Source organism: Mya arenaria, chromosome 4, assembly GCF_026914265.1.
Source record: "Mya arenaria isolate MELC-2E11 chromosome 4, ASM2691426v1".
NCBI lineage: Eukaryota > Metazoa > Mollusca > Bivalvia > Myida > Myidae > Mya > Mya arenaria.
In genome coordinates this window covers 26,632,852-26,777,030 of record NC_069125.1, presented here as the reverse complement: position 1 = coordinate 26,777,030, position 144,179 = coordinate 26,632,852, and the positions used below count along the sequence as shown (strand labels likewise).

The window sequence follows — 144,179 nt, the reverse complement described above, 5'->3', positions numbered from 1 at the left end:
AAAGCAAGACATTAGGATTAGCAAAAGCAAGAGTTGCACCTTTAGATTTGTTTCCCTTATTTCTAGGGGTCACAAAGTCTTCATATTTCTCTGCCTCCCATGACTCCATCTGCTTAAGCTTGTCATCTCTATTGCTAGAAACACATTATTTAATAAAAACATCTTCCAATTGAAGTTTCCAATTAAAGATAGGTCAAGGGCATAAATAAGAGAAGACTGGGTTTTAGACAGAAGGAATATGAAGTGCGTATACAAATTAAGATGATTAAAAGCATATTAATAATGAATTGATAATATAGCTTAGCTGTGACCCTAATTTAATCAAACTGTTATCATATAATATTTTTAATAAACTTATAACAACCAGCATAACAACTTACAGAGTTCCGAGCAGCTCAGGTGTGTCAACAGCCTGTGGCACCTCTTCCTCCTCACTGTTGTATTCATCAAGGATGATGAACTCAGGGGAGGGAGACCTAGAGACCATGGCAGAAGACCTCTTACTGAATGAGGTGTATGGCCTCTCGCTTCCTCTTGTTGGAGACCTGGACCTCTTTGCAGCCCTTCTCTTAGAAGGGTGAGAAGCATAAGAGTTGCAGCTGTCTACAGATGATGATCTACACCTCTTTCTAAGAAAGCTGTAGTTCACAGTGGAAGCAATGGAGCTGCCGCTACTACTGGATGGTGATTTGGATCCCGTTTTGGTTCTGAAGACCGTGGTCCTGATGTCCCTCTCCACAGACCTGTATCTCTGTGTTCCCCTGATAGGTGACCTTGATACAGATGGCCTTGGGGAGAACTCAACCACACCTCTAGATCTGTCCCCCCACTTGGGACTGGCTCTCTCTACAGACCTGTGTCTAGAATCAGGCTGCCTAGGCTCATGGTGAGCACTAGGTTGCCTGGAGACTGACTTTGGGTTCACCCATGTGTATGGGTTAGGTCTGTAGGCAGAGACAGGCCTGTAGGGCTGAGACCTCTGGTGGTATGGCCTTGTGCCATGACGTCGTTTGGGCCTGAAAGAGAAGATGAAAAACATAATGCATGAAAATGGTTTATTCACAACACAACATGTTACTGTCATGTCCTCGAGAGTGTTAAAATTGTATATTTAAATAGATTCATATTATTATCATGATTGTCTTTGCCAGAAGTTATTCAATTCAAAATGACGGTCCTTGGTATGTATACATGGGCGTATTGTCTCTTGTGACCTGTATATACAAAATTTCATTTAAATATCTGGATCGGTTTTAAAATTAAAGCAAGTTCATTTTCAAGTTTTTTACGACAACGACGAAATATATTCCACGAGTATCTGTTAAGATTTATAACTATTTGTATTAGTATGCATATAATTTCAAAAAAAATATTTAGCTACGAAGTATAATCCTTTTTAACATAAACTGCATTGAGGACAAAATTGGTTCGTACGTATCATACATGTCAAGTAACTCATTTGAGTGAATAAAACGAAACTTCCATCGTAGCCTTTTGTGTGTGTGTTTTTTTTTAAATTAAATGTAATCAAATCCTTACAAGTACTTTCCGCCAAACATGGAAACGTTTCTATCGTTGTAACCCATGATATTTCGCAAAATATTCAAACTTTTTGAAAGCTTAAATTCAGCGTGTTGACAGTGTTGCTATCAAAGCGGTTGTCAACAACAATCACGTGTCATATTCTGTCCAATCATGTGCCGGTTTACTTCAATTGTCATGCGCAGAACGTTGAGACATTTTGAGGCCCGTCTTTAGTTTTTGTGGCGGGAATATTCAAATGTCGGTACTATTAATTAGGATATATATTTATATATATATATATTCAGTTAACCTCACTTGCACTTCAAATCAGTGCTATTCTTTAATATTATATTAAAATACAAATATATATTAAGGAATTAAGTACTTTATGATAATTTGTTCTGGTAATGAATTGATGATATACCGCCAACTATATTGACGCTTTATTCTAATGTTAACATTTTGCATACTGTTTAATATGTTATGAAATGCACAAAGAGTGTGTTTGTATCATGTGTATATCAAGAGTTCTTAATCTGAATGAACATCAATCAATCGTTCATTCAATCAATCAATCAAGATCCACGTATGAACATTGAATGGTACCATATTTGAATCAGAAGCCGTTTTTTGTATTCGCTCATTTATATGTCTTATTATAAGGGCAGACCTTTGACAGTGCAATGAGAAGCGTGTGGCTCAATTGCTCCAATATAAGCACGTTACTTATTGAACGCTGACCATGCCAATACTGTACTTATAAACAGTAACATCCATGTTAATCCTGCTTTGCGTTCATGTATAATTTCAATAATTCAGGTAGTTGGTGCTGTATCTATTCCATAAGTCACTGTGCGGATAAATATTCTAGAGTTACAATACGAGGGTCTGCAATTTTGGACACGAGCCGCTATGTCCTTAGGCAAACCATTGGTATATGTTGTAAAACAACAATGACGCTACATGTTTGATTGTTGTATCTCAAACGAAAACTTCATACTGGGCTTGCCAAAGATACAGCCTGTCCATTGTTTATTTCTGTTGTATGAAAGTGTAAAAGGCGTTTCACTGCTGATCTTAGAGGTGATTCCAGGTACGTATTGATATAAGAGAGGTTACTTACGGGCACAAACTCGCCCTTCCCTCAGAATCGAATTATATATTTTTGAAAAGGTTTACATGTGGGGTTGGAAATTTTAACACTAGTTATAGTCCGGAATGATGCATTTTGCGCGTATATTATTACCTCTTTCTATGATATTGACATTAAGGTAAACTTTGACGATGTAGGGAGTGGTGTGGGTGGGGTTGGGGCCCCGGATGCGGAAATTTAAACACTCAATCCAGTCCGACATGGTGCATTTCAGCGTATATCATAACTTTTTCTCCGTTATTGACATTAAGTGTCTTAGTGTTTGTGTTAAAAACTTAGTGTTTTTAGGGTGGGTGAGCATTGAATTTTACAGAGATTTGGCCGGTGAAGCTTACTTCCATACAGATCAAAGGGGGTACCCCAGATCAGCTTCTTACAGTGGCATATTGAGGTAACATGTGAATACACGACTTTTGTTTTATCTCTTGACCACGACTTGGTAGGTCTTGGCTACTCTTACTATCTCGTCTTAACCACAAACATACTCAGTCTTGGGAAAGAGTTAGCAAGTCTTGGCCATGGCATAATTAAGTCATGATCAAGAGATAAATATATTGTGGGAACGAGATAATTATATAATTGTGACCTCGACATACATGGACATGGGAACAACATAGTAAGAAGTGACCAGGAGAAAAAGAGTACACATGCTACTGTCATGTCCTCCTGTTAAAGATATATTGACGTATATACATGTTAGTATAATATCATTTTATTAACTGTCTGTGCAAATTAAAGTAGTACAAAACAACTATTAAATTCAAAATGATGGGCCTTTCTATACGTGGTCGTATCGTCTCTGGTGACATGTATATACAAAGTGCCATTTAAATATCTGGATCGGTTTTAAATTTAGGCGACAATGCCGATACCAAGTCCATAACAATACCTGGACTTTTAATCAGTTTTCTTTCTATTCCATGGCGTCCTAGCTAAGACAACCCAAGTTCAAACACGATGTCGAGACAAATGCTAGACCTGACATACTAGTTGTGGTCTACATTTAACTGTTATTTTTTTATATTCAACGTGTATTTTAACAGAATCTAATTTGAATTTTAATAGCCTGCATATAAACTTATTAATTATTTCTCTATTAGATGTAACACTATTAAACATTATCTGCCTTGAAGCAACACCTTAACTGGGTTTTAACATTATCAAAAATTGGTCCGTTCTATGGACCACGCCACTCATTTGACTGAATAAAACAAAATTACCACCGTAACCTTAGAAGTGTTTTGATTAAATGTATCCAAACCACTTACAAGTACTTTCCGCCAAACTTGGAAACGTATCTATCGTTGTAACCCATGGAAATTGGCAAAATATTAAAAAAAATTGAGAGCTTAAATTCAGCGTCTTGACAGTGTCGCTAACAAAGCGGTTGTCAACAAAGATCACGTGTCAAATTACGTCCAATCAGATGCCGGTTTACTTCAATTGTCATACGCAGAATGTTGAAACATTTGGAGGCCCGTCTTTAGTTTTTGTGGCGGGAATATTCAAAAGTCATTACTCTTTAAGATATTATATATATATATATATATATATATATATATATATATATATATATATATATAAATATATATATATATATATATATATATATATATATATATATTCAGAAAAACTCACTTGAACTTCAAATGAGTAGTAACATATAGATAATATTTAAATGCTCGTTTTTTGGAATTTAACATTCGATGATAAGTTGTTCTGATATGACGATAAATTTTTTTATATCACCAAATGCATTGCACCTTTATTCTAATGTTGGCATTTAGTGTACTGTATTACATATTATAATGTGCACATGGGGTGTGTTTTTGTCATGTTTATATGAAGTGTGCTTAACCTGAATAAACATCAATCAATAACTCATTTAATCGATTAATTCAGAATCCGTTTGCTATGTCTTCGCTCATTTATGCATTCTCATTATAGGGGCAGACCTCTGACCGTACAATTAGTAGCGTGCAGATTAATTGCAACGATTTTCCAATATAAGCACGTTACTTATTGAATACTGACCGTTCGTAATACGGTGCTATGAAACTATTTCAATGAAGTTTCACTGCTGATCTTACAGCGATTTGGTCGATAGATTTATTCCCATACATATCAGTTTCTTACAGTAGCATTAAAAGGTGACATGTGAATATTTTGTTTTGTCTTGTGGCCAGAACGTACGAGGACTTAATATGTCGTGACATACTATCTTGTCTTAGCCACGACATTATAGTCATGGGAAGAGGAAGTCTTGGTCCACGAGATAACTACATGTAAGTCGTTGGAACGAGATAGTTAAGGTGTGGCCACGGCTTACTAAGTCATGGAACGAGCTAGTAAGACGTGGCCATGAGAAAAAAGAACACACGTGTTACCTCTATGCCACCGTAGTTTCTAAGATTTGACGAAAAAAACGTACTGGGAAACCAATTGTTGTCAGACAAATCCGAGAACAGCAGACTCATCAGAATCATTTCTTGAGTGATTTGCATTTATTTTCATTACGGATTATCTTATTTGAATGCGATGGGATTGGAGTTTTGTTCAGGATCGAAATCATTTACAGCAGTAAGGTACACAGCGGAACATCTCATGTAACAGAAGACAGAACACATCATGAAACAAACAATGGAACACCTCATGAAACAGATGACGGAACACCTCATGAAACAAACAATGGAACACCTAATAAAACAGAGAACAGAACACCACATGAAACAAAGGAACACCTCTTGAAAAATTGACGGAACAACTAATAAAACAGAGACCAGAACACGTCATGAAACAGAGGACGGAACAACTCATGAAACAGAAAACAAAACACATCATAAAACAGAGGACAGAACAACTAATGCAACAGAGAACAGAACAACTCATGAAACAGAAAACAAAACACATCATAAAACAGAGGAAATAACACCTCATGAAATAGAGGACGAAACACCTCATGAAATAGAGGACGAAACACCTCATGAAGCAGAGGACAAAACACCTTATGAAACAGAAAACAAAACACATCATAAAACAGAGAACAGAACATCTCGTGAAACATACGCCAAACACCTAATGAAACATAACATTTTATGAAACGGAGAACAAAACACCTCATGAAACAGAAGACGGTACACCTCATGAAAAAGAGAACAGAACACCTCATAAAACAGAGAACAGATCAATGAAACAGAGGACGGAACACCTCATGAAACAGACGACATAACACCTCATGAAACAGAGAACAGAACACCTCATGACACAGAGAACAGAATACCTCATAGAACAGAGAACAGAACACCTCAAGAATTAGAAAAGGGAGCACCTCATGAAACAGAGAACACCTCATGAAACAGAGTACGAAACACCTAATAAAATTTTACGGAGAACAGAGCAAGTCCTTGAACAGAGAACGAGACACCTCGAGAAACAAGAAATGAGGACGAAATACCTCATGGAAAAGAGCACTGAAAAGCTCGTGAACAGAGGACAGAACACCTCATGAACAGAAAACGGAACACTTCGTGGAACGGAGGAGGAAACACCCCGTTAAATAGAGGACAGACCACCTCATGATACAGAGGACGAATAACGTCGGAAAAAATATAACCAAACATATCGTGGAACAGAGGAAGGAACACTTCGTTGAGCAGAGAATGTGGCATAAAGTGACACAGGACGGAACAGCTCGTGTAACAGAGGACAGATTATTTGGTTCAGCAGAGAACAGAACAGAATAACTAGTTGAAAAGAGGACGTAATACGTAGTTGAACAGAGGACAGAACACGTCGTGAAACTGCAGGGAACATCTCTTGGAACAGAGGACGCACTATCTCGTGGGAAAATGAACCGAATACCTCGTGGAAGAGATGACAAAACATCTCTGTCCCCTGGTACATTTATGATTGAGCTGTTTTCTTGTAACAACATGACGTGTTTCCTTCAGACTTCGCCTTAGTTTCGACCGCAATCCGATTAACAATAACTGTCAGTTGTAGTTAAAGGTCTCATAGATATTGATTTTGAGGTGGAAGTTCTAGTATAAAACGTGGAAAACTTTCAAGTGAACACATTCAAAGACCATACTAAGGCCTAAAACAATAAATTGTGTGGTTCGGGTCACCCGACCTTACCTTGAAAATAGTTTTTTTTGGTGCGACTTGCGAAAAAAAAAACACTCCAGAACGTCGGGAGTTTAAGCTCATAACATCCAAGATGAGTTTCGAAGATGTAGAGATAATGTTTTTGTTCGTGCCGGGATCTGTATTCAAGAATGACATGTCAACGTCCGACAAGGGGCCATGGACCCGTTTGTATGAAGAACAGCTGTACGATATTCCGTTCGTACAATTTATCGGAAAATTCTCTGACTTTTCGCTCTTCAGAGTAAGGTATATACAATGGAACAAAATGTCTCTGGAAAATAGTATAAGTTTACCCACACATAAGATTGAATGCCGGTCTAATTTTATATACCCCACCCACCACTGCAGGACAAGGCATGACCCTTTTCACTTGTCAAATCATAAAAAATAGTTTAAATAAAATAGCAGCAGGGCAAACATACTAGTAGTATAGAAAGGAAATATAAAATACTGGGAGTTCTGACATAGGCTGGTGCCTGACAAAATGTGACTTTTTTTTAAAACTGGGACTGAAACCTGGGTCTGTTGCCATTTGTACAGTTTATAAATTATTACTAACTGAACTTCTTGGAGAATGGCAGAAAAATGTTTTTGAGATGCTGAAGCAGGTCAGTATTGTCACATTTAATTATCAATATGTTTTGCTTCCGGAAGGTGTGTGACGAATGACAACAAAATAAGCAATGACACACTACCTAACTGCAGCGATGCTCAGCAATGTCCTTATATAACTGAAATTCTGTTGTAAAAGGACAAAAACAGAGCAAGCAAACCTGTACCAAACTAAAAAAAGAAAGAAAAATCCCGACCTACCCTACCTTTTCTTGGGGACCATGTTACTATGACATATATATGCACGAATAAATCTATCCATCTATCTATCTACCCGAACCACACAATTTATTTTTTTAGGCCTAAGCTTACGGAATCACATGTAATTTATGGATACCACAACGCCAACGGCTTTAAAATGAACTGTTACATTTCATATATCTACATAAGGATGTGTTCTCTTTCAGACAGAATAAAGAGACATGTGCTAGCGAATATATCCCTAGCAAAAGATACTATTATTTAAGTGTTTAAAAATAATATCATTTCTTGTTTTCATTTTGGTCAACCTGGCAGCCGTTTAAAAACTAGGATTGATATCGAGCTGGGTAATTCTTAGAATGTTCATGTATATACAAATCTTAATACATAAAACTGTAGCCTTGCAATGAGATATGTACCTACAAGTGATTTCGTCCTTTCCCCATGTGAAAAATATGGTCATAACTCATGACTTCAGCAGAACATCGAAGAGCGATAAGTTTGCGTACGTTGTCAGTTTTCCAGCAGAGTTGCTAGTGAAGCTGTTACCAGGAAGTGGCAACGTCCAATCAGAATAGATATTTCATCTTACGCATGCGCAGAAATGTATCTGAAGAGGCCCGTCAATAGTTATGAAGGCGCGAAGCAAATAAATTAAATTTAAAATGGAAAATAATATAAATATACTTTATTGTTATTAAATTACGTAAAAACAGAGTTTATTGGCAAAAAATGACATTCCTTAAACCCGGGACCTCTAGGATAAGAGACAGAATAATGAAGCGCTTTCTCTGTAACAGTATAGTCCATTTAATATCATAAAACAAAAATGTGAAAAGAGTATTACATATCAAAATAAGACAGTACATTGCATACAAGTATATTTACACAGTGCATTTAAAATCATCCATTTATATAAAACCAAGAATAAAAAACAAAATAAAACATTTGTTTTAATAAAAGTAGATGTTATATCATTATCATACCCTGTTAGATATACAGACAATAAAAGTGCAAAGATAAAATTATGCTACTCTTAAAGGGGCTAGACACCAGATTTTCCCAAAATCGGCAAATACAGTATTTCCTCAAGATAAGCCTAGAAGTGTCAATGCGAGCTAGTAGGAGGCTGATAATACATCATTTTACACGATTGAAATTATACACGCAACAATCATGTTGCTGTCTCATCTGTGTTTCCCTGTTTAACTCATATCTGATTATGAGTACAGATAAATATACTGACACAATTTGTAAACTTACTCGAAACTGGAAAAATGCCAAAAACTGCAAAAGACACATGTGTCGTGCGCAATTTGATACATCAGTAAGTAAAATTCAATGCCTACATACACAACGATGTCAAGTTTTTGATAATTTTCTTGTCAACTTGCAATCATATCATATCATATGGTGTATAGCCCCATTAAATATCTTCGGCACGTTATGATTGTGAGACTGGTTCATTAATTATGCTTTAGCATCAGTTGGGTTTTAGCTTAATTTAACTTGTACTTTTCATTTAAATGTTCCCGTTATCTTTATCAGTAACACATAAATTGAGGATAGAATGAAAATAACTCAAAAGTTTGTTAAATCACAAAATAGTTATAAGAGCATAAAATGTCTGTTTGGAATGGTAACTTAATGTTGCAAGGACTTTTTAAAGGATTCCCATACATATGTATGTTTAAGTTCAAGCGTTTACTATATATCTTAAGTACGTTGACGCTTGAACTGAATTTGTTAAATATTAGTTTTTGCTAGTAAATACATCTTAGAAAACATTTCTAAATGTGTATATATGTATTGTTAATTCACTCGTACGAAATCTACTGTCTAAATTATAAATAAATAAATAAATGATAATTGTATCCAGATGATTTATTAGATTTGTTATTTAGCTAATGTCTTCATGTGAAATGTCAACTCCGTTACATGGTGTCAATTCTATTACGCAATGTCATTTCCGTTACATTATGTAAAATAAAAAAAATATATATAAAAAGTATGGCAATCTCAGCTGCACAAGCTATATGTTACTCAACTGCAACACTATACAGGGTATAAACGTTGGAACCAACCAGATAATTGAGAAAACTTTTTCTTTTCTTTACAAAGTCAACTGGTGCTAAATTGAGGATTTTTTGTTTTTTGTAATGTTCCCGGCACAGTTTATTAAAAAAATGTGATACTTTTTACTTCTTCCGCAGCAATTACAAAAATGTAATAAAATATACAGTATGAGTTGATATTCAAAACAAATCTCATCTATGTACCACAGTTAAAGCAAAAACAATCTTTGTAACGGAGTTGACAATTTTCAGTATTGACACATTCAAACTCATAAATGTGTGCCCAAAACACATAGAACAATACAAACTGTGACCTTATTACAAAATAAAATTGCCCCTTTAATGAATTAAAGCCTTTGAAGAAATGTAATAGTTTGTGCTAGTTTTGTGCTACCAATAACCTGAAATGCACGTTTTTTTTATGGTAAATGAAAGTCTATAGGATGCGGGTGTTGGTGTGAGCGTGCGTGCGTGCGTGCGTGCGTGCGTGCGTGTGTGTATGTGAGGTATCATATCTTTATTTGCAAAATCCACACAGCGTTATTTACCTTACAGTACAATAACCACTGCAACCATGCAAATCAAATGACCATGGAAATTTATCACGTGATACATCTTTGATTTTAAAAGTATTTTCGTATTTCAACCTCCATTCACCTTGAATAACTAGAATATTATTAAAGATGCACTCTCTGTTACTCCCAAATAGAATTACTATAAATAATACAATTGTTTTAAAATACCAAAAAGGTTGAATAAATGTCAAAAACAATGGTTCTTATGAGGGATGCCAAGTTTTTTTTAAAGAAAGGTGCAGGAAGCACGGTATTTCTACCATTTGAAAGGATAGTAGATCAGAGTAAATATTTTAGCATTAACCAATCATTTAATATTTTTGCGTTTCCGGCAGGTAAATACATGGTCATAATCTTGTTATCAGTAATTAATATTTTCCAAAAGTGCATTGTTTAGTAAGTAGTTTAAGGTTTATCACATAAAATTTATTTTCGTTATATATGTGTTTGTACTGATTCGGAATAGAAATGTCACTTTAAAAACGTATCTCAAAAAAGATAAATTTCGTTTCTTTATTAAAATAATTCCAGCTATTCTCGCTCATGGTGGCAGATATCTATTCTGCTTGTCAGGGGAGATCACTGCGTAGAAGATTGGTTTATCTTCTTTATGGACTACACTCAAAGTTAATAAATTTAGTAGTAAATGTGGAACACATGAAACGGACATTCGTGATTATAAATTTATTCCGCAGATCAAAAATAGTCAGATTTAGAAATCGGAAGTAAAATAGGTAAAATTACTACAATATATGAATAATACTTAAGGCAATTTTATTTCGAACCATTAAGCGGTTCTCTATTTTTATATGTTTTCCAATATTTATGCAAAATGTTTTATTCTCGCCTTTTGTCTGACATATTTCCTAATATCTTATTTTCGCTAAACAATTATTCTCGCCAAGTCTTATTTTCTTGATACAAACTATCAAATTATATAGTGTTCAGTTTCATTGCGTATGAAGTGTAAATATCTAAGACATTGAATATAAACAATGAATAATAAAAATACATGTTTTTGCTTATTTTTGCTCAAAATATTTTTATTTTCGCCAAAAATAGTCTTAAAACTAGCCAGTCTTTATAAAGCTAAATAAATATCATCTTAAAATCGAATGAATTCGAAAATGATTTGTTTCAATGTTTACTCCAGTTGAAAGCAAATAAAATTTGATTTTGTTTATCAAACATCGGTAAACACAAATCGTTGTCTGAAGCCATAAATTATTTCATAACCTAAAGGGACCGGGAATTAGGAGACCGGATGAGACCGGATAATACGGTGAGAGACCGGGAAATAGTATCGCCCGTTAAAACCTTTTATGAAAGCGCTCAGGGACCAAGACTATACAATTAAGAAATTATATTAGTTTTTCGTCTTTTATATAAAAGAAAGTACTGTTGCGTAAGTCAGTCAATTTTAAAAAAAGACGTAGACATACAATTTGGACCACATATCTAGCCGTACAATTCTTATATAGAAATATTAAACGTTCGTTGAACTAATCGTACCCTTAACGTTCGTTCTTTTTGTGATTTCGCACCTTTTGAAAGGCATTGTCTTTTTAGTAATTGGTGTTTTCTAGCGTGTCCGGAACCCGGGGACAAATTTGATCAGTTTCAAATAAAGCATCACTTAGTCAAATACTTGACCAAAGGTTAATGAGGGAAGGAGAGTCTTAAGTAATTTTTGTGGTATAAAAAACTATCCGAGAAAGTAAAACATCTTGTTCCTTATCTAACAATGTTTTTGAGACAAATCCTGAAATTGAATAGGCTTAACCAAGCTGGGAAATGTATAAATATTGTTACTACTAGAAACCTTGTCAACCATAGTGTGATTGTATCAACCTCTCTGAACATTTACCACAACCTGGCCTTGGAAGACTGGCTGTTTGAAAACACTAACTTAAAGCAGGAGTCTGTTCTGTTGATGTGGAGGGATTCACCCTGTGTGGTGATTGGCCGACATCAGAATCCCTGGGTGGAGTGCAATGTGCCATATTGTGAGCTGTTTAGTGTTAAGGTGGCCAGGAGAAAAAGCGGAGGTATGATGAAAAATGTGGTGATGAATTTAATAAAAAGGTCAATTTTATTCAAATGAATTCATTACCAGAGAAGTTGTACCAACACAAACTCCTACCACTATGAAGTCGCGCCATATATGGAGAAGTCATCCAACATGGGTTATATAAAACACGTTATTACCGTCATATTTTACATATTAGAACACATAATAAAAGATACAGCAGGGTTTCCGCAAGAAATTTCATAAGGCTAGTCGGTAGGGGAGGGTTTTGGAACAGTTTGACCTCCTACTGGCAATTTTTTAAGTATATGAAATAGTGCAATTTCCTGTAATTTAAACCAGTTTACAATTCAGTTGTCTTGTATCAGAATTACATAAAAAATATTTACAAAAAAGGATTAATTGTTTCACTTGAACAACGTTGTGAGGATGGTCAACTCCTCCTGCGAGAAGCTTATCAATATATATTTACCTTATATGTCTAATTCTTATATGGGGATAATTTTATGTGTCAATGTGTATTGATTTTAGTGCTACATGTTCTACATGTAATATATTTTAGACATGTATAAATTGGAATAATTACATTTTAATGATTTACAATTTAGTTTTTAGCACCAGTGCTATTCCATACAAATTCTTAAGTTTGCTGATAATTAAACAATGCCTGTTTTACTTTATTTTTTAAATTAATCAGTGTTCAATATGTTAACATATTTATTTCAAATTGATATGTGTATTTATTTTGTATAACTTGATCACCAGTTACTTATAAATCTAGATAGTGTTTAACAAAAATGTATAGTTACCTTTTTTATGTATTAAATGTTAGTAATAATCTGTGTAGAATGATCATTAAAATTTTCAGGTGGAGCAGTTTACCATGATGATGGTAATGTCAACGTCTCATTCATTACTGACCGTTCCCTGTACAACAGACGTGCAAACCTGCAGTCTGTGGTCGACGCGCTGGCAGACAAGTGGGCCATCCCACTGAGCATAAATGACAGAGAGGATATACTTATCTATAACAAAAACAAGGTAAATATTTAAGATGGTAAGTATTTGTAATAACATAGCTATTTATTTCAACAGTATTATGATATATCAAAAATAGTTAATTCATGGAAATTAATTTAGTTTCAATCTTTAGATCATCACTTTCTCTTTCTGTTTTGATAACTTGTTTTCATCTTAAGATTATCGCTATTTCTTCCTTTTTTTGATAACTATTTTCATCTTCAGATCATCTCTATTTGTCTTGTTCTTTTGTTAACTTGTTGTCATCTTCAGATCATCGCTGTTTCTCTTTTTATTTCGATAACCTGTGAATATGACATATGAGTACTGCATTTATTCTTATATGAAGATTTTTCAGTTTTGTCATGTTGCAGATTTATAAACCATAAGGATGTAATGGTGACAAGAATTATTGAACAATTTTACTCTTACTCCTGGGCTCTCGCAGATTAACAGTTTTTTGTTGTGTTTGTGTTGTTTATTTGTCTCAGAATCAGCTGGTTTCGGTTCCAATGCTTTCAATTGAGTTGTATAGGATCACAATAGATCAGATCTCAATTGTTTGGAAAATTTCATTATTCTTACATCTCTATCATCATGCTCATTATGTGACATAAAATAAAAAGTTATCAAAAAGGTCAATCTGTGAGAGTGCAGCTTTAACAAGGCGAATGTTTTGTTAATTACAGTATGAATTACCAATTACTAGCTATTAGACTTTATTAAAACACATTCAAAAGGGGCAACGCATGTGTCATACATTTAAAGACCATATCAACATAATTGCCCCCATGCATATTGATACAAATCATTTCTGTTTTCCAGGCCCCCGATTTCTCGAAATGTTTTAAGTCCCTTATAACAGGATTAAGCTTAGCTCACTATTTTTGGTTTACAATTAATTGCGTAATATTAATTTATTTAAGAGTTTTTATACTTTGGATAGGAATTATCATTACGAAAATCACATTAAACCATTTTCATTTATGAAATTGAGGCCATAGGAAAATAAATCGGTTTATTGTTAATGTTGAACAACCCAAGTTAATCTGAATTTATTTTTCTTTAATAGGTTTCAGGCACAGCTTCAAAATTGTCCAGGGACAAGTCATATCACCACTTCACCCTTCTATGCAAAGCTGACAGAATTCGTATGAGCAGTATTCTGCATTCAAACATGGTAAACTTTGTTTTCTGCTCCTTAATACATACACATGTATAACAAACATCATTTTTCAGTGATAAACCTTAAACTACTTACTAAATAACGCATTTATGGATTATATTAATTACTGATAACAAAATTTTTACTGTGTATTTAATAGCTGAAAATGCTCACATATTAAATGACTGGTGGGTCCTAAAAGATTTACAGTGATCAGCTATTGTCTCATAAGGTAAAAATACAGGGTATCTGCACCTTTCTTCCAAATGTAAATGGTATCCTTCATAAGAACTATTGGTTCCAATATATTTTATCCTTTATTGTGGTACATCTTATTTTGGAGAAGAGTGCATCTTTAAGAGAAAACGTTGAGCTATCATAACCTTTGTGCTGTCGGCATAGTCATGTTGTTAACACCATAACCTTGACCATAGCTTAAAAACAAATTCAAGATTTTTTAAATGAAACTTGGTATACATGTTCCCAGAGACAATATGCACATGCAAGTAACCTTGTTTTTTCTTCTTCTTTTTTAAGTGTGTTTTAATATATAGTTTAAAACCTTGAAAGCTTTATACAGAAGATAACTTTAACACCATTCTCCAATGGTGAAAATAACGTTCTTAAATAAAGCCTAATAAATTCCTTTTTTTTTAAGCCTACCTACCCTTCCTTTTTTGAAAAGGATGAAACCCTACCAAACCATCTTTTTTGCGGTTATTCTTATTTTCTCCTACAGGAAGGTGTGTCCAGTAAAGCCACTAAAAGTACGCCTGCACCAGTAGGCAATCTCTCAGACCACCAGCCGAACGTAGACTTTGACTCTGTTGTTCACGTAATCTCGGAAGCCTACATCAAGGACAGACAGGTACTTAACATTTCTAGCTTGAAGAAAAGTGAAGGTATTGTCATAGTTTTGGAATTGTCGTCAAAACTCTGCCTAGGGCATCAACTCAAAACACATCTTAAAAATATTCAAATGAAATCTGGTACATATGGTGCTAACGACAGTACATGTACATACTGCAAGGCCCATAACTTCAACTTAGTATTTGTTAAGTTTTTCAATTTGAATGAAATTTGGTACATATGGTGCTAAAGACAATACATCCCGCATGGCTCATAACTTTGACTTAATATTTGTTAAGTTTTTCAGTTTGATTCGAAAAACAACATATATGTTTTGTAGTTGGCTCCCCAGTGTTCTTGCTAGTATATTTTAGTTAAGGTGACTTCAATTAATTGCTAGATTTTCATCCCCGCTCACCCGCTCTTTTTCTGCTGCCCCTTTACTTTATTGACTCAAATACAACTGTTGAACTAGGGTCTCACCGTCTGTATTTGCTTATTAGTTCAGTACTGTCTGGGAATGGCACTTATTTATACCAAGGGTGTTGATGTTTAACATTCACATGTAAAAAACTAGAATTGTTATTAACTTGGTTTGTCTAGAAACACATGTATATACATGGTCCCTTATGTAACAAGAAAGAGCATAAACACATATTTAATGATGCAACAGTCATCTAAGAAAAGTAAAAAGAATAAAATGTTACCCCCCAGCCCCCATTTAAAAAAAATGGATGAAAATCTAGCAATAAATTTTTATTGGCCTAATTTGTTTGTTTCTTTTGAAGATTGAATTAAAAGAAATAAGTACTAGCCGGTCTCTTATAAAGTAGGAATATCTACGTTACATAACAAGTATGAAATAAAATACTGTATATATGAAATAACCTTTGATGATTATATATGCTTGTTTTGACCAATCATGTTTGAACAAATGTACATGCTTAGAATGATGTCAACTTCTTCTATAAAGATTTTCATGATGTCATCTGCCAAAAACGTCTCTGTGTGTTGATTTAAATATATACATACCTAAATTCTTTTGTAATTTTCTTTTTCACCTGAATAAAATATGAATGTATTGTTCTGTGCATTGTCGGCAATCACGGTACTTTCTTCTGTTACATTTCATACATACTGTGGGACATTTGACTGACAAAATCTCATTTTAATGAATATGCATGAGGCAAGAAAAAAAGACTTCTTCCAATGAATTCGCATGTTACACACAAATATTGTTCAATAACTATACAGTGTCAGTAGCTTTCGTGGCCATGTGGTCTTGACTGCTGCCAAATTTTATTGCACTGAGAAGGCGGACCCGGTTCAACTCGGGCATTCGCCAGAATATTTTTCAACTGTAAAGCATTTTGTACTTTGCGGAACCAATAAAACTGCCTCATTTATTGTTCATGATTACGAGATTTTCTTAGCCAAAATGCCCACGATACACAATGAAGCATAGCATAGTGTGTATTGGGGGTATCCGACGATGTGTTCTGTAAAGTCAAGAAATCTTAACCTATCAAATGTATTTATTATATAGGTGTAGGTAATGGAGAGCATTTATTTTAGTACGAGTGGTTTTATTTAAATGGATGGAGAGTATTTAGTATAAGTGGATTCTATGTAAATGGGCTGAAATAATTTAGTATGAGTGGATTCTAATTAAATAGATGGAGAGCATTTAGTACGAGTGAATTCTATTTAAATGGATGGAGGGCATTTAGTACGAGTGGATTCTGTTTTAAATGATGGAGAACATTTAGTACGAGTGGATTCTGTTTAAATGGATGGCAAATATTTAGATTGAGTGAACTCCATTTAAATGGATGGAGAGTATTTAGTACGAGTGGATTCTTTTTAAAAGGATGAAGAGCATTTAGTACGAGTAGATTCTGTTTAAAAGGATGGCGAGTATTTAGTATGAATATCAGACAGATTTCCAAAAAGATTATTTAAGCTGTTTTTTTGGCTGAACCGAAACATCACTAATGAGAACCACCTAAACATCACTTGTGCAAACCTGATTTAAGCAGAACCTAAAGATCACTTATATTAACCTGTTATTGTTTTTTTGCAGAACCTAAACATAACTAATGTGAACCCCCTGGATGAGATTATGTTTCCTGGTGTGACCAAGCATGCTGAAGAATTGATGACCTGGGGCTGGATTTACGGCAAAACTCCTCATTTTACCATACAACGAACCTTTACATACACAGCTTCAGACAGTGATGAAAGTGTCCTTAATGTGTCATTGACAGTTGGAAAGGGTAGAATATGCAATGTAGAGCTCACTACTGTACACTGTCCAGAAATTGATGCCCAGTATTTTCTTCAGCTGAAAGGTTGCATTGAAGGTATTGTATTTGAAAAAGACAGTGTTCTGAAAGTGCTAAGTGATGTTAAGACGAAATGGATTGAGGGTAGGGTTTATGAGTTTAATACTTCGGATTACCTGGATTGGGTTTTGTGGTGCCTTATTGAGTCAACTGGTTTGTATAGCCAGGCAGGGTCAACTGATAGTGTTAAAGATGTACCGATTTAGGCTTATATTACAGGATTTCTAGAAGTATTCAGGAAAAACCTTCTAACCTCTTGTTTATGTTGTTATTGTCCTCATTGGCGGTTGAGTTCAAGTTCAAGTTATTTACTGACATTTTAAGTCCTTTTAGCATGTGATGTCTCTTTTTTAGAGAAAAGATTAAAGGTATTTGTGATAGCCAAAGTTGCTGGCGGCATCTTTGGTAAATAAATGTAATATTTATTTTAACCGAAACTTTGATACGCATAATTACAACGACAGTAGACATATCACTTATCAAATTCATAGGTCATACTCCCTGCAAGCAAGCTCAAATGGGTCTTGTTTTAACGGACCACATAGGTCACTGCAAGCAAGCTCAAATGGGTTTCGTTTTAACGGACCACATTGGTCCCTGCAAGCAAGCTCAAATGGGTCTCGTTTTAACGGACCACATAGGTCCCTGCAAGCAACTTCAAATGGGTCTCGTTTTAACGGACCACATAGGTCCCTGCAAGCAACTTCAAATGGGTCTCGTTTAAACGGACCACATAGGTCCCTGCAAGCAACTTCAAATGGGTCTCGTTTTAACGGACCACATAGGTCCCTGCAAGCAACTTCAAATGGGTCTCGTTTAAACGGACCACATAGGTCCCTGCAAGCAACTTCAAATGGGTTTCATTTTAACGAATCACATAGGTCCTTGTAAGCAAGCTCATATGGGTCTCGTTTTAACGAACCACATAGGTCCCTGCAAGCAAGCTCATATGGGTCTCGTTTAAACGGACCACATAGGTCCCTGCAAGCAACTTCAAATGGGTCTCATTTTAACGGACCACATAGGTCCCTGCAAGCAAGCTCAAATGGGTCTCCTTGTGGCAGACCACATAGGTCTCTGCCAGCAAACTCAAATAAGTCACGTATTTGCGGACCGACCACATTGCTAGCAAGCTCAAATAAAGTATTGTATGGACAGACTCCATGTTTGGCAATTTTTATTCTTTGAAGTTTTATATTATATAATAATTCACAGGAATCGCTGTTGACGGTATTGGCATTGTAGTTTCAAAGATATGGTTAATTTAGTGATGAGTTACGCCCCTTATCGACTGAAAACCACAGAGAAGCGTTGGGAATGTTTGGCATGATAATCCCCTGCTGTGCATCTCCTGCTAATTGTACTGGTGTCACAGTAGAGGCCAATATCCTGTTTATTTGTTTATTGGCTCAGGGCCATTTAGGGTCCATTTCCATAATAAAACATCCAAAACTGCACAGCAAGATACTCAGATCAGAGATCTGATACGATGGCACCAGGCAATTAGATTAAGACCGATCAACAGAGGTTTTGTACTGTACACCAATTTGAGTGGGGGTGGTCACTTATAGAAGGCTTAAACTAGGCCTTTAAAAAAAGGGGGATTTTTTTCCTGAGTAGGTGGACAAATGTATACTTTTACAGGAGTGGAATGTGGCCGAAAAAAGCCACTGCTGCTCTGGCTGTGCTGAAGGCTCATACAGGTACATAATGTAGAAATATACAATTAATATAGTTTGTGCAGAAATGAACTAAGTAATTTTGCACCTCTAATAACTGACCACTTTTGCCTTTTGTCAATCGACCTCTTCTTTGGTGTCCCACTTTCATGTATTGTACTACTCGTGTATGGGCATTATACACAATCGGATCGCACCACTCACTCTGCGATATGGACATTGTTTCAAAAATGCACATTATTCTCTGTTTCTGCTTTCTCACTTACTAAAATATGTTGAAATGTTTATGGGCATACAGTATTGACCTAGGTCGATCAAATGTATATTTTAGTAGCATTCTACACACTGCATGTATATTGTTATGGCTCTTAAATAAAACTTTCCCCATAATCATGTTGTCCGCTCTCTTACATATCCGTTCTTTAACAAATGTTGTGATAATATAAATGGGCGTATTGTCTTGAAAGCTTTCGACAACCAGCCTGTTTGCATTGTAATTATTCATTCAAGTTATGGCCCTTAAATTTAAAAACTTGACCATTTTATCTAAGAGTTTCTGTAGACAAATAAGTCAATGATGAGTAGAAAAAACAAGCATAATTGGTCAGAAACTCAATAAACTAATCATCAACACATAGACTTTATACAAATTCGACAAGTCAAGAAACGTTGCGTAACTAAATGCCACTAGGTGACCTTAAAGGGTTCCCCTTTATGAGTTCATTTTGGTGGCATTGTTTTCAAATTTTGCTTTTATTTAGTCATTCCATACCTTTATATGAATAAATACCAACACCGAACTGTACAATTTATTGCTCAACTATTTGAAAATTAAGGAGAGCTTTACTACTCTTGTTAATGTTTTGCATGCATGTACATTTAAGTCAACATCTCAGCAAATGCTTCTTTTTTTGCACTGGAACTGAATACAAGTTTTTCCAACTATCCAACCTACTTAATTAATCAAGTGACATAACTCTATCTTGAAAATAATGCAAACTACGGACCTTTAAAATTCAATTAAGACATCCTGGTTTAGGTTTTGCATGTATTTTCATGTGCCTTTTTGACATAATTCTATAAGAAAAACTGTTAAACAAGATTTTTTTTAATTTTGGAAATATGAATAAAATGCAACATGCATATTTTATTATTTATGAATTATAATCTGTTTCTAGACTGTTTTCATAACAATACTTGTCTAATAATTTATTACATTTTGAAATAATTTTGTGGGTCTAATAATTTATTACATTTTGAAATAATTTTGTGGGTCCATAATATTATTTGGCTTCATTTGATCCCCACTACCTTTGATCCAATATCGTTTGGTAATCCTAAATGGATTCTTTATCAAATGACAACTTATGCTCTTTGTGCATACCTCTTGGTAATGTCTTTAAATATGTTGTAATTTGTACTTTTGTAATTCCTTGTTTTTTCTATAACTTTGTCGTTTTACTTGTGACTTGTTTTCATCAGTCTTGATTGGCAGCCGTGTTGTTAGGACCACCTAAGAGAATATTTCACTGTATACTGAATCACTGTGGATGTTCGATTTTGTGTGCTAAATATATGTTTGTTTTCCAGCTAGTGAATAAAAATTGAGAAACGATGAAAAGGGATTTCCTTGAGTTCTATTATATTGAAGGCTCCCACACAGACCATTGCATGGGACAACTTCTTAGTTACTAAACATTTTGACAGAAAAGTATTCTCACAAAACATGTAAGCACACATCAGTTAATATCTCAGCAACTGCATGATGTATTTTTGAGGCTTTACATCATGTATTGCATTGAAACTTTAGACATTTGTCCATTCAATCTACTCAATTCATCAAGTAAGATAACTCTTATGCATTTAATGCAAATTAACACCCTTTATCATTTGACATAAAACTTCTGGTTAAGGTTTTGCATGTGAGCACACATACTATAATCACTCAGCAACAACTTGGTGTATTACATTGAAACCATTGACAAAGAAACTCAACCATCCACTATACTTATGGTTGATAATCAAGAAAGATAACTCTATTATGCATAAAATGCAATTGATGGCTCTTATTATTCAACTTTGAAATTCTGGTAAAGGTTCTTAAGGTAACGACTTCATTATTCAGCAACTGCATGATGTTTTGTATTAAGTCTTTATTCATTGATACTCGACCATCGTAAATACTTAATAAATCAAGTAAGAAAACTCTTTCTTGCATATAATGCCATTATCATTTTCGAGGTCATATATGTTGGATAATGACCATTTTTACCGTTGATAAATTTTGAATGAATTAGTCACTATGTTGTCAGGGACCAGTTGTGTAGTCAGCGTGAAACTGAAGAGTTAACATTCTTTTAAAATGTTGTTGATTTCATTTGAGTCGTAATTATTATAAAGTAATAAGAGTAAACAACTATAGTATTATACACGTTTGTATAAGACCGCAAACATGTCAACAACACATCAAATAAATAGTATCATTTATATAACAAGATCTGTCGTAAGACAACGCGCTCGACTACGCCGCTTTGACTTAGAAGTGAAAACAATGATGTATTAAGTGCCAGTCAAACGCAATAAAAATCAAATTAAAAAGTAATCAAGAACCCCGATGTGACAAAACCGGGCTTTTTGATGATTGTCAGAAGAGATTCAGTTTCATCTGCTTTCTTCTATTTTTGTTACAGTGACCTTGATCATAAGGGTCCCAAACACAATCCGATGAAAGTCCTCCATAAACTCTTCCTACATATCAAGTTTGGTCAAAGTATGTCAACCATAACTAAAACAGTAATCTATTTTTAGTAACAGTGACCTTGACCCCAGGGGGCCAAAGGCAATCCAATGAAAGCTCTGCATAAACTTGTCCTATATACCAGGTCTGGTCACACTATGCCAACCCTTACTTGAGTTAATCCATAATTACCATATTTCTATTTTTAGCAACAGTGACCTTGACGTAGACCAAAACACTATCTCAGGAAAGGTCTAATTTTTTCCTCTATACCAAGTTTGGTCACAGTATGTAGACCCTTACTTAAGTTATTCAATACCAACCCTTTTTCTATTAATAGTAACCTTGACCTTGATCCTAGGGGCATCAAACGCATTCCAATAAAAGTCCTCCATAAACTCTTTGTATATATACCAAGTTTTGTCTCTTTATGTCAAACCTAGCTAAAATTATTCTATACATAAGGTGACTTTGACACTGCCCTCCCAACAGCCCGCCCGAACAATGACGCAAGTCATTCAAATAACTTGTCTTCCCTTTTATGAATATTTGGTTAGGAATATAAAATGTGCTTGTCAAACGAAATTAAAAGAAAACAATCAAGGGTCATAATTTGTATTTATGGTTAAAATAGAGTCATGTGACCTTATTGTTAGATGGTCGTCATTAATTGCGCGAAGTATTAATTGCATCGAATGATGGGTATAGAAGTTTTTTTATTAAAATTGATCCTGAACAATTGTTTGAAGTATTAAGTCAATTGAATGAAGGGTATAGAAGTTATCAATAAATATCCCAACCTGCCCTAAAACTTGAACCTAAGTTCCATAGTCAATCAGGGGGCCATAATTTGTATAAAGGATAATATGTTACATAACCTCATTATGTGATGGCCCTCAACAATTGTGTGAAGTATTAAGTCAATTGAATGAAGGGTATTGAACTTATAAGTGAAAAAATCCCAACTTGCCTTAAAACTTTAACCTGCCCTAAAACTTGACCTAAGTTAATCAGTGGCCATAACTTGTATTAAGGATAATATGGAGTTATGTATCCTCATTGTGTGATGGCCCTGAACAACTGTTTGAAGTAGTAAGTCAATTGAACGAACGGCATAGACGTTATTAATAAATATCCCAACCTGCCCTAAACCTTTAACCTAAGTTCCATAGTCAATCAGGGGCCATAATTTGTATAAATGATAATATGGAGTTATCTAACCTCATTATGTGATGGCCCTGAACAACTGTGTGAAGTATTAAGTCAATTGAATGAAGGGTATTAGATTTATAAGTGAAAAATCCCAACTTGCCCTAAAACTTTAACCGGACGCCGACGCCGGGGCGAGTAGTATAGCCCTCCTTATTCTTAGAATTGTCGAGCTAAAAATAATATGCTGCGGGATGGGCAATAAACCTAATATCGTACATTTGAGTACATGATCTCTGGGCATCAATTTTCAACAAATTAAATAAACGTTTAAAAAGTTCCAAAAAAGATAAAAAAAAAATTGCAAAAGTGCATTTGAAAGAGAAAAAAAATCTGCATCGTAATCCGCTGGAAGCTAAGCGATCGGATGTCTATGAATAACTTTAAATAGCAAAGTAATATTTACAAACAAAACCCTTCAAAAGGACCAAAATGTAGAAATAACACACAATTAAAACAAAACCATCATTCAAGGGCAAGAATTATCCTAACATATATGTAGGAAGTGAGTTGATATGTTGAAAGACTATTCGTGAGAACTGTTTGACCATATTTTCCATATATAACTCTATAGGCACTTTCGCTTTACCGGATTTCTACAAAGTTGGCCGAGATGTGTGTCATTAGCCGTGTCCGACAATGGTTGATGTGTTTACAGTTGTCAAAAAATGTAATACTTGTAATGGCATTTATACCATTTGATTATTGTGAATCGACTTTCATATTTTGACAAGGTTTTGCGATCTTCCTTGGAACACATCTTCGGGTGTATCGTTGTACCCGAAAATCTTAAAATCTCGCGCGTACAAATGCCTTAGCTCTTCTATATCAGAAATGCTTATATAATTCTGCCCAGTTTTTTCGGTAACTGTCCTTTTTCATTTTCCTTCGAGTCTCTTTTGTGGATTCCAGTTTCGATCGTTTGGCGCTTTCAAACAATTCTTTTCACAACGATTGTTCATCAATATCTTTTGGTGGAGAGTCATCGCCAATAATACCTCTCATTTGAAGGGTTTTCCAACTTCTAGAAACCGCTTCTTGAAAGTTTATACACGAAATATATTGTGGTTTAAATTTGAATGATTGCCTTACTTTGTCTAAAATTGCATCGTCACTATATGACTCACTACCGTTAGTATATAAAAACTCAGCCATCGTGTTCATCTTCAATTTCTTATATATTAAAAGAGTCTGGTATTTTTTTTCCAATTTTCCAGTGAACTTATACTTTATTTCACATGGATTGCACAGGGTTTCCATTCTACTCCAATGAGGATCACTTTTTCCATTATTCAACGTTTTAATCACATACTGTATAAATTCTGGAAAGGTAATGTCATGCCCACACTTCGCCTTATTCGCCCTGCCTGGTCTGTTTTTCAAATTTCTTTTCCAACCGTCTTCCAATAATACGGTACTGGAGCTACCAATTTATCAAAATAAAAAGAAAATAACCGTGTGTATGGGTTTACTGTTCATGTCTATATGAATAAGCAAATACTAAGTACACATAAGTGTATAGTTCAAGACTGAAATAAGCCAAAATATTACTGTTGGAGGACTCTAAAAACCCTAAATCATTTATGCAGCATATTTTGGGTTTCCAGGGAAAACGGCGCACGCCTCAAGGTGTACCCGTAAGGTATGCCCCCTCTAACGTCAAATCCAGGATCTGCCCGTAAAACTTCAAAAGCAAATCTTATGAGACTACACCCAACCGCCTTTAATCATTTAAGCAGCATAATTTAGACCTCCAAGGAAGACGGTGAACGCCCAAAGGTGCGCACCGAAAGCAAACTGTTCATGTCAATATAATAGACATAATGATTTAATTATGCAAAAATTACACCAATTACACCGCTTTAATCTCAATTTAGCAAAACATATTTTCTTTATGGGAAGCGCCTAAAGATGTGACCTAAGGTTAACTTTTAACGTAAAGGTCAAGAATAAAATTAGCCAAAATAATTATTTTATGAGGACCCTCAATCCCCTTAATCATTTATGCAGTATACCGCCACTGAGCCTTTAATAGCAAATATCAGTATTTCTCCATCAATGGACAATAAAACTGTTTCATGACAAAACAAATGCTCATTAAATAACTGATATGAGCTTCGATATGGCATTTACCTTAATAACATGCTCATTATATTTAAAAGTTAATACATATCACATTTATTCACTCAAATTCATGTGCAGTGCTAGAAATTACAGCGCGTTTGGCACTTCTTTCCCGTACGAGCCTTTCAATTTCAGATCGCATGATATTGACTGTGTATTAACTGTAAAAGGCAATCGCTTATATGATAGAATTGTTCTTTCCATTGGTGATGTGCGATATAAAGGACAGAACGATTTGCCAAACGAAGCTACACTTGTTTAGAAGAATATACGAACATTTAAGATTTCTTCATTTACCTATACGTTTATTATTATTTGTTTTATTGATAAGTTTCCTCAAGTTAATGCATACTTTGATAAGATTTACCTTTTGTGTTTTATCTTTATTAAGGATTGTTGGGATAAGAGTGAGATTTGTGCACATAAACTGGTTTAAACCCCCAGTGAAATTTACATTTTACTGACCGTTTCAAGGCGGTACCTAAGAATTATTGATAAACATACCTAGTTTTTATATATATATATATATAGTATGTATACACTGTGCTGTTTATGGAGTTTTGTGCTGTTCTTCTATGTTTCTTGTTTGTGATTTATGTTCTATGTCTTTGGCGTTTACCCAGTGTCATTAAACCGGGTTTATGTTTAAATATTTTGCTACTGAGCTTGTTTCTGCAGCTTTTTGCATAAATCTTCATATTTGAAACAACATAGCGGTTTCTTTGAACACTTAATAGGTCAGATATGTGCATGCACTACGGTTGTATTATCATAAATGCGGCGTTGCATTTGGGCCAGATGCCATTCAATGAGCATTCAATGTCGCCTTACCAACTATCGACTTTTAATGGTCTATTATATTCATCCACTTTCATTCGCATCTAAGAAACACTTGATGCAAACTGTGGTGATGGAACAGATGTATTGATGTTCTATGACACTTAAGATGAATCGTCTTTTTGTTCAGTATACAGCGTTTAGCTAACAGCTACATAATTAATTGAAAACATTTAAAATTTAATAAATATGCTTCTGTTGTACGGACTTCTAACATTCCTCTCTATACAGCACAGTTTGTGTATTCAGACCATCGTATGTGAATTGATTTTAAATATCATAAATGCTCAAGTTTATGCCATTAAACTTGATATATTAACCTTTTTTACTCCTGTTGTGTTTTCATACCCCATATAAACTGGAAGACTATAACATTTCCCTTTTTCATCCAAAGCTTGTGTCACACTTAACTCATTACTAAAAACATTATACCTCAAGTTTATAATTATATTTTATTAATATAATAGCACCTGGGATTTTTGTGTCTCAAAGGTAAGCTTATAGTAATCTGGTCCTCTTTCCGTCCGTTCGTCGCCACGGTTTCCAATCAATATCTGAAGGGTTTATTCCTGAAACACCCACTTTCTAATTTTCATATTCCTGAAACCCCCACTTTGTATTTTTCAAATTCCTGAAACACCCACTTATAATTTATGTAACCCATGGTTACGGACTATAGTCTGTTTTACCTATTGGTATAATATTTGCTGCATAAGGAGATATAAATGTAAAATATTTATAATTTAAGATTTGATCAATTATGTCTAAATACATTAATATTATTAGGACCATAAATTAATATTGATATTAAATAATCAGAATTGCCAATTAATTATTATTATATCAAAGTATAACAGTTTATATCAATTAAGATTAATTATGTTTCTTTGATCTTTTTTTAAAATATATTAGTTATTGTTTAAAACTGATAATTGATACATTGAAAAAGACAAGATTAACAGTTTGCAAGCAGTTTTCTTAATTAAAACTGATAATTGATACACGATGATGATGTTATTAAAGAAATAAGATTAACAGTTTGCAATCAATAGTGTTAATTTATTGGTATTTAAGTTTACTGTTTATCTTTTTGAATACTTTGATGTTTCATATAAATTCAACTGAGCAATATCTAAACAAATAAATATTTATTTGAGTATATTAAAGGCGATAATTAATGTATTAAAAACAAGATACAAGACCATTAATTTTTATATAAATTGATACTGATATAATTTAGTTTCATTTGTGTACACGATTATCCTGGATACATGTAACATAATGGCTAATGCACAAGTACAGTGGGTTGAGGGTGATAAGCCAATTTGGAATCATTATACAACTGTGGGTCCCAGTTAACATTAAAATATTAAATAAAACCCATTAAATATTGAAAAAAAAGAAGAAAACTATAATTAATTTATTAATGTTCAATTATATTGCCTGTTTTAATGTAAAAAAGAAGATTTTTTATAAGTTAACATTATAATATTAAATAAAATCCATTAAATTATCCAAAAAAAGATGATATAAATGTAAAAAAAAACTTGTCTTGTTTTATTAAATTATCCTAAGAAACAGACTATAGCTATAATTTGACCTAAGGCCGTAGGAAGGTGTTAATTGGAAAAAGCAAAATTCCTGAAACACCCACTTTTTTTTATCAAAATTTGAAAAGTGGGGGTTTCAGGAAGACACCATCTGAAGAACGCTTACGCCAACAGTTCTTAAACTTTGTAGGCTCGTTGGTCACGACCAATAGGTAAAGCCTTTTGGCGACCTTCAGACAACTATTAGCTGAAAATCAGTTTCCGGTCAATATATGAAGAACGCTTAGGGCCAGGGAGCTTTTATTTTCTAGGTAGATTGGGCTTGATATGATATGAACACTATTCACTTTGTGGTCAGTGAGGGTCAAATCGGTTTAAAGAACGCTTTTGCTCAGGGACATCAATCATGGTAGTAAGATTTGTCATGACCAGTAGGTGCACCGTATTATTTTATGTTAAGTGGATCAAAGGTTAAGTTGGTGGTGACCTTAAGCTGAAAATCGGTTTCCGATCAATATCTGAAGAACTCTAGACCCAGGTTTCTCAAACGTTGATGGCAGGTCATAACCAGCAGATTAACCCTGTGTATATTGGGTTGTTGTGGTCGTAAGCTGAAAAAGTGCAGTTCCCTATCAATAAAATGAAAAACGCATAGGCCTAGAGACTTCGAACTTAGTAGAGACCCCTTAAACATGACCAGCATGCTAACTTTTTTGACGGCAGTTGGTCAAAGGTCAAGGTCGTGGTGAATTTGAGCTAAACATTCTTTTTCGTTTAATAACTAAAGAATGATTGTATCCAAGTGCCTCAAACTAGGAATGTTGGTGAACTGCCTCTGCTTCGTTTTAGTCATGTTTCAAAAACATTCGCGGCGTCTTTGATGCTTAAATCGAAAGTAGTCTAACAGCTCGTCCAATATGGTTTTCCCAGCTGTATACTTGTGCAAATGTTTTTCCTTAGTGTACAGGACAATGTTAAATAACCTGTAATTACAGAAACAATGGTTAAACCCACTTTGGGAGCAATGCGTCGTTTGCGCTGTTATATTCATCGTCGCATGTTACCTACGACTGACCCATATTGCTATACTGTACTCAATTGTAAGTTAATTTTCAAATAATAATTCTTCTTTTTTTTTAATTAAAGAACATCTGCAGCCACTTGAATAAAACTAAGTTTTTTTGTTTAAGTTTGCAAATTAAAAGGTTTTAATTGGTTGATAATTTTAATTATCATAATATTATACTTATTGGCTATTCAATACTCATTTTGGCTAACTGTAAACCAACCAAAGTATTAACGAGATGGAGATTATAAACACATATGATATAAAATTTAGTTTTCGAAATTCTAAAATAAATATAAATAAGATTTATATATGTTGTATATGATTTTTTTTCAGCATGCGCTTTACAACTCTGAGGTATTATTAATGGTAAATAAGATCATTTTAACTAGAATTTAACATATATGAATTTATCTATTTAAGTATTTATCATTAAAAAGACAGATTCATATAGATAGTTATATACTGTCCGAATTCTATTATAACTTCAATATTAGCCACTTCCAAAGACAATGGCGATGTTAATAAAGGTTGCACATAGGAACACCACCGGTAGAATTTTCCAACAGGCTCGAATACGTGGGATTCGTAGCATTGCTTTACTTATGCTCCCTGTAAAGTCATATGCTCCGATACTTGATTTCAACCTAGTTTAGTGTTCAAAACAATTTTTGTCTAATGGAAAATGACGCTCTTGGTCCATTTACTTGAGTAAAAGTGTACTATTGGCTTTTAACCATTGCCAACTCATAAGAAGTTTAAATAACCGCTATAATCCATATAAGCTTATCCTCTGATGGGTTGTCCGCCTTCAGTCGATTTTTTTATCCAAAAATCAACCATTTAAATAATTTCAAACCTCGGATCAAGTTAAATATTTACTATGGACGTGTACTAAAGTATTAGCCAACGAAAATTATGTAATATTTTAATAACGAAATTGGACAAACTAATTACATTCAATTATCCAACCATAGTGGATTAACTACCAAGTTAACGTAATGATCGACTGGTATAACTACTAAAACTTCCATACATACATCATAATTCATAATAAATTAAGTTAAAGCTAGAGCTATTGATCGTTAGCCATACACAATTATTGTTTAAAAAGACCAATTGAAATCGTGACTGTAACATGATAATCAGTATCAAAATCGGATTTTTTTTTCAGGACTATGGTTCAAGTATTTCAACCTATTCAAACGAAACAATATGATCTGTCAAACCAACCCATTTCGTGAGTTAAACTTATAATCAATGTCTTAAATAAACGGACCGTCAATATCGTCTTACTTTTAACGAGTTTTAAACACAGCATGAACGAAATGTATACTTTCGACATTGTGGCTTATCTGTCTGTCTTCAAAGTTAAGTTTCTCTCAATATATTTTTGTTCACATTTGATAAACATTATGACACCAAGGCTTATTAAAAAAAACACTTTTGAATTTGAACAGATTGTTTTCAAACATAACATACATAAAAGTAAATTTAATAAGTGGGTACTAACCTATACAGACTAATTCCTACATGTTGTTTCAAGCTGCGCTCAGAACAACCCCAGTATGTTTGTTGTTCATAGTTGCGCGTATGTATAGTATCTTAGACTACGGTAATATTCAATTATAGATTCTCTCTGCTGCTGTATGAACTATTAAATTCGTACACAAATACTTGCGGCTATGCGGCTTTTGTAATTACTTCACTGTAAAGAACATACTCGTTGAATATATTGTCAATTCTGGGTGGTTTGTGTTTCTTCAACGTTTACATAGCGTCTTCAATTTCTGTAATAACTTAAGATTTCATTGTACTGTGTACTGTGATGCTTGTCGAGAATAAATGTGTGTAAAGCTTATGAAAAAAAGCTATTACAAGTCCAGTGTCAGCTACAAGTGATAAGTCAGGTGTACTGTCATTTCTTGAATAGTATTCACTCAATTTATGATATTTTTTATCTTCTTTTGATAATGAATAATTATTGTCGAAAACAGATTCAAAATATTTCTGGAACCTGTCTGCAACGTCATCACCAGTACACTTAACATTTTCAACATATAGTTCACTGCACATCTGTGTTCGCTTTCCACTTTTCCGCTTTATGGTTTTCCAATAGTGCCTATATCTAATTCCGCTGTACGATTTAATTCATCTAGATACTTATTGTCATATTCTTCTCGTTTCATCTTGGCTTGGCAATTTTGTATTCGTGGTAAGTATCGTATCATTTCCGCTAGGCTTACCCGAAACTATCCAGATCCTTCTTAGACGCCTTGCTATGGTGTGCACGGCCTTCACTCCCTTGTCTCACTATGGTTTTGCCCGCTTATTAAAACTGTTGACCGGTAGATTGCACGCGGCAGCGTTTAGAGCGATTGTAATGACATAATTAAGAAAATCCATATTGCAATACTCGCCAATTCAATTTTAATTACACTTTTGTGTTGTTAAACGTGATTGTTACTGCCTTTTCCCAAGGCTATACAAGGTTTTATATCCTCAATCTCCTGCAGTCTACGCGCTATGTTAAATTGCATGATCATCAGTAGGTGATCTTATGTCATTATGTCATCACTGACAATTCTTTTTATCTTTTTCAACCTGCTCTCGAAATGTTCTAACTAGTATATAGTTCAATACAGATAGGATTGGCATAAACGTATAAGCGTAACCTTAGTAACAGAAATGTTGCACTGATAATGAATTGTTTTTAATAATGAATTTTGTGAGTAATTTGCCGCTCCCTCGATCGCCGTCTTGTAGAAACTGACCATATAAGTCCCAAGCAACAATAGCACTTCCCACTTGGGTATGATGCATTGTTAACGATTCTTTATCACCCAATATGTTTTGATATCAATATAACTCAGTATATGCTGCCTGGTTAAGTATGCACAACATATATAAAGTGGCGATGAATTGAAACACTTACCTTATAAACCATTTCTCTATCGTTATAAATATTCCAAATTAGTTCTATACAATATGATTATGACTTTTTATACGTAATAACTTCACCAGATTTACCACATCTCATGGGACCATACTGATCCGTACTGTTATCAGCAGTGACAAATTAATGATACGTTTAAGCAAATACCATTATTATGGTACAATCGAACTCCCAGGGACCGGCGAAAATACCTCGAACCTCGGGAAATTAGAGCCAATCGGGAATGCTTATTTTCAGTAGTATGACATCGGTCCTTTACATCCAGTTGCTCTAGCCTACAAGGAAATCGAGTTCGAGCCAAAGAGGTTTGACTGGATCCTAACATTTGAAACAACGGTTGAACTTACGACATATAACCACGATAGTTTCAACAGAACACATTCAATATCGTAACTATGAAGTAAAAGAAATACGGGCTTTACAATCATTATTGACATGTTGGTGGTAATGCAATTATCATTCCAAATGGTTGAAAATCACTGCAAAATGTTGATTTAATATCTACAAATTTGGATATAGTCTTCATAGGTTTTCTGTTATCGATGATAGCCCGCGGCAAGGTCCCAGTCATCTTCTTGTTCCTGGATTTCGCTGCACTTGTCCCATTCGTTTTTGGTGGCCTCTTAGAGCCCCACTCTTTGTATTACAGAGGGCCATGTCGTCTGTCAAGGCGTTCTTGTCTGGTTGCATTGCATAACGGCTAGCGGTGAACCTCCCACTCCTGCATTGCAACCCATCTCCGGTAGGTTAGTCCGTCCGGCCAAAGCATGGCTTCATCTATAAATGGCTTTAGTTCATCAGAAAAAAAATCATGCTGACGAGCCAAACTTTCCGTGAAAAATACGGACAAGTATGATAAGTATACATTGTAATTTTTTTTATTTAAACTTTCATTTTAGAAGTATTGATAAAAACGGCATCACCCTAGAGTTAAGAAAAAACTTTATTTCAATTATTTTTAACATGTTGGTAAAAATTAGGTGTCAGAATAACCAGACATGTATGTGTTTTCATAAATAAACTATTGATCACATCATCAACACATATAATCAAATTGTACTGAAATATAGCCGTACGATATTACAATTTCAACATATTGTTTTAACCCTTTTACAGCAAAATTAATTCTAGAAATGTTCAAGATAAGTTCTCTTTTTCGATAATTATCTTTAACCTTTTGGAGACATTATGCCTTAAAAATCATAAGGTTTTACCGTCTTGAAATAATTAGAGTTTGAAAATTCCAAGGGACTGAAAGAAGTGATATATCCAAAAAAGCATATGTCTATTTGTGCAACTTCATTTAATTACTTTTTAATGAATATACAACATAAACTTTTATAAAAATGTAAGCTCATGAAAACAAAGAAGAAATCCACAGCTCTTTTATATCAGATATGCTTGTTTCTGCACAGTATACTTTTACTAAAAGCCAGTTTGTGTTTTTTTTGTGTTCTTTTGAAAATCTCAATTGATATCGTAAGGCCTTTTCAAACAGTTCTTTCCAAGACGACCTTTGGCGGGGTATCACCGCCAATCATGACTCTGATTTGAAGGGTTTTCCAAGTTCTAGAAACCGATTCTTGAAAGTCTAGGCACCGAATAAGAGAGAGTAAACCCAATATATATTTACAATAGTCAATAGCCTACTTTGGATGTAAAACTACTCTTTCCCAGCGTCTCACTGGTTTCATATACCATGTATGTTGTCATTTACTTTTTGTTGCTCTTTTTATTGTTAATGATTTCATTTCAATCGTAATTATTATAAAGAAGTAAGGTAAACAACAATACTGTTATACATGTTTGTATTCCCTCTAAGACCGTAAACATGTCAACAACAGGTCCACTAAATATTATTTACATGTACTTATTTCACGCCGAGAAGTGCGTCATTGGCCGTTTTCGCCAAACGTTGATATGTTTACCGTTGTCAAATAAATGTAATACTTATTGTGGCTTCGTTTTTTTAAAGAAGATTTTACGAGAGTCGTAGAAATATATTTGTAGCAAGACAAAAGTAAATGACATTTTATACCATTGCGAATATTGTGACTCGACTTTCATATTTTGACAAGGTTTTACGATCGTCTTTGGAACACATCTTCGGGTGTATCGTTGTACCAGAAAATCTTAAAATCTCGCGCGTACAAATGCCTTAGCTCTTCTATATCAGAAATGCTTATTTCAGCCCAGTATTTTCGGTAATTGTCCTTTTTCATTTTCATTCGAGTCTCTTTTGTGGATTCCACCTTCGATCGTTTGGCGCTTTCAAACAATTCTTTCCACGACGACCGTTCACCAATATCTTTTGGTGGAGAGTCATCGCCAATCATGCCTCTGATTTGAAGGGTTTTCCAAGTTCTAGAAACCGCTTCTTGAAAGTGTATGCATGGAGTATAATGTCGTTTAAATGTAAATGGCTGCCTTACTTTGTCTAAAATTGCATCGTCACTGTATGACGCACTACCGTTAACATATAAATACTCAGCCATCGTATTCATCTTCAATTTCTTAGTCATTTCAAAAGAGTCGGGTAGAAAATTTTCCAATTTTCCAGTGAAATTATACTTTATTTCACATGGATTGCACAGGGTTTCCATTCTACTCCAATGAGGATCACTTTTTCCATTCTTCAACGTTTTAATCACATACTGTATAAATTCTGGAAAGGTAATGTCATGCCCACACTTCGCCTTATTCGCCCTGCCTGGTCTGTTTTTCAAAATTTCTTTTCCAACCGTCTTCCAATAATACGGTACTGGAGCTACCAATTTATCAAAATAAAAAGAAAATAACCGTGTGTATGGGTCCCTTGTAAACATGAACTTATAAGAATTAGATACTAGTTCATTGACGCTTCTTATATTGCTCGTGGGAAACTCTTTGTCTGGTAGTAATGTGAAAGGATTAGTCAATTTAGAAATAGACTTATCTTTACGTTCATTATTTATCATAAACACACGGCGCCAAAACGTCGACGCAATCTTATAAATTGGACAAAACATGACGTCCCTATCTCTGCTCCAGCGAACCACCAAATTGGTGAATTTTCTCTTGTGTCTGGCGTTTGTCTCGTTAGCGTGACCATCCCCAATCATCAACGCTTCGCAAACATCATTTGCACGCCGCGCGTTGACTTCGCCTGCGCTCTCATGGGACTGCAAAGAACAACAACTACTTGTTGTGAAATTTACTGATGCCTGAAAGGTAATGCGTTTTTTAAATAGCTAAATACAGTCACTATATTTATCATTGTCACTCATAATTTTTTTTCAATTAAACCGTATTTTTGTCAAACAATATATTTAAATAAAGGTTCTTGGCCTCATCTTATGTATCTTTATCAGGATACCGCGTTATTCATACTCTCAACAATTATTTTATTAAAAGCATTTTGAAGAACTATCGTTACAAGCTAATCGTTGCACATAAAAAGCAATTAAATATGGCTATTTGTATTTAACAAACCCTACCTTTACTCTTGTAGATTTTGTGTAAATGCTTTTCTTAATTAGATTTGAAGTCGCATGACTGTTATTTAACAATGGTAGTAAAGCCCGTCGCCATAAAACGTGACCAAGATATCGGGCCATCTGAAAATAAAAAACGACAGGGCGTATCATATTTCGTCACCGAATATGACCCGTTTGTAACATTACTCATAAGTATTTCGATGACATGTCCTACTTAGTTTTAGAAATCCGGCTAAAAATTGAGACCGATTTATCTACGAAATTGTAGAAAAGCTTCATATGTCCCATGTGTATTTTTTACTTAAAATTGATTGATCGGACGTTTCTTGTATAAATTAAAATGTTGAAGAATTGAAGGGAAACGGATATTCGAGTTTGTCTAAATTATATTAGTCTATACATAAGTAGACTTTTTAACATGTATCCGTACACTATATCGCCATATCGTGAATAAATATCCCATATTTTAATGTTGGTAGGTCTTATTTTTGTAATTAAAAGACCATTTATTTATCAGTGACTTTATTGTTAGATTTTTTCTAAACATTTGAATTAAAACTTCAACGACAATAATTATTGGAATAAAATTTAAGTACGTTTTTTGATTAAGTGAGATAAGCTACTAAAGTTTGTTTAGCTTAAGATGTTCCAAGAATCTGTGGGCAGATGCTTACAAATCTCTGAAGTAAGCATAGCATCATCACTCTGGTTTACAAGAAAGGGAATCACTGCTGTCTTAAGTCCCCTTTACATCCACGGCCCCTTCTCCCCAGCAGAGCAAAACATTAATTTTAAGTTGCATCGTTACAACTTTGTATGTCAACATGTTCGACATGCAAAGAACACATAAATAATAAATAAAACACAAATAGAACTAACAGACCTATATAAAGTTTATAGGAATGGAAAAATAACATTAAAAGATATCACAAATTTGATAGCAATGTTTTGAAACCTTTAAGCGACACATAAAGTGCTCACCAGGGAGATTTATCAATCAAAACTACAAACTATCATGGTTCTTTGATCTTTGATGTTAAAAACATATAAAACAACATTTTCATGAAAATGGCTTGGAAATAATTTAAGTGTTCTTAGGGACAGTAAAAATAATTGTTTAAAATCATCGGAGTACAAAAAGAGAAGTCATGGTTTTTTATGTGATCGTAAAACAAATCGTCCAAAATGTGCACAAATCTGAAAAGATTTCAGTCCCTTTTTGAACTGTTAACATCCAAATTTACTTCGCTTTGAGATCTTGCGCGCGCCGATCTTCCCGCCATTTCTGAATAAGACTCATCATTTTGTCACTCTTATCTTGCTGTTCTTGAGGTGCCATCTTGTCAAACTCCCCAGGCTCGAACCTGCGGCCGAACAACTCGATCTGTGGATATAAAACAATTGTTTCACATGTCAAGTTTTATGGCCCGATATCAATTTTTTTCGGCAAAAATGAGTTAGTCCAACATTGATTTTATTCAAAATCGAGATTTTCTAACTTTCAGTCCAATACATGCATCATGCGATACGCAACAATAAAAATGGAAGTACAAAAACATTTAAAATCATCAAATCATGGAAAAAAGCCTTCTTACTATATTTTAACATTATTTCTTTTTAAAGACCTGATGAAATTAGGGAAAGCTTCCATTTTGGATGCTTGTAACGCAATCTCCTTTCATTATGTAAATGACAACACAGACATCCAAAAACCAAGGGAGGAAAATATGTTTTACTGAATCATTATTTTGAATTGCCTCTCTTGGGCAAAAGCAATTCATGGACTTCAGGGTATTTTAATTAAAAAAATATCTGTCTAATTTTGACCTTTTTTGCCCAGTGAACTGATCTCAAATGACCAAATTATGCATTAAAAGATTAAGATTGTTTTGCATTTTCCTTTAATTATCTTAGTTTCTGTCTCACTCTAGGCAGGGATGTAGCTAGCCCTCTATTCATGTGGTTTCATAATTGTGCTAGGGGTATTCTTGGACATGCCCCCTCAGACAATTTTGAAAACCATGGTGCAATCTGGTGTATTTTGGACATTCTGAGGTGCTTTATTTTGTTCTGGAAAATGGACAGTTTTAAGAACATGTAGTCAAGTACGCATACTGCAACTTTGGCTGATTTTTTTATTTCTTTGTCAGAATAATATAGATTCAGCTTCGTACTCGTGTATAGGCAGCTACAAGCCTGGTAGAGTACCGGTATACATGTATTTCCCTGTATGCAATATCTGAGTCCAATAACAAATCCTACTCCAGGCAATATTCAGTCTACAAATTTCGATTTAATGCTAATTAGATTTTTATTGAAGCAATTTGAATATTCTAAATTGTTGAAAAATAAAGTTCCTCTGTGAAAAGTAGTGTTAACTTAGTGAACTATATCAAATACATTAAATTGCCCCCAAGACATTTAAACACAATGTGCATTTATAATATTGCACTGGTATAAACCATATGCTATGGATTCATATTGGGACAAATTTGATTAGGTGGTGATCTGTCAACCATTACCAATCTGCCAATACTTCAATGCGGGGTAAAAGCCAAAAGTGCATGTTTTTACACATGCAAATTTAAGTTGAACAATGTGATTCTCCTGGGGTCTCAAATCAACATTTTCCTCGATATAAAATCTACTACATCAACAAAGGAGAATGAAATGTGATCCCCTTGGCTACTGTTAATATGCTGTAAAACAGTGATGTCATAAACAATAATGTCAAAAACGATCATTTCCATTTCTTTGATATTTCCAGCAGATCAACAAAATTACCTAAATGCTTGCATTTTCTTCGGAAAATAAAAAACATCTTTTGACTTTTATATCATAAGTTGCAAGTTAGAATAGTTCAAATAGAAGCAAAACAATCAATGCTTAAGATTTCACTACGTATGCAAATAGCTAGGGGAAAATGTCTTCGAACAGATTGAGAAACAAATTTGGTGTATCTTAGGAACACAAAACACAAGAACTTCCATAAGATTTAATACTAGATTACTTTTCAAATAATTTGGCGAAAATTGACTCATATTTCATATGAAATATTACCATAAAGATTTGGTAGCTGTGCATGGGAGAAAATATGAAACCTCTTTAATAGACGAATCCGATTGTTTTGGTGCCAGATTTTAGGTTCTGTCTTTTCCTATTATCCAGGGATTTATTCTATTTTATGGCTTAATGTCACTTACCAACACATTCTACCATAAATAAATAATGTATTTTTTTTTTTTTGTAATAACCAGGTCTAATTATATTTAAATACTTCATATTTATGAAGGCCAAATAAAATATTTGTTCTATTTCCATTCAGATTTTTATAATAACAAGGGGGGGTATTCATAAAACTTATTAGGTCATTTCCTAACTAAAGTCACTTTCCTGATTTTATTATCTCTTTAGTCATATGAAATAAAAAATAAAGATTTTCCAAAATACATTATTATCATTGACCTTATTGAAAAAAACATACTTAAATGTTAAAAACACTTATACATTTCTTTTCATTTTACTTTAAAATTTTAAAAAATCGACTTACCGGGTAAGTTAGAAAATGACTTAAGAAGTTTTATGAATACTGCCCCTGTGTTGACAAATGATATTTGAATACAAAAAAAATATGTATGTATGTTTTATTTAATTTAAAGTGGTCAGTTGAGATTGTGTCACTACTTCCACAAGTTTTGACCGCAAAGCCGCCAGAAAGATTTTTGTTGATAATATGACAAACCCTTTGAGCAGGGATATTCAGATAGCGGTACACAAAGGTGAGAAAATAATAATAGATATTAACAAGCATATAATCAATATACTAGGTAAGACAAAACTAAAAAGATTTTATACGTGAAAAAGTATGAAGTGTATGATGTTACAATCAATTGCAATGCATGTTGATGAAAATGAATCCACAAAAAAACTACATATTTTTCTAACTTAGAAAAACGTCACAACGAAAATAATACTACTAATAAATCAATAGGGTGATAAATTTGAACAAAAGAACAGCATCAATTTTTTCAAAAATCTTTACGATAAAAAATGAAAATACATGTACTACAACAACTGATTCTGATCATTCTTTTTTTCAAAGTCCCAAAAACAAAATTATTTCATGACGAAAAACAAACATGTAAATTGATTTAAAAGATATAAAAAAAAGAAAAAAGCTCTGGTTTGAAAAATCAGTTTAAGCCAGTATTAAAAAAACATAACGTAAAAAGTAAACTCATTTTATTTGAAGTTGATACCTAAACAAGGGAAGGACATATTTTTTAGAATATTGAACTATAATGTTAATCAACACAATGCATGTGAGAATGTGCTTTTAAAAATAGTTAAATATTATTAATTTTTAATAATGTCATATTGTACTGTGGAAAAATGAGTTGAGACTGAGATTGAGATTTGACTTAAGTATTTTTATGATATTGGGGCTTGGTGTTTTACTTTTTGCTGATTTCGAATAAGGCCTTTGATAGTGTTAAGAAATGTATAATCAATTGCTTGAAAGAGCCGCTTTTACGAAAAAAGAACCAAGAGGCTATGGTTCAAGTGTGACCTTGACATATAGACATGTGTCTTGAAAGAGACACACATGGTGAACAAAATTATTTTAAAATTCCCCAAAGCATGGCCAAATAACAGCATGGATATACAGTCCAACCCCGTTGGCTCGAAATCACTTGGCTTGAATTCCTCGTTGGCTTGAACTTGAAGTTAAGGGCCGATTTTTTTATACTGAAGGTAAGCATTCCCGCTTAACTCGAATTTTCCGAAGGCTCAAGGTATTTTTGCAGGTCCCTGGAAGTTCGAGCCAACGGGATTCTACTGTATGCCAAAACTGGTCAGACAAACGCACACAAACAAATATGGCAGACAGAAGCATATACATCGATTCGAACTGCCATTCAGAGATTGTGGATATTTTTTGTCAAGCATGTCAGTGAAAGAGTGGATATATGCCAAAACTGGTCAGACGCATGCACTCACACACATACGGCAGACAGAAGCATATACATCGAACTGCTCTTCAGTGACTGTGGATATTTTTTGTCAAGCATGTCAGTGAAAGAGTGGATATATGCCAAAACTGGTCAGACGCATGCACTCACACACATACGGCAGACAGAAGCATATACATCGAACTGCTCTTCAGTGACTGTGGATATTTTTTGTCAAGCATGTCTTTGAAAGAGTGTTTGACAAAGATGGTCCATACCTGGGCTTGTTTGATATCCCGGATATTCTGGTGAAGGAATCCCTCAGTTTTCTTGTCCAGAAGTTCCTGTTCTGAGGATCCCTTCTCACAGTGGGCAACTGAAACAGTGCACATGACAAATATTATATCGAGACAATTAGTTGAATATTTGCCTGATATAACACTTCCTGTTTGGTTGAACTAACAAATGAATGCATGTCAAGTAAAAAAAAACACACACTAACACAATGGTGAGACTAAAATGACCATATTTTAGTAATTTTCTCAGAACAGTATCATGTAAATGGGACTATAGCTACAAGCCCAGAATGAAAACCCTTACATTAATCATGATAAGTAGGAAAAAAAAGACACGCGTAAAAAAGCAGAAAAGATGAAACAATCTAGAGCTATACACTAAAACATATATATTTTTTTAATAAAACTGTCATTTACTAAAAAAAAGTATTCTTACTTCTGTTCTGAGCATCAGCAATCTTCTTAATGAAGTCCCGCATGACGACGTTGAACTGTTCTGTTGGTGAGGTAGCAGGCGTTGGTGTCCGGGCAGGTGTCTGTCGAATTGGGGGTGGGGGGATGGAATGGCGTGAGGCTGGTGTGGGTGGGGGAGGCACCAATATCCGACTGATGTAGGAACTCATACTGTAGTTGGATGGGGGCCTGCTTGGCTGAAAAAAATATGTATTTGTATAAAAATATCTTGTCTGATTTTTATCTTATCTTTTAATTTAAAGCTGCAATCTCATAGATTGAAAGTTTTGACATTTTTTTAGTTTTTGTTTCACAATTAGCTGATTTGGGTATCAATGCCTTAAATTTAGTCAACTCTAGATCGTATATATGAAAATCTGTGATCTGAACTTTTATCAGCAGTCTGGTATCACTGGTTTCCAGACATTTACGCAAAAATTTGCTCAGTCCAAGACCAAAAATAAAAAAAGTTGTCAAAACGGGCAATCTGTGAGAGTGCAGCGTTAATAGAAATTAATTTATTGGCATTTATGTACTTGGCATAAACTGAACAAACAGATGAATCCAAGTAATGAACCCCATCACTACAGTTCCAATAAAGCTAGAGCCAATGATTACCTCATAGCAAGGGGAGGTAAAGAGGTAAGATTTTTCTCTAAAGAGCTTTTATAGTGACAAAGGTATAGACAGTTTGTTAAAGTAGCTATTCAACATGTGATACAGATTCCTTGATCATTGCTGATGATGTTCTGAACAGGTATAGAACCCAAAATCATCATACCTGTACATTCATCATGGCCATCTGCTGTTTCAGTCTCTCAATCTCCTCCTGGTTTCTGCGCTCGGCCTCCTCTCGCCTCTGGCGCTCCTGTGAAATGTGGGAAGAGATTTGATCATAAATGATTTAATTCTGATTTTTATATCTGGATAGAATTTAAACAAGAGTGCCAAAGAGCCAAGATAATTTGCCTGTTGTTTGTCTTTCATTCAAACAAGTGGTATAACTCAAAAGCGCTCTTAAAGCCATCTATAAAAACATACCACTTTCATGTTTCAATATTACCACACATACAACTTTTCTGTTTCGATATTACCACACATACCACTTTTCTGTTACAATATTACCACACATACCACTTTTCTGTTTCGATATTACCACACATACCACTTTTCTGTTTCAATATTACCACACATACCACTTTTCTGTTTCGATATTACCACACATACCACTTTTCTGTTTCGATATTACCACACATACCACTTTTCTGTTACAATATTACCACACATACCACTTTTCTGTTACAATATTACCACACATACCACTTTTCTGTTACGATATTACCACACATACCACTTTTCTGTTTCGATATTACCACACATACCACTTTTCTGTTACAATATTACCACACATACCACTTTTCTGTTTCGATATTACCACACATACCACTTTTCTGTTTCGATATAACCACACATACCTCTTTTCTGTTTTGATATTACCACACATACCACTTTTCTGTTATGATATTACCACACATACCACTCTTCTGGTTAAAATTTACCACACATACCACTTTTCTGTTTCGATATTACCACATTACCACACATAACACTTTTCTATTTAAATATTACCACACATACCACTTTTCTGTTTCAATATTACCACACATACCACTTTTCTGTTTAAATATTATCACACATACCACTTTTCTGTTACGATATTACCACACATACCTCTTTTCTGTTATAACATTACCACACATACCACTTTTCTGTTTCAATATTACCACACATACCACTTTTCTGTTTCAACATTACCACACATACCACTTTTATGTTTCAATATTACCACACATACCACTTTTCTGTTTCAATATTACCACACATACCACTTTTCTGTTTAAATGTAACCACTTATACCATTTTTCTTTTCATGTTTTTTTTCATGTGGATATATACACTTTATGCATAAATTAAAGATTACCGGTAACATGGCATTTTTACTTTTTTCAGATACATACTTACACACAAACACTTTGACTTTTTCTCTGTTTAAAATCCATGGCAATCTTGTATTTCAAACATGAATAAAAAATGCATACTTTTTTTCTTTTTTTAAAAATGCATGCACACATTACATGGCATGGTATTTTTACTTTTTGTTGTATGCATACACATATATATACAAGTTGTCTTTTTCTCAAATGCATAAATTGAGCTACATTCTTCTTTAAGATGTATGCACACATGATAAATGCCACAAATGATATGATTTCTTCTTCAGCCTGATCTTTCTGGACAAATACTTAATCTGTTATCAACTTTTGAAACATACAATTCATGCATAAAGGGAGCTTTAAGCTCAACACATGACGAATAATTGTTTGTTTCATGAGTGACATAGCCATGAGTGAAGTATTTAATGTTAGTGTTCAGAAGGTTAATATTTTGTGATCTCACATTTAACTAAACGATTTCTTTTTTTATCATAAACATATGCCTATAATAAAGGAATACAAAATGACATTTAATAAAAGTTTTACAGAAAGAGCGCTGAAGTGTTTGTAAACATAACGTCATTTCAGAAATGACATTGAAATTGCGTACCACCCCCTTCCCTGTGTGTGCTGATGTTTGTTTTGGATGTCAGAAAGGGCTAAAATTTCAAAACAGCATAATACCAACTCTATTTCACTGATAAACCTCTATAAACCACCAAAAAGCCATATAATAAAAAAAATGTAAATTATTTTCTTTTCATTGAAATGCCTGTACGGATCATTAAGGTCTTTGCAACTAACAAATGTGAAGGCAATTTCCTTAAATATTTGTCAGACAAAATAAACAGATGCACTATCATATCTGCTTGTCCAATATTTGTAGAACACAAAACACTTCAGTCAGGATGTTCAATCATTTAATCATATTAATGATCTCCTTTTCAACAGAAAAAAAATCTGCTTCAATCAGGTCCGTTCTTTTATAGCATTCATTAATCACAAAGATGTTCATTTCTTTAAAACATCAGTTTAAACATTATTGTTAATAAATTGTTTGAAATACAATGCTTTGGAATTCATTGATTCTTAACTGCAGAATAGGAATATGATTTACACTGAAATTATTATTGATGGGGGCCGTGGTTGTGAAATAATTTTGAAAAACTTCTCTGAAAAGGTTAAGTTGCTGCATACTCAAATCGAGGCTTAAATTAAACTTAAGGTTATGTTGCACTATACATAAATGTGCAGTAATTGTTACATTAAACTTATAACGTAGCGAGATCTCTTGAACCTCAAAGACAAAACTACAATGAGGAAAAAAATATAATAATATAATGTCTCACAAATATATACCACTTTATAAATAACTTTTGAAGTATTATTTTAGAATATGTATGGCACACTTAATACACACCACTTTTAATTCTTTAAAATATCTAAAACATGTTGTTACACGTTAAAATACCATTTGGAACGCCTTGGCCATTTTCTACCCCCAAAAAACTCGGATGTATGCCAGTACATCAGTTAAAGTAGTTCGTAAAATTTTAAATAATAATCAAAATATTAATAGTAGTGTTTCAACATGTATTTGGTATTACTAAGTCTAAATTGATTGCCAGTGAAGTGTATAATTGCATAAATAATTAAGATTCCAAAGAATAAACCATAAAGTTCAACTGATAAATTGAAATTACTACACATCTACTTGCAGCGTAGTTAAACTGTATAGATTTCTGACATTTAATTTTCCTCATTTAAATGCTTTGTAACCTAAAAAATATAGTGAAAGTGATCTATGGTAAAGTAGGTGTCTGCCTTTCACACAAGAGATTGTGGGTTTGACTTCAATTAAAATTTAGAAAAAAATAAATTAGAATAAACTGAAGTGACAAAATTATTCGATATTATATAACATATCAAACCTCAGCCAGTTGGTCCTCAAGCAATGCTTTTTCTTTCTCCATTCTCTGTCTGTCTGCAGCTGCTAACCGCATCAGCTCAGCCTCATCTCGTCTAAAAACATGGGAAAATACAGTGAATATGGGAAATAATGTGAGGGAACTACAGTGAATATGGGAAAGAAAGTGAAAATGGGATGAACAGGAAAAATCAGAGATACAAACAAGTTTAAGCAAAACGGGAATATTAAATGGGAAATGTACAGCAATTTTGAATGAAAGTGCACTTGAAATACAGTGAAAATTGAAAAAAAAGGGAGAATGGAAAAAAGGGAAAGTGAGAAAAACAAAACAGATAGAAAAAAACCAGCAAAAATGGTTAAAATAACAAGTATTGAGGAAATGAGAATAGAAACTGGAAACCAGACATTTAAAAAAAATCTTCTTTGAAATACACATGATCAACATTGTGCATATTGAGAACATTTGAGATAAAAACTGAAAATTACAACACTGAACAGACATCATCAAAATAATACAGAATAACTTATTATTATATAAATGATTCAAGAGTATATATTGTCTAAATAATACAAAATATTTTATTAAGTGAAAAAATGAAATACTACAATGCAGTGTGGTGTAAATTTAGTGCTTATTATAAAATAGAATAAAATAATAAGCTTGTAAAAATAATAATAGTCTAAAAGTGCTTCAAGTTAAAGAACATTTGACCTAAACATTTTCCTAGTTTTTAATTGTGCAATGCTAACTACTACATAAATTTGGTTAAAACATAATTTTTATCAATAATATGGGAAAAGACACACATGAAAAGATAGTTCCCACTGAGTTTTGGCTGCAACCCAAAATGACCTGTCTCCAGGAAGAACTGAGGCACCGTGGCCAGTTCCAGTCATTTAACACAAATTTCAAATATTTTCTACGAAATAACTTTGTTACAAATATTTTCCACTAGGCTTAAATGAAAGCTTGTTAGATGTGTGCTCAGCTGCTTTCTTAAATGCCAGTACATTAAATGCAATGAAAAACCATTGTCGGCACCCCAGATATATATATATAATTTTTAGATAATACCAACACATAGCAATAATTAACCCCATGATTATGAAATCAATTATCAACAAAGTAAGTCTTAAACAATCAATTTTCAACTATAATTAATCAACACTGTATCCCTAAGGCCAGTACAAATTAATTGCTAGATTTTCATTCAAATTGTTTTTTTAAATTGGGGCGGGGTCGACATTTTATGTATTATTTTTTTCTTTTTCGCAGATGACTGTTTTACCATTGAATATGAGTTCATGCTCTTTCTTATTTCATAAGGAATCATATACATGTTTTCTCGAGATGAGACATGAACACCGTTGTAACAATTCATCTTTTTTACAGATGAATTTTTACATCACACGGGCTGGTATGAATAAACGCCATTCTCTGACAGTACCCGGCCAATACACAAATACCGAACCCAGTTCAATATCTTTATTTGAGTCAATAAAATTATAGGGACTGCAGAAAAAAGAGGGGGCAGGCGGGGATGAAAATTTAGCAATAAATTTATAATCACCTAATAATCATACAACATGATTAAGAATTTTATAAAGGAGAACTGGGGGGTGTCCCACAACGTATACACTAAACTCAACTCTCTTAATGGAAGTACATAAAGTGAGTTGAATTGTCTTACTACAAGACTTACAGGGAAGAGGCTTTTGAATCACCCTTTCTCATCACATACACTGGCCCTTGGCTAGACACAATCATAAATACAGGATATTACAGTCCTGTGGTAATTCAAAACAAGTTTTATAAAACAAGTCTTTGTTGACTTTTGAACAATTTGAGTTAACACATTAAAATCATTCTGTTTTGAATCACCATGAATGCAATATTCTATTTATATAATTTTTAATTAATTGAAACATTTAAAGTGCTTCATACATAAAACTTCACTATACATGCTCAATTTTCAAAGCTATATATTTATGACTGCGTCAAGAGTTTTTACTCAATGTTAATATATCATGAGGTATTTCATAATGCATAAATTCATTTATGATATGATTCTTTTTATGAAAATATATATGTACAAGTGTTTGTATAGCACGAGTATGTCACAACATCTGTTTTATAGTACTTATAGTTCCATGAAGGAATATATAGTCAGAAAGTTATTTGTCACTTATCAATTATCAGTTCAATTATCTGTAAGAGTTAAATAATTATGAAGCAATATTACATCCCTTGACCACTGATTTAATAAAAGTTTCATAAAAACTGTAAGTAACATTTTGATTGGTCAATGGTTGTTATTTGATAAATATTAGCCAATCAATAAACATTTATGTAAATGAGGAGTATATCCAAATGTGATGGTTAACCAGATCAATATCATGTGAAACATAATTATGGAGAAATTAGAGTCAACCTAGCCATTAGTGGTGTATTTGGGATGAATAAATCATAATATACTCAGGAGCTGTAAATAAAAGGGAACATTATGTTCATACAGTAACTGTTAAATTACATAACATATGGTCCAACAAAACACGCAACAGTAGACAACTCACATACCCTCTGCTCGATAAGAATGAAAAAAATAAAGGTAGATTACATTATAAACAACATTGGATATGCTATTTCTTACAGTTTGAAACAATAGATTATTAGACTTTCCCTTCAATTGTAATTGAAACTCTTTTCAATTTCCAGTAATATTTATTAAGTTACCATGGTGAATCTGACTGGTGACGGTATCTACAAACCAAATGACTGCAATCAAATACCACTTAAACTAAAACATCATCAGGAGTCTGAGTTTGAGACTGACTGACTCAAACATGTGAATAAAAAAATGTTACAAATTTTAAATAATATTTAGCAAAATATGCATAAATAATTGCAATATGCAGTCTAAACCCCTTGAGCTTGATATCCCACAGATACTTCACGCTTCAAACTCACACTTTAACCTACCTTCTCTAAAACAGATTTTTTTTTTTTAACAGAGTAGGGTTTGTCTTACCTCTGTTTTCCAATTTTCAATAGCGTCCCTGGAATCTCATCTACCAAACTGACACTCCCACTTAAACTAAAACTCACACATTTTCCACATCTTCTCTAATGTTGTTTGTTCAAGTCTCCCTCTTTCATCCTCCCTCTCTTCTCATTTCACACTTCATACTCAAACTCACACTTTCCCTAACTACTTCATTGTTGGTCAATCTCTATATCGGCTGTTCTTGTATCTGTCTCCATTGTCAAAGTCAAACCTTGCTATTTCACACCCAATTCACACTTCACACTCTCATTTTGTTGTTAGGGATACTCTTAGGCAAGTGACTATCACACTACTATTGTCCCAGTCCTTCTACTAACTCCTCCCAAATTCATACCTTACACTTCACAATCATATTTCCATACTTCCTCTTCAAGCCTCTCTTGCTCCCATCTTTTCTTATCTACCCCACTTCACACTCACACTTTCCTTACATCTTCAATTGTTGATCATTCTTGCTATATTGCCATGTGCTGCTTCTGCCTCCTAAGTCCAAACCCATACTAATTCACACTTCAAACTCACACTCTTCCATACCTTTACTGTTGTTGGTCATTTCCTCTATAGGTGAGTGCTTGTTCCAGCCTCTGCTGTCCAAGCTAATACCTTCTCTGTTCTTGATCATTGTCTCTATAGAAGAGTGCTTTTTCCCGCCTCTGCTGTCCAAGCCCCTACCAATTCATACTTCAAACTCACACTCTTCCATACCTTCTCTGTTGTTGGTCATTATCTCTATAGGTGAGTGCTTGTTCCCGCCTCTGCTGTCCAAGTCTTTCCCTCTCTGCCTCTCTCTCTTCTCTGGCTGTACGTCTGTTAGCCGGTCGTGTGTACGGAGGAATCAGGTCATTGAACCAATGGCGCCAAGACGGGTGCTGGGCTGTAATGTACAAATAGCAATTAGTGTTATCTTAAGATATGATTTGAGAAATTCCTTGTCATTATGTGAAACACTGGAAAATATATGGGGAAAAGAGTTTTTCACAAATGGCTGCAAATGCGAGATAATATGGCTTTTCAGGGTCAAAGAAAAATAACTGCGGCTGCCTTAGACAGGTGTCTGTTTAGTACATTATTCCATATTGTATATAGTAACATTTGGCAAGTTTGGTTAAAACAGGTGACTGTTTAAAACAGGATGGCATGCAAGATGACCAGTATAGACTGTAAAATAAAAGTGCATTTTACAATAATACGATGAAAACTACAAGTAGTCAAACATTCAAATATAAACCATGTTTAAAAACACAAAGTAAGGGCCGAAACAACACTTAAATAGAGACAGAAACATTACAAACAGACAACATATGCATGGAAAAAGCTTTACAGATAAATGATAGAATAACCGCCTATGGTCAGAGAAAAACAAGTTCACTGGAACTCGAGGCTCCTGGGGGCTTAAACTAGTTTATATGGCCATAGCCTCATACTTGTACCAACAGTTACCAATAACAACAAAATTAAGATATAAGTCTTATTAGAGCCAGCGTCAACTTGAAAACAATGAATAATAAAGTAAAAGATAACATATAAACTGATGAAGTAATTTCAAGTACCAACAAACCTTGTGTTGGATCTAGGACTGGCATGGCTGACTTGCCATCCTTCATCAACATGGACCACAGGTCTGTATAGTGATGCTTCTTTACCTGAAGTGGGGGAAAGCTAAAAATGAGTTGCCCATAACACAGATATTGTCCAAATTGAGTAGGGTCAAGCTTGAGGACGATATTGGAGACAAAAAAATACACGAAATGGTTCAAGGCGTTTGAATAGTTTCTCTTGATGAAATCTTCCTTAAAGACAAATTTCACTGCAATTGTTTATTCTTCTATATCTAATAAAAACAGTGTATATATAGAGGATAATTGTTTGTTACAAAGTAAAATCATAATATATTTCACCGAATGGAAATGATGTTGTTGAAATTGTGTCCCCGTCCTGTGTGCATTAACGTTTTATTTGGAACTGAAAACGGGCTTAAATTACAAAACAAAGAAAAATACCAAAATGATATTTTCACTGTTTGAAACAGTGAATTATCAATTTCATTTTACTGATAGTTCTCTGTAAACCACCAGAGAGCATGTATAATAAATGACCAAAAGTGTAGCACACTTCTTGAGGCCGCAAATAAAATTGTTGAGGTTTTCTGGCCTCTAGAGCTTATACCCCTGTATATTACACTGATCATAGGGGCACTTTTCCATATGATGCTTTATAAAATAGAATTCTTTCAATGCATATTTTTGTTTCTTTACGTAATGAAGAAAGTTATATACATAGTTTTCACTGTTAGATGTACAGTTTCAAGACTATAATTGTGGCATACTTCATGACGCCATGACTCTGATGAAAGTTCTTTGTTGAAATGCGTATTTCAAAATCAAACTATTAATTATATTTTTCCATTGACAAGTAAAAGACAAGCCTCAGACCTGAAAGTCAGTGATAAGAGAATTTTTGCTAATCCATGAGGACGTCAACAATATGTGATTTGTCATTAAAGTTTGTCTAAACTAAAGTGCTGCATATTTAGGAATGGAAAATTTGTGTTGAAGTACATTCATTTCATGTATTTTGAAGCCTAAAGGCTAAGGGCATTTAATAGTTTAGGGCTATTCCAGTAAAACATATAACCCCCAGGGGGAAGGCACTTTTAAAATATACCACCCCCCTACAGAAGCAAATTTACCCTTTTAGGCACCTACCTATATACCTTTTAAATAATTGCCTCTCCCCATTGGGATATACGTTTTACTGGAATAGCCCTTAACTATTACTGGTATATGAGATTTACCTCGTACTGGAACTGTGCGATGGTGAGTTTTGGAGCTTCATTCTTCAAGGCACTCTCAAGCTGAACACTCTGAACATTTAAAGAAAAATAGTTGTTTGTTCAGAAAAAACAGTAAATCTTTACCAGTATGCATAACATCCTAGTTAAAAAGCTTGAAATATGCTTAGGCCTCCCAAAAATGGTTTGGTTAGGGTTATATCCTTTTTAAAAACCAGGTAGGGTAGGAAGGCTTGTTTTGGTGTTAAAGTTATCTTCTGTTTAAAGCTTTTAAACTAAATATTTAAACATGTTTTTTATATAAAAAAAATACCAACTGACTATAAAAATGGGAGGATTGGCACCTGTTTCGTAGGTAGGGTTGAGTAACCCGAACCAAATGTTGTTGTTTTTAGGCCGTATTTTGAGTAACCCGAACCAAATGTTGTTGTTTTTAGGCCGTAAAATACAATACTTTAGACCTATATCAATATCTAAATATGACATGTAGATTTATAGAGATGCTTAGTATAAATAACATTTTAGTGGAAGAGCAATACCAATCTCCGTTCTCATTAATATCAGGTTCTAAATAACCACTTCACAATGTTATACTACTGCACACAGCATTATAAATTAAAGTTCGTAACAATATGATTTTGATATGTATGTGAACATGCAAATTTCATATGTATACTTTTGGAAAACATAAAATATCATTATCTCAAGAAACTTACTGTTGAACATTCCTTGAACCTATCCTTGAGAAGGCCAAGTATGATAGCTGTGACTATAGCGAGCCACTCTACATTGAAGCCCGGAGTATCCAGCCCAATCATGTACTGGTCCCACACATAAAGCAAGGTGTCTAGCCTTAGGTAACCTGAATTACAAGAATTGTGGTTAGTGTAACAGTTTCGTGCTTGATTTTTACTTATTTATTTTAACTTGATGAGAGCTGTAAAAGCTCAAAGCTGATATGAGTCACTCCAGAACACATTTCCTTGGCAGAAACTGATACTGGTGTCCTTATTGAGAGCCCAAGACAATGTGCTCCCAGCAGGGACTCAACCTACAACCATGGTGGTGAGAAGGGAGCATCTTTACCACTATACCACTATGACCCTGCAAGTGTTATACATGTTAAAAACCACAACCTTGATTTAATTTTTATGACTCATTATTTCATCTTTCCTCAAATTGTTAAGCGTTTCATCCATAACCTGTTTTACTTTCAATGTTGTTAATTATAGCTTTTTAAATGCAGGGGACTATTTCATAAAGAACTCTATGAGCGATTTCATACCTAGAATAGAGCTGGGCCGGTATTCATTAAACATCTTATGTCATTTCTAAAATATTCATAGTAAAATTTAAACACCAATACAGGTGTATATTATATCTGTTTGAAATGAGAATATAGTATTTTAGATATTATCAAGTTAAAAAATCTTCTGACTTGTGAGATGCATAACAGACTTAACTCAGAAAATGAATAAGGTTGATATACTGGCCCAGTACTCTTTAAAATCCCTCCTTGTAACAATTTTTATCTACAATTCCCACAAAAAAACGCCCCAAAGAACATGGCATTTAAAGAGGAGTTTTTGGTACACAAGGTCTCCAGAAGGGGAGGTAACTCCCTCACAAATAAACTTACCAACAAACATGGACCTGATAAGTGGTCTGACCAGTATAGTCAGTCCATCCTTCAGCACAGCATAGCTCCCAGCCTCTGTTGCTACAATCTTGTCTGAGAAAGGAAAAAATAAAAATTTTGGTTCCATCATCACCCCATGTATTTAATTGATGTGAGGCCAGAGCAATAATTGCATTTCGCTGGGGTTCTTTATAGAATCACTTGAGTCCGTTTTAGGCAGAAAGCACTACTGATGTCCAGTTTTGGAGGCAATGAGAAGGTACCCATGGTGGGAATTGAACACATAATACCTTGGGTGAGTGCTGGGAACCTATACCACATGACCACTCTCACCCTCTCTCGAGGATCTTTAGTGAGATTGTTTAGTTAAACCATTTGATAGTGCAACCACTTGCTATTATTAATTTACAAAATATAACAATATTATCGTTCAACTGATTACCAAAAGATTCCAATTCATTAGATTGCCTTTAAACAAAGGTTTCTGAATGTTTAAATAGTACATGTATTTATTTCCATGGCGAAAAAAACTATAAAAAAACTCTTTACATTTGTTGTTCAGTTAACTAATTTTTCACCTTTTGAAGGTACATATTTCTCAGCTATTATTTTTGGCGTGTCAGGGAAGTATTTCTGCAGCAGCCTAGCCACCTTGTCAATAAACCCTCTCATCTCTTCCTCATGTGTCTAAAAATAAATGGAGGATATGTTAATGTGGAACATTTGGTTGTAGAGTTTTTTTTGGCTATCAAGCTACAAATGTTTCCAATAAAAGCATTTTTTATGCCTCTAAAGAACTAGGGGGTGGAGGTGTATAAGAAACCATTAATTAACAACTAAAAGTTAACAACCTATACTTCTTAAAAGATTTACAAAGGCAAAGCCACTGTTCTACTGTTTAAGCAAGGACGTCTGAAGTAGAGGGAGGGCCTTTCCAACTGCATTTATTTTTATACATATTTCTATCAAAATAACCTCATAATCTGTTTTTATAACCAATCCCAGCCTGCTCTCCTGTAAGGAAGGCGATATATATATTCCAGAAAAGGCCCCTGTTCTACTGCTTGAGCAATGAGGTTAGAAATAGTGCAAGTGCATTTCCACTTACATTAATTTTAATAGTTATTAATAGCAAACTAACCTCTGACCCAGAGTCGATGACAAATCCCGGTCTGCTCTCCTGAAAAGTGAGAAACTCCTCCACCAGCAAAGCCACTGTCCGACTGCTGGGTGGTTCTTTCCTGGAATATTATACGTTATGTTTGACAAACTTCTCCTTCAATGTTATAATATACATGCTTTCTTAAAATATCAACTCATAGTCCAATACCATAATTATGGTATAAATGCCATCATTGCATCTTAGAAAATAGACACATTGATCATTAAGTTCTGCTATACAAAAACATGTTTTCAATGAAACCCTAGTAACTAGGCTGTTGAAAACAATTATAAACAAAGGCATGCCATACCATTACACGTACTAGTTGAGTCATATCTTGGTATAAGATGCTGTTACAAAATTCATGCAAAAATCATTTTGAAAATACACAAGAATTTTGAATAATAATGCAATGGAAACTACAGTCAAAAGCCTTGTAGCCTATAATGAAACTCAAGTCATGTTTAAAGACACCAGGATGAAGGCCAAACAAACACCAGACAAGAGAAACAATGCAACAAGACAGCAGACATTACACAGATATCAAAATATTGTCATTGGTTAATGTTGGAGTAACAGTCTTAGCACGGTAAGTGAAAACTAAATGAACCAGTTTATGAATTTACTACACAATTGCCAAACATTTATTAATACATGTTTCATTTAACATATAAGCCTTGTCGGATAAGGCACCAAACTGAATGCAATCAGTTAAAATTAGAAACATCATAATGGGCCAATTGTTCAGAACATTGTTAAAGTTAACAACGTGATTAACGAGATTGTTGTTAACTTTAACAATGTGAATTATTTGATGATGTGCTCATCTATTAAAATTAAACAGGTATGGTTGAAATAGATGTCTGTAATATTGTAAGAATATGCAGATCACATGTGTATCCATTAAATTTCCACAGCAGAATATATTTGAAAGTTTACAATGTTGTTTACTTTTACAAAGTTCTGTACAATCAGCTTATTGACTTACAAATCAACTTCAAGTGCTCATTCAAAATAAGCATGGGTTAGATTACCTGGGGATATTTGGGGCAGACACACAGACAAACGGGAATGCAAGCATGTGATCCACATCTCGAAGTCTCTGTTTTGTCTTCATTGTGGCATGGTAGTATGACAGCACAGCCTTCATAGCATAGAACACACCTAAAAAACGACATTTGGGTTAAGAAATTTTAAGATCCAATGATAAAAACACACACAAAATAAGCTCAGCTTTCATCGAATGTTATATTCCTGGAAAATGAATTATGAGTTAATATATTGTAATAATATTTTAAATAGTTATAGCTAGCTGTATTCTTTATATCATTGTAAGTCCATAAGTGAACTATGAACTATAATTTTCTTTCATACACTTTCATACATGTTATTGAAGAAATACTTAAAAAATATTTAAACCAAATAAGAATATGGTTGCATAAGAAAAACAACAACCCTTAACCTTTTTACATTCAGTTAGTAACAGAAGTCAAAAATAACATTAACACACTTGTATATCCCGTGAATACAGAACCTTTCTTCAAACAAACCTTGTGATCCTCTCAGATCCACAAATGTTTTCTCAGAGTTGAGAAGCTGTGCACATTTCTGGTCAATCTCATAGTCGTACATGGAAATCGCCTTCCGAGGGTCAGCGTTCAGCAGATCCACATACTGTTTGCGCACTGGGGTGATTGATAAGTTGGTGTTTAAGAGAAGTTATGTAAATGCTATGTAGTCATACAGGGATGTCACTGGCCTGGCAGCTCACTCAGATGGATTGAAACCATTTCACCGAGGGGTTCTGGGCCACTTTAGGCCTCCAAAAGGGTGAGGCACCCTGCCTCGGGCCAATATTTGCTCCTTTAAGGGGGAGGGGGAAGGGCAGATCCACTAAAATCCGCAAAAACAATCACATCCCTGGTGTATAACTTCAAAAATGATAAAACATAACTTATACTTTAATTTTCTTGAGTTTTCCAATCATTATTATGTAAAACTATTATGACACATTTTTTAATAAAACATCATATTGGTACAAATATTTTGACATAATCATGTTGATATGCCAACACATTGTTTTGTGCAACCATTTCCAAGTGTGAATCAGACACAATGTGCATGGTAAACTTACTTGTTTCAAAGTAAAAAGCTTAAAAACAAAAACATTGATTTTAGGTGAATTAACAAAGAGCTTCAAATCACAAAACCATTGAAACAATAACACATTCAATTTTACTATATAAAGTGATCATCAAAAGATAGATGAAAGAAATAAATAAATTTTGCTACTGAAAACATACAGACAATATTTACCAGCAAAAAAGGAAAATGGGCAGGATGAGAAATTATATAGAGATTTTTGCTGATTAAGCGCTGTTAATCTCCATTATCTGAGCTACCAACGAAACTCAAATACATATCTAGGTAGTAAATTCCATCATAATGTTTGACATCTTTCAAAATCATAACACCTGTATAAATGTTTTTTTTCTGAAGGTTTCATTAAGAGATAGCACATTTTTCATACCAATTTATATGTCTGCAACAGCATGCATTAAGGCTAAGCTATAGCAAATTTTTCAGTTATAGTTTCTAGCTAGTTTCCACCGGTAAAGCATTTACTATACATGCAAAACTATGTATATAACACTAAAATGTTATGACTTATGTACCTCGAGTATTGGTCAGGTACAGCCTCCATGCCAGTTGCCTCACTTTAAAAGGCATTGGTTGGTTTAAACAGAAGCACAGCTTGTGTTTCATGTCCGGCCATTTGGTAAGCAGGCTGAGAGCACCATCCTCGGCAAAGTCAATGACCAGGTCAGACTTTGTACCAATGGGGTGTTCTTCCAAAAGTTGACGCGAGACCTCTTCATTAAGGTTCTGGTCGCAAAGGACAGATACCTTCTTGTACAAACCATTGTACGCAGAGCCTGAACAAACAAGGTAAATTTTAATTGCGTAATTACTTTTTAGATTATTATTAATTAATATATATAAATATGAACATGATCTTATAAAGAAAATAAAAATATGTTCAATACACCATGAAAGACATTTTTCTGAGTTTTTTTTATGGAAGATATATAAACACAATTTAAAAATTAACAACATTGAAATGAACATTCATTGAACATTATTGTTTTGAAAACTGTTGCAGGTTGTTGGAAGATACTTTTTAACAAAGTTATCTTTTTTTCGGCACTTTTTGCAACAGGATCATTCAATTAATTATGTCATTGGTCACATTATATTTAAAAAGGTCCCTGTACTTTGAAGGCGCTCGACATAATTAACCCCAGTTCCATCCTCAGTGAACAACTCAGAAATTTAACTAGCATTCCAATTTTTATATTTTAAAAAAAATATTTGGCCATTTGGTCTGGACAACAAGAAGGGGATCCATCTATTTTGCTTTCTTAAAGTCAGCCATCTTCATCTACGATAGCTCTAACAGCTGCAATGTTTACCTTTGCTGCTGCAACATCAGGATGGTAACTACTGTCTTGCAGACTATATAGACCCATTTTGAAAGAATAATCCCAGTGAAAAAAGTATTCTTAATGTCACTATACAACTACCATGTTTATATCAGAAAAATAAATAAATTGGGAAACACCAAAATGTAAGCACTGATTTTTGTTCCTAAGGTTTCGTAAAAGCATGTTTTATTTACCACTCTCTATAGCCTTCGTAGCCCTATGCATGAATAGTTCTTTCTCTGCCTCTGACAGATCACTGAAGTACTGTACATGGCTTTCTGTGAGCTGCTGCTGAATGGCATCATGTAATTCATGAAGAAATGTGCCCCACTCCTGCAATGTAAAAGCGTAATAGCGTCATTAAGGTGTTATACAATGCATCAAAATTCAATCTCATTTTCTCCTTTCATAATCTGTTCTGCAAATCCAAACTTTGACTAAGAATCAATTTATCTTGTTGCACTTGATAGAACATTTTATAAAATCTGATAATTATGCTCACTCATTAAAGGACAACCTTTATATATCTTAAAATAAACTTCACTTAAAAACTATCCAAAATAATGTTACAAGGCATTCCAAAGGATGGCTATATCCCCCGCCTTTGTTTTTTAGTATATTTTGTTTTTCTTGCAACCTGACTGGTTAAATCTGACCAAAATTGTACACAACCACTGATTAAGAGTGGGAATATCAATAATTGCATAAGTAAGTTATAGCAGACATGAGCATGTGTACTCTGACCTTTAAATGTCTCATGTGACCTTGACCTTTGAGGTATGGACCCGGGTCAAGGTCACTGCACATCGTCTCAATGAGGACAACATTTGTACCAAGTTATATGGTAATCTATCAATGCATAAGTAAGTTATAGCCGGGACATGAGCATGTGTACTCTGACCTTTAAATATCTTGTGTGACCTTGACCTTTGAGGTGTGAACCCGGGTCAAGTTCATTGCACTTCGTCTCAAAGAGGACAAAATTTGTACAAAGTAATATGGTAATCCATCAATGCAAATGTAAGTTATAGCACGGACATGAGCATGTGTACTATGTCCTTAAAATGTCTTGTGTGACCTTTGTTATATTATGGAGGAATACATATGAATATAAGAACGACACTAAATGTACTCTAACTATTTATTGCGACATGTATTGTACGATATCTAAACTAGAACTGATTAGCACGTGGCTGTGCCTAGGTATTTAACATACTAGGGCAGATAAAGCTATCATGTAACAGCCATGACCTTTGAGATATGGACCTAGGTCAAGGTCACGGCACATCGTCTCAATGAGGACAAAATTTGTACCAAGTGATATGGTAATCCATCAATGCATAAGTAAGTTATAGCCCGGACACGAAATGTTACAGACAGACGGACTGACATATGGACGAAGTACATTCCTATAATCCCCTCCCCACTCTGTGCCAGGGGATTAATTATAGATTACTTAAGTGAAGGTATAGTCAGCACTTTATTCAGAGTAACACCAAAATGAAACCTAACATAGTGACAGCAAATGATAAAAAATACAACAATTTTCCATTTCATGAAAAGTCCTCACAACATTCAAAACCCTATTTAATACTTTAATATAGGTTTCTGTGCGGAAAAGAAACAATAACCAGTGAAATGAAAGTAGGTTTTATCCGAAATCTACTCAACTTCAGTCATATAAGCACTAATTTCAATATTAATCAAAAATCAGATACTAAGATCTACAACGAAAGCTTCAATTATTATAAATAAACAACATTTGAATTTTTTCTCTTAACCTTTGTCGAAGAAATGTTTTCTTTGCTATCTAAAAGCCATTTCGGATATCCCTGTGAGGCAGCCATTTGTAAACAACCTGCAATATTGACATTTTTTGTATGATGATATTTCATTGGATTGGATAAATCATTGACCAATGAAATTACGCGTTATAGTGAGCGCGAGCAGCTGTCAAGATGGTTAGCTACGTGGACGTGTCAATGAAACTTTTACTAATATTTGCAGGTAACTTCATTAAAAATCTGCGTTTCAAATACAAGAATACTTCAAAATGTTGTTTAATTAGTAAACAAGGAATTATATGTCAAATTGTACAGTATTGCATGCAAACTTTTGATTTGTTATATATTTTCGCGACAGCAGTAATTATAGACCTAAAGGTCACAGACTACTAAATCAATTACCTATGTATTCCAGTGATTTTTTGTTGCAATTTACTTCCATCTAAAGGTTTTTTCCCTTTGCGAAAAAAATATCCATTTATCTCCAAAATTAATATTTTTTTGCCAATTTGATAAATTATGCAAACTGACGTAAAGTTTTTTTGATAATTGAACTCAGAAATCATTGATTTTCATCACATTCAGATATCTGTATGAAATATCATCTGTCATGATCAATTTATTGCAATAGATATTTACACCCAAGGATTGATATTTCAGCCATTTTGGGTCTTTTAAAGGTAAATAAACTAATATACAATCATTTCCTAATTCGCAGGAGACTAGACAGCGTTTTCTTTTAACTGTAAAATTTCCCAATTTCAGCATTTTCACGACGCAAAATTTTCCAAAATGTCCAGGGTCTTTTTCCCAAATTGGGCAGAAATAGCCCTGTAATGTTCTCCTTCCAGGAGGTTTTATTGGAAAGAATAATTGCAATTAACTACAATTCAAGCAAATAATTTAGCTCAATGAAATAAGATACTTCAATCCTTTATACCTTAGAGAAATTGGTGCACAGTCTTCTCCATATTATTTAATAATATATAACATAAGGTATATATATCTCATCATACTGGGCTTTTGAATTTTTCTCAAGAAGCAGATGCTTTACTGTTACGTAGGCAAAGTTGTCCTGGCAGCATTATAAAGTGATTGTATGAAATAAACGATAAGAGATCATAATAATTAAGAAACCCTCCTTACCCACCAGCCAAATCCGGTAACATTTGAGTTGGTCAAGACCAAGAAAAAAAAGGATAAGATTTTGGTGTCTGGTAAAAGGTTGAAGTATATCATGATATATTGATGTCTAAGCAATGCTGATTAATTTGAAAATGATTGAACTTGTAGATATTTTAGATATATTTAATATTGAGATATTTATATGTATATATGTATTTTAGGTGTACTTCCTGCATATACCTGTCAAGCGGCTGATAGTTTTGGTAAGGAGTTTTAACTTTAGTGCTGGTCATTCAACATTTGAAATATTACAAGAAATTAGATAAGTTTTAAAAACAATTCATTTGCAATATTATTTTTTTCCAATCTTCTCAAATTGGTTTAAGTGAAATAATTGAATACTTGCTTTTCATAACTTTTTTAGACACAAAGCTATCAGATGCTGTGATAGCGGTGCTGTCACAGCCCAACCCGTACCATGCAGGCCGGGCCAGAGAACTACAGCTCTCCCTCAGAGACCAGATGAAGTCAAGAGAAGCTGAAGACAAACCTACCGTGTATTTGACGCATAAAAAATTCCAGGGCAAGACTGGCATGTGGACTGTATTCCCTTTACTTGAGAAGTATGTTAATATGGACTGGAAAATAATTATCATTATTTCCTTATTTTTTATTATGCCCCCCTTCGAAGAAGAGGGGTATATTGCTTTGCACAGGCATGTCGGTATGTTGGTCGGTCGGTCCGTCGGTCCGTCGGTAGACCAAAGCTTGTCCGAGTGATAACTCAACAATTCCTGGACGTATGGTAATCAAACTTCACATGAAGGTTGGGCCTGACCAGTAGATGACCCCTATTGATTTTGGGGGTCATTGGGTCAAAGGTCAAGGTCACAGTGACCTTTAATGGTAAAATAAGTTAAAGCTTGTCCGAGTGATAACTCAACAATGCCTGCACCCATGGCCCTCAAACTTGACATGGAGGTCGGGCCTGACCAGTAGATGACCCCTATTGTTTTTGGGGGTCATCAGGCCAAAGGTCAAGGTCACACTGACAGTGACCTTGAATGGTAAAAGGTTGTCCGAGTGATAACGTGACAATGCCTGCACCCATGGCCCTCAAACTTGACTTGGAGATTGAGCCTGACCAGTAGCTGACCCCTATTGTTTTTTTGGCTCAATGGGTCAAAGGTCAAGGTCACAGTGACCTTGAATGGTAAAAGGTTGTTCGAGTGATAACTCAACAATGCCTGCACCCATGGCCCTTAAACTTGACTTGGAGGTTGAGCCTGACCAGTAGATGACTCCTATTGTTTTTGGGGGTCATTGGGCGAACGGTCAAGGTCACAGTGACCTTTAATGGTAAAAGGTTGTCCAATTGATAACTCAACAATGCCTGCACCCATGGCCCTCAAACTTGACATGGAGGTTGGGCCTGACCAGTAGATGACCCCTATTGATTTTAGGGGTCAAAGGTCAAGGTCACAGTGACCTTGAAAACAAACTCGACAATTCTTGGACCTATGGTCATCGAACTTGACATGAAGGTTGGGCCTGCCCAGTAGATGACCCCTATTGACTTTGGGGGTCATAAGGCCAAGGTCAATGTCACAGTAACCTTTAACTCAAAAAAGTTAACAAATCTTCCCCCACTGATATCTCAACAATGCCTGAACCTATGATCATTAAAGTTGACATGGATGTTAAGCCTGACCAGTAGATCACCCTTATTGATTTTAGGATTCATAGAGCCAAAGGTCAAGGTCACAGTGATCTTGAATGGTAAAAGGTTGTCCGAGTGATAACTCAACAATGCCTGAAACCATGGCCTTCAAACTTGACTTGGAGTTGCATCTGACTTGTAGATGACCCCTTATGATTTAAGGGGTCATCGGGTCAAAGGTCAAGGTCACAGTGACCTTGATCGAAAAAAACTTGTCTTGTGATAACTTGACAATGCCTGCACCCATGGCCCTCAAACTTGACATTTAGGTTTCTGGTGACCAGCTGATGACTCTGGATTTTGAGTTCATAGAGTCAAAGGTCATGACGGTCATAACACACTTTATCCTCACATTTTAATGGTCATAATCTTAAAACAGCAACAAATCAGCTGTCATTTCGGTCCATGCATATTTCATTCAATTGTCCATATAATCCTGACAACATGGTGCTCAGGGGGGGCATAATGTTTGACAAACATCTCTTGTTGTTTATTGTTTTAAAAGACTACCTGTATGAGGATAACAATACACTTAGACCAAATTAAATAAACCGTTGTCTAACGCCTCATTTAGCATTGACTTTCTTTGGTTAACTTTGCATGCTATCTTAAACAAAAAATCTAGATTTTTACATATTTAAATATCATATACACATATTTTTGGTAACTTTATAATCTCCATGGGATCTGATATATAAGATATTTATATTATACACATACATTAACTGTTACCTTTTTAAGCCAGATACAAATATTGCGTATAAAACATAATGTGAACAACTCTTAACTTAAGTTTATAATTCCATACTACTTTTTCCATCTGTTTGAGCGACTTCAAAGTTGAAGGAGATGATCATATTGATTATTGTACATGTATGTTTCATTTCAGATTAAAGAGTGATCCAAAGGTTTCCAAATGGATTTTCATTTGTGAGGAGGAAACAAGGATCGATCTTGACAAATTTGAGAAATTTATTCAGCAGTATGATCCTGCAAAGGTATAAATTGTGTTTATGTACATGTATGTAATAAATTAAGTTAACTCACTTTTGTACTATTTCATGTTCTGATTTTGATGTCATTTAGGAAGAGTGTTTATTATTTCGTTTACTGTTCAAACAAACTGATGTTCAACAGCATATACATGTACTTATTAACAGAAATTTGGACTAGAATTATCTTGTATTCACATATATTTAGAAATTTGGAAGTGGAAGAATGAACTTCCTCGACATCAATGTTTTATATTTTCTCTGAAATATAGAAGTTTATGTCTCTGACACAAACTTTGCATTTATTGTCCTACAAAATACATTTAACTAATTTGTACCTATAACTTGCCAAAACTATACTTAAATATTTCATTTTACTTGTTGAAAATGTGGTTTTATAATAACATTAAAACAAGGTTTTGATGTATTGACCTTTCAAGCCTCTTCCTTTACAAGTTCTTGTACTTTCGAGGAATGGCACATTTTATGAGATTATATATACTTCCAAACTTCTTTTAATGGAAGCCCTGTTATGTACACCCATAGTCTCTATTACCCCACCTTATTTTCCAGGAATGGTTTATAGGCCACGCCCTAAAGGATAAGGAATCAACGATCATCCACCATTTTTCTCCGCCTGAAAAACTTACATTTCCTGACTTTGCTGCAGGGTTTCTTCTCAGTGTACCATTACTGAAAAAGTAATATTACATTTATTCTGATGAGAATAGTGTGACATTTAACCAATGGGATACAATTACAATTATTGTTTTTTTTTAGCTCGACGATTCGAAGAATATGGAGAGCTATACTACTCACCCAAGCGTCAGTGTCACACCTTGGTTAAGGTTTTGCATGCAAGCACACATAGGTTAATATCTCAGCAACTACAACCTACTTAATTTACCAATCTAGATAACTCCTGTTTGCATTTAATGCAAGTAATTATGTCTCCCCCTCTCTGGGGGAGACATATTGTTTTTGCCCTGTCCGTCAGTCCGATAGTCCGGTAGTCCGTCAGTCCGTCCGTACGTCACACTTCGTTTCCGATCGATAACTGGAAAACCGCATGACCTAGGATCACCAAACTTGGTAGGGAGGTTGGTCATGAGGTGTAGAAGATCCCTATTGTTTTTGGGGTCACTAGGTCAAAGGTCAAGGTCGCGGCGACCCCCAATGTAAAAAACATTTCCGCTCAATATCTTGACAATGGTTTGACCTAGGTTCACCAAACTTGGTAGGGAGGTTGGTCATGAGGTGTAGAAGATCCCTATTGTTTTTGGGGTCACTAGGTCAAAGGTCAAGGTCGCGGCGACCCCCAATGTAAAAAACATTTCCGCTCAATATCTTGAGAATGGTTTGACCTAGGTTCACCAAACTTGGTAGGGAGGTTGGTCGTGAGGTGTAGAGGATCCCTATTGTTTTTGGGGTCACTAGGTCAAAGGTCAAGGTCGCGGCGACCCCCAATGTAAAAAACATTTCCGCTCAATATCTTGAGAATGGTTTGACCTAGGTTCACCAAACTTGGTAGGGAGGTTGGTCGTGAGGTGTAGAGGATCCCTATTGTTTTTGGGGTCACTAGGTCAAAGGTCAAGGTCGCGGCAACCCCCAATGTAAAAAACATTTCCGCTCAATATCTTGAGAATGGTTTGACCTAGGTTCACCAAACTTGGTAGGGAGGTTGGTCGTGAGGTGTAGAGGATCCCTATTGTTTTTGGGGTCACTAGGTCAAAGGTCAAGGTCGCGGCGACCCCCAATATAAAAAACATTTCTGCTCAAAATCTTGAGAACGGTTTGACCTAGGTTCACCAAACTTGGTAGGGAGGTTGGTCATGAGGTGTAGAAGATCCCTATTGTTTTTGGGGTCACTAGGTCAAAGGTCAAGGTCGCGGCGACCCCCAATGTAAAAAACATTTCCGCTCAATATCTTGAGAATGGTTTGACCTAGGTTCACCAAACTTGGTAGGGAGGTTGATCATGAGGTTTAGAAAACTCCTATATTTTGGGGGGTCACAAGGTCAAAGGTCAACGTCGCTGTGACCTCTAATGTAAAAAAATATTTCCGTGCAATATCAGGAGAATGCTTTGATCTAGGTTCACCAAACTTTGAAGTGAAGTTGGTCATGATGTCTAGTTGATTTTGCAATCAGTTGGTCAAAGGTCAAGGTCACTGACCTTGAGGTGAAGAACCGGTTTCTGCTCAATAACTCAAGAACGTTTACACCCAGGAACTTCATACTTGGTATGCCAGTTAGTCATGACTAGTTGATGGCCCCTATTGATTTTGGGATCCATCATTGATTATTTCTCACCTACGACCACACAATGGGGGAGACATGCGCTTTTTCAAAAAAGCAATCTCTAGTTGCTCTTTATTGTTCGACTTAAAAAATTCTGGTAAAGGTTTTGCTTGTTGCCACTTTTAAGTCAATATCTCAGCAACAACTTGAGGTATTGCATTGAGACTTGATACAATGGTACTCAACAATCTAACCTACTTAATTTACCAAGTAAGATAACTCTTGTTTGCATTTAATGTAAAAAATTGCCCTTTATTATTCAACTAAGATATTCTGGTTAAGGTTTTGCGTTTTCGCACACATAGGTTAATATCTCAACAACTACTTGAGGTATTGCATTAAGACTTTATACAATGGTACTCAACCATCCAACGTACTTAATTAACCAAGTAAGATAACTCTAGTTTGCATTATATTCAAATAATGGCCCCTTCTTTAGTCATAGAAATTCTGGTTAAGGTTTTGCTTGGACCACTTTTAAGTCAATACCTCAGCAAATACATCATGTATTGCATTGAAACTTTACACACAGGCTCCCAACCATTTAACCTTCTTCTTTAATCCTTTATTTTGCAACTTAGAAATTCTGGTTAAGGTATTGCATGTTATCACACATAGGATAATATCTTAGCAACTACCCGGTTCTTGATGTATTGCATTGAGACTTTATACAATGGTATTCAATCACCCAAAGTAATTGAATAACCGAGATAGATAACTATATCTTGCAAATAATGGCCCTTTATTATTACACTTAAAAAATTCTGGTTAAAATTTTGCATGTAAATACATTTATGTTAATATTTCAGCACATCATGTATTGCATTGAAATCTAATCTAACAGTGATCCATGCATGTTTCGCCAAAACTTTTTAATCCTTACACTGAAAAGCGGCGGAATAGTCGAGTGAGCTGTCTCTGTGACATCTCTTGTTTTATACAAAAGTATATCAGCAATAACCTTTTAACACTCTCATAAACATAATTATAGTAGCTAAATAGGCCTTTTTTGTACAAGGAAGGCTTATGTGTTTTGATTATCGTACATTCTAACCTTATATATGTTACTTTTATGCAAAACGAATGAGTATCTATAAAGCTTTCTTTGGTGATTTTTTTTTTTGCATGGCCATTCTCAATCCTGGAAGATACACAAATGTCAAACATATTCTATTTGATTTTTATGACAGTATGTTGAGCAGATGGCCTGATGATGAAAACTTCAGAGCAGACTTCTCCATTGATCCAAAACATGAGGTAATTAAGTTTATAAAACATGGAAATGTAAGCAGATGTTATAGGTTTGTGGTGGCTTGTCCTCTACTGTATGAGGCCAATCATTTTCATATTGCTAAAAATAGAAATAGATTTCTCTCTGAACATGTTGAAGAAATTTGGTAATTGGGTCTGCCATGATAGCTAATTGATGTGACGCATAACTACAGATTATTCATAACTCTTAAACCAATTTAGAGGTTATCTCTTGACATGATTACTCTAAGCAAACAAATGGACATAGATTTAGAATCAGTATGTTATTTTGTTAAAAAATACATTATTACTGTGGGCAAAAGTAATCCAATTCAAGTGTTGTTTCAATTACAATTGGTGGCATTATGAGAGTAGTTAGCTTATATAAGACTATGAATCAGACAGTTCCAAGTTTGGCTGCTATTTAGAGATTCATTGATTCAATAAAAAAGGTTCTTTTATAACATGCATTATAGCTGATTTTAAAACTAAACAACTTCACTATCAAAAGTTATTAAGATTGGTTGTTCCTTTTTCATGATTTTGCCGAAAAAATAAATCTGACCTTTACCTTGTATTTTCCTCTGCTTCAGCTAGCATCATACATTCTTATGGATGATGTGAAATTGACCGATGCTCCGGAGTTGTGCCTGTCTGACAGGGGAGATAATTGTGTGACCTACGTAGCCCAAACATTTCCAAGCTGTGTAAGTAATTCAGGAGTAGTCTTTCCCGTATTGATTTTCATGCCGGCTATGGTGGGCATATAAAAATCACTGTCTGTCCATTCATTAGGGCTTTGTCATCCACTGTGTGATTTTAAAATTACCTGGCACAGATATTGGATACAGACTGGTGAAGTGTCATGCTCAAGACAAACATCCGTATGTCAAAGTTCAAGGTCACAATAAATGGTTAATCCTTATGGGATGTTGCGTATATGCACATGGGGTATAGGTGGTCATGTCCGGGCTGTAACTTTGTTATGCGAGGGGGGATTTTGAAATAACATACCACAGATTTTGAGCATACATAGTTGATGTGTCATGTGGAAAATTAACGCCACTACCTTGAAGGTTGAGGTTACATGTGAGGGTAATCCTTATGGAATGCTGCTCATATGTACATAGAGAATAAGGCTGAATCATTGTTATGTAAAAGGGGAATTTGAAATAACATGACACCCAGGTTTACAGGCTCACACATGAATAGGTTTGCACTAATTTTTATTACTGTAAATTGTCGGCATATAATTTTTATCTTGCAATACATGTACATATATAAAGCAATATACATGTATCTACAGTAAAACAATATATACGTATATACAATATTACACAATTTCAGGGAGAACCTATAAATGATGATGATTTGTTTATTGCTGTGAAAACTTGTGAGCAGTTTCACACCGAAAGAGGTTTGCACATGAAACTATTACAATTGTATTGACCTTATTACAATATGATTTGAAAATATGTTGAGTATGTGTTAGATATTTTTGTAAGCAAATACTATGACCAAAATATTGATATAAGTATAGTTTAAACAAATTATACATATACAGAATATTTATTTTAAGTTGGGTATATGATAACAAGAAACAGTAGCTCAATGAGCTATTTTCCAACAAGAATAACAAACATACATAACGTATCAAAACATAACAATGGGCTGGTGGCCTGCAAATAAAAGCATATAGTTTTAAATAGGTACAATACTGGAACAATTATTTACAAAAGCTGTTTCTTATTATATTCCAATTTATATCATACTCTTGCTCTACCCCCTGTGTTAAAATATAGAGTCACATTCTAATGTCTTTCAGTGCCGGTTGTTCTGGATACGTGGGCCAAGGAGTCCAAGAACATCGAGTTTTACAGTGAGACGGTGGACGATTCCATTCCTACAATTGATCTTGGTGTTCCAAATACTGAAAGAGGTATTTTCTGAGTGTATATATTGTATAAAGTGTATGAGTTATCCCGACAGACAAGATCAATTGCAGTCATCAAAATGAGACTTTGGGATGAACAATTCTATAATAGTAAGACCTGCTATATAAAATTTGGAATTTGAAAATCCAAAAAGCATTTTACCTAACCGCTATTCCAGTAAAACATATAACCCACAGAGGGAAGGCAATTATTTAAATAGTATATATATATAGGTGGATGTCTTTTTTTGCTAATTTTGACCCCACAAGGTTTTTTTTTAACAGGTGGCTAAAAAAATTGATTAAAGAACATGTGCTACTATTTATTTTATGAAATATGTTCCCTTTACTGGCCAATTGAATGCTTAAATGATAAACAGCGTCTTGAAAATTATGTTAGCAATATACAAAATGTTTTGTTTAATGTTTCTTCAGGTCATTGTGGAAAGACGGCAGCCCTATTTAAGCGAGCCGTCACCAATGAGAACATTAAAAATAAGAAATGGCTACTTGTTGCGGACGATGACACCATCATAAAGTAGGTGCAAGCTCTTGTTGTGAAATTTCATTGGGTGGGCATTATTAGTACATTAGCTTATTATCATGATTTTACTCCTAATATTTTGGTATGAGCATAATTGGGCCATAAACAATCACGTCATACATTCACTTTTCGAATCCTTTGTTTATTGTCTTGATTTGGTATATTTTGAAACAAATGATAAGAATGGAAAAATAAGACAAGATGTTTTTGAAAAAATAAAATTTAGAAATGTTATTCTATTTCTGATACTACCTTAATGTTCAGCTGTATATCCTGATCTTATTATGTTTAACTGTACACTTGTTTGTAAGAAGGCCCTTTTATCTCTATTTTCATGTACAAGAAAAAGATTAAAGAATGTTCATATGAGGAATGCATGTACATGTTTTATCATGCCTCACCCTTTTGGCTAGGAATAGAAAATACTTAAATGCACTTGAATAATTTTGTATAGAATATATTTTTCATATACTGATGTGGTATTGGACGGTAAAGGCATAAAAAAGCTGTATTCTATATAGCAATGAAGTAAAACTTTCAAAAAAACCTATCACACTGGTAATTAATGTTATAACTTGTTTCAACAGTATAGAAAGACTGAAGCGACTGCTGGCGTGTTATGACCCTACAGGCCTAATTGCCATTGGAGAGCGCTATGGTTACAGGTCTGCCTTGGGAGACGGATATGACTACATCACTGGAGGTGGAGGGTAAGAGGACTTGACCTGACTTTTTCCGTCTTATTTTAATGACACTGTATGACTGTAATGATGTTCTGATTGTTTTGTTAATTTGAGATTTAATATTTTCAAACTCTTGAAAGGAAAAATTAAAAAGGAGAGTTCAATACTTCATACCTACATTTATGCTTGCATGTCAAAGGTTATTTGATTATGCCCCTTGCTTGTTTAATTAATTTATATCTGACCTTGAAGTTATACAAATCACCTTACCTACAAGTACCATTTAGCACGGTTTAGTTTTAACCAAGTCTGGTATCTGAGTACAAATTGAAACTGGTTAAAAACACTGAATGAGGAAATAGAAAAGCTTGTGCAATATACAGTGTTGATATATCACAATTGCACAATTACAGCATAGTTATGTATAACATCAGGTTTTGCTCTTGATTTAAAAAGTTGTCGCCATTTTTTCACCAGGGAGCTTCCTTCGCACCCTTGTTGGCGATCTGGGCCAGGGGTGAAAGCATTTTAAGATTCTTAGATTGTATTTAAACATAAAAGAAACCCTAAATATTTACAGGGCTAAATAATGCCAGCAAAAGGAGAAAAGCTTTTTTTTCTCAAATTCATTCTGTAAGGCTTAATTGGAAATCAGATTTAAAGCTGCAATCTCACAAAAGTCAGAATTGGCAATTTTTCTTTTGTTTGTCTCAGAATCAACTGATTTTGGCATCAATGCCTTCAGTTCAGTCATATTAGATAATTAACAGTAGAATAGAACGTTAGTAACACCTTTTTACCCTTTTGTAGCCATAAAACATTAATTTTGAATGTAGTACAAAAGATTTGGCTCACTCAAAGACAAAAAAAAGAGTTAAAGCTTTCAATCTGTGAGAGTGCAGCTTCAAAGCTGCCGTAAATCATCTGCACCCCACTGTTCAAAAATGGTTCAGTTTTTGGTCTTGTCAAGTTATTCAAAATGTTTATTTCATGGACAATATTTATTAGGGATGCAAACGAATGGCAAAATTTATATTCGAATATTCGGTAATTCTTTCGAACGAATATTCGAATATTCGATTACCAAAATACATCTTTTAAAAGTTGTAGTAAACTTTTATAATATTCTCTAAAGTAATAGCCGGGGCATTTTAGCTTTTCCTTGTCATAATAACTACGCGTGGCGGACCCTGAATAACACCAAATGAGCCTCTGAAATTCTTCATTTCAGAAAGACAAAAAGTCATACTTTATCAACAGAGAAAAATTAACAAAAACTTTTTATTAATATTCCTCTGCCTTCATATTTGTAAACAACATGAACCTAGATGGATTTTTGGTCAAATGGCATTATGTGCCAATGGAGAGTCTCCGTAGGACGAGCAGCCTCGTTCTGGGATTGACCTATAATATATAAACTACGGAAAAACTAAACCAACTTGGGAACTAGTCTATTTTAGATTTTCTTAATTGGTAGAAGCAATTTACCTAAAATAATTGGATTTTTTTTCTGTCACTTGTCGTTTTCTGTCACTCCCCGTGTTTTTACATTAAGCTAGTTATTGTAAAAACAGGGGGACTTTTTATAGTACCCGACGATATGTCCCTAAATGATACATGCCGCGTGTTTAGTGTATTGTCATCACATTCACACCTCTGGCATTATGGGCCAATCGTTGTTTAAACAAGACAAACGAATCTTAAATACAACAACATAGTTGTAGGCAAAATATTTATTATTATTATTATTCAACAAAAAAACCATCGAATATTCGAATACCGATTTTGACATTCGAATACCAAACATTTGATCGAATATTCGAATATTCGTTTGCATCCCTAATATTTATCCAATAAAAACTACTATTAAACCAGTCAAACTGTTTTAATAAGTCAATTAGCCAAAAGATAACCTGTGGACAAATTATCAAAGTTAATACAATTGCTCAAGTTTAATACAATAATCTGATGATAAGAAACAAAGATTATATTATCTTCTTTTTCACATCAGGATGCTATTCAGTATGCCCATGGTTGAGAAGTTGGTGGAAGGATGCAAATGTCCGCAAGACGATTCCCCGGACGACATGATAATCGGCATGTGTCTCAAACGATTTAATATACCGATAACACATGTGCCATATTTGCATCAGGTAATATAACTTCCCTTTAATAATACTTCATTATCTGTAAGGTCATGCCAAATTAAGCTTTATTATCTGTAAGGTCATGCCGAATTAAGCTTTATTATCTGTAAGGTCATGCCGAATTGAGCTTTATTATCTGTAAGGTCATGCCAAATTAAGCTTTATTATCTGTAAGGTCATGCCAAATTAAGCTTTATTATCTGTAAGGTCATGCCAAATTAAGCTTTATTATCTGTAAGGTCATGCCAAATTGAGCTTTATTATCTGTAAGGTCATGCCAAATTAAGCTTTATTATCTGTAAGGTCATGCCAAATTGAGCTTTATTATCTGTAAGGTCATGCCAAATTGAGCTTTATTATCTGTAAGGTCATGCCAAATTAAGCTTTATTATCTGTAAGGTAATGCCAAATTGAGCTTTATTATCTGTAAGGTAATGCCGAATTGAGCTTTATTATCCGTAAGGTCATGCCGAATTGAGCTTTATTATCCGTAAGGTCATGCCGAATTGAGCTTCATTATCCGTAGGGTCATGCCGAATTGAGCTTCATTATCCGTAGGGTCATGCCAAATTGAGCTTTATTATCTGTAAGGTCCTGCCAAATTGAGCTTTATTATCTGTAAGGTCCTGCCAAATTGAGCTTTATTATCTGTAAGGTAATGCCAAATTGAGCTTTATTATCTGTAAGGTCATGCCAAATTGAGCTTCATTATCTGTAAGGTCATGCCAAATTGAGCTTCATTATCTGTAAGGTCATGCCAAATTGAGCTTCATTATCTGTAAGGTCATGCCAAATTGAGCTTCATTATCTGTAAGGTCATGCCAAATTGAGCTTAATTATCTGTAAGGTCATGCCGAAATGAGTCTATGTTTATTGTCAAGCGTCTTTGGGCATGTTGATTTTAGCACTGTGCTGTTTGTGGAATTTTGTGCTGTTCTTCTGTTTCTTGTTTGTGATTTTATGTTCTATGTCTTTGGCGTTTACCCAGTGCCACTTAACCAGGTTTATGTTTAAACTTTTTGCTACTGAGCTTGTTTCTGTAGCTTTTTGCATAAATCTTGATAATGTAAAAAGAGAAAAATACATAATATTTTTTATTAAGCAAAGAAATTATATCTTTTTAAAAAAATAATTAATATAACAATGATTTGAATCAATAAATATATCATTTACAGGGATGTACCTAGATGAATGTGTGTTCAAATGTATATGATTATGACTTGCAATTATTGTAAAGAGAATAAGATTTGTCTTCTTCTTGGCACTTTCTTTGTTTTATCCGCCCTTAAGTGATATTATTAATTGCAACCTGACACTTAACAATAACATAGAATCAGTCTAGTATGACCATATACTGGTAGTGTTTGAGTGTTGTAACATATAATTTAAAGTTTTTAAACTACAAGTCCGAAAATTTGTCTATTTTAGACTGGGAAAAAAATCAAGATTATTACTTGTCCATTTTTCAGAGAAAAAAAGGGGTTTTGGGTTAAACTTACCATTTCTGTCAGAATCATGTAAAAAAAAATTCATTAGGGGATGCCTCTTGACCCACTGAGAAAGCAGGTGCACTTTTGCATGATGGTACCCACTTGCTGTGCTCCTGTTATAAATAACTGATCATGAATTGCTCATTATTTTACAGGCAAGACCTGACGACTACTCCGAGGGCTATCTAAGTCGACAAATTCCCGTTTCATTCCACAAGCATTGGAATAACGATCCACGGGCCGTGTACAGGCTACTGAAAAGCTACGATAAACAAGAACAGGAAGGCAGTGTACAGACAGATAAACATACAGAATTGTGATACCTGTTTTGTTTGTAGCATTTTTAAAGGCAGTTTAAGAAATTGGTGCATATAAAGTGTCATATATTTCTAAAATCAAAACATAACCTCAACTGTATTCAAAGAATTATTTCCATTCATTATATTTCTACAATTTTACAAAAGACATATAAAGTTTTGTATCTACATGTAACTGAATATGATTTTATGTACAAGTATTAAAGAGATCTACACATTTTGCATTCAGTTAACCATATTTGAAACTTACAGAAAAATGGGAAACTTCCTTTAATTATATAACAAAAAAAGACCACAATATTAAATAATCAGTTTGATCATATGTATATAATAAAATACACATAAAAGTAAGTGTTGACAGCATGTTTCTGAGAACTTAAGAAAAATAATTTTCCTAATGAAGAATTAAAGGTTCCTTCACTTATTAAATTTATTTTACCTAAGAATACATCTATCGTAATTTAACTTTTGATGAACAGGTGGAATTCCTTCTTTCTACTTAACACCCTGTAACAAGCTTTCCTATTTAAATTGTTAATTTTGAACAAGCCCAAAACTGTTGGGCTTGCTGGCTGATGCATACTATTACTTCAAACACTGGGCATAAATTACTAAATATTTTGTCTTATGAACCATCAATATTTGAATAAACATTGGGCCAATTGTTCAGAACTTTGTTAAAAATGTTGTAAGCATCATAGATGTTAGCTGCTCTGGACTTCATGGACACTTTTGGGATAGATTTGCGGAATTACAAAAAAGATTAGAGGCAGCTGTATTAGCTGTTCTTGTCATATGAGTTTATCATAAAATAGGTCTGACACCTGTTAATCTATTGTTAATTAAACAAAATATTGTGAAATATTGTCCGTATTTATGCAATACCAAATTTGTGTTCTCACTTGGTTTTAGTGTTCAATGTGTTTATTTGCTCAGAAATTTGTGTGATTACGGTGGTGGTGAGGGTGTTGGCAGGGTTGTAACGGGGCACCAAGGTGCTGTTAAATGTTTGTTATTTCGATCTTATAACTTTTTTGAATCTCTGCTGATTAAAGATATGACCTTTTCAACCTTGTAACCATTTTTGTTAGGTATAATTATTTGCAGTAACCTTCAAATAGTAAGCTAATTAAGAGAAGGTCAAATTGGTAACCAGGCCCAATTGACCAGATTCCTTGGTTACTATTAAGTTAATTTTATGGCAGTAGTTTAGCGCTTGCTGAAAGTTGTTAACAATTACTTTTTTCTGGTCATAGTTTTGGTGCTTACTGAAATTTGTAATGATACCCATATAAATATGGGCAACCAAAATTTTGTTAAGTTGTCCTTTGTCCATTAAGGTTATCTTTTGGCTGGTTTGGGTATTACATACCTTTTATTGGTTAATAGTTAGTACCAGTATTGGACCAGTCAATAAACATTTTGGCTATATTTGTCTTAACCATAGAATTTCCTGGCAGACAGGATAAACCTTTCCACTGGTTATCTTTTGGCCAGTTAGCACATTGAAATGACTGGTTGATTGGTTGATAGTAATTATTGAATAAATACTGGCCAATCAGTAAACATTTTGACTAATTTTGACCCAGGGCCCTCGCTCTATTTCGGGGGAAGGGGCCCACAGCCTTTTTGAGGGGGAATTTTCGCGTTGTTTTCCCAAAATAGGGGAGTTTGTATTATAGGGGAATTTGTATTAATAGTTAACTACAAAGGTTTCAAACAAACATTATACATTTAAAACAATCTTTAATCACTGAGTAACATTGCAAACAACTTCACATCAATTCAATCACTTGAACAGTCAACTTAGAATTTAACCATTCTATCTTTTTTCTACCGAAGTAGGCAATGGCTTCGTTCAATTGTTCATCAGTCAAACATTCCTATAGTGCTTTGTTAAAATTCAGGGAAGTTGTATCCTGTGTTTTTGGTGCATAACACCAAGCAGATTTACGACCTAGAGGTCCATTCGCAAAGAGCTAGGGTATCGCATATGGATCTTCTTGTGTCAATCTTTTTACATGAAAACGCCGTTTGTCTCGTTAACTTTTTTCGATATGATTTCGAATTGTGCGACATTTTTCACAAACGGAAGTAAACAACGGAATAAATTAGTGCGCATGCGCATTGGCAAGGGAACTAACACCGTTAGATACAACGCTACTTATTATTCGAGTTACTTCCCCTAGCGCACAATGGCGCGTGGTTTAAAAAAATTGACGATCTTTTTGCATTTTTTAAACCAATTTTTTAGGGGGAATTTTCAGCTCTGAAGGGGGAAAAAAAGATACTTTTTCGAGGGGGGACGGCAGCCGAATTTCGGCGGTAATTTTGGACGATCGAGGGCCCTGTGACCCAACCAAAGAGTTAACCAATTTTATACATTTTGTACATTAGGCAGCTGGTTTATATGATGTATGGATGCAAATGTTTGTTATCGGTGCTACAATGTTATAATACCTGATAAAACCAGGTTCAAAGCCACAGCTATCATGGTAAATATTTTGATATTAGATATAAACATTACATATACATGTAAATAATCAAAAGAATACTGAAAAATGTTAATGAATACTAAAATTGTTATTCAACAATATTATATTTGTCTTAATCACTGCCCAATATTTACCTTCTGCTATGTGAATAAAAAAAATGTTAGAAATTATACATACATGTACAGTATGTTATTAACAATTCCTTAAAAGAGGTACCTGTTGTCTTTTGCTAGTGTCCAATTCTACAAAATATGGGCATTGTGTTTATTTCGCACAACTTAATGCACATGCACTATTTTATCCTTTGCATGGCACAAAATGGGCATTGAAGGCTTGGGCCTGCACATTTTGTTTTAGTCAAAGATGGGCAGATATTTAAAACTTATCCATGGAGAGCACAGCCCGAGCCACAGATTCTGTTAAGCTACACCTCAGATTAAAATATTTCAACTTTCTTTTCACTCTGTCAATCACTGAGATTTTTAAAAATATTTTTTCCCATGAGATATCACTTTTTGGGTCATTTATGAATATATCTTCTTTTATTTTCCAATCTTGATACGGTATGCCAAAATAGTTGTGGCCATTTAATGAAACATATCAATGAAATCAATATTGTGGATTGTGGTCTTTTTTAAAATTAAATCAAGTTATGTATGTGTTGTAAAATAAATATGTGTTTCACTTTGATTTTTCTCACAGTTGTAAATGATCTGGAAGTAAATTATTATGTAATAAATGTGAAGTATTGAATTCTTAGTGAGTTCTTGACAGCACAATATACATTGTGTATGTTATATTACATTTCTAGTTGGCTATTTGCATCAGAATGATTAAGAAACAGGAGGTATTTGTCCAAATATTATGATATTCAAGTATTACTCGTAGTGAGCAAAATTTTATGTTCACAGCATCGAATGAGGTTATTCTAGACCTGCTCAGCCTACCATAAATGACTGGGTATTAAACACATTTTTTCCCCTCAGATTTCGATGTAAAAAAATGCCTGCGTATAATACCCAGTAACAAGCTTTTGAATTTTTTTCTGAGGTTGATTTCAGGCTGAGAGTTTGTTTAGATTTATGTAGAAAGGGAAGTTACTCGCATCATACCGTTTGAGTACCGTATATACAGGTTAAAATGGCAGTTGAAGATTGGGATACGGTATAATGTAAGATGTTTATAATTTAAAAAAAAATATTGTACAATTTAAATTAAAATTATTCAATATTAATTTGAATAAAACAATATTAAACATGCATATAAAAAAGCAAAGTTGGGCACTGTCAAAAATTCGCACTGCCTTTAGACCTGTTTAACATACCAATACTACAAACTGATGCAATAATGGTATATGATATTGGTATCATTTGACAGAATATTATAAGGCATTCAAAGGAACATAAAAAGGTGATGTCCGACAGCCTGATGAAACTGCCAACCAGGAAATATAATTCTCATGTCTATTTTGACACAACAACAGGGGCCATCTTAGTCTGATCAAAAACAACTTACCACAGGTTTCATTAACCTAGGTCAAATCATTTTGAACATGTTGTGCAGACAAAGTTTTTTAAGGACATTGACCTTTGAATTACAAATGCTGACCCTGAAAACTATGGGTGAATCATACTTGAGTTATAGTGCAGACAATGTTTTACTAACAGCAATTACCATGTCCTTCACTTATGACCTACTGACCGACAAAACTCTTGGTATCATCCTTTGGTTTTGCTCATTTTGGTTGTGAAATCCCCAACTTTGTTATGCAAAGTTTTGTGGAACTGAGCATCACTTTTTCTAGATTTAATGTCGTTTTCTTATTTCACATAATACAGTGTTTATTGGTCAAGTTCAACTGAATTTCATGGTCCTTGGTTGAACCATTCTCAAGTTCTTGTGCTAAAATCGATTTCAAAACAATATATTACTATGACCTTGACCTATTGAATTAAACTGTCATAGAGAAAAGTTTTTATTTAAGTACATGTATTTGAAAAACAGCTCAGTAGACCTACAGTGACCAAAAACTGACAAATTGCAGGTCCGGACCAATTTTGACATGCAGTAACAGAAAATGACTCCAAAATTGGTGCGAAATTTGTTCAATTTCAGTTCAAAACAGCTTTAGAACGGGTAAGTCAGTAAAAAATGTTGAAATTGTAATACACAAACAGTGTTTGTCATTCACACATCCCAAAAAATCAGGGTAGATTTTGTGACAAATTCATATTCAAATCTCTCCTTAAAAGCAGAGATTGCCATTTAATTTTCAAAACACTTCTCCAGAACATGGTGTTAATAAAGCCTTCATGAATTAAATTTTTGCCAATACAGAAAAACAAAATCAAATTCTAAATTTTATTTATGAAATAATGACATACAAGATCACAAAGTAAAACTATTGGTAAACTCATCTAAATACATAAAAGTTAAATATTTGCATTGAAATAACATACGGTAACCTAAGAATTAAGTATATATGTAATGTGTGTGTCATCTGAAGAAAAGAAATTGCAGTTATTATACAAACTGTTAATAAACTTAAGACAATGTTGATGTTCAATTATCAGGGACCATATTTTCAAATGTAAATGTACATGTTTCTTAAATTATTGTATATAGACCTCTTTGCTATTAATCCCTTTAAGATGGATTTTTCCACCCAAATTGCTACAAAGACCACCAATTTGTTTGAATCACAATTGCATTGTTTTGAATAACAAGCTCAACTTACTATCCAGTCGAAACTTTGCAGTTTCAAAAGCGGCAAGAGTCAGTATCCGCAAAAAGGACTATTATATGTTCAATGAAGAACTGATATTTAGAGAATCTTCTGGGATGAAAAAGGCACAATGATCAGAATACAGTCGAACCCCACTGACTAGAACAAGCTTGGCTCGATTTCCTTGTCGGCTCAAACTAGCTGATAAGAACCGATTTCTTTATAATGAAGCTCAATGTTCCCGCTTGGTTCAAATTTCCCAATGCTTAAGTTATTTTTGTCAGTCCCTGGGAGTTCCAGCCAACAGTGTTCAACTGTATTTTCATTAAAACTGTTAACGTTGGACCCATTATGTAAATAGCACTATTCCAGTATTGTATAAAAGATGACCTGATTAGAAAGGCAATGTTTACAATTTGTTAAGCCTGCAAATTAAATTAACATTGTTGGCTAGAAATGACTCTGCATAAGTTTGCATATCTAATGTCTACAATGATTAGTCCTTGGGGAAGACTGAATTGATTAAAGGCACACAATACGAGCTGATAACCCCCCTCCCCCATTTTTATTTTATTTTAATGAATTATCATGTTTAACTTATTTGACTTAATGATCAAAACAAAACAAAAATCATATGATTTGTATACAGTTAAAGAGATATCAGCCTTTATAAATGGTCTATAAATAGCTACAAATTCCCATATTAAAAAAGCATTGTTGTTTTTTAAAATTCAAATGATTAAGGAACATATAAAAAAAAGTATTACCTTTTATGAATTTTGTTTTTTAATTAATAACTTTGTGGCTAAAAACATCCCAGTTAAAAAAAGCGCTAAAATATTGCTTATATTTTTTAACTGTACCTAAATCATTTTATGTTTTGATCAATAAAGTAAAATGAGTTAACCACAGTGACACACTATTATTATATTAAAAAATCAACTTTTATTGTGCGCCTTTATATATCATTAATAAAAAATGTTTCTTCCCATTCAGATTTTATCAAATATGTTCACTCAATATACCCCTGAGTTGAGTTGAGTGAGTGAGGAAGTTGGGTAAGTTGAGTGAGTGAGTAAGTTGAGTGAGTAAAGTAAGTTGAGTGAGTGAGATAAGTGGGTTGGTTGAGTGAGTGAGTAAAGTAAGTAGAGTGATTGAGTTAAGTGAGTGAGTAAAGTAAGCTGAGTGATTGAGTTGAGTGAGTGAATTAAGTGAGTGGGTTGAGTGAGTGAGTAAAGCAAGTTGAGTGAGTGAGTAGGTTGAGTGCATGAGTAAAGTGAATTGAGTGAGCAATTTGACTGAGTGAGTCAAGTAAAGGGGTTGAGTGAGTGAGTGAGTTGTTTTATATCAACATTTTAACAGTTTTATAGTGACCCTAATTTATTTTTATTATATCTTTCTATTGGAAAACATTTAAATAGAAAGGAATAATTTGAAAAGATTGTAAAGTGAAACTTCAATGATTCACATTATAAAATATTATAACAATAAAATCATGTTTTGTAACATATACCAGTATGCATGAGTAGCAACAGTTAAACCTCCCCTATTTACGTCGTAATACCTGACTACATAAGTGTATAATTTAAATTGAAATGTACACAACACATAGCACCTTACACACACATCAAAATATTTAACAGAATTAAAGGGACTCTCTCACAGGTTTTAAGTTTGCAACACTTTTCTTTAACTTTATTGAAATTGTGTTATCATTCTTCCTTTTATGAAACAAACACCATACAGCAACTGGCAGATACTCAATTTAACAGAAATTTGGTGTATCTAAGTCTTAAACTATTAAAGGAACACAATATACTGGGATGATAACTGACCAAAAATTCCAATCCTGAAAAATTAGTTTAAATATGATGGGTCCAGGCCCTAAAAGCATAAAAGGGCCTAGACCCCTGTTGAAACATTTTTCAAAAATTCCAATCCTGAAAAATTAGTTTAAATATGATGGGTCCAGGCCCTTAAAGCATAAAAGGGCCTAGACACCTGTTGAAACATTTTTCAAAACCATTTATATCCATTTAAATTGTACTTCTTCCTATTTTTAATGCAAGTGTACATTAAAAACCAACTTTTCAACTGAACGATAGTCTGAAACTAAAAGCTTCCAATCCTGATTTCAGGATTAATCCTGAACTTTGTCCCTGAATATACCATGTTGATGCAAAAAATATTTTTTGAATGTTTAATGCATGATTTACTAACTTGACTTTGATGATAAATAAAAAAACAACATGATTTGTGTACAGATAAAAAGATTTCAGCCTTTATAAATGTTGTTTTTTTCTGTAAAAAGCTACAAATTTACCAGTTAAAAAAGCATTTTTTTGTCATTTAAGTACTTTTTGCATCGAAATATGTTGTGTGCCTTTAACTTTTCATAAGAGTTACTACTGCTTTTTGGCAAAATACAGCAATATCTTTCACATTTTAAAATAGTTTTAACGATTCACTGCTGACTTCTAATTTAAACTTTGGATGATGTATAATGTAACAAACAATTTGTTCACATTTCACACGAATTTGTTGGATGTCTGACCCTAAAAAACATGAACAAGTCCCTTTAAACTCTTACAATAATATTACATTGTATATATTATACATTTATAATTACAAAATTAATACAAACAATTATTCAAAACCAATTTCTAATGTATAAGATGAGTATATGTACACTTAATTAAATTATAATATCACAGAAGGCAAATGACCTTATGCCAGGATACCTTCTATTATTTTAGCTTTAATATCTTACTTCTTTTGGCAAAATTACAAACAAACATAGTTCATCATGATTATCAAAAATAGTTCTTTAAAAGTCTAAACTCAGGGAAAAGAGTAATTACACATTTATGCCAAAACAAAATAGTATGCTGAGCTTGATTCTGTTACTGTGAAGGGATTTTAGAGTGTTGAAGAAATTAGAGACTGTCCCCTGTTTGTCTATCATAAATACACAACTGTACTATTTCTCAGGAACATACTGAACATTTTTTGAAGAAACTGAGGCCAGGTTATTACTTAATAATTTTTGGTCCAATGACAAGACAGCTACAAGCTAATATTATCAATCATTTATCATCTTAATTGTTCCCTGAAAGGGGATAAAAACTAGAACTGGGACAGTATCCATAAAACAAATCCTTTCTTAGCCATTTTTCATTTTCATTTGGTCAAATTTAATAAGTGTAAACTTTTTGTTTAATGTACAAGTGAATATTTAAAAAAGAAATCAATGGAAATAAAATAGTGGTTTTGTGGAAACCTGCAGTACCGATGTATATCTTGAAAAGGTGCCCTTGTTGGGCTTGAGCCCATGACCTCTCCTCGGGTGTAAGCAGACATCTATACATGCACTACAAGACCAATTTTGCCACATAAACATTGTATAATGATAACAGTCATAACAGTACTGCTAACCCATAAAGTGTTTTTATTACTATACCTGATAAACTATAGGGACTTCTATTTCATGAGGAAGCAAAAAATCCATTGAATGGCAAAATTGCATTTGACAAACGGTCAATAAGGAGTTGGTCCAATTTAAGTAAATGTAAGAACAAAAAATACCAATAACCACTCCTACAATTTCAAAGGAGTTGGTAAAATTAAAGTATGAGTAAGTGGAGAAAAGACAAATGGCCATCCTTACAATTTCAAAGGACTTTGGCCAATTACAGTACATGTAAGTGCACAAAAAGCAACCGGCCACTCACACAATTTCAAAGGAGATTGTCCCACTAAAGTTCATGTAAGATATACAGAAATCCATTTATTAAAAGGTTACAAAACAAAACTTGGTACATCATTGTTCCTTACAACGAATGAACAAAAATATGATAATATTCAATGTGCAATTCACGTACAATTTAAATATTAATGAGACATACAGAATACACAAATATCAAAAACAAAGTCAAAATATCAGTGTGTACGATAAAGTTTACAGCATATCAGAATGTAGCACAAAGTAATTTTAGCACAGAAATCAAATCACAAATTAAACAGAGTACTTTTAAAAGTCAAATAACACCGTTGTCAGGAAAACTGTATTGCACCACTGATAGAAATGTTTGAGGCCCTTACAGCTGATCTATCCAGATATCATTTTATTTATCAATGGACACATCTTATTGCCGAGGCCTTTTAAACAAGCTACACATAATCTACAAATACATTTTATCAGGGCCTTTACGAAGTATTGCGCAATCATTGACCATGTGCTTCTTACATTGAAAATTTGTGTGAACTGTTTTCATTAGATCCAGACAGAACATCAATCCCAGGGATGTTTCCCTTCAAGGTATGTGTCCAAACTTTGTGTTTTTTACAATTAAAGCAGCACTCTCACAGATTTACCTTCTTGACAACGTTTTTTAACTTTTGTCTTTGATAGAGTCAATTTTTCTGCAAACCAGGAATATAAGACCGCTGACAATGATCAGATCGCAGATTTTAATATTTCTGTGCCGTTGTTTTTTGGCTCAAAGTGTTATACTAACGGTTTAAGAAAAATGCATAAAACATCAATTTTTGAAATTAATTATGAAAACCTGCAATCTGATTTTTAGTCAGCACTCTTATTTTACTGGTTTTCATGCATTTTCGCATAAATTTGTTTGTTTCAAGACAAAAAATAAAAAGTTGTCAAAATGTTCAATCTGTGAGAGTGCAGCTTTAATTACAATGTACATATAAACTTTAACTATATTTGGGAAAACTTCCTATACAAATTTTAACTGAATATTACAAGCCTAAACAAAGAAAATTATTTCAACATATTTTTGTGCTTGAGTAACAGCACGTATTCTTTCAATGAATAAACAACAGATTATGATACAAATTAAACCACAAATACATGTAGATCAAACCACTCATGTCATGCAAATCATATATATTTTTCTATGATTTGTTTTGTTATTTTTACCTTATTACAAGGTCAATTATTTTAAACATATTAAAATTACCAATCATCCTGGCAAGGTTCTGGACCACCTGCATATGCATGGCACATATTGAACGAGAAAATATTTCAGATCTAAATTGTAAATAGAAAAAGAAAAAAATGTAATAAATTAAAAATGCTATCAATTGTAAAAAGTATTGCTTGTTTTTCAAATAAAACAAAACAAAACACACACATGATATTTACTTGTAAAAAGAATTCAGATTCAACTCAAATTACTATTGATTATCGGTGATTAAAAATCAGTACGTTATTTCCATGCATGTAATTAAACACTCCACTTATTATACTTATGTATTTCATCACTTGTCTGTTTTGTAATTCTCATTCATCTTGCATTGATAAATAAAAGATATAATAAGTAAAAAAAAAAAAAGTTAAATATTTTAATTTACCTAATCAATCGACAGAACAACCCTAGCAAAAATTCAATTATCAGCCAGATAACAATCAACACATGTAATAATATTATACAATAGAAAATACTTTGTCTGTAAGGACAACAGGCATTTGATTTTGTACACAGTCTTTCATCTACATGACTGTGTATTTACATGTACAATAACATATAACTTGTTTTAACATATATAAAAATTAAATGCATTTATGAAGAGACAAATTTTGTATGTACAAGTTTTTAAATGCAGCTTTAGCGAAGGAAAAAGATTTCTCGGTTTTTGTGAATCAAAACACAATTTCTCATGAAATAATCACAAAATCATGTGAATCTGTCTTCTCCATCCGTTCTTTCTCAGCAAGGATCTTCTCAGAGACAGGATTCACCTCAGCAATAACGTCAATTCTTCTTGCCGGTCGTGGGATTTCTGTGGGTACAAAATCTGTGATACCGTGTTTTCTGAGCAATCCTCTTAGAATATCAATCTCATTTTCCTGTGCGGCACAGTATTCACGATATTTCATCAGTTCCTGTTCACATGCGTCTCTGAGTCTTCTTTCACGCTTTAACCGTTTGTCAGCTTGTACTTTCACGGACAAAATGACTCCTGAAAATCACAAAAAAAATTATAAAAAAGTTACTGAAAAAAATACCACAGCAAATTTAAACTCATCAATTTAAGTATAAATTCTGTCAATCAATCAGTCTATGATCTAAAAATTAAAAAAATCCAAAATGGACTCTTGCAGTGACCAGTCTACTGATTCTTATACCAATTTTTCTTAAATTCAGGGCTCATACCAGCCTTAAATAGTAGGGCAAAGTCATTCCCCCTAGTCTAAAAATAAAGAGAAGTGACCTTTATGGATTAATCAATCATTCTATGGCCAATCACCAAGTTGAAGTAATTAACCCATTTAAATAACTTCCAATTATGTACAGTAAAAATAAAGCAAAATTTAAAAAAAAGTTCAAGACTTTATTTCTTAAAATAAAGAAATAATTTAATTTTATTATAGCAAAAAAATAAATTACAGATTAATATATCCAGTATCAGCATTTTTAAAGATCCTGACTAAGAGAATGATCACCTACATGTAGATTAAAATGCATATAAATAAATAAAAGGGCGAAATAATTACCATTTATAATTCTTGTAACTCTCCATAATCTGAGGACAATCAGCAAGCCAACACCACTTTCAGGTCCCTCATTGTTCCGATACAAGATATCCAAAGCGAATGAGACTATAACAATTGCAGCATCAAACACCTCCAACTTGTGCTTGAAGAATTCAAGTCTGAAAACAATAACCCTCAACAAAATCTCTATCAGAAATAATCCAAGAATGCTGATGCTGCAATAGTGGAGAACATGTGGAGCAATAGAGTCGTTCGCTTCTGATGGAAACACTTTCAAATCTAACAACAATTCGGCAACCACGAGAAGGCAATCAAGAATCACAAAGCAGACAACGATAACATGGAACTTGTTGGTGGAGAAAAGATGCTTGAGCCTGTCCCTGAGAGTTCTGAACTCTGGCTTAGTCTCTTCAGAGTCTGTAGTAATGGAGCTTGCAGAATCATCTTTTTCAATCACTTTTTCAAGATCGTCCTGCAGCTTGTGGAAACCTTCCATTTGTATCTGAAACAAGATGCGAGATTAAATTAAATCTGTATAATGTATAAAATTTGGAGCTGAACAGAGGCTGTTGTAATGAGCCCTATATTGATTAAAAAAACTGTAGCATGTATCCCTTAGGCTAATTGATGACATCAAAATTGTTCCTTTTCTATGCAAATTGTAGGAAACAGATAATATTATACAGTTTTCACAGTCTGTTTACTCTCTACTCAATAATGCTAATTTATTTCAGTTGCCAAATTTTACCTTGATTGTGATGACAGCTCAATGCTTATTTAAACCTGACTCTCTTGAGTCCATTCCCTTGGTATAAACCAGTATTGAGGTCCTTTAAATAAAGTTGTGAGAAATCTCCTCTAATAGGATTTGAACCAACAACCTTTTGTGTGAGATGTGGATACCTATACCACTAAACCTAGCGCTACCACCCAAGTTACCTTACACACCCTCTAGGTTCAAGAGTTAGTCATTCTAAAATGCCATTCAGGCTTCTTTGTAATGATTAAATAAATTATAAATTTATTTAATCATTAAAACAAAGCCTGAATGGCATTTTTGAATGACAAGTTCGGGAGAATAAAGTAAAGAGCTCCTGAATTCCAAAGTTTCATCCTTATTATTGTAATTTACATGCAGACAGTAATAATGTTATTCCACTCAAATAACAAATTTAACTTTGTATATTTATACATTTCATAAACTAATACTGTACCTGAAGTTGATTAGGTGACTCCATCAAAGAAACATTAAAAAGCAAAAAGGAGATAACACTAATAATTACTTCAAGAAAAATCCCCCTTGCTCTTAGCATCAGGATACACCCCCTAACATACATGTGCATGCACTCGCAGTGACACTGTAACCTATTTTAGCCCAAGACACTACTGAACACATGAAGCTGGTTACGCAGAAGTAAAATGTGTATGTTTCTTCTATGAATATGAGGAACTTTGTCAACTTACTTTCATGATGACAACTGTTTCAATGTAAAAACCCTGTCTTCAATGGAAACGTGTAGCAAACAAAGGAAGCAATGCCCAATATGAGAGAATCCTTTCTTCTTTGTTTATGTTTTGCTGAGACTGACCTCGCGAGTTTGACAGAAACCGCTGCCACACTGTACAGATTCACAGCAGCAGTCGATCAATTAAAAATCAATTATCTCCAGTTTTTCTGCGAGTTACTCAGTTAGTAAGAACATTTTTGATGATTACATTTTCCAACAACTGTTTGTTTTAGGCTGATTTGCTATGGAGAAAACTAGTTTTCTGACAAGGAGTCTTATTTCCCATTGATAGTGTTCATAATTTCGAACGTATTTATTTCGGATATAATTTGTAATGTCATTGTTTTGTGTAAACTGATAAAGTTTCTTGGTTTAATAAGACTTCATTTTATCTTTGAACGATTTGAATCATTTACTGATAGCTAATGTATAAATGACGAACTGTAAAATTAGTAAATGAATGGCAGTTTCACCTTTCCTGAATTTGATTGATTTCTTTTGTTTGTGGTCACCAAGCTGGACAAGTGGGTTTCTTCCGGGTTCTCCAGTTTTCCCCACAATACAAAACCACACTCTCGCAAAACATGGTGCCAACGAGAGTGATTAATATAATGTTGTAATTACTTGTTTCACAATCGTTGTAAAGAAGTCTATTTATTTCGATGATTGCTAAAAAAATTATTAAGATATTACTAGAAATGATACTAAATACAATATTACTTACTTTGACTTCTTTAAATAAGGGAATTTACAACATTGGGCTTTTCAATCATATTGATATTTTTTGATAAGATTCAAATGTATGTTAAATGAATAAAGATTAGGACTTCTAGCAATTTATACATGTATTTTAATCTCAGCCTGGTTATACTGACACTGTGATTTAACTGTTATTTAAAGTTTTAACGTTTTAATTAGAAATTGCTGTTCATCAGAGTATGAAAATATTTAGTTAGTGCAGATCAATGACACAATCATTTTACATCAATAAAACGTCATATTTGACCAACTACAAAAGTCTTTTCTGTAAGAATATCATAATCATTGCTCATTATTTGTTCCAGAGTGACGATGTTGCCCAAAGACTCTGCAAAACAAAAGATAGTGGAACACCTTACCCGTCATATTCCTTCATTTGAGGACGTTTTCGATGAGGAATCGTTCTACATCTTTGTGTTCTTTGTTGTCGTCGCCACCATTGTGGGCGCAGTTTTCTTGTCTAAGAGAGTGAACCTCAAAGATGGAGGACACCTTGACTAAATCTAGGGACATCACATAATGTAAATGTTGTAGAATAAGAAATTAATTGTTGTTTTGTAGATTTGATACCTTTTGTTCTGTTTTCTTGTTGTATTATTTTATTTTTTGTTTTTAATTACTGTCTCTTTTACATGTATTTAGTTTTAATTCAAAGGCATTCAATTTATTTACAATATACCGTTACTATATTCGGTTGTTAAAGCAAATTTGTGTTCATTTTATCACTCATGTTCTAGTCAAACTAAATTAAAGCAAAAATGAATAGGCTTTTGACTTTGTTTATAGTTTTCATGATTTCACTGATAGATCTGACTGTTACAACCGTTTTATATTCCCATGGCAATCAGTTTAATAACACTTTTTCCTATGCATTTTCCTTGTTTTCATTTTCTCGCTCAACATTTGATGTGTGGTCTCTGGTCATTATGAGAACATCTGTGATTATGGGTATTGTGATAGGAGCTCTATGGGGTAAACAAGATGCCTCAGCAAAAATTCAGTCCAAGCTGTACTTTGCAATTGGTCTTTCAATTGTTTTCTCAATATTTACGCTGGTGAAACTTCTGATAGTTTCGGAAAATAAAGCAGTCATGGGTGATAAGTGGTTCTGGGCTTTGTTTGGGTGGACGTTGTTTGCAGATACATGTTTGATATTTCAATGGAGAGCAGTTGGAAACGTCAAGTACGATGCTACACATCACACCTTGTTGATAAACGCAGATACAGATGGATCTGAAGATAAGCATCTACAGAATGATGACAACAATGGCAGTGGAAATGGAAAACAAAAAGCAGGTAAGTTCAGGTACTTTTATTCTAGTATGAATAGTTATCAGTATTCAGTGAAAAACTGCTGTTTAAAGCAAGTGGCACATTCATTTGAAAGGCTTGTACAGTAGTATGTTTTTATAGTTATCGGTTGTTCAAAATGAAAAAAAGAAAAATCACAATTTCTGACAATTCATTTAACCTGTTACTTATCTTGAACATGAAATCAAAAGTACATTAATTGTTTTTGATATTTCTCTTTTTGTAGAATATTATATTTCTTTTCAGTTCCTTCAAAGGTGAAGAAAGGGACAGTGCTGCGAATCATAAAATTCTCCATGCCAGACTGGCCATTGATCACCACCGGCTTTGTATTCCTGACCATATCTGCAACAGGTACAGTCAAGCATGAATGTTAAAATTATATCCCTGTGCACGAAGCTTGAAGAGACGTAAATTTAAGTCATTGTATGGCTGGTTGGTCTGTTGGTCAAAGGTTGTGTAGCATACTTATCCAACAAGTATCACTCTGATACTTAGTACACCTCACCATCATAATGGGTAGTAGTGCATATTTTTTGTCACCTAGGTCCCTTTTGTCTTAGAGTTATTCTACCAGAACTCATTGTAAAAGGATGGCCATTAAGCTCAAAGAGTTAAAATATTGAGTACACTGTACAGATGGTTTTATAACATGTTTAATTGGCATGAAGCATTTTCTTTTCTTTTTTTTAAGAACCGATATTCTTTCTTTACTACAGACACTGGACAGGTTGATGATAATATTGATATTAACATGTCCAAGGCAAAATTCACCCATGCTATTTAACAAGAGTAATTATTTCTGTTTTAATGTGATTTCCGTTTGTTCCTACATGTAGGTGAGATTTTTATCCCGTTCTACACTGGACGGGTGGTTGATGGTATCGTGATAGACAAATCTCAGACAGAGTTTACCCATGCCATTGTCATCATGGCTCTCATTTCTGCTGGAAGGTTTGTTAGTATTCTTAATGTTCAATTTCTTTTCTCTTCATAGTAAAGGTATCAGGCAATTGAAGAAAATGTCAAGGTTTGTCACAGCCCCTGTGTCATTGTTGTTTTCATCATCATCATTGTGCCACTTAGTAGCTCGACTATTAGAAGAAAAAGGAAGGCTATACTACTCGCCCCGGTGTCTGGTTAAAGTCAAACAATTAGGTTACATAACTCAATATCATCCTAAATTCAAATTATGGCCTATAATTGACTTAGGAACTTAGGTTAAAAGTTAAGGGCATCTTGTGTGCGGTAAAAGTTAAAGGGCTGGTTGGGATTTTAACTCGGATCTCCAATACCATTCATTCAATGGGCTCCATGCTTTACACAGTTGTTCATGCTCATCACACTTATTAGGTTACATAACTCCAAATTATTCTAAATACAAATTATGGCCCTTGATCAACTATTAAACAAACTTTGGTTTAAGTCTAAGGGCAACTTGGGAAGACAAAGTGTTGTATAGTCAAGTGAACTGTCCTATGACTGCTATTGTTATTCTGGGCTATTACTAAATATTTGTTCAAGATTTGCATGACACTTAATGCATTTTTTTTTGTAATTTGGCTATTACTAAATTGTTTGCATGAAACTTAATACACATGTTGCCAGAATTAATTGCACTTGTGTAGCAAGGCCCATTAATCTTGCCTTTATTATTATTATTGAGTTATGCCCTTTTTTGACTGTAAAACAACAAGAACTAGACGAGCATGATCAGTGCTTTCTCCTGGCTGACTTTTACAATTACAATTGTTTATAACTTTTGTTTTAATATTTTGATCATAGAATTAAGTTTGGCTCTTCTAGTAACAATTCAATGTCTTATGATCTTTAAAGTGTTGCTGAATATAAGAACTTAGTGAAATTATTTAAAAAAAACTAAACAGTCAGTCTGCAAGCAATTTAGGAACCAAATAAATGACCCTGCGCTACTTTAGATACGATGATTGATGTATGTGGATGTATTAAGATGAGAAATTATATGTGAACAAAAAATGATAATGTTGCTTTTACATTTGATCTTCCAGTTCCCTGGCAGCCGGTATTCGTGGTGGGTGTCTGTTTATAGCAGTGAGGAAAATCAACATCCGTATCAGGAACTCCCTGTTCACAGCCATCCTCAGACAGGAGATTGGCTTCTTTGACAAAGTTCAGACAGGTGAGGAAAACTACGTTTCTTTCTAATGATAAATGATATATTCAATGAAAATACAAAGTAGGATCTTATAGATGTATATAGTCACCAAACGGGCTTCCTGCGGATAATCTGGTTTCTCTGACTGGTTTCTACCACAATAAAAGACCATATTCTTGTGTAACATTGTACCAACGCGATTGATCAATTTGATATTGTAATAACATGTTTCCCAAGAAGATCTCGCTTAACCTCTGACAAGACAATAATGAATGATGCCCTTAATGTCCCATTGTGTACATTTTTTTGAGAAACAATGATTATTTAATATATTTTGGTTAAAATACTTTAAATATCTGATTCACAGGAGACATAACATCTCGTCTCACCTCTGACACGACCACAATGAGTGATGGCCTCGCAGTCAATGTGAACATAATCCTGCGAAGTGTCATAAAGGCAGGGGGCGTGTTATTCTTCATGATGAAATTGTCATGGCAACTAACTATTGTCACATTGATTGGACTGCCTCTCATTATCGGTATATCAAATGTGTATGGGAAATATTATAAGGTATGGACTATGGAAATTAGTTTTGGTCAAAATTGATCAGTCGTCCCCAATTGTCAATCAATAAGTCAGTTGACCAATGATAGGATTATATTATCAAATGGATTTGCTACTAATCTCTTGCCAAATGATCTCAAGAATTTTCAATAGTTGCTTAGACAACTGGTTATTTGAATTTTGTATTCATGTTAAAGAGTTAACATATATTCCATACCTGAATGCTTCAGTCATGAGCCTATTTGTCTCATTCTCGTTCACCAGAGTGATGATGCTATGCATACCACATCATGCGTTAGATTGATCATAAACCTCTGTTGAACTAGAATGATTTGTCTTAATACTGTTTAAAATGTGTGTATTCGATCTGTAGTTAAATTTATCTAATTGCATACATGCGTCTGATAAGTTAACACATATAATAAAAAACTTACTGGTAAAGACTCTTCATAAGGGCTATTCAATTTAAACATATACCCTCGGGGGGAAGGCACTTTTAAATTATGCCACCCCCCTAGTCATTCTAAAATGCTGTCCAGGCTTCTTTTTAAATGATGTTCAGGCTAAACATCATTAAAAAAGAAGCCTGGCTGGCATTTTAGAATGACTAGCACCCATACAGAAGCAATTTACCATTTTGGAGCGAAAAAAGACACCCACCCATATACTATGAAAATAATTGCCTTCCCCTCGGGGGTAATATGTTTTACTGGAATAAAGGTAAAAAACAAGAACTGACATTTTGTCAGACTAAAAATCTTAAAAAATGATAAGACTTAACTGTTGAACTAAGTGGTGTAAGAATTACTTTATTGATAAGAGGAATGTTTTTAGTTTTCTTTCTAAATGACATGCGACTCATTTTTTTTCTCAGGTTCTAGCTGAGAAGGTCCAGAACAGCCTAGCAGAGGCCAATAACGTAGCCGAAGAGGATTGTTCCACTATGAGGACGGTCAGAAGCTTTGCTAACGAGACGGGGGAAGTACAGAGGTATGCGGACAAGCTTGCAGAAACATTCAAACTCAACATGAGACAAGGATTCATGTATTCCGGATATGTCGTTTGCTCCATGGTAAGTGAAGGGGGTTTGTTTATCAACAGCTTTGTTCCCTCTGCCCATCTATTGTTACAGAAAGACTGTGAGAGTATACAAGTGTAGAAGATTTTTACCGCTTATTAAACACAGATTTATCTGAAGATCTACGCATGCTAGCTTATTATGTATACAATCTCCTTTTGAAAATAAATAGTTAAAATTTAGGTGAACTAACCCTGTTTTGATAGATATACTATGCGTATATCGATTAATTACCATGACACAACTATGCTTTTTTGTTCATGTTGTAAGTTATGTATTTCAAACTGGTGGCCTGTAACTGCTTAATAAACTGTTGACTTGACTTGTATTAGACTCAATACTTAGCCCATTTTATCAATGGAGTGGATTGATTGATTGTCCCCATTTAGCATGGACATATCAAGTGATCAGCAGCCAATTGTATCACTTAGATAAGCTGTACCATACACAGATTATCTAATGGCTAGTTTGAACATTGAAAAAAATGGATTGTTCAATAGTAGTTATAATATACAGTCAAAACACGCAATGTCAAAGTCATTGGAACATTAGGAATACTTTGAGATAACAAAAAACTCCACATAACCAAATTACAAAACATGTTTATATAAACCTAACACATTTGAAAAAAGTTTAACATAAGCAGAACATTGAGATAACAGAGTTCAACATAGTGAGTTTAATGACTGATAATATTAACCAAACAATAATTATTTTGCCAAACAATGGACCAACAAGGAATTATCCAGTTTTATGCAATTGTCTGCAGGGTATTTCTTATTGAAATTATCCAAATAAGCTACATAGAAAAATGAGTCCAGGCCCCGATTTCTCGAAACTCCTTAAGTCCCTTATAACAGGATTAATCTAAGCTCACTATTTTTGGTGTTCAACAAATTGCATAATATTAATGTCTTTAAGAGATTTTGTACTTTAGATAGGAATTATCATTATGATAATCACAATAAACCATTTTTCATTTATCAAAATTCAATTTAAGTATGTATTTCGGCTGATTGATATAAGCTACTTAAGCCTGTTAAGCTTAAGAAGTTTTGAGAAATTGGGGCCATATCTCCCACCATGCTAGTAACCATAAGGAACTGTTGTAGAGCTAGAATTGTCTGTAGCACTGCTGTTCTATGAGGGTCATCTTGTTCCCAATGGACACTTGACTGGAGGAACCCTTATCTCCTTAATACACTACCAAAAACATCTGAGGTATTGTCTCAATGTATTAGGTGGTATGTTAGGGTTCTCAATAAAACAAGGCTGCTGGAGATGGTTCAAATGAATTTAAGGTTGGTTCAAATTTGCCAAATAAGATTTTTGTTAAAAAAGCTCTTTCCTTTAACCCCTAGTTGGTCGGTTAATTCTGTATTTGGGACAGTTCACCCAAAACTTCTTTGTTATCCTGTATAATGCTAAATTTTCAACTGGAGGATCTTCTCAAAGTATTCATATATATATATATATATATATATATATATATATATATATATATATATATATATATATATATATATATATATTATATATATACTCTGTTTCAGTGGTATGAGCTAGGTCTTACTGTAGCAGTGCTGTACTATGGTGGTCACCTCGTTATCAGTGGTCATCTAACTGGAATAACCCTTATCTCTTTCATACCCTACGAAATACGGCTTCGGGACTGTATCAATGTATTCAGTGATATACTATTTATCAACCTGGGGATCTGCTAAAAGTATTCATATTTGCTACGTTTCAGTGGTTTGAACTAGGTCTTACCGTAGCAGTACTGTACTATGGTGGTCACCTCGTTATCAGTGGTCATTTAACTGGAGGAACCCTTATTTCCTTCATACTCTACCAAGTACAGCTTGGGAACTGTCTCAATGTAAGTTCACTGTTTAACCAATGGAATTGCATGCTTTGGTAAATACTCTTTTTGGGCTGTTTCTTAGAAATATTTCAAGATAGTAAAATGAACATTGATAGCTGATGTACAAAAAATTAAACCAATAATTAATGTGCAAACGCAACACATTACCACAAATATGTTTGTTTTTAAAATTGTTGATGAGTTGTGTCCCTTTGATAAGCAAAGATGAACCAACACGCAATGCAATATTTGTACAGTGGTTCAATATTCAAATGATAACCATTAAAAAAGGTATATTTTCTTAAAGGTACAGGTTAAAAAATAGATTCAGTGTTTCGTCTGCATTATAACTCTGTGTTTATTCATCTGTTTCATTGAAATGAGATCATCCATCATAATCTACTTATTTTAAACATACTGAAAGTGCTGTGACACTCTAGGATATTGGCATTGAATACACTGGTCTGATGGAAGCAGCTGGTGCCTCAGAGAAGGTGTTTGAGTATATAGACCGGGTACCAGCCATACATAATCAAGGAACCAAAGACCAAGAACCAGCTGGTCATAACCAGGGTGACCAAGTTCAGCAGAGGAACCAGTCATGTGACCAAAGTAACCAGGCATGTGATCAAGTGCAGGGCCATATTGAGTTCCAGGACGTCTGTTTCACCTACCCATCCAGGCCTGATGTACAGGTTCTCAAGGTATGAACATGTAACATAAAGGTGAGTTTATCTTTAAACTTTGCAATGAAAATCAGTCATGTCACAGAGTGCACGGCCATATTGAATTCAGGGATGCCATCACACCTACCCATTCAGGCCTGATGATTAAACAGGTTCCCATGGTGAAAAGTTCAGGAATGGGAATATTCCAATGAATTCAGTTGATTGCATTGTAGTTGTCATGTTATAGGGAAGAACATTGTGTTGTAACTTTTATGTCATTGCCAGAAAAAATGCTGTTTGCCTTGTTATTTTTCCATTACTATGATCAACAAGTCATCTCAAATAAAGCTTTTATAGACTATGTCTAATGATGTACTTGTCTGTCTGCATAGGTTTGATGTCTTGGACTGCAGCATTGCCATGTAAACAAATTGAATGTTGGCCAAAACTCTTCGTCGTATACCCCCTGATATACTGCTAAACTATGCTTCATTGTGTTTTGTGTGCGGTTTAGCTAGGAAAATCTCTATTTATGGATAAATAATGAAGCAGTGTCATTGGTTTTATCGGTTCCATTGAAAAATATTCTGGAGTAAGCAAGAATTGCACCTGCTTGGCCTTTTCAGTACAATAGCATTTGTCAGCATCAAGACCACTCCACTATGGAGGCCACTGACACTATAGGGTTATTAAAGTATTTAATTGTAACATGCAAAACATAGAATATGTCTAAGATATTTACATGAAACTAGAACACACATCCATGGAGTCGAGTCAAGTCAAGAGTTAATTGAGTAATTAAAGGCCACTGGCCCAAAATACATAACATACAAGAAAGGCAGGAGTTGTGTCAGGGTAATTAATCGATACAAGCAAAGTGTAAATGAAATCATGATTACTTCCCCTTAACCATTAATGTTTAGGAGATGGTATACATAATAAGCTAGTTTTAGTAAATCTTCAGATTGATTTGTGTTTAATAACCTATAAAAATCTTCTGATTCAGTACCAGAAAACCAGAATACGAATTAAATAAATATTGCGTTCGTATATCATTATATTTATAACATATAAAGAATGCATGGTATTCACAGTCAAAAACAAAAATGTTAATATTATCTAGACAAAACCGACCAATGCGTTCCTCTCTTGGGATATTATTATGCCTACCAGTTTCAATTAACAATTTATGATTTGAACATCTAAATTTGCTAAAAGCTAATTTGTGTTTGTCAGGTATGTCTAAAGATAAATAACGTTCCACATTAAGCAAAGTTTTGTATTCTTTATGATGAAAACACGGACTGGAACTGTTAATAGAATCATGCCAGTTTTGGTTGAAACAATCAATAATTCTCCGTTTAAAAACACTGATAAATATAGATATATCGCCAACATCTTGAGATATCCAGATATAACTGAAGCCATACATAAAAAGCACATTCTTAATATCCATGGAGAACGCATGCACATTGTCATTTAATAAAGATGCTGTTGTTAAAATATCACACTGTATGAAATTTTGTGTTTATTTTTGTGTGATATCTATCTGATTTAAGTAAATGTAATTCTATGATTCTATTTTACAGAACCTCAGTTTTTCTGTACGTCCCGGTGAGGTCATAGCATTAGTTGGCTGTAGTGGTGGGGGCAAGACGTCATGCGTAAACCTGCTGGAGCACTTCTACGAGCCTGACCGTGGACAGGTGCTCCTAGACGGGCGGCCAATACACACTTACGATCACAGCTTTCTGCATAGACAGGTAGGAATAATTAGTTGTAGTGTCATAATTCCAAAGATTCATCAGTCCTATATATAGGATCTTACATGAACTGCCATTTAATTCACAAAATTATGATACTGAGCCATCAAAAAATTACAAAGCAAGCCTTTGTCCAGCTCATATCTTTTCCTTAACGATTTTTATATCATTTTGTATGAAATGGAAGCAAATGTACGATTCTTGTTACAAAACTTTTTAGTGCATTTATATTGCTTGTGACACTGAACACTTAAATTAGAATTCCCATTGTGTAGTTAAATAATTTTCGAGTTGTATCTCTTATCATTTGGGGGAAAAACAGACATAGGGTGGGCATCCTTTGCTGTACCCTTGTTGTAGTTTATGTTCAATGTTATTTCAAGATATTCCTGGTGATCTAGGAACCAGTTTTGTTTGTCTGGACCATATAGAAAAATATCTGACACTGATCGAGTGGACTTGTGTCTAAGAGACCCTTGATTCCCAAAAGATATAGATGTGACATTGTGTAAAACTGTGTTACAGTGGGCTAAGAGCAACTGTTGTATGTTTGGGTCATACTCTATGGCCTGAAAATGAACAAATTTCAGACCAATTTTTAAGCCATTTCCTGAAATTGGTCCGGCAATGTCCAAATCAGCCTAGAGCGGCAAATTGTTGGTTTTAAGCAGCCCTGGAGTAGAGTATCCGGTATCGCCATGCTAACCATGGATGGACAATGTCCAGTGTTTTCCATGGCAAATACATGTTAATTTGTGTTATATTACAGATATCCCTGGTGGGCCAGGAACCAGTGTTGTATGCTCGGACCATAGAGGAGAATATCCGGTATGGCCTAGCTGAGCATGAATGGACAATGACCAGTGTCCAGGAGGCTGCAGAGATGGCCAACGCCCACAAGTTTATCTCAGAATTGAAGGATGGATACAATACACAGGCTGGAGAAAAGGGAGTGCAAATGTCAGGTATGCACATAGTGTGGACAAATTTTATGATAACAAAATCAACAATTCATATTGGCCTTTGGACAAGAAAAAAAATCAATTGAAACTTGGTACACTGGTTGCCAGTGACAATTCACATACATGTATGTGTAACTATTGAGATATGTCCCGTTTTAACTAACACCCCCGCCTTTCAAAGTTTGCTTAGAAATAATGGTGGTATTTATTTGTTGTTTAGCTTAAGGTGGCATATGTATTACTAGCGTACACCAGTGCTATGGGTTTTCTACTTCAACCCATTAAATGGTTCATAAAAGACAAGTTCTTTTCAGCAATTATACTATATTTTACCAGGGGGCCAAAAACAACGAATCGCAATTGCTCGAGCCCTACTGAGGAAGCCACGTGTCCTGTTACTTGACGAGGCTACGAGCGCACTGGATGCAGAGTCCGAGTTTCTGGTGCAGCAGGCGCTCTACAGGAATATGGCAGGACGCACAGTGATTGTCATCGCACATAGGCTTAGCACCGTGGAGAGGGCGGATAAAATTATCGTCATTGATAAGGGACAGGTGGGAAAATGGCATTTGAAATTGAGTATAAAAAATGTTCGTTGCATAACAGGGAATCATCATTGCAAACAACATTTAAAGGTGGCATATTGGTTTCATCCTAAGGTCTGGCAGTTGTGCTGTCTCATGTTAAGTTTGTAGAGAAAACTTTTACAGTTAAACAGTTTTGGCACCTCAGTCGCACAAATGTGACTCCTGGCAGCTTCCACTGAACTAAATTGATCTTCTTTGCTGGTATGTATGTGTAATGTGGTGTTGGAGACATGTTTAAATTCAATCCATTCCGTGCTTAAGTTGCTGTCAAGTTTCTTACAGCCTGGTGGACTACCCATATCCCAATACTAGGTATATTTTAGGATGTACTTTAATATTTGACGCGGAAATGTATAAGAGGGACTTGGCAATACTTTCTGCAGATTCACACACATTTTTATTAGCCAGAGTTTCCCGCTCTTGATTGAACACTTCTTACACTTGCACGCCTTATGTATTTTATTCGTGTTTATATTATGAATTTAAGGTAATGGAGAAAGGCTCACACCAAGAGCTTCTGCAATCGAAAGGGATGTACGCCAATCTTGTAAAACGACAGTTACTGCTCACTGATTCTAGCTGGTCAGGTGACCTCACTCAAGAGAGACAACCTAGCATTCAAGGGAAGGAACTGGAAATCCAAGAAAGAGAATTATCAACAAAGGGAGATAATTTGAGAGATAATTATGTGTGTTCATGTTGTGGAAAAAATGTGAAGAAGGGAGTTAAACCTGATTTACAAGAGGATGGTAATACATCTAGATTACGATATCGTGATAGGTTTCGAACTAGGGACCACATGAATTTCCTTGTTGGGTCAGTTTAAGATATCTGTTTTGAAGATATAATGAGGTTGTGGAATGTCACTTGGATGAGTGTGTGTATGTGTGGGCAACTTCGTATGAGCTTCATCCACCAGCTCTTGTACTTTGTACAAGGTAAGATTGACAAGTACAATAGGTCAAGTAAAGTGACTTTTTTGTGTGAATCAGCGAGCCCTCAAGTACACATTTTCAGTGCTAGTTTCTTCACTGCAACTTTTACGTGTATGTGAACCTACACTGACAATAACACATACACACCATGTTTCGCGAACTGTCTTTTGATGGTATAGGTAGTTAAAATTCTTTAAAAAAAATGGATTTATTGATCTGCTTTAAGAATTGACTGCAACTTTATTCAAGTTATGACACAGTGTTAATGAACAAAAACATCTCTTATACCCATTTGTCCTGATACCTAAATGAATCATAACCCTATCATGTGTGATATAAGTTTGCTTGTATTTTAAGCTAGTAAGTGATCACATTTCTTTTTTTTCTTTCAGTTTACGGGAAATAAAGGTTAAAATGAAGCATCTTGCAATATATATATATACAAGTATATACAACAGTATTTATCACTAAAAGCTTGATTAACTTTATGTTTGAAATCCAAGTACAGATGTATTCTAAGTTTTATTAAAGAATTTGCACTTGGTAGTCGGTACAAGTAGTGTATCCCTTATTTGTATTATATATTTATTTATTGAAGCAAACTATTTTGAAGTCCATTAGTTTTATTGTGACATGCTAGTCTTACTGTTCTTTTTTAAGGTTAGTGTTATTTAAACTGAATGGTGTTAGAAATTCAGGTACATTTTATTTGCATAAAATGACATTCATATTTGTTTTCGTATATTTTATTTGGAATAAATCTTGCATCCTCATGAGGTTTCAATCTGATTTATGTTTATGATTTCCAAGGTTAAGAAGAATGTTACAAGGTTTTCTGTGGGTGATTTAGTTCTTATGGTTTACCATTTGGGAGGTCTCTGTTAATTTTAATAAACTCATAGGTTATACTCAACAAGTTTATTTTGAAGGTCACAGCTAGGGATGTACTTGGGATCCAGTGCAAGCAAATCAAGTTCGGGATGAAGGTTATCTGCACTAAATTCGTGGCATTGCCTGATATGGTCCAGCACGACTCTTGAAACTGAGTTTCATAAGCTTGATGGGTTTACTCTATTTTGTCTCTATTCAATAAAAATCATGATATTTGGATTTTGCTTCGGGTCTATGAATTTAATTATTCCATTAACTATAAAGAGAGTTTTGACGTAGATATTTGTGTGAATCCCATGTCCAACTCAGAAGGTGATTCTCTTTGGATGGTTGTCCATCTGTGAAGCATCTAGAACAAACCTGAATGTGACCTGAAATAATAAATTGAAGTAGGATTTTTATATGCTTCATTTTGGGATAAAAGTCAATTAAGAATGAAACAAAAACTTTTATACGGTAAGCAGTAACTCAAATACACTCATTTATACTAATAAAGTAATGGAGATAGTTTGTTTTGATGATAATGATATAATTTGAAAGCATAGGTAGAGTCCACATGAAGGCCGATTTTAATCAAAATTCTGCTGATTTCCTTGTTAAAATATAAAATACAGCATTTTTTTTTCTCATTTGAAAATTGAAGCGTTTCTTGGAATTTTGCGACACCAATAAAACTAGCCGAGCATGTGTTTGTACTAGTTGTTTAATAAACGAAATCATCAGTGTGTGAAATTAACGGTAGCCCGATCGCCCGTGGCGACGAAAAATTGACCCAGGCTACGAAAAAATCCTTTAAGGAAGCCCGACTGGCGATTAAATCATCGGGCTTTTGGTTAAAAAATATTGTCGGGTAAATGTTTACCTCGACACCGTTGAACGACTTCCGGATAATCTCTCATTGTTATGGATATTTTCTGTTGCAGTAATCTCCCTTTTCAAGCAATTATACGGTATATACTGCTTGAAAATAATATTTTGACGGAAATCATATTTCGGACTGTCAATACTTTTTTTTTTGTTTTAGTGAGATATTAAAGTTTGGATGTGGTTTTTGTTGTGTGTTTTTAAAAAAATAAACTTGGACTATTTAGTCACCGAAAATTATGAAATAGTTGTTTGTAAAATCCTGTCACTAATGCCACCAGCAGCACATGTTGACAGGACTTCCATCCTCCCCCTTCATCAACAATCCAACTGCCTTGACAGAGCCAGCCCCCCCCCCCCATCGAACCACCACCAGCCCCCCTGCCCCCTGGCAACACAGGACCACACAACCACCATATTTGCATTTTATACAAAATATAATAAGATATTGTACTGTTGTCATATCATTCCTTGTTTTTAACCATATAAGGTTCTCAAGATGCGTTTTTCTGCACACTGAATCATCAATGAAAAACAACAGGTTAGTTTTGTATTCAGGATATGGACAATAATGTTGCATTTATACCTTATGAAATACGGTAATTCTCGTAGTTTGTGGCACAAACATTTATACTGTATAATACTGAAAAAACATGTTTTTGGGGAAAACCAATTGCTATAAATAAATACGGTACATTATAAGTAAAAAAACACTATGAGATTGTCCGCAAATATGGTATGTTATAAAGTTAAAACAAACTGTGAGTACAATTATATATCATGGTCCGTAATGTCCCCAAATCTGGTCCGTTATGTCAGGTCCGTAATGTCCGTGACTCAAATAAATATGCAATTTGGTTATTACGCATGTGCAGTCAACTCATGCGACCATGACCCACATGAGAATTTGAACATTGTTATGTATGTTTTATTTGCACCCAACAATGATGATGATGATGACACTATGCTATGCCAAAGCCTCAATACATTTTCTGCAAACAAAAAAAAGGACATTCAGAATAACTTTTATTACATCGTTTGAGAAAATAAACTCATACAATCAACAAAATAAACATGCATCTGTAAAATCACAAGTCATGTTATGTGTTCGTTAAATTCAACTTAATAAAGAAAATAAATATTGGTTGCGGTAAGCAATGCTCATCCCTTAAAATGAGCATTCCAACAGACTGAAAAACAAATCAACACAAATGGAAAAACTGTTTGTAATTCAGCTAGTATCTTATTTTATGCCTAATCAGATTGCTATGCAAGCTGTAAGCTTACAGAAGCACTCTCAAGTCTGTTGCCAAAGTAGTTCTAAACAAGTACGGACATCCTTTTCCTGAGGTCATGAGAAAGTATCTTGGAGGGGCTTGAACCCACAACCTTGGATTTGAGGCTTATCCTCTAGACCACTTTCACCTTTTCACATTTTAAAAGCCCAGATTTCAATATGGCATTTGCAAGGATGTGCCCTATTAAAGGCTTTTCTAAAGTCTTAAAAATTGAACTGAACACAATAGTTCTCCTTTATTTGGTCTGCCAATGCCATCTGTTTCTGTTTTTGTAGTAATCTTCCCTCCTTAATATAGGAAAACCACTTTAAGCGTAGATAAATCCTTTACCATATAACTCTTTTAAAATATGTGTCTGGGTGTATCTAATAATCACGGGCCAACAGATGACTTTTATCTGCAACTTCACATCAGTATTTAGTCATCAAATATTTGAGATGACAAGATGTTTCACTGAACGCTTTGTTTCCATCTTGCACTCATTTCCCTAAGGTAGGCGTTGCAGTTGTGTTAGATGATTTCCATGCATTGCAGGTCAATCCTCATATAATGGCATTTTTGATTTCATTCGGATTCCAGTGCCTGAAATAGAAAACATAAAATACAACAGAAATAATAGGAATTATATTTCAGATCAATTATTTTAAAAGCCTGTACAACAACAACAGAAAAGTATTCACAAAATATTAAGTGCAACACCAATTTAAAGCTGCATCCTCACAGTTTTACTGTTCTGCCACCTTTTTATTTTTGTCTTTTAATGAGCCAATTGGCAATTATTATGCAAATGTATGGAAACCAGTGGTATTAGACAGCTGACATAATATCAGATCACAGTCTTTCATATTCAAGATTGAAAAATTGGTATAAATGCTTTCTACTTAGTCATATAAGGTCACACATAATAGAACAGATTTCAATTGTTTGGAAAATAATTTGTTGCTATTGCTTTAAGCCATATATTTGTGTACATTTAATTTTATTACTCCTTTGATATCAATTGAGGGCTTTTGAAGAATGACCAAGATAGAACTGTCAATCTGTGAGAGAGCAGCTTTTAGCTCTGGACTACTGGTAAATTTAAGAATGTGAAATGAAATTGTTATCATGTTTAAATTCCACTACAATGTTGATATTTTAATAATAATAATACTATCAATCCTTGTTGATTAATTGTACAAACATGCAGGTACATTTGGGCTTAAACCAATAGGATACTTGATTGGTAAATTATTGTTTCAATTTCGAAAACAGCACAACCATTACCTCATCCGACTTTTTTCATTAGAACAAGCCAGGAATTCAGAGTCGGCTGCACCACTGGTACCATACTGCTCTCTGAAAATGGCAATGACAATAAGATTAAAATTTATAAGTCTGCATTTCATTGGCACAGTAAAAATGTAAGCATTTTTCAATGTTTCTGCATCACCACCACCAGTATCATAGAATTTAACCATGAAGTTGAAACTAGGACCAATAATAGTAATCTTACTCCCAGCTTGAAAGAAATGTGTGCTGGTTTATGCGTTCAAACTCTGCTAAACCACTTGAATGAAGATCTATAATTTATTTAGAGAGCTATATTAGTGAACAGGCATCAATTGTGCCATTACATTAAGCTGTTCAATACCAACACTCACGGACATATAAACCATACATCCTTGGTTAAAAGAATGTAAATTTTAATAATAAAAATATCAAGCTAATGAAATAAAATGTATATATCTTATAATCTGTCAGTCAAATGAAAGAAGACTTTACCCCACCCACTAAGAATTAATGACATTTCCATTTAGTTTCTCATTAGAGCTCTTTTAAAACCATTTGTATATTTTAACAAAATACAATAAGTATAAAAATAACACTTCCACACAAATAAGTGGTAAAAGTTACGCTCCCCATTCTGTCTTTGGTCTAACATATCTCTTGGAACAGTTTGCCAAATCATATTGTCACTATCCCCACCCCTGACACATTCAAGGTGGCTGTGGCAACCATTAAGCATTAGATAAGCGAGCAGTGTTTTTATCCTTTTACCAGTTCACCAATCACTTTTTATCATGTTACCTAAATTGTGTTCTCTTTTATACCCTAGTTCTTACTTTTCTGATGTGATTTGCCTCATCAGTGTTTTATTTTTTCACTAGCAAGCCGGCGCGCACCGTTCATGTCAGTAACACTCGGAAGAGGAGTTGACATTAAACAGAGATAGATAGATAGATCTTCTTGGTCGGCCATGATGGACTATTTTCTTACGACCCGTATTATATCCGAGGCCATATATATATCTTGATACTAGCCGAGGAGTTCCGATTGACGAAAAAGGGTTATTTGCGCGAAAGTAAGATTGGAATAATATATTTCAAATCGAATTAAGGTCATAGTTTGGACCTTATACTCCCAAAGGATGGTTATTAAGCTTTTCCAAAGATTTGGGCGAAAATAAGGCTATACGGTGGCGTATAGGTAGCATGTATGTATGCTGTTTTGACTCGTTTAAACCAACTGCGTAATTCGTTTAAATGACTAATGTTGGCAAAAATAAGACTGTATTGGTTAAATACAGTTGTTTGGGGTATTCCGGATCTTGGTTAGGCCCGGATCAAAGCAGGTGAAAACAATCAATTATAAAAATTGTAATAAAAATTGTCCTAAACAGTTAGTTGATATTTGAAGAGTTAACCTTTTTAAAGAATTCAAACGATTATTTGTTTACAAATTGCGACTTTCATGACCTATTTTTTGCGTCAGACAATCGGACATGCGCGGTCGCAATCGTAACAACTCGGCCATCTCCGGCAAGCTTCGAGATAGACCTCGTAAATAGTAGTAAGGATATACGAAAGTGCGATGCGGCTGCCGGCGATTAACACCGTTTTCAATCCGCGTAAAGAAGGCCCATTGTAACAACAAGGAAATGGATTGTGTTAAATTAAATGTGCTTGTTTAAGAGAAAATATTTATTGTAACCTCAAAAAATGTTCGTTTTATGAATATTTAGATGTTTTCTTATAGTTGAAGCACTCTGTTTCCTCTAGAAAAATCGTGAGCACACAGAAAATGTACTTGACAGTCACTGAAATGATCATACGGTTCATGGCATGCATGAATCATTACATCGGATTAAATGCACGCATGGACTAAATGTCAACATTTTCTCAACAGTTATAGGAATACCCTATGCAATGTAAGTTTTAAGTCATACTTTGCCGTGTTATTTCTCACACCATGCCTTGCCATTAAAACAACATTACTATTCTGTAAAATCATTGATTGCATTGTCCAGAGTTTTGAGGGTTGTGGTAGGATGGTTGTGAGCTTGGCACCCAGTCAACTTTACCAGCTGAAATCTATGCATGCCTTTACTTCAGCAATATTGGGTTTGGGCTGCAGATTTTTTTTGTGTAAACAGTTCTGTGGGGTTGGGGTGGGGCGTTGACTATCCACGCAGTAAGCTCAATTGTTAGAGTACCAGTACAACGTTCATGTGGATATGCACCAGACAATTGTAACCACGCCCCCCCCCCCCCCCAGGTCTGGGGAATAGTGGGGACTTTGACTTTCAGTACAGCCAACCCCGGCTAAAATCCCCAACCTGCGCGGACGATCCAATGGCAAAATCCCCCCCCACACCCCAGGGACTCTAGGTAAGGTCCATTCCCCTCTATATTTTAAGCGAAGATAAAACCACCTCATTCACCCAGCACTGCAGGGCCACCTGATAGGTAAAAATACGGCCCATTTCCCCGGGTTAACCCCAGTATTCCCCCGGACCTTGGGGGGGGGGGGGGTACAATTGACTGGTGCACTAAGTCGACAGAACTTGTCTTAAAATTGTATTTGTTCAAGGCAGATGATGCTTCACTTTACCTCCTAGGCTGTGGATAAAACCCACTCATTAGAAGTTTACTTACACATTATATTTGTCTTAATCTATAATTATTAGTCTCAGTATCTTTGAGTAAATTGTCATTTTTTTATTAAAAACAACAACACCAAAAGAGTAACTGATAAGATACTCAACTGATTCATTTTTTTGTTAATAAAAGCCTTAAACAAATATTAGATCACTCCACCAAATGACTCTTTTATGTCCAACTCCATAAAATGCATACAAGAATAATTACAGTTTGGATCAACATGTCTCTTAATTTTATTTTTAATATTAGTAAAGTAATAACAGAGCCATCTGTATGCAATCCAATGTAAAATTAATGATAAATTAGGTTTTGCTCCCATTTTTACTTTCATTTCTGTGCCAAGCCCTTTTAAGTGCATTGAGTCGTTTGGGAGACTTCACAATATTTCTGGCATTTTATTTTAATCCCCATATATGGCTTTAAGTTGCCATACAAATTTAAGTCTTCATTACAAAAAATACTGTATGTCTCCACTTTAACCATAAACACACAATGAGAGGACTATTTAAAGCATTACCATGTGTCAGAATTATAGATCTTTCTTTGCATTTTATTTGTCTAAATATATTACCGGTCTCTTGTGCCTCTTTGAGTACTTGGCTTGACAGTTTGGTTTTTAATACATTGTTTTGAATGTTTTATTTGTACACAACAATGATGATGATGATGATGACACTATGCTATGCCAAAACCTCAACACATTTTCTTCAAACAAAAAAGGACAGTCATTCAGAATAACTTTTATTACATCATTTGAGAAAATAAACTCATACAATCAACGAAATAAACATGCATCTGTAAAATCACAAGTCATGTTATGTGTTCGTTAAATTTAACTTAATAAAGAAAATAAATATTGGTTGCAGTAAGCAATTCGCATCACTTCTAATAAACATTCCAACAGACTGAAAAATAAATCAACACAAATGGAAAAACTGTTTGCAAGTCAGCTAGTATCTTATTTTATGCCTTATCAGATTGCTATGCAAGCTGGAAGCTTACAAAATCACTCTTAAGTCTGTTGCCTAAGTAGAAACAAGTATGGGCATCCTTTTCCTGAGGTCAAGAGAAAGTATCTTGGAGGTCTTGAACTCACAACCTTGAATTTGAGACTTATCCTCTAGACCACTTTCACCTTTTCACATTTTAAAGAGCCCAGTTTACAATATGGCATTTGAAAGGATGTGCCCTATTAACGGATTTTCTGAAGTCTTAAAAATTGAACTGAACAAAATAGTTCTCCTTCATTTGGTCTGCCGATGCCATCTGTTTCTGTTTTTGTAGTTATCTTCCCTCCATAATATAGGAAAACACTTTAAGGGTAGATAAATCCTTTACCATATTACCCTTTTAAAATATATGTTCGGATTTATTTAATAATCACGGACCAACAGATGACGTTTATCTTCAACTTCACATCAGTATGTAAGTCATCAAATATTTGAGATGACAAGATGTTCTACTGAATGCTTTGTTTCCATCTTGCACTCATTTTTGCAAGGTAGGCGTTGCAGTTGTGTTAGATGATTTCCATGCATTGCAGGTCAATCCTCATACAATGGCATTTTTGATTACATTCGGATTCCAGTGCCTGAAATAGAAAACAGAAAATACAACAATAATAGGAATTATATCTTCAAATCAATTATTTTAAAAGCCTTACAACAACAGAAAAGTATTCACAAAACATTAACTGCAACGCCAATTTAAAGCTGCATCCTCACAGTTTTACTGTTCTGACACCTTTTTTATTTTTGTCTTTAAACGAGCCAACTGGCAATTATTGTGCAAATGTAGATATTAGACTGCTGACATAATATCAGATCACAGTCTTTCACAAGTTTGAAAATTTGGTAAAAATTCCTCCAACTAGTCATATAAGGTCACACATAATATAACAGATTACAATTGTTTGGAAAATATTTTTTTGCCATTGCTTTAAGCCATATAATTAATTATATGTGTAAATTTAATTTAATTACTCCTTTGGGCTTTTGAAGAATGACCAAGAAGAACTGTCAATCTGTGAGAGAGCAGCTTTTAGCTCTGGACTACTGGTAAATGTTTAAATTCATCTACAATGTTGATATTTTAATACTGTCAATCCTTGTTGGTTAATTGTACAAACATGCAGGTACTTTTGGGCTTAAACCAATAGGATACTTGACTGTTAAATTATTGTCCGAATTTCGAAAATCGCACAGCCATTACCTCATCTGCCTTTTTTCATTAGAACAAGCTGGGAATCGAGAGTCAGCTGCACCCCTGGTACCATACTCTTCTCTGAAAATGACAATAAGATTAAAATTTAAATGTCTGCATTTCATTGGCACAGTAATAATGTCAGCATTTTTCAATGTTTCTGCATCACCACCACTGGTGGATATCATAGAATTTAGTCTTGAAAGAAATGTGTGCTGGTTCATGCGTTCAAACTCATTTTGTTAAACCAATAGAATGAAGATCTAATTTATTTAGAGAACTATATTAGTGAACAGGGCCGAGGCATTCAATTGTGCCATTACATTAAGTTGTTCAATACCAACACTCACGGACATATAAACCATACATCCTTGGTTAAAAGAATGTAAATTTTAATTATAAAAAATAAAGTTAATGATATGAAATGTATGAGATAAATACACTGAGAAAGAAAGTCTAACCTATTATCGATCTAAGTAAAGTCAGATTCAGACTTATTTGTTATTAAAAAAAAATCAAATAGAATAGTTGTTTTATTAATTTTTGCCACTTATCAATGGAGCTTCAAAATTGCTATTTACTATATTAGAATCTGTCAAATGAAAGAAGACTTTACCCCACCCACTAAGAATTAATGACATTTCCAATTAGTTTCTCATTAGGGCTCTTTTAAAACTATTTTTATATTTTATTAAAATACAATAAGTATAAAAATAACACTTACACACAAATAAGTGGTAAAAGTTCGCTCCTCATTTTGTCTTTGGACTAACATATCTGTTGGTTGTTTGAACATCTTCTTGGTCGGCCATGATGGACTATTTTCTTACGACCCGTCCCGGAACAACCTATTTTCGACCACAACCTATTTTCGACCGCCTCCTGAAAATGTGTAAAACACTTCTATTTTGCGTCACTTCCGGTAAAAATAAGCTCCAATTGTTAACCATAACAGTAGAACTGTCAGAAAACTTCATTTGAAAAAGAATGGGAATGGAAGTGTTAAAAAAAACTTCAGTTATACTTGAAACAACACCAATTTGTCATTTTTAATTAATGCCAAATTAGACCCTTCGTTTAAAATGATTTCACATGTAAAATACTTCTTTAAAATCGTGTTGTTTTGGTTTGCCAGATCTTATATATCTACCAAAGCCTAAAACCTATGCCCTATCGTTTTCTTAGTATAGTGCACAACATTAAAAGCGCATCAAAATATGGTATGTTGCTTATTCTAAAATAAATGAAATTTATCTACAGGTTACTATATTGAATTGCATTTGGGCGCTCAGTTACCATAAACTTATACATATTGCAGCCTAGGCAGGTCATATGAGGCTCATTCAGAGTTGGACCAGTGATAACAAGGTTCATGATGGGTGAATTTATCATTTTATACCATTGTGAAAGCCATTAGAAGGGATTATGCATTCCTTTGCCTCTCTTGTGGTGATAGGTAACTAAAAAGTGTCTGTATGGCAAATATGTAAATATTTAATTACTATTTCTTAAAATAAAATACATTAAACAGTCTAAACATGTTATACAAATTAAAATAAAAAATATTGTGCACAAACTTTTGTTGCGAAGTATAGTTAAAGGTCATGGTCGAAAGCATGTTGTATCTAGGTCAAATACAACATGTGACAGCCGCCATTTTGGATCCAAAATGTAAACAACAGACGATTGAAACAGATTTTATTTTTTTTGTTTTTTGAAAGATGAATGATTGCTTTAAATGGTACACACAAACATTTATTTTTTATTATCACTTATTTATGATTAAACTGTAAATAATCCTTAGGCGGTCGAAAACCCGTTGTTCCGGGATATTATATCCGAGGCCATATCTTAATACTAGCCGAGGAGTTCCGATTGGCGCGGTCGGCCCAGTTGTCTATCCTTAATTATTGCCTGCTTCGAGGCCATCACAATTATTAATGTCGTTCACGTTGTCGTGATATTTTTTTAAACTTTTTATGTCATAAAAGGAATGGCAATATTACTATATTATAGTATATTCGATACTTTTGTAGGAGTCTATCATTTTAATGCAACGTTTATAAATACGTTGAAACTGTTGTCTATCACAGATTATTTAGCATGTCGAATAGGCTACTGAGCAAACAGATTGTGTGTTAAAAGTATCCTGATTATGAAACTGTTGTCCGCATCTTTAAATGCTCTATAATATGTACTTTTAAAACGAAGTTTTAGTGTCTATCAAAGAAATATTTTAATTAATATTTGTGTATGTCATACAAAAATAATCCTTTCATATACCATTTCTTTTATAGACATTTGAAGGTACATATTAACAAAATCAATTGATATATATTTTTGTGTGATATATTGATTTTTGCATCATAAATATTCTTTGATAATATAAAGAAAAGTATATTGATCAAACAAGTGGCTATCAGAAATAAATTGAATTGGCTTAAATTGCCAATCAATAATTTTTGCTCTCAGTCTGGAGTCTATCACAGATTGTTGCCAGGCACATTGAAGTATTAAATGAATATGCACAAGATCAATGAGCAATTGCAATGATCAACTGTTAACGCAAGCAGTTCCAGGGGGGGGGGGGGGGCACAACCGGCACATGCCCAACCCCTAAAATCGTCAAAGTTTGCTTTCTATTTCAAAGGAGTGGAAATTAATTAACTACTCCTTTCAAATGTCATGTGCAGGCGACGTGAACTCATAAAAACAACAAAATCAAACAGCGCAACTTCCTTTAATTACGTCCTCTTGATGTTTCTTCATCCGTAAATAAACAACAGTTTCCTCGCCTTCCAACAATTTCTGATACTGGTGAAAACATATCCATCATCCTTGTGGTATTTGTTGAAAACAAGAAAAGCATACATGCCATAAAACTGAGAAAAAAAAGTATTTTCTCCAGTCTTGTAGCAGAACACAATCCTAGAATATGTGTAAGATATGCCATGAAGTCAATATCACCACTACTTGTATGCCACCGATGTGAAGTATTTTCTTTCTGACTTCTCCACAAATTGCTTTCATCTAGCGGACCCTGGGGGGGGGGGGAGTACGTCCCCTAGGTATGCCCTCTCTAATCCTGAATCCTCCCCTGCTTTTCAGAATTACTTTCATAATCACTATCACTTATTACCTTATTATTAATATTCATTAAACTTATCTTGACGCCATGTGATTGCAGATAAACAATGGTTAAATGAACAATAATGTCCAGTATGGAAGATTCATTTTATAATAGAAAATAAATAAGATATATATATTAAGGAAAGAAAACACTTCTTATGATAGACAATATTTGTTTATGTAAATGATACACACAAAAAATATTCTTATGATTAACATTAAGAAAAAGAAAAACATTTTCATAATTGACACTATATCTAATTTCTTTGATAGACAATTACAAAAATCTCGTTTTCACGATAGACAATAAGAAAAATTATTTTTGAAGATATTATTGATAAAGAAATAAAGAAGCAGGTCAGATTATAATTAGTGATAGACTACGGTATGTGTAACCTACATTTGAAATGATAGTTTATTTAGTTGTATCATCTATCAATATTTTTTTAATAATATCATGAAAAAAATCTATAAAATTTGTCTATTTAGAAAACTAGTTCTACAAATTGTGTATCACAGCAACTATTTTCTTATTGTCAATTATGAAAACACTGTCTACTAATATCATGAAAAAAAGTAAAATGCAAAATGAATTCAAAATATTGACAACAAAAAAGTGAATATCATTAAAATAATTGTGATAGCCTCGAAAAATATTGATAACGACAACATCAATGACATTAAAATAAATGTGATGGCCTGAAAGTTAGAGGCCATCACAATTATTTTAATGCAATTCACATGGCCGAAAAGTGCTTGTGTACTTGAATAAGTAAATAATGTGTCTGTGATAGACTCTGGACCACAGGTATCTGAATCATTGTTTGTCACTAAAATGTTGTTTCAAACCATTTTGGGTACATGCAATGAGATAAACAACACATCTGAAGACATTTAATGTCTTTGATATACAAAAAAGAAAAAAAATCCACTTTAAAATTTTGTTTGAGGCTGACATTTTCCTGACAGCGCTCAGATGTTTCTGATCAACCTCCAAAGAAGAGTATTTGACCCATCCAAGCTTTTGTGGCTCACATTCAAGCCGGTACAAAGATGTTAAATGTACATGTCAATGACATCATCTGGGCGCTTGTCGGTAAAATGGCCGGCTGCCTACGAAATTTAAAGAGGATTTAATTTAAAGACTGATACAGTTGTTTCTAACATTGTGATGTTAGTCTTTTTGTGATATTAAGGAATGGAATAAATTTATCTGTACTCTGAAGCATAAAATAACTTCAATAGGTCTGTGATTAGTACTGTTTACACGGAGAAAATTGAAGATTTGAATTTGCTGTACTCTTTCCGACTAAAGAAAAACACGAGAATTGGACATTGAATTATGCTTGTTTGTCTAAAGACAATATAGTTATACCAACATATCGAACACCATTTTAAAGGTAATTGACTCTTCTTTCCATTATTTAGAAATGGATTGATTATATGTTGGTTGAGAAATTTGCATAAAACTGGACTCTACCGTGAAATCGGGTAAGTTTGAGTTACATACCTTGTTTCTTTTTCGTATATCAAAGACGCTTAATATCTTCAGATGTGTTGTTTATCTCATTGTATGTACCCAAAATGGTTTTAAACAACATTTAAGTGACAAACAATGATTCAGATGCCTGTGAGATAGAAAATAGCTTCGACGGACATTGCGCACTCGCTCTTTACAAAGTACGGGAAAATTATGGCGTTTCAATGAAAACATCGGAGTCTTACCAGTAAGTATTGTTTAAATGCATCATATTTATACATCAAAATGTTCACAAATTATGTCCTTTATGACCCAAAATAAGCCAATATATATCGGCCGCCTGTGTAAATTGCCACATGTTATGATATTGATCGTTCAGGTAGTTACGGATCACGTGACTCCCTAATTGATACTCAATGGGTGATTTTCTCAAATGTATTTTGAGCTGTCAAACAGCTTTTATGTGTTGTATTTTTTTTTTAAATGAATATTTATGCTTATTTTCATTTTAATGTTCAAGAGAGTTATTTGAATGATCATTTTGACATATCCAGGATACATCTATGATAGTTTTGCTTAATGGAACTTTGGATTGAAAATTTTAAGCTTTAAAATACTTGAACTTAGTATTGTGTCTTGAATACATGTAATTTAGTTGAATTGTTATTTTCAGAAATGGGAAAACCAAAACATCAAAGCCCAGCTGTGAAGAAAGCTAGATGTATTATAAAGAAATACCAAAGTGGAGCCCCCGGGAAAGCCCTGAGATGTAGGCGAGCCATTATCGCAATCGAAAAAAAAGGTAAAGTCTATAAGAAAAGCTTCAGAACTTTATGGTGTGTCCTATGGTTATTTACACAGGCGGCTTTCTGGAGAAGTTGATTTAGTTGATGTTTCTAATAATTACCAGTACATCTTGCACATTAATATTTTGTTCATCTGTAACTGCCTTGAAATTGATATACATGTACATTTGTAAGTATAGTGAATCTTAAAAACAAATACACTTATCCTGTTTTGTGATATTCAAATTCAATTTCCTACTAAAAACATAAAATTTAGTGAATATACCTAATTTAATATTGATCAATTAAACACTTTCTGTTTCAGGTAAAAACCAGTGAGCCAGTTCCTGGTCCTTCAGGCACAACTGATGCTACTTTGTTGAAGACCATTGTGTTGGAGAAAAGTGTTATTAAGGGATACCATGTCTACAAGATCAAGCCACCTATTACGGATTCGCCTACTAAACTTAGGGTGGACTGTGAATACACTAACATTGTAGACAAAGAGGCATGTCTTTTGTGGCTGCCAGACCTTGAGACATTTAATGAACATATTCATGACATGGTTACAGACCAAAGTAGACAATTGAAATTATCCGACATTGCCGGCCTTCCCATTGGTCATGTACCAAGAACATTAGCAGGGTTTTTCAGAAGTGTTCTTGACGAGGAGAGAAGTATTTACGCCATTACAACTGGTGAACCGTGTCCAAGCTTTCCTCCCTGGCCAGCACTTAACGAGAAAGGAGGGGGTGCTGTTATCCCATGCTCCTATTTCATCTCGTGTCCATCAAGAACATTTGAAATGTCTGTCTCCCTGTTGCGCTCAGCATTTGAAACAATGCAAGAAGGTTCAGCTATGAACGTGTCATTTATTTAGTAAAAGAACAGTTGTTTAATTGATGCTTAATGATACAGGGTAAAATCTTCCAAGTGTGCGTTATCATGTTTTTTAAATGTGATTTTTTATATAAGTCTAGTCAAACTTTGATTCGTTTTGTATACCTGGTATGTGATGTTATAAGTGTGAGTACTTGTTAATTGATGCTCTATGATACAGGGTAAAATCTTCAAGTGTGTAACCATGTTTTAAAAATGTGATTTTATAAGTCTAGTCAAACTTTGATTGTTGTGTACATACCTGGTATGTGATGTTATGAGTGTGAGTATTTGTTAATTCCTGTGTTATAACTGGAATCTTAATGAATGCATGTTCTAAAGTTGTGTTAGTTTGTTATTTAATGCTATTTAATGCTAGCATGTATGTTTAAAATACAATCTAGTTAATTCATTGTTCTCTTTTAAAATGCCCGCTTTGTTAAATTTGAATATGGCATGTCCACAAGGCATATATAGGAATACATTGATTAACTGGTACAAATGTATGCCCCAACTTCTTAATTCAATGTGAAACACATTATATACTTCTAATTTAGTGAAGTGTAACCCTTTGACAAAGTTGTATAACTACTTTGAGAACACCCATACTTTGATCCGAAACTGGCCAAGGTGAACCGGAAGTAACCAAATTGGTGAGGTTATTCAAGCGTGTAAATATCAATAAAAGCCGTAACATTTTGTTACAAACAAGTTTGGTTCAACTTAGGAATAGTTTGTCCTTCATGTAATATAAAAAATATAATTCATACCAATGGGTTTGAACTAAAAATACGCGAAAAGGTTGTTACTGATCCGGAATACCCCAAATTACTGTATTTACGGTGGGATAGAGGTGACATATGTGTTATTTTTCATCTTGTTAAAACAACTCACGTATCTCGTTAAATGACTTGTGTATTTCGTTAAAACGACTTAATTAGTAACTGTTTAACCGTTGTTTACTCTGGGCTTGTATTCATAAAACATCTTAAGTCATTTCATTACTTAAGTCAATTTCCTAAATTATTCATAGTCTAGTTAAAAGAAAAAAATAAGTGTTGTTAATATGAAGTATGTCATTGGAATAAAATTATTGTCAATTATATTTTAGATACGATGAAAGTATTGCATCATATGCTTAGTGATATTATAAGTTAACTTACTTACGTCAGGATATGACTGAAGGTGTTACGGATTTCCGTAATTTTAGTCTTCTCAGTGGTCATTTTTCCAAATCGTGTAAATCCGGTGAGTTTTTCCGGGGGGGGGGGGGTACCCCATCATCAACATCGCGATCTACTCAAAATCGAAGACAAACCAAAGTTGTTAAATTTACTGGTTCCGAATTTCGTTCTATAAATAGCGTTGCCAAGTGTAGTAAAATTCTGTCGGCGGTATCAGCCGAACGTTTCGGAAAACTGTCGTTTCATTTCGTAAAAAAGCATTGTCATTCCGATGTTCTCCGAATAACCTCGGCAGTTTCCGCGCCAACAAAAACTTGGATGGCGGAATAAGCCGGTTTTCGCCGAATATTTACCTCATTAGTGAATAATCCATTACCAAAATGGCACGTGTGATGATACGAATAACCATTGCCATAAGGCTGATTGAAGCCACAACAGAAAATGTGACACAGTTTGATGACCATTATTATTCAATAGAATTTAACCGCGAAATCATCCAGTGTAAAATGTGCCCCCCTGGAACTTTCTGGATTGAAAACTGTAGTCAAGACGGTGGCCAGACAGTATGTCAGGACTGTCCTGATGGACGCTTTATAAAGGACTACAATAGAGCAATTTACTGTAAAAGATGTACGGAATGTAAAGGGACTTATAAAGAATCTGGTGAAGTAGTAGCGGATTCGTGTACACGATTTCAAAACACAAAATGTATTTGTAAACCGGGGTATTGGAGAGAAAATGGAATAGTCGGTGATTGCCGAGAAGTATCGCCGTGTTTGCCCGGATTTGGCGTGAAAGAATTGGGTATGTACATACAGAGCTCCCTGTATTTTATATAATGATCCTAAACGCAGAACTTAATCGAACTTCATCGAAATACCACTCAACGCTAACATTGTACCTCTCCTTTGTCCCCAAAAGAGAGCATAATTATAACATTGCACTGTCCATCCATCGGTGAGAGTCCAATTTTCCTTTACGATTTTTTTTAATTTGCACATGTGTTCAGTACATAAAGATAAAGTGCCATGTGCAAGATCCGTATTCCGTCCTCAAAGGTTGAATAGGTCATACTTTATATATACAGGTTTATCATTATGTAATGCTGATGACGGTAAAGTTGGAAGGTAGTTGGTAGTTTGGGATACGAATATTCAACTACCTACTAGTTGCCATTTGGGAATTCGAAAAATCAGAGTAAGATGTTGATGTTGATATTAAACTTAACTCGACGATTTCTAGTCGGTTATTCGCGAATATCCAACCACCAACCAGTTGGTAGTTGGGGATTCATATTGTTTTCTTCTTATTTCATGGTTAAAAGGTACACATGAACAAACAAACAAGCCAATTGTATGTTCATGCATCTACACATATATTTCTTTTTGGCAAAATTTTGGCTTTTTGGTTTAATTCACCTGTATTCGTACATTCGCCAATCGGATATTCGACCATTTCCATTCCATCATTCGCGAATATTCAACTACCATCCAGTTGGGGATTCAGATTTTTGTGTCTTTTTTAGGGTTAAATGGTACACATGTAAAGAAATCAAACAGTGTTTGGGGTTTTATTTATGTATACATACGTATCTTCGTAACGAACACTGTTTTATTTCACTTTTGTTCATGTTTTTGCCAGTCGGATATTCGACCAGTTCCAGTCGATTATTCGCGAATATTCAACAACTAACCAGTGACAGTAGTTGGGGATTCAGAGCATGTCTATATATAAAATCAAACGCCTTATGTTTGTTTATGCACGTACACATATGTATCTCGTAACAGACACTGTTGTAGTTCAATTTTATTCGTATATTCTACAGTCGGATATTCGACCATCTCCAGTCGAGTATTCGCGAATATTCAACTACTTACCGGTCAGTAGTTGGGGATTCAGATTATGGCTATATATATGGTTTTAAAGGTCACATATGGAAAAATCGACCGCCAAATGTTTGTTTATGTATGTTCACAAACATATCTACGTAACAAACACTGGTTTTATTCATTTATGTTCTATTGATTCCGGAGTAATGGACAACCTGGTTTCACTATGTATGGAAATAATAACAACACTTGTTTGAATTGAAATAAGGGCATTTATTCTAGAATGCCGGAAGTTTAAAGTTATTTTTCCATATCTGGACAGCTAAAAACCGCCATAATATAAGAACAAATATAAAACATAAAAACAGAAGGAATAAGAAAAAAATATATCAAAAAGTGAGGTGAGCCAATAATGTATTACGTTGTAGGAGAGGAGGAGGTGGTTTTCCAAATTTTTTAGCGTGGTTCCGCTTTGAATCTGAACGAAGAGTGATGGAATAGGAGTGCCTTGATTGGCTGATATTAGTCACGTGGTTTAAAGTTTCGGTCACATGATTTAAGACGATAAGACAATTGGCTCTGATTAATATCAAACAAAGACATAAATACTTGTATATGTTTATAAAATTCATTTATTCGCCAGTCGGATATTCGACCATTTCCAGTCGGTTATTCGCGAATGTTCGACTACAAACCAGTTGTTAGTTGGGGATTCAGATTACTTTCTTTTTCATGGTTGCAAGGTACACATGTAAGGAACTCATGCAAATAGTTCTTATGCTTTTATTCATGTACAAATATGCATCTTTGTGACAAACACTGTTTTAAATCTCTATTTTTCGTATATTCACCAATCGCATATTTAACCATTTCCAGTCGGTTATTCGCGAATATTCAACTACCAACCACTTGCTAGTTGGGGATTCCGATTTTTTTTCTTTTTTTGGTTAAAAGTTACACATTTAAGGAAATCAAACAGTTCTTGTGTTTTTATCCATGTACACATATGTATCTTTGTGACAAACACTGGTTTTATTCACTATTGTTCGTTCATCCGCCAGTCGGATATTCGACCATTTCCATTCGGTTCTTCGCGAATATTCTACTAGCCAGTTGGTTCTTCGATTATTGCCAGTCGGTTATTCGCAAATATCGAACTACCAACCAGATGTATTATTAGTCATGCACATATTTGTATCTCCATAAACTTGGAGATGTTTTATTCCCGGGATCGTATAAGAAGTGTCCTCCTTGTTGTTGTAATTACATTTCCTTTTTTGTCCAATGCGCTATGAATCGGATGTAAGTAGGTTTATCATTCAAGGTATCTGATAAGCCCAACGGCTGGCTCTTAACTGAGACATGTTATACTACCGTTGAACACCGCTTTTCCGAACACCGTTTATCCGAAATTATCGCTATTTCGAAATTATTTCTCGGTTGTTTAACTAAATTTTTAATCTTAAATCCGAAATAATCGCTATTCCGAAATAATCGCTATTCCGAAGTAAAATTTACGGTTCCGATTTGGTATGTACACAGATATTTATCAATTATTATTTCAAACTCGATCGTGTCATAATTGTTCACACCATACTGCGAATGCACTCAGGCATCGGCTTGAGGTGACAAAGGAGCACAATTTGCGCTTGTTAAAGAGTAATTGGTAATGTGTTACCGTCATTGTTATCTTCACGATTTTTTTATTATTAAATATGCCACATTACACGACACAATTAATCACATACACACGTAATGTTTATTATGTAATGCTTTTTTAAGAAGTGAGAGTGATGCCCATACATAAAAGAAAAGACATTTTATATCGTTAAACAAACTGATAAAAGAAAAGACCAAAAAAAGGAGAGATCAATTTTTAACTTAAAAGAATAATAAATATTAACAAGTAAATAAAGCATCTATAATTTACTAAAAATAGAAAGAAAAAACGACTGTACTAGAGGGTGTTGCTTAAACGTAATTTTTCTTTTAATACATGCCATTTTTGCTCGTAGACTGTTAATTTGTCATTCATGAATGCAATTTCATGTTCGATTTTGTATCGCAAACCTATGTAGTTTTTGAATGCTGTAAAAGTTGGCGTAATATCTCTAAGCTTCATAAAGTATATAAAATATTTCAACAACACAATCAAGAAATTAATGAGACGACTAAAATTCGATTTTCGAAAAAATCCAAACCTTATGGTTTTAATATGTAGACAAAATGGGATATTTATTGACAAGAATAAGGTTATTAAGATGTTCCATTGTCTCTATATATTGATTATATTCTGAACAGAATTGGCATAAGCTGGAGTTTGTGGGATTGCATTGATATAGGTATCTGTTTGTTGCTATAAGTCTATAAATGAATTTTGTACTGGAAGGTTCTTATTGTTGTATCTATGGTACATATTAATGACAATGTAAATATTCCACATATTTGTCTCGAAAATTGTTCCTAGAATTTGATTCAAATTATCTTCTTTAGCATGGTTTGCTTTAAGGGGTTTTATTTGTATTGTATACTGAATTTTATTCGTTTTTTGATAAGTATTTTCAACCTTTTGAACAAGTGAGACTATGTCATGATTTAAAACTGATTCCCCTTTCAATTTAGGTTTTATCTTACTCGGTATACTAGCCGTCTAAGCTGGTAATACTTGAGGAAATCAGAATTGCCTATGGTATAAAGATGTTTTATCTCGTCAAATGTATAGAATTCTTTTGATCTGTAATAAAATATATGTCGAACAAATTTGATACCTTTTTCATAACATTTATGATAGTATACACTTTGTTAGTATTTCTCTTCATCTATAATTCGCGAACGCTGTTATTTTCTGAAAAATAAATTGTTGGGTCACTACGATTTCGAATTAACGGTGTTCAACTGTACGTTCAACTAAATGCACACTACTTACAGCGAAAAGTCACAACAATACAACATGCGAGAGATGTGTTAACGGGAAGACCTTCTCCAACATCAGTTCCAAGGTAACGCCATGCCAGAACTGTTCACTCTGTCTGGAGGGATGGATGCAGAAATCTCCTTGTACCGAAACTGTGGACACTGTGTGCATTCCAAATGGTGATTTACTATTATAGATATATGTATTTACATTAGGATCGTTTAAGGTTATCGGCTTGCTTGTTCTTCGAAAAGGGTTTACGTTATGTCAAACGATGGCTTCGTCCTCATATGTGCATCCTGCTGAATTTTAACTATGGCCATAACTAAAAAATGATAATAAAAACTTGGTACAAATATTGCCATAGACTGAGTCTAGATAATAGAAATTATACACACATTTATAGCAAGGTCTATAACTTCGTCTGTAATAATGTTTAATTAACTCCCTTTGATTGACTTAGTTACAGACAAGTGTTAAGAGTTCGCCCTGTAGCGCTCTTGTTCTAAAATTGAGCTGCCTGAAATTTCAATTAGGTTTTGCTGGCGAGAATATTAAAAAATGACTTTAAACAGTTTTAGCCTCACATTCAATGATTGACTGCTATTTTTGTTTCTTGATATTCATCTCCATTGATATCATATCAACAAGAGATGGTTAGATTTAGCCATCAGCTCATTTGAAAAATCAGGAAAGAGTCATCTTGAACAGTTTTAGAAGTATAATGAAATATTTCTGACCATCCATTAACAAAAAACTCAGCAAACAATCTAAGAAATAAATAATAGACTTAAAATGATGATCTGGAAGTTGTCCCTTCAAAGATGTTGTCAAAAGTATAGCACATTTTATTTTAGAAACTATTCAATCATGTGTTTAAAAAAGATATACCTTAATAGGTGCACACCCACAGATTGACAGTTTTGGTATATATTATATTTTGTCTCAGAATCAGCTTATTTTGGCACCAATGTTTTCAATTCAGTCATATTAGACAACTCACAATAGAACAGATCGCAATTATTTGAAAACAGCCGAATATTTCAATGTTCTTATAGCGTTAATAATGCTTTAATCCATAAAATATCAATTTTCGAACACATAAATGAAAATCTGCAATCTAAAATCTAGTCGGCTTATTTTATTGGTTTCCAGTCATTTACGATAAAAAAAATGCCTTATTCCAAGAAAAAATATAATAAGAAATTTCAATTTGATCAATCTTTGAAGTACACATTTAAAACCAATTATATTTACTTTCATTGTACCGGATACAATATTAATAATAATTAGTATGTCGTTTTTTTTAATTCAGATGAAGTAGAGGAATACAGTGTTGGTCATCATATTGTGGGAGCAATCTGTGGCGTAATATTTGCAGTTGCAATACTTATTGGTATCATCATTGCCTTTTGCTGTCGGGAAAGAACAAATGGGCTTCCTCAAATGTTGCATATCAGGTATTTATTTGGCTTATCACATATATAAACATGCTTTTTAGCTTGTTATTATAACGCACCATTTTCATTTCACTTCATTGCCAAGTGAGATTATGGAAGTAATTTGAGTAGCTTTCATTCATTAAAGAATGAAACCACCATTAATTCCGTCTGAGACTTCCAGATCTCAAAAATATTTTGTGTTTCTTTACTTTATGTTTTCTCTTGCCAGAAGTCAAAATATTCCAAATGTACACACTTCCAGATCTCAAAAATATTTTGTTACAATTTGACCAAAAGAGTTTAATATTGACTAGTATAAATTTTTTTTAGTAAATAAGGCATGACACATGTCCGTCAGCTTACTCAATGCATCCCTCTGAATTTCTCTGTAGACCATAACAGACACTGGTTCCTGGGATTAGGCATAAATACATATGCTAACCAAACACATTATTCTTCAGTGCGTAGCAATTTGTGTTGGCGTCTTTTGTTCAACACATTTGTGTATAATTATTGTGTCTCGTATGTTGCCTAATGTTTGAACATATCATTTGCGTCTGTTTTATAAATACATTATGATAATATAAACCAGAAACCAGAGTTCATTTTTTTAACAGGGCGAGTACTTGTTATTTACGGAAATTAGTGTTGTTTGAGGTTGGGGACTATTCAAATAAATGTTAGCAGTAAATTGCTTAACACTTTATTAAACTGACCATTCTTCAATATTTCATTTGGTGTTTAATATTTTGTCACTAATTAGAGATATTGGACGCTGGATATTTTTTTCCATGTAGCAGGAGAAATGAACAACATCTAGAAAAGACAGACGAACGAGAAAAAAAATTACTACGGTCAAACAGTCTGGATCTTCAAGGAAACGTAAGTACTTTTTAACTATTCGACCCTTTGTTTGGTTATAGTTGTGCCTTGGTTACCGTCAGTGACAGTAGTGTCACTGTTATAGTCGTCTTGCAAAAATCTTAATCGGCTATAACTTGAAAATCAATAAAAATATTAATACAAAAATTGGTACACATATTATATATAAGACACCGGGCTCCTGACTTATACAATTGCTTTGCTTGACTGAGAAAAACAAACCTGCCTGGCATCCGCTTGTAGTGCTTGAATTTTGTACAGTCAGGGCACCTGTTGGTTTAAAACTAGCCATACATTCAAATAACTTCCCATATGATATACATTATTCAAGAATGTAGAATGGAGAACATGAATCTATGATAAAAACCATTGTTATTGAAAATATATGTACATACAGGGCATCTAAATCTGCGTTTAATAAAGCAAGACTTTGTACTGTTATAAATGTACAGATATACAATATTGTTGATTGGCTTAACAGTGTTGTGTCTTCAATAGACGCTGAATCTATAAGTTTAATATTTCAATTTCAGCATATCGGGACAGCAGTTAATGAAACCCCTTGGCAAACCTTATAGAACTGCAGTGTTTAGGTGATCGGACAGTCATTTTAGTGCAGTGCACGAACAGTTTCATTCTATTTCTTAAACCTCTTGGATATTTTATGCTCCGGTAGGTAAAAAAATCCACAAAACATTTCAGCAAAAGAGTTTCAGGGGATATATTAATCACAAACTTTGCATAAATGCTTGTCAGTGAATTATAAAACTAAAATTATGTTCAATAGATGTTGCAGGTATTAAAGCAACTGTGCACCAGATGATCAATTTGCAAGAAAAAAAAAGAAAATTGTCGAAAACTGACATAAACTTGGTATTGATGTGTACAATGCATTGAAACTTACTAACTGAAGTACCACATAGTTTGCAATTTATTTTAGTTTAGCACTTATTTCTTATTTTTCCATTTAAAAAGATACTGGGTAGTAGTATTCATTCCTAATGCCTGATTGGCTAGTCGATGTTATCACGTGATATTACCAAGTTAGGTATATAGCTTAAATATACCACTCGTTAGGAGTAAGCCTTCGTAGCACAGTGGATACAACACTGGACTGCAATTTTGGCGACACGGGTTCGAACCCGGTCTCCGACACACTTTTTTACATTTTGGTACCTTTTTTACAATTGTGATATAAAATACGTAACACATTCTAATAAATAATTGTCCTGAAATTTGTTACAGAATAAACCTTTTTTGGCGCCAATCTGGTGTACAGTCCCTTAAAACTCTAAATCTGTTTGAGCCAATTTTAATCTACTTCTGACAGCCACTGCCATCTCCATTTGTTTTCGCCAGCTGTTAACTATTGAAACCTGCGGATAGAAACTTCATTGTTTTACTTTTATTGACAGTTTTATGTTTTCAATTTTGCCACTAATTTTAGGTCGTAAGAGTGCATCTTTAAATAGAGTTTTTGCAAACAAGTTTTAAACGCAACTGCATCTTTATTGTATACATTTAGCTACACATACCATTGTCTTTCGCATCCTCTCTGTTATTTTACTTGCCCAAGGCCTAAAAAACAACTAAAGGTTCGGGTTGGCCGACCCAACCTACGAAATGGGCTGATGAAGTGGTTAATTATAATTATAAGTAATGTTTCAATAATCATAAGTTAAACCATATTGTGTGTTTAAAATATCATACAATTTCTGTCTCTTTTCATCAGATTTATACTGGACCCCAGTGGAAATAAATCTTTGGAGTTTATTACTGATATTGCTTTCCCCTTTCTGTGATTTAAATGATATAAAAATATTTTAGTTATTTAATCACTTTCGAGAGCTATGATACAAGGTATATATAAAGACAGTGGTCTGTTGATATAATTATGTAAATGTGTATTGTTAATGATGGTGCATATGAATTTGTTTTTTAAAACACATTTTTTATTTTTTGAATACAAAGTATCATGTTAAGAATTCTGTCCTACTACTGTGTATGGTTGATATTTGTGTGAAGGCAGTATTGTTCTTTCTTTTTTCATTTCTTGTTGTTGATTTTTCTTTTATTAAATTTATATCATGTTCTACCGGTATATATTATAATGTGAAGTGTTTTGCTCAATACTAACATTTTTTATAATTATATTTTTTAAACTGCACTTAGTTTTATCAATATATTTTTTGCCTAAAGACAAAAGCATTAGTAACAGATTGCGAAGCTAGTTTTCACTAAAAGACTTAGTACTGGAATATTGAAATTCATTCAAGCTATGTTGGTTCGTAAAAAACATGGCCGCCAGGGGGCAAGGCTAGTGATAAGAAGAAAAAAAACAACATTTTTTTTGTCCAAAACCGTCAGGTATTGAGCTTAACACTTTGGTATATAGTATTATCTAGTTGGGCTAATAAACCCATTCCTATATTCCTTTAAAGCTTGTTTGTTGCTTTGATGTTAACAATGCTGATAGGTGCATAACACATTTTCCTTATAAAAATTGCTACAATTAAGGAACTAGGAAGATGCGATGATATATTTATGCATCTAAACGATTCATGTGTGCTTAGTTATTAGTGATTGTGGCAGGTACCCAATGTATAGATATAATCTTATGAACGTTGTGTCAAATACTAGCAATACGGAAATAATTGAAATATATTTGTTAAGAAATGTTATATAATGATGCAAAAATTGCATTGAAGAATTAACTGGGTAACAAAAATATGTGTGTGGCTTCAATCCAAAGGTTTTGCTACGTCAAATTGCTTCTTAAATGTTTTTTGTTCCGTATGTCATTTTAATCTGAAATATGAAAACTGTGTAGGTGTGCCATCCGTAAGAACAACTAGATATGGACAGAGCTCTTTTTTAGGCCAGCTAGGTAAAAAAGAAATAAGGTTCTATCAAAATTACATGGAATTTAGAAGGCTGGTCCGCAATTGGACATGTCCCTTAATGTGCAAATATTCTTTTATAATTTAAAAATAAAAAGAAATTGAGAATTATAACGAGTTTCACTGAATATATTTTATCCTTAAGTCTCCACGGAAAAGAAGTTTTGTTTTCAGTTGGATGGCCACACCCACTAGACAAGATGTGGCATATTTTTTTCGGCAAGTATTTTAGGTGTTACAACTTGGCATTTTTAAATAACATTCTTTCACAATGGTTGGTGCTGATATTGTCAGGACAGTGGCCGGGTAGAGATTTAGATGTAGATGGTTACCTATAGATAGGGATTGACCCAATCATGGGAGCAACCATGCCTTTTTACGCTACTGTTTCTGATAATATCAGCAAAATCTGGTAGTATTTAAATTACATGATAAATAAAATTACTCCTCTTAGCAATACATTTCAAAGATATTTCCTATCAAGCTATATTAATTATGATATTTTTACCAACTACACATCAATGTACCATGCTTTAATTCCCATGTTTATAATGCTACTTACAATACTGTTATTTTAATTTATACGATTATCCTTTAAGTTATACTTGTATACATGCAAATAATAAGGAACAGTTTTTGTAAATACTTGTTCCACTATTTGTACCTATTTTAAACTATGTGCTTTTATTTCAAGGTCATAATTAAGCTCATTGTTATGTTTTTTATGTTATGTATGTTTGTTATTCATGTCGGAAAAATTGGTCATTGAGCTTATGTTTTTTGTTACCCGACTTTAAATAAATATTATTGTATCTTGTAAATAGATTATGTAATATGTATAAACAGGATTGGCATGGTCAAGTTAGTAGCAGTAGAAAACTGTGTACAATTTACTCTGTTGAAAAAATCAACGGTAGATGGTTTAGATATCAGAAGATATATATGTATATAATGTGTCTTTTAGAATTATATAATGTGTCTTTTAGAACTAGCTCCAATGATCTAGACATAGAAAATGGCCGATAGGTCAAAATAAGTTTGTTGAAAATCAATACCATTTTTTGCATGTTTGTATGGCATAATCCAGACGTAGTTAATATTAAGCAGTTTGTACCAAAATTTAATCAGACAGTTATAGACAATTTCATGCAAGAATGGCGAGAGAGTCTACAAAATAATGGTATGTTGACAGTGTATAAACATTTTAAACATAACCTTGAATATGAACAATATCTCGACATTGTAACAAAAAAATCACTGCGTAGCTGTTTAACGAGGATGCGCGTATCTGGTAAAAATATTACGTGTGGAAACCGGACGATATGGACCGCAACGTGTCAATAGAGAAAATAGACAATGTTTATTATGTGTTAATACTTTAATAGACATTGCAGATGTGCTTCATTTTGTTTTAAAATGTGATTGTTACAAATACATTCGGAAACGTTATATAAGCAAGTATTACACAAGTAACCCGAGTATGTGGAAAAAGATTGAGTTGTTCTCATCAAATAAAAGATCGGTGTTAAATCGACTGTGTACTTTTATAAGTAAAGCTAATGAAATAAGAAAGCTTACAAAACCTATTATTGAATTACACTTGTATGCCTTACTAGATAATTAGCTGTATTTATTTTAAATGCTTTTGAAATAAGAAAGACACACACCCTAATCCAGGCCAATTAAGGGAACCCTAAAATGTTTTTTTTTTAATACTGGTCAGTTTCATCAAAATCTTTATTCACTATTAAGGTTATAAACATTATATTATTATCATATTGGTATGCTGAATACAGTTGTTGTCTTATGATTTGTCCATTTGTTTAAGAATTAAATTGATTTTATTTATTTTTCTTAATTTCGATCATGGGCCATTTGCTCGTAATTAAATATGTATATACAATTGGAAGTATTCCCTACAATGGGTATTCAACAGAGGAAATATTTCAAAGTTGATGTATTTAGAAAAGTATATTGAACAATACATATACAGTTGTTAACATTGTGATATAGATAAACCTATTTATAAATAATTAAATATGCTTCGCCATACATGTATACATAAGCTATTGTATTATGTTATGTAATAATTTGATCAAGGGTCATATTGGCTTATTTCAAATATGTAGTGTGTTGAATGTTGCTTTTGATTACACTTTCTTCTTCTTCTTTCTTCTGTTTTTGTTGATATTGGTAAAAGAGTCTAAACATTTTGTAGTATGCATTTCATAAAAGAACCTGACATTATTATTACTTAATGAATACACTTTTGTCCGGAGCAGGACTCAAAACTAAAAAAAAAACTTGAAAGAATTGAATGAAACTTGGAACAAAGATCGATACCAATATGAAGTTGTGCAAAGAATTATTTTTTGATAAAGCAAGGGCACTTCATTGCAATGTTATAAGCATTTACTGAAAAACTGCATAAAGCAACTGATTGAATATTGGTACATATAAGATGAGAATGTGAAGTTGTACACCCTGCAATATTTATTACTATGGGGTTTCATTTCAGATTACTTCTCTTGTTCAGTTTTATTTTAATGAAAATTTTGTCCATTGCACTTACTCAAAAATTGCTTGAAGGAATTGATTATTTAAAAAAAAAAACGGTTGTCCGGTTAGCGCAGTGGTTAGCGCACTCGCTTCTCGCAAAGGCGACCCGGGTTCGATTCCCGTCTGGGCGCATGTGAGTTTGGTCAGTGGTCACAAAGCCGAACAAGTGGTTTTTCTCCGGGTTCTCCGGTTTCGCCCACAATACAAGACCACACTCTCGCGCAACATCGTGCCAACGCGAATGACTTAGTATAAGCTATCATAGCTTCCTTCACAATTGTTGTAAAATATAAAAATGGTTAAAGTAAAAATAAATAGATAGAAACTGATGTGAGGTTATGCACATTGTAAAAATTACAATGCTGGGGCACTTCATTGCAGAATTATCTTGTTTTAAGCTCACCAGAGCACGAAGTAATCAAGGTGAGCTATTGTGATCGGTCTTTGTCCATCGTCCGTTCGTCCGTCCGTCTGTCAACAGTTGCTTAAAAAACATCTCCTCTGAAACTATCTTGCCAAATTCAATGAAACTTCACAGGAAGCTTCCTTGAGCGTCCTTCTACAAAAATACAACAAGGGGTCACGATTGATTAACAACAACGACAACAAAATGGCCGACTTCATGATTTGCTTTAAAAAACATCTCCTATGAAATAACCAGTCCAAATTCAATGAAACTTTATCGGAAGCTTCCTTGGGTGACCCTCTACAAAAATACAACAAGGGGTCACGATTGATCAACAAAAACAACAACAGCAACAACAAAACAATGACTGACTTCCTGTTTTGCTTTAAAAAACATCTCTTCTGAAACTACCACTCCAAATTCAATGAAACTCTACAGGAAGCTTCCTTGGGTGACCCTCTGCAAAATACAACAAGGGGTCACGATTGATCAACAACAACAACAAAATGGCCAACTTCCTATATGCTTTAAAAAACATCTCTTCTGAAACAACCACTCCAAATTCAATGAAACTCTACAGAAAGCTTTCTTGGGTGACCCTCTACAAATTACAACAAGGGGTCACGATTGATCAACAACAACAACAAAATGGCCAATTTCCTGTTTTTCTTTAAAAACATCTCCTCTAAAACTACTGGTCTAAATTCAATGAGACTTTACAGGAAGATTCCTTGGGTAACCTTGTACAATAATACAACAAGGGGTCGCGATTGATCAACAACAACAACAACAATCTGGCCAACTTCCTGTTTTGCTTTAAAAAGCATCTCTTCTGAAACTACCAGGCCAAATTAACTGACACTTTACAGGATGCTTCATTGCATGACCCTCTACAAAAATAGATAAGGGATTGGGATTGATCAACAACAACAACAACAAAATGGCAGACTTACTTTCTTTTTTTTAAAAATTCTCTGAAACTACCAAGCCAAATTCAATGAAACTTAACAAGTTTCTTCATTGCATGACCCTTTACAAATATAAAACAAGGCATCGTGATCAGTAAAGATATGTTTAAATTATTATTTTACATTTTTATGCTTTATCACAGAGTTGTTGCTCTTTGCTTAGGTGAGCGTTTTAGTGCCATCATGGCCCTCTTGTTTTGATAATGATAACTTTGTCCAGATACTTGAACATACATAAGTTGTAATGTGAAGCTTTGCACCTTGTAAGATTTAAAACTTTTAATTATGCAAACTTCGTTCAGACACTTTCAAAAACTATACGAAGAAATTGAATGAAACGTGTAACAAAGATGGGATTTATGTGAAGTTGTGTACCTATCAAGATTAATAGATCTTGGTCACATCCCTTGTTCATGTGTATACACAAATTTGTTTAAAAAAGAACCCCAACGTGTTATAGCTAAACCTGCGGCGTACAGGCGGGCGTGCGCGTCCAGTATGTTTTCAAAAGTGATTAAGCGGACAAGACCGATTTAAGGCAATTTCCATAACTTAAGTGCATATTGAGTGGCTACAGCAATATGGCTGGTTATCAAATTTGAATAAAATTGAGCGGACGAGGCAAATGTTATGTAATTTCTATAGTTAAAGGGTAATAACCCTTGAATGACTAAGGCCATATAACCCGAGGGCTTCTATAGGGTCAAGGTCAAGGTCACTGTTATTTAAAATAGATGAATGGTTGAAAATGAATAACTTTAGTCAGGGTTTACATATCTTGACCAAGCTTGGTACGGGCGGAGTCAAACTCACCTATGAAACTGAATAATTTCAGTAAGGGTTGACACCTCTCGACCCAACTTGTTCTGTAGGAAGAGTTTGTGAACAAGTTCCTTTAAAATCGTTTTCCAGCAACAGAGTTTGATGATTTACTAAACTCACCTATGATAACAATATCTATATGTGCCATGACAAAGTAACATTATCATCTTTATTAATTGACTAACCTTTCCCTTTAATATGTATTTCCACTCTTAGGCATGCTTTCTGTCTTTTGTGTATATCCTCTAACCAATTTGGCATGTTCTTAAACATACAAACAACACACAACAAATCAACTTAATCATAATTCTCACAACACAGGCTGAAGTTCTTCTGTCAATCATTGAAAAGCTGGTTTCGTCGCATTGCGGCATTTCTTGTTTTATAATTATTAGAATTATATTACTCTTTGATACCGAAATTACAGGAAAAAAAAACACATTTAAAGTATAAACATATGAGGGTTTTAGTGGAAAGCAACCCCAGTCAAGAAAAGATTAAATAACCGAAATTTTACCCACTCGGCCAAAAGGATTTTTTGAAGAATCGCATTGCTCACGTGCTCAGGCTGTAAGTCTGCAGACATTTTTAGCCTCTAGTTTGGAATTTACCATCGGCAGATCCTCAAAGCATTTTCTACTTTTTGACGAATTAATTCGCGCGCGATACAACCCCAGCGCTGTTAGAACAGCGGTGGTCAACGACCTTATTTACATGAACATTTACATCTAAATTACCTAGTTATCTTACATCTAAATTACCTAGTTATCAATCTGCTCCAATAGCAACGGACTGCGTTCTGCATTTAAGGTAGTTTGGTAAAATTAGCGGTGTAAGGAATATGCATAATATGTTATGCGGTTAATTAAGTACGAATATACTGCGTGTTTGCGTAATTACGCAATGAAACACATAGAAAACGCAATTATTCTAATATCGACGAGTTATAAACGGCAATATATATATATATATATATATATATATATATATATATATATATATATATATATATATATATATATATATATATATATATATATATAAAATAGAATAGGCATTTAGTTTCTAAATGAACGGGTACTGAAACAAATTTAGTAAATGTATATGTCTATGTTTAGATTTTGGCCGTAGCCGGAGAACGAAATACATGTACTATGTGTTAAATATTGAATTTGGGTCATCGGGTTCGGACAGGTTTATTCCCCATAATTTAACCCAGAGAACTCGTTAAAACCCGGAAAAAAAACATGGATCGCATTGAGGATGCAATTAAATGTACATTTGTCGTAAGATGTCAAAGCAAAATATTTTGAGTGAAACAATTATATTTCATTTTATCCTATAATCAGTTTGTTTTGAATTGTAGTTCCTTCGAAAGTATATTTTCTTCGTTTACAATAGCCTAAATCGGCTCTTACTTGACAATTTTAGCTTGACTATTCGAAGAATAAGGAGGGCTATACTACTCCCCCCAGTGTTCGCGTCGGCGTCGGGTTTAAGTTTAAGGACAAGTTGGCATTTTCACTTATAAGCCCAATACCCTTCTGTCAATTGACTTAATACTTCAATACTTCACACAATTGTTCAGGACCATCACACAATGAGGTTATATAACTCCATATTATCCTTTATACAAGTTATGGACCCTGGTTCCATTACCCTTCATTCAATTTACTTAATACTTCACACAGTTGTTCAGGGCCATCATATAATGAGGTTAGATAACTCCATATTATCCTTTATACAAATTATGGTCCCTGATTGACTATGAAACTTAGGTTAAAGTGTTAGTGCAGGTTTGGATATTTATAAATAACTTCTATACCCTTCATTCAGTTGATTTAATACTTCACACAGTTTTTCAGGACCATCACACAAAATGGTTACATAACGCCATATTATCCTTAATACAAGTTATGACCCCTGATTGATTTAAGAACTTAGGTTAAAGTTTTAGAGCAGGTTTAAATTTTACTCAAGTTTGTATTTTAATAAAAAAACAAACTTCTATACCCTTCATTTAATTGACTTAATACTTTGCACACTTAATGATGACCATCCTGCTATAAGGTTACATAACTTCATTTATACCCTAAATACAAATTTTGGCCCTTGATTGTTTCTTTTTATTTCTTTTGACTGGCACATTCTTATATTTTCAACGAGTTATTAGTTATTAGAATGACTTGCGTCATTGTTCGGGCGGGCTGGTGGGAGAGCAGCGTCAAAGCCACCTTATGTATTGAATAATTTTAGCTATGTTGGACATATAGTGACCAAACTTGGTTAATAGGAGTTTATTTGGATTGCGTTTGAGGCCCCTATGATCAAGGTCAAGGTCAAAGTTACTATTAGAAAATAGAAAAATGGTTGTTATTGAATAACTTAAGTTAGGGTCGCCATATTGCGAGCAAACTTGGTATATATAAAGAGTTTATAGAGACCTTTCATGAGATTGTGTTTTGGCCCCCGAGAGTTATGGTCACTGTTTACTTTTTACTTTGATTTTTTATTGCTTTTGACAGGCACATACTTCATTATTGTATTCACTTCTATGTAAAAGCGACGAAGTCGAGCGCGCTGTCTTACGACAGCTCTTGTTGATTAAGATTGTTAGTATGTACTTACACAAAATAAATGGTTATGCGACTGAGTATTTGGTTTAAACAATATTTATTTCGATATAATATTTACAATTAGTTTAGTTTAACAAATTTGAGCATAATCAACGTTAACAAAAACCAAATATGTAATGCATATAAACAACGAATATGTTAATTATGCACAAAAAATAGTGTAAACAGAATTGAGAAGAAAGCCTTAAGGCTTATACTATGTCTCGCTTCAGAAGCGACTGAGTATTTATTACATGAATAAAGCATGTCTGTGGTTAAAAGAGTCACCAAAAAGAAAAAAGCAATTATTTTAGCTTTACGGACAGTGACATCATAAACCATTTTCACTTAAATAATCACGTTGGTTTAAGAGTTATGATGGAAGCTTAAATAGCAAACGTGTTGTGTAAAGCAATTTCTAATACGAAGTTTATAGTCAATAAATAAAATCATACAGTCACGTTCGTTAAATTATGACTTTGCTAAACTTTTGTTTTCTTTTTAAATTAAATAAAAATATCTGCAACTTAATGATGTTCTCCTCAGCCACTTCCCTAACACTTGGCATTCGAAAGTAAACGATATTCTTAAGAAAATTTGAATAAATGTTTTAAAATGTCATGTAAATAGACGAACATGAGGAAAATGCGATGAACAAATTCGATGAAAGCAGCAAAAATGTATGATCATATTTTCATAGTTTACTCTTAAAAGTTATCATTTGTGAAAAAAGAATACATTATGGAAATACGACGTATTGTGATTGTTCTGATATTTAATGTTTAGCTTAAGTAAAATGATACTCCCGCCTCTAGAGTTTAAATTATACTGTTATACTGCTAGGCACACAGTTTTCTTGCTGCATTCTTGGTGTACATATGTAGATGAATAAATGGAATACAAAATTAAGTTGTATTGTTATTCCATAAACACCAAACATTAAAACATGGTGTCAGAAGTATAAAATAAGGATTAGTACTATAGTGATAAATTGATCCAAAAAAACACAATGGAAAGGTTAACTGGTGTTCCATTACCTTCCATGAATTGGAGTAGTGGCAATCTCCTAAAAACATTTAAAAAGCTTCATCAACATTGTGATCTTATTTTTGCGGGACCATTGAGAGAAGAAAGCGAAGAAGTAAAAGAGACATATATGCTTTTATGGATAAGGGAAAAAAGCCGTGAAATCTTCAACACATTGACATTAACGGCAGAACAAAGAAAGAGTCTTCAGTATGTAGCTGACAGTTTCGTAGCTCACGTGCAGCCGAAATCAAACCCTGTCTTTTGCAGATACAAATTCAAAAATGAATTTCAGGGAGACCATTCAATGGAACAGTTTGTTACAAAATTAAAAAAACTTTGGCAATAGACTGTGTATTCGGTGATGGTTCAAAAGATGATATGATAATTGTTTTCGGTGTAAAATCTTCAAAATAAGAGAAAAGTTAATAACAGAGGGAGAAAAGCTTACATTGACAAAAACAATACAAATTTGACAAACATATGCGTATAATCATATAATCAATGGACAGCAATGAACAGTCAATAAATGCTGTATATCCTAGATCACAAGGGGCAACCGCCAGCACGGGTACGTTCGCATCGAGACGATGGACAGGAAGCGCAAAACCCAGGATGACCAAAAAGGGACCTCATCCAAAAAAGGGACCCTCCAGATACACAGGCGACAGATGTGCAAAATGCAACGGGCAACATGGAAAAGGGCAATGTCCGGCATTTGGAAAAAAATGCATTATCTGCAAGAAATACAACCATTTTGCAGTGTGTTGCAGAGCCATCAAATCAATCAATGAAGTGCAAAATGAAAGTGATTGTGAAAAAGTGTTTGTAACAAGTGGGCAAGAGGTTGTAGAAATTGCTGTGGGATCAAAGGAAAAGCTCGTGAAATTCAAAATCGATACAGGAGCACAGGTAAACATTTTGCCTTATTCTGTTTTTCGATCTTTGGGTGTAAAAAGTGCTCTCAAACCTTCGAAATATAAAATCTTTGCATACGATGGCTCTCCATTAAAACACAAGGTATTGTTAACATCCACTGTAGTGGTAGCAAAAGCACGGGTCATTCTCAAAATATTAATTTGCATGCAGTCGAAACAAATTCTACACCCCTGTTAAGCCTAAACGCATCAATAGATTTCGGGCTACTCATGTGTGAACAGCCAATGCTCAAATGGTATGACAAAGCTAAGTATTTTAAAGCAGTACCCTTGTGTGTTGAAGGGAATAGGAAATATCCCTGGTGCATGCAAAATTCAGGTAAATCCTGATGCAAAGCCTGTTGTTCACGCGCCACCTAAAATTTCTGTTGCATTGAAAGACAGATGCAAAACAGAATTATATCGAATGAAAAAACTAGGGGTCATAGCTAAGGTCAACGAAACTACAGACTGGGTTAACTCCATAGTTATTGTAGAAATGTCTGGGAACAAATTAAGAATTTGTTTAGATCCACATGACTTAAACAAAGCAATTTTACGACCACACTATCCGACAAGGACACTGGACGAAGTATTGCCATTACTTAGTGGGGCAAAATATTTCACAAAACTTGACGCAAGATCAGGTTACTGGGCAAAAAGCATTGATGAGGAATCATCATATCTGACAACCTTCAATACAATATGGGGTAGATATAGATATAAAAGACTACCTTATGGACTTAGGCTTAGTGGGGACGTATTCATTCGCGCCATTGACGAATGTTTAGAAGGTCTAAACGGCCTCTTTGCAATCGTTGACGACTTGTGTGTATATGGTAGCACACAAGAAGAACGTGACCGAAATCTTAAGGCAGTCCTTGAGCGATGTGCACAGAAAGGCGTGATATTGAATGATGACAAAATGGAAGTTGGTATGACACATATCCAATACTTTGGCCATTTGATCAATTCTGATGGACTCAAACCAAGGCCAGACAAGATTCATGCTATAAGCAACATGCCCCAACCGACAAAACCGACTGGGTTTATTGACGTAAGGTCATAGTTGAAACTGACCATATGCCGCTTATATCGATATTCAAGAAAAACTTGAATAATGCTCCACCAAGGCTGCAACGCATGCTTTTACAAATGCAGCGTTATGGCATTGAAGTCAAATATCGACCGGGCAAGGAAATACCTATTCCTGATACGTTATCAAGGAAATCTGTACCTGATACATGCCCAAGTCTGACTAAAGACATTGACATACAGGTCAATATGGTTATGGCTAGTTTACCGATAAGTGATCAGAAAATGACAGAAATTAGGACATAAACAGACAAAGACTCACAACTTGTACCATTAAAACAAGTTATTATACAAGGTTGGCCTAACAACAGAAAGAATTGTAGGTCAGAAATAATTGACTACTGGAATCATAGAGATGAACTGACGGTAGTTGAAGGAATCATTTTGAAGGGAAACAAAGTTGCTATACCAAGTTCTCTTAGAAAAACATGTTTAGACATTGTTCATGCAGGTCATTTTGGTATTGATTAGTGCTTAAAAAGAGCACGAGATGTTTTGGCCTCGAATTTCAGAGGAAATTAAAAGATTAGTTTTGAGCTGTCCAATATGCTTAGATCGTAGAGACTCAAACGCAAAAGAACCATTGCAACCTCATGATATCCCAGAATATCCATGGCAAATGGTAGCCACAGATCTGTTCTCAATAAACACTCAAAATTATCTACTTGTTGTAGATTACTACTCACATTTCTTTGAGATAAAAGAATTGCTGAGCTTGAAAAGTAGTACGGTTATCAGCCGTATGAAAGCCATATTTGCAAAATTTGGCATTCCAGAAATTGTGATATCTGATAATGGGCCATGCTATTCATCAGGAGAATTTCAAACATTCTCTAATGAGTGGGACTTTAAACACAAAACGAGTTCCCCAAACCACCCATCAGGAAATGGCTTTGCAGAAATTTATGTAAAAATATGCAAAACAAATCTTAATGAAAGCCAAAAGGTCAAAGCAAGATCCTTTAATTGCCATTATAGAGTACAGGTCCACTCCTCTCAATATTGGCTACTCCCCTGCAGAATTGTTAATGGGAAGGCAATTAAGGTCATTTTTGCCAACTCAGAAAATGAAACTACATCCTCAGTATATTTCTCCACAGAAAGTTAGATCTAAATTGGCAGAACATAAGGAGAAAGACAAAGTCTTTTATGATAGAAATGCTAAAAAATTGCCAATTCTGAATGTAGGTGATTCAGCTACAATTCAGGGCTCTAATAACCGTTGGCGTAAAGCTGTTGTGACTGAAAAGAAAAATAATCGCTCGTATGTTGTGAAAACGGAGGATAGTGCTTATTATCGCCGTAACAGAAAACACCTTTCAAAATCAGAGATTGACTTTCAGGGTAACAGCGAAAATGAAAATTCAGCACAAGCTGAACCCCCTCCCCCCATCCCCCTGTGACACCCTCGAACTTTGATAATCAAGATTTGTCACCACGTGAATGTTCACACGCCAAATTCTCCAAACAAGCCCGTGAATGAATCTGTTAAACCAGTGTATATCACAAGATATGGCAGATAGGTTAAACCCAATTAGTGATTACATCTATGTGAAAGTGTATTGTTTCAATTATAATCACATTCGTTTTGATAAACTATTGTTTGTATTTAGCAGGAGAAATTACAATTATTGTTTTCTGATGAAAATTGTATCATATGTATGTGTTGTTGAGTGAATGGAATTTTATTAACACTGTGAACTTTGCGGTTGATTAACAGAACAGACGTTTCTAGGCAACAATATGAACTGATAAAAATAATGACACACGATCATTTGTTTATATATATATATAAATTTAAGAATTATTTAAATTAAATTAAAGAAGGGAGATGTTCTGATATTTAATGTTTAGCTTAAGTAATATGATACTCCCACCTCTAGAATTTAAATTATACTGTTATACTGCTAGGCACACAGTTGTCTTGCTGCGTTCTTGGTGTACATATGTAGATGAATAAATGGAATACAAAATTAAGTTGTATTGTTATTCCATAAACACCAAACATTAAAACAGTGATTACCAGGTCTTTTTTACGGAATCATTATTAATTCTAAGTCCATCCGTTTTGTAGAAAGCATCATATAGTCATTTCAATTGGCTTTCTCTCATCTCACCCCACAGTGCCCTTCAGGACTGCAGTTTTTGTCGATTGAGACTCATGCTTTCTCCGGCCTAGCAACCTTTTCCGCGACGAAGAACCAAACGCATAGTCCTTATAAAAGTAAAAAGTTATAAGATACGATGACAGCAATATTTTTTAAAAGATACACATTCAAATGATAATTGTTATGGCGCATACATGTATAAATTGATTTAAAAATAAATAAAATAGCGAATGAAAATAAAGGATCACTGATAGAGACAAATGTTAAATGGCCAAACCTTGTATACAGGTAAAACATATACTTCATGATTTTCATTTAACTAACATTTAAATAGTTGTATAATGGCTTGATGATGTTAAGTTTGCTCTTTAAAAACAACGAATATTTAGGCACTGAATGCATGTTTTCGGACGTCGTTTATGTCCACATTTCGTTAAAAAAAATTAATAATATATATAACCAAATGGATTTTCTTTTCTCTTTTTCTTTTTCGACATCGGTTAATAATGGACCCAACATTTTTCAGTCAAAATTTCATGTATTTATGTTAAGAAATTCCGACAATATCTTATGAAAACCTGAATTGATCCGGAATTAGGCAACTGCCCAGTATATGTTATATTAAATTATGAAGATAGTCAAATCCAACATTGCATATCCTTAACATCTCGTCATAATTGGACAACAATCAAAGCATTCTCAAACATAATATGAGCATTGAAATGCCACCGGTTCGGCTACGTTAACGTGTTTGCAACTCTTTGTTAGCTACATAATCAATGTATTTGTATATACTTGAAACACAGAAGTATACGCGGTATTTCTTGACACAGCCGGCGCGTTTGACAATGTACATCACGGTGCCCTGTACATTACGTTGCGATGACTCTGTATAAGTGGTAAATTTCTTAAATTTTTGATAAATGCATACACTTATTTGCAAGGTTGTGTTTGAACCCGGTCCACTGTCATACAAGGATGTTGCCAAGGCGAAATTATGTCAACGTGGAGTATTCTACTCTAATTCAACGATCTATAAGATAAACTTGAAAACTCACATATAATGGAACTTCTTGTTCCATGAATGATGGGGACTCGACCCAAGGACAACTAATTGTGCATTTTGTTTCGCAAAGTTCACAGGTACCCAACATCTGTAAAGTTTGATGACAGCTCAGTCATATTGAACAACTGATAAATATCTTGGCATAGCCTATGAGCACTTCATCAGAAGCAACTACAAGACAAAGGAAGAAGGTTGTGTGGCAGAAATTGTTGTAACACTTAGAGCTCTACGAAGCCGCCGTGTATTCATCAGACTGATGATGCTCTACAAGATAGCAGGGAGTATGGTGCCGACAGTGGAACCTGATCTTTACCTGACAGAATAAAGATACAAACGCTGTGTGAGAATAAAGTCATACACAGATTACTTAACTTAAAATATAATAGATTCTACTCTGTGGACCACTTGTAAATTGGAACCACCTGGACGACAGTGTCACGCACATCATAAACAGTTGGAGACACTAAAAATTATGCAGAAGGTTGTAAACTTGCATTGTCACCAAAATGGGGCTAATATGCTTGCACTAAACAAAATAGGGGGTTAATGTACAAAACATCGGCCAGGAAACGTGTACAATCGAGTAATAACCATGACATTTGGAAGATAGGAATATATATATATATATATATATATATATATATATATATATATATATATATATATATATATATATATATATATATATATATATATATATATATCATTACGGTTACAACATGCAGAGATATGCCATATTTGCCGAGAAAATACGAAACAATGAGGACAAATTCAACACATTTATTTGTAAACATTGCCACCAGAGCCACAATCTTTTCAGAGAATTGAAAAAAGTAAATTTAGTTGATTCACCGGTTGGTAGGTTAAATTTTTGCTATACACATTGGAAGGAAGCGGGTGCAAACGAGTATATTTTAGATGTCGTAAGGGATGGGTACAAATACCTTTTCGAGAGATTCCTAAATCTGTCTTTTTAAATAATAACAAATATGCATTAGACAATGCATCCTTCGTGACCAGTGAAATCGAAACACTACTGAAAAATGGTTGTATATCTGAGGTAGCGAATTTCCTTTTGTGATAAATCCGTTGACAGTTGCATTTGGCAAGAAAGGTAAGCCACGGTTAGTGCTTGATTGTCGCCATATAAACCCAGAGCTTTTCGAGTATAAATGTTGTTTTGAAGATCAGTCAGTTGCTAAAGGAATGTTCTTTCAGGGAGATTACTTGTTTGCATTTGTCATGCGCAGTGCTTATCACCATATCATGATTTTTCATGAACATAGAACTTTTCTAGGATTCTGTTGGAACGGAAAATACACCGTCTATAACGTCCTTGCTTACGGGATATCAACTGCAGGATTCATATTTACTAAAGTACTGAGAGTTCTGATTACAAAATGGAGAAGTTTAGGCCATAAAATTGTTTTATTTCTTGATGACGGTCTAGGTGGTGCAACAACTTACGAAGATGCAGTTTCTGCATCAAACTTCTTTCATAGAGATCTAGTAAGTTTTGGGTTTTTGATTGCGGAGGACAAAAGTCATTGGAAGCCGTGTCAGTCTATTACGTGGCTTGGTTACGTTTGGAACACGTAAGAAGGTACGTTTGTTGTAAGCATTGAGCGTGTTGAGAGCATGCTGGATCTTTTGAGTGATTTGATTGCAAAAATCGCAAGTGGCAAGACAACTTCTCCAGTAGTTTAATCGCACGTCTTATTGGTCAGTTGATATCAATGCAAAGTGCTGTTGTGCGTCTAAGGTCAAGGTCACTGTATCAATGTGTGCTAAGTCGTGCTAGTTGGAACGCTCCCGTCATGGTGAGTAGTGTGGCTTTTGACGAAATGTTGTTTTGGCAGTCAAATATAAAGAGATTAAATTGTGGCAAGTTAGAGCCCGATAACACGATTGAGGCGCCTGTTGTAAGCGATCAAGCAGTCGTCTTTTGTGACGCCAGTGGAGGTGGGTTTGGTGGTTATATTGAAGGCATTGACGACAGCGTCGTGGAAGGTTGTTGGTCTGAAACTGAGAGTGGTTTAAGCTCGACTTGGAGAGAGCTTGAGGCTGTATATAGAGTTTTAAATAGCTCAGTTGGCTGCCTGGAAGGGCGTGATATCATTGTTACTTCAGACAATAAAAATGTGCCTAGCATTTTGAAGGTTGGCAGTAAAAAGCCTTATTTGCATCATATTGCCTTGAATGTTGACAATGTATGTAACACGCACAATATTACACTCGTCCCAAAGTGGGTACCTCGGGAAAACATTACTGAAGCTGATTTTCTGAGTAGGTGTACGGATAGTGATGACTGGTCTATTAAACAATTTGTTTTTAATGACTTCGAACGTGTATGGGGACCGCATACTTGTGATCGTTTTGCACTCAGCTACAATGGTAAATGTGCAAATTTTAATTCAAAGTACTGGTGTCCGGGTACTACGTCTGTTGACGTTTTCAGTGTACAATGGTCGGGAGAGAACAATTGGCTAGTTACTCCACCGACATTGATTAATGACTGCATTATCACTGTTTGGGAACGGACACCGGATATAGCTCAAAAAGTGATAAGTAAACAGACAATTATGCAGTTGTTTTTCTTTACCAGAGGTAAGATATTGCTGTGTTAACGCTTATCTACCGTATCCACAAATGAAACAAGTGTTTGAACTTATAGCTGAATGCTAAATTTGGTCTATGGTGTACTTTAAAGTGCTTACAATTTAGCAGACCTCGAAAAATGTTTCTTCAAATCTGAGATGATCACCTCAAAACTAACATAATTTCGACAAGTATTGTTATTTTTAGGAAATATATCGAATAAATAAAACATCTTAATCGAAGGATTGCACAAGCATAAGCTCAACTATTTTTATTGTAAGAACTGGCAATGTAACTTTTAAACTGTTAAAGATATGCCCTTAGAAATGTTCACAGTACTGTACAGGGGATAGCCGTATTATGTATTGGGGATAGTTTCAAAATTGAGAAATGTGTCCTGGTGATAACATGAAAAATGGGACACACCGTTAATATACAATATCACAATATCTCATTCCCTACTGATGACTTTTTGTGTGCAAAAACGTACCTACTTGATTTATAAAGCAATACTTAATATATGGATAGCAAACACCACATAAATTCTACGGCCATTTGTTTTGTGTTCCTCAATAAATCAGAATACCGGCGTATTTCAAAATTTAGATATTTGCGACTCGAACGATGATGCTTGTGAAAAACACATCATGGTAAACTAATCTTTATGAATGAAACAGTTTTAATTACATACAGATACAAAAAAGCAACATTTATTTTGCTTTCATCCCTCGATATTAACAACATCAAACAATTTCCTTCGAGCTCGCGTATAGGTAAATGGCCGTTATCATTATCACAGTCTTGTTATTCTAAATACATCGTCACTATCCTCAGTCTATCCCCTGAGCAGTTATTTATTTGCTTCATCTAACCCCAGTATACCGTCAGGGCATGAAAAATAATGAATATCTCCGTAACAACAAAACATATCGTATTGATATCTTACACATTACTAGATAATGTAATTACAATGCATTCGCTCGATTCAGTTTTTATTCTTATTTTCAATTTGTTGATTTATGTTTGAAATCGTACCACATAAATGAACATTTGTGAGCGATCATGCAACTCTCGGCGAGAGTTGGGCTATTATACAAAAGAGGAGACACATTTCCATCACAGTCGTATATTGCACAGGATCAATTTATTCGAAACTCTTCGATTTTGATAAAAATATAAGCATAAAATACCAAAAAATATCGAAAATTTTCCATGTGTCAAAATCAAAAGTTATCGATTTATCATTTTTTGAGCTATATTCGGTGTCCGTTCCCCCACAGTGATTATTAAGATAAAGAAAGAACAGTGCAAAGCATCATTGTTAGTTCCTATGTGGAAATCTGCTCCGTTTTGGCCAATATGTTTTCAGAGTGACGGCGAAAAGGCCGGTTTTGTACATGATTGTATTGTTTTCAGCCTGGTCGTCTCACAAGGCGGGGACGCGGAAGGAACGGGATTTTTGACGGCAGGCCGCTTAAATTTGGATTTGTGGCTTTGAGATTTATGTAACTCATGTATGTTTATGTTTCGCAGGCCTAAACCTGAGAGAGGGTATCCAGAACGAGTTAAGCACCAGTGGATTGGATGGTGACGTATTCGGTGATCTGTCGGACAAGATGGCGAACTTTTTGGCGGGTTCAAGGAGTGACAATACGAACATATGAGTTATTTTAATAAGTGAAAGAATTTACTTACATCAAAGGGAGGTAACGCAATTCCAGCTTCACCAATTCACGTTGCCTTATATTTTGAATTAATCGCCAAACGCATTTCTAGTTCTGTGATAAGTGCAGCTGTGTACAACATTAAATGGGCACATTCACTCAGGAGTTTACCGGATCCTACTGCTAATTCATTTGTGACTAACCTGCTCGAAACTGCAAAAAGAACCCTTTCAAAACCGACACAACGCAAGGATCCCATTTTAACTGACACGTTAATAAGTTTGTGTAACAATTATTATAGCACTTCAGATGTTTACATTCTACGTGATTTATGTATGGTTGTTTTAACGTTTAATGGATTTTTGCGTTTTGATGAATTGATTCATTTGCATTGTAACGATATAAAGTTTTACGATGATTATTTCACGATAGCTATAAGAGGAAGCAAGACTGACCAGTATCGCAGGGGTGAT

The 144,179-nt window shown here is 34.1% G+C and overlaps 7 protein-coding genes and 2 long non-coding RNA genes across 25 annotated transcripts; 4 read left to right on the top strand and 5 right to left on the bottom strand.

The window, feature by feature from the left end:
- The first annotated feature begins 11,598 nt into the window (after positions 1-11,598).
- Positions 11,599-20,990, top strand: LOC128232723 (lipoyltransferase 1, mitochondrial-like). 2 transcript variants are annotated; one of them, XM_052946434.1, is made up of 6 exons: positions 11,599-11,694; positions 11,876-12,337; positions 13,187-13,359; positions 14,411-14,518; positions 15,243-15,371; positions 17,436-20,990. In XM_052946434.1, exons 2-6 carry the CDS (start codon positions 12,034-12,036, stop codon positions 17,901-17,903), a joined length of 1,182 nt encoding a protein of 393 aa, XP_052802394.1. In that variant the 5' UTR covers positions 11,599-11,694; positions 11,876-12,033; the 3' UTR covers positions 17,904-20,990. The 2 variants fall into 2 exon arrangements, with proteins under 2 accessions (XP_052802394.1, XP_052802395.1); XM_052946435.1 differs by having other exon boundaries at positions 11,630-11,694; positions 12,126-12,337.
- Positions 20,991-33,139: 12,149 nt separating this feature from the next.
- LOC128232961 (uncharacterized) lies at positions 33,140-35,452 on the bottom strand. Of its 2 annotated transcripts, none has more exons than XM_052946776.1 (2): positions 35,332-35,452; positions 33,140-35,058 (listed from the first exon to the last, which is right to left on the bottom strand). In XM_052946776.1, exons 1-2 carry the CDS (start codon positions 35,449-35,451, stop codon positions 33,937-33,939), a joined length of 1,242 nt encoding a protein of 413 aa, XP_052802736.1. In that variant the 5' UTR covers position 35,452; the 3' UTR covers positions 33,140-33,936. The 2 variants fall into 2 exon arrangements, with proteins under 2 accessions (XP_052802736.1, XP_052802737.1); XM_052946777.1 differs by having other exon boundaries at positions 33,140-35,016.
- A 456-nt stretch (positions 35,453-35,908) lies between these two features.
- LOC128232959 (uncharacterized) lies at positions 35,909-58,970 on the bottom strand. 4 transcript variants are annotated; one of them, XM_052946772.1, is made up of 19 exons: positions 58,880-58,970; positions 57,293-57,431; positions 56,289-56,549; positions 55,748-55,765; positions 55,164-55,298; positions 54,648-54,777; positions 53,593-53,692; positions 53,030-53,138; positions 52,452-52,544; positions 51,529-51,674; positions 50,816-50,884; positions 49,580-49,664; positions 48,727-48,895; positions 46,660-46,710; positions 44,958-45,048; positions 41,814-41,900; positions 41,016-41,229; positions 40,562-40,659; positions 35,909-36,715 (listed from the first exon to the last, which is right to left on the bottom strand). In XM_052946772.1, the coding sequence occupies exons 1-19, from the start codon at positions 58,943-58,945 to the stop codon at positions 36,572-36,574; spliced, it is 2,205 nt and encodes a 734-aa protein (XP_052802732.1). In that variant the 5' UTR covers positions 58,946-58,970; the 3' UTR covers positions 35,909-36,571. The 4 variants fall into 4 exon arrangements, with proteins under 4 accessions (XP_052802732.1, XP_052802734.1, XP_052802733.1 ...); XM_052946774.1 differs by lacking the exon at positions 46,660-46,710; XM_052946773.1 differs by lacking the exon at positions 55,748-55,765.
- A 75-nt stretch (positions 58,971-59,045) lies between these two features.
- Positions 59,046-76,632, top strand: LOC128232629 (beta-1,3-glucosyltransferase-like). The gene is made up of 13 exons (XM_052946294.1): positions 59,046-59,105; positions 60,229-60,270; positions 60,432-60,630; positions 62,617-62,725; positions 63,293-63,420; positions 66,210-66,276; positions 66,864-66,977; positions 67,618-67,687; positions 68,096-68,209; positions 68,639-68,741; positions 69,335-69,457; positions 71,442-71,583; positions 73,223-76,632. The coding sequence occupies exons 1-13, from the start codon at positions 59,057-59,059 to the stop codon at positions 73,385-73,387; spliced, it is 1,425 nt and encodes a 474-aa protein (XP_052802254.1). The 5' UTR covers positions 59,046-59,056; the 3' UTR covers positions 73,388-76,632.
- A 1,594-nt stretch (positions 76,633-78,226) lies between these two features.
- LOC128231356 (voltage-gated hydrogen channel 1-like) lies at positions 78,227-86,733 on the bottom strand. Of its 2 annotated transcripts, none has more exons than XM_052944050.1 (3): positions 86,589-86,733; positions 85,125-85,626; positions 78,227-84,589 (listed from the first exon to the last, which is right to left on the bottom strand). In XM_052944050.1, exons 1-3 carry the CDS (start codon positions 86,592-86,594, stop codon positions 84,285-84,287), a joined length of 813 nt encoding a protein of 270 aa, XP_052800010.1. In that variant the 5' UTR covers positions 86,595-86,733; the 3' UTR covers positions 78,227-84,284. The 2 variants fall into 2 exon arrangements, with proteins under 2 accessions (XP_052800010.1, XP_052800009.1); XM_052944049.1 differs by lacking the exon at positions 86,589-86,733 and adding an exon at positions 86,339-86,468.
- Positions 86,721-100,026, top strand: LOC128231355 (ABC-type oligopeptide transporter ABCB9-like). Of its 4 annotated transcripts, none has more exons than XR_008260357.1 (14): positions 86,722-86,817; positions 87,697-88,687; positions 88,949-89,056; positions 89,542-89,656; positions 90,730-90,860; positions 91,204-91,409; positions 92,278-92,475; positions 94,232-94,360; positions 94,786-95,049; positions 96,603-96,776; positions 97,546-97,741; positions 98,075-98,292; positions 98,813-99,263; positions 99,653-100,026. XR_008260357.1 is itself a non-coding variant. In XM_052944048.1 (14 exons), the coding sequence occupies exons 3-14, from the start codon at positions 88,483-88,485 to the stop codon at positions 99,149-99,151; spliced, it is 2,283 nt and encodes a 760-aa protein (XP_052800008.1). In that variant the 5' UTR covers positions 86,722-86,817; positions 87,697-87,912; positions 88,352-88,482; the 3' UTR covers positions 99,152-100,026. The 4 variants fall into 4 exon arrangements, 3 of the variants coding, with proteins under 3 accessions (XP_052800007.1, XP_052800008.1, XP_052800006.1); XM_052944048.1 differs by having other exon boundaries at positions 87,697-87,912; positions 88,352-88,687; positions 98,813-100,026; XM_052944047.1 differs by having other exon boundaries at positions 86,721-86,813; positions 98,813-100,026.
- A 2,002-nt stretch (positions 100,027-102,028) lies between these two features.
- On the bottom strand, positions 102,029-104,569 carry LOC128231911 (uncharacterized). Its single transcript, XR_008260463.1, has 3 exons — positions 104,419-104,569; positions 103,580-103,651; positions 102,029-102,895 (listed from the first exon to the last, which is right to left on the bottom strand). It is a non-coding gene; the product is annotated as an uncharacterized LOC128231911 (long non-coding RNA).
- Positions 104,570-104,616: 47 nt separating this feature from the next.
- On the top strand, positions 104,617-128,035 carry LOC128231910 (tumor necrosis factor receptor superfamily member 16-like). Of its 8 annotated transcripts, none has more exons than XM_052945153.1 (6): positions 104,617-104,657; positions 116,075-116,699; positions 120,653-120,817; positions 121,954-122,098; positions 122,878-122,962; positions 123,496-128,035. In XM_052945153.1, exons 2-6 carry the CDS (start codon positions 116,276-116,278, stop codon positions 123,538-123,540), a joined length of 864 nt encoding a protein of 287 aa, XP_052801113.1. In that variant the 5' UTR covers positions 104,617-104,657; positions 116,075-116,275; the 3' UTR covers positions 123,541-128,035. The 8 variants fall into 8 exon arrangements, with proteins under 8 accessions (XP_052801113.1, XP_052801116.1, XP_052801118.1 ...); XM_052945156.1 differs by having other exon boundaries at positions 104,628-104,789; positions 116,257-116,699; positions 122,881-122,962; XM_052945158.1 differs by having other exon boundaries at positions 104,632-104,789; positions 116,314-116,699.
- On the bottom strand, positions 105,880-113,177 carry LOC128231912 (uncharacterized). The gene is made up of 3 exons (XR_008260464.1): positions 109,163-113,177; positions 108,448-108,519; positions 105,880-107,827 (listed from the first exon to the last, which is right to left on the bottom strand). It is a non-coding gene; the product is annotated as an uncharacterized LOC128231912 (long non-coding RNA).
- Positions 128,036-144,179: the final 16,144 nt, after the last annotated feature.

Excerpts from the sequence above, each read along its gene's own strand:
- LOC128231355 (XM_052944047.1), top strand. The coding sequence starts at position 88,150 with ATGAATAGGCTTTTGACTTTGTTTATAGTTTTCATGATTTCACTGATA. Across the intron at positions 95,050-96,602 it reads CTGATGTACAGGTTCTCAAG|AACCTCAGTTTTTCTGTACG; the intron begins GTATGAACATGT and ends TCTATTTTACAG. Across the intron at positions 96,777-97,545 it reads ACAGCTTTCTGCATAGACAG|ATATCCCTGGTGGGCCAGGA; the intron begins GTAGGAATAATT and ends GTTATATTACAG.
- LOC128232629 (XM_052946294.1), top strand. The coding sequence starts at position 59,057 with ATGGTTAGCTACGTGGACGTGTCAATGAAACTTTTACTAATATTTGCA. Across the intron at positions 60,271-60,431 it reads TCAAGCGGCTGATAGTTTTG|ACACAAAGCTATCAGATGCT; the intron begins GTAAGGAGTTTT and ends TAACTTTTTTAG. Across the intron at positions 68,210-68,638 it reads TGTTCCAAATACTGAAAGAG|GTCATTGTGGAAAGACGGCA; the intron begins GTATTTTCTGAG and ends ATGTTTCTTCAG.
- LOC128231910 (XM_052945153.1), top strand. The coding sequence starts at position 116,276 with ATGGCACGTGTGATGATACGAATAACCATTGCCATAAGGCTGATTGAA. Across the intron at positions 116,700-120,652 it reads ATTTGGCGTGAAAGAATTGG|CGAAAAGTCACAACAATACA; the intron begins GTATGTACATAC and ends CACTACTTACAG. Across the intron at positions 120,818-121,953 it reads CACTGTGTGCATTCCAAATG|ATGAAGTAGAGGAATACAGT; the intron begins GTGATTTACTAT and ends TTTTTAATTCAG.
- LOC128232961 (XM_052946776.1), bottom strand. The coding sequence starts at position 35,451 with ATGGCCCGATATCTTGGTCACGTTTTATGGCGACGGGCTTTACTACCA. Across the intron at positions 35,059-35,331 it reads CAAAATCTACAAGAGTAAAG|GCATCAGTAAATTTCACAAC; the intron begins GTAGGGTTTGTT and ends ATTACCTTTCAG.
- LOC128231356 (XM_052944049.1), bottom strand. The coding sequence starts at position 86,467 with ATGCACATGTATGTTAGGGGGTGTATCCTGATGCTAAGAGCAAGGGGG. Across the intron at positions 85,627-86,338 it reads AGTCACCTAATCAACTTCAG|ATACAAATGGAAGGTTTCCA; the intron begins GTACAGTATTAG and ends ATCTTGTTTCAG. Across the intron at positions 84,590-85,124 it reads AGTTACAAGAATTATAAATG|GAGTCATTTTGTCCGTGAAA; the intron begins GTAATTATTTCG and ends TGTGATTTTCAG.
- LOC128232959 (XM_052946772.1), bottom strand. The coding sequence starts at position 58,945 with ATGGCTGCCTCACAGGGATATCCGAAATGGCTTTTAGATAGCAAAGAA. Across the intron at positions 49,665-50,815 it reads TCGCACAGTTCCAGTACGAG|GTAAAGAAGCATCACTATAC; the intron begins GTAAATCTCATA and ends CCCCCACTTCAG. Across the intron at positions 46,711-48,726 it reads AATGACCAACAACAGAGAAG|CCAAGGGCCAGTGTATGTGA; the intron begins GTATGGAAGAGT and ends GATTGTGTCTAG.
- LOC128232723 (XM_052946434.1), top strand. The coding sequence starts at position 12,034 with ATGTTTTTGAGACAAATCCTGAAATTGAATAGGCTTAACCAAGCTGGG. Across the intron at positions 12,338-13,186 it reads GGCCAGGAGAAAAAGCGGAG|GTGGAGCAGTTTACCATGAT; the intron begins GTATGATGAAAA and ends TAAAATTTTCAG. Across the intron at positions 15,372-17,435 it reads CCTACATCAAGGACAGACAG|AACCTAAACATAACTAATGT; the intron begins GTACTTAACATT and ends GTTTTTTTGCAG.